General features: G+C 38.7%; 6 protein-coding genes across 11 annotated transcripts; 1 reads left to right on the top strand and 5 right to left on the bottom strand.

Annotated features, from left to right (window-relative positions):
* Nucleotides 1–15,370: 15,370 nt before the first annotated feature.
* On the bottom strand, nucleotides 15,371–40,312 carry micall2a (mical-like 2a). 2 transcript variants are annotated; one of them, XM_039675084.2, is made up of 18 exons: nucleotides 39,918–40,312; nucleotides 39,021–39,069; nucleotides 37,035–37,176; nucleotides 24,724–25,052; nucleotides 24,442–24,572; nucleotides 23,556–24,059; nucleotides 21,804–22,015; nucleotides 21,398–21,476; nucleotides 20,831–20,988; nucleotides 20,641–20,736; nucleotides 20,464–20,565; nucleotides 19,905–19,966; nucleotides 19,691–19,814; nucleotides 18,736–18,838; nucleotides 18,504–18,577; nucleotides 16,623–16,737; nucleotides 16,460–16,506; nucleotides 15,371–16,373 (listed from the first exon to the last, which is right to left on the bottom strand). In XM_039675084.2, the coding sequence occupies exons 1-18, from the start codon at nucleotides 40,058–40,060 to the stop codon at nucleotides 16,288–16,290; spliced, it is 2,556 nt and encodes an 851-aa protein (XP_039531018.2). In that variant the 5' UTR covers nucleotides 40,061–40,312; the 3' UTR covers nucleotides 15,371–16,287. The 2 variants fall into 2 exon arrangements, with proteins under 2 accessions (XP_039531018.2, XP_039531019.2); XM_039675085.2 differs by lacking the exons at nucleotides 20,464–20,565; nucleotides 20,641–20,736.
* A 3,808-nt stretch (nucleotides 40,313–44,120) lies between these two features.
* Nucleotides 44,121–49,688, bottom strand: LOC120481419 (uncharacterized). The gene is made up of 3 exons (XM_039675069.2): nucleotides 48,124–49,688; nucleotides 46,164–46,321; nucleotides 44,121–45,212 (listed from the first exon to the last, which is right to left on the bottom strand). The coding sequence occupies exons 1-3, from the start codon at nucleotides 48,347–48,349 to the stop codon at nucleotides 44,805–44,807; spliced, it is 792 nt and encodes a 263-aa protein (XP_039531003.2). The 5' UTR covers nucleotides 48,350–49,688; the 3' UTR covers nucleotides 44,121–44,804.
* Nucleotides 49,689–61,376: 11,688 nt separating this feature from the next.
* Nucleotides 61,377–93,745, bottom strand: ints1 (integrator complex subunit 1). Of its 5 annotated transcripts, none has more exons than XM_039675074.2 (50): nucleotides 93,624–93,745; nucleotides 93,395–93,496; nucleotides 93,117–93,217; nucleotides 92,761–93,039; nucleotides 91,740–91,936; nucleotides 91,518–91,655; nucleotides 91,280–91,439; nucleotides 91,097–91,202; nucleotides 89,961–90,147; nucleotides 89,722–89,867; nucleotides 89,170–89,311; nucleotides 88,769–88,945; nucleotides 87,124–87,232; nucleotides 86,840–86,890; nucleotides 86,249–86,369; nucleotides 85,912–85,989; nucleotides 85,667–85,824; nucleotides 85,453–85,549; nucleotides 85,130–85,221; nucleotides 84,984–85,044; nucleotides 84,706–84,903; nucleotides 83,413–83,542; nucleotides 83,158–83,337; nucleotides 82,694–82,843; nucleotides 82,433–82,612; nucleotides 82,245–82,349; nucleotides 82,000–82,167; nucleotides 81,804–81,915; nucleotides 81,559–81,717; nucleotides 80,117–80,263; nucleotides 79,928–80,026; nucleotides 79,707–79,831; nucleotides 78,007–78,261; nucleotides 77,756–77,915; nucleotides 77,481–77,612; nucleotides 75,907–76,087; nucleotides 74,383–74,506; nucleotides 73,337–73,467; nucleotides 73,170–73,257; nucleotides 71,346–71,593; nucleotides 66,819–66,948; nucleotides 66,581–66,714; nucleotides 65,844–66,036; nucleotides 65,494–65,615; nucleotides 64,446–64,555; nucleotides 64,240–64,353; nucleotides 63,720–63,790; nucleotides 63,536–63,627; nucleotides 63,339–63,448; nucleotides 61,377–61,703 (listed from the first exon to the last, which is right to left on the bottom strand). In XM_039675074.2, exons 3-50 carry the CDS (start codon nucleotides 93,169–93,171, stop codon nucleotides 61,588–61,590), a joined length of 6,618 nt encoding a protein of 2,205 aa, XP_039531008.2. In that variant the 5' UTR covers nucleotides 93,172–93,217; nucleotides 93,395–93,496; nucleotides 93,624–93,745; the 3' UTR covers nucleotides 61,377–61,587. The 5 variants fall into 5 exon arrangements, with proteins under 5 accessions (XP_039531008.2, XP_039531006.2, XP_039531010.2 ...); XM_039675072.2 differs by having other exon boundaries at nucleotides 64,240–64,356; nucleotides 93,624–93,744; XM_039675076.2 differs by lacking the exon at nucleotides 86,840–86,890.
* Nucleotides 93,746–99,369: 5,624 nt separating this feature from the next.
* mafk (MAF bZIP transcription factor K) lies at nucleotides 99,370–116,576 on the top strand. Its single transcript, XM_039675083.2, has 3 exons — nucleotides 99,370–99,509; nucleotides 114,596–114,670; nucleotides 116,008–116,576. Exons 2-3 carry the CDS (start codon nucleotides 114,626–114,628, stop codon nucleotides 116,440–116,442), a joined length of 480 nt encoding a protein of 159 aa, XP_039531017.1. The 5' UTR covers nucleotides 99,370–99,509; nucleotides 114,596–114,625; the 3' UTR covers nucleotides 116,443–116,576.
* Nucleotides 116,577–122,402: 5,826 nt separating this feature from the next.
* tmem184a (transmembrane protein 184a) lies at nucleotides 122,403–140,939 on the bottom strand. Its single transcript, XM_039675071.2, has 9 exons — nucleotides 140,513–140,939; nucleotides 139,286–139,540; nucleotides 133,852–134,017; nucleotides 132,802–132,892; nucleotides 131,457–131,532; nucleotides 130,413–130,504; nucleotides 130,137–130,306; nucleotides 128,702–128,899; nucleotides 122,403–122,783 (listed from the first exon to the last, which is right to left on the bottom strand). Exons 2-9 carry the CDS (start codon nucleotides 139,538–139,540, stop codon nucleotides 122,551–122,553), a joined length of 1,281 nt encoding a protein of 426 aa, XP_039531005.1. The 5' UTR covers nucleotides 140,513–140,939; the 3' UTR covers nucleotides 122,403–122,550.
* A 1,153-nt stretch (nucleotides 140,940–142,092) lies between these two features.
* On the bottom strand, nucleotides 142,093–143,363 carry psmg3 (proteasome (prosome, macropain) assembly chaperone 3). The gene is made up of 3 exons (XM_039675081.2): nucleotides 143,204–143,363; nucleotides 142,597–142,829; nucleotides 142,093–142,507 (listed from the first exon to the last, which is right to left on the bottom strand). The coding sequence occupies exons 2-3, from the start codon at nucleotides 142,810–142,812 to the stop codon at nucleotides 142,355–142,357; spliced, it is 369 nt and encodes a 122-aa protein (XP_039531015.2). The 5' UTR covers nucleotides 142,813–142,829; nucleotides 143,204–143,363; the 3' UTR covers nucleotides 142,093–142,354.
* Nucleotides 143,364–144,179: the final 816 nt, after the last annotated feature.

Genomic DNA, 144,179 nt, shown 5'->3' with positions numbered 1-144,179 from the left:
AGGGACAAAGTGGAAATAAATGTCATTTAAATAAAAATGACCTATCTTGTAGCTGAAAATTTTTAAATTTACTGTATACCGTTCAGATATTTGTTTATTTAATTAAAGAAATACAGTAAAAACAGAAATGTGGTGAAAAAAAAACTATATTTCAGCCATTTCAAAATGTAATTTTTTCCTGTGAGGAATAAATCATTACTCAAGTCTTCAGTTTCACGTGATTCTTCATAAATCATTCTAATGCTGGTGAGACATTTCTTAAAGACTTAGTCCACCCAAAAATCAGCTACACAACTACCACTTTGAAGCTTCAAAATGTTCATAAAGAGATCGTAAAAATAATCCATATTAATTGAGAGGTGTAGTGCAAATTTTCGGAAGAAACACGATCGCTTTCTATGATGAACTAACACATCGGTTGTGGTAAAAGGAAGCTCAAGCATGTTCGCTTGACGTCCGAGAACCAGGTTCATTTTCATGTGTTATGCCGCAACCAATGACGCTCATTCTCGTCTCAGCACGTTTGAGCTTCAGCAAGAGTTTGTTCTCGCACATCAAGCAGGTTCAATTGAGCTTCTGTTTGTTCGCTGATCAATGTATACATGTGAATAAAAGTGGCCTACATTAAATCTATTCGTCATATAAAGCAATCGAGTCTCCTCAGAAAAATGTGAACTAAATCGCTCAATACATATGGATTTGTTTTCTAAACTCTTTAGGAACTTTTTGAAGCATCAAAATGGTCGCTGCATTGCTGTCTATGGAGGGACAGAAAACACATTTCATCAAAAAGATCTGAGATCTTTTTCTGAGCTAGATAGCATGGTGGACCTTTAGGGGCTTATGCGCATTTGTAATAATTTCTGTCGCCAAAGGTGCTTGCTTCATGTTTATTTGAGGGAAATTGAGGAGTAAAACAGCGCTTAAGGCAAGATAAGCTGTTATACCTTTTATTTTACTTTATTTGTATATTTGGAAATGTATTTGGTATTAATTTATCCTTGAACTCAATGGACCGAAAACTAGTTAACGTTATATTGTCCTAAAGTGTATTCTCACCGTGTACCGCCTACAGAAACAATGCATCCGTAGGGGCTGCCATTGTTGTTTTGTATGGTTTCGTGGCCTATGTGATATCAGAGCTCGTAACTGGGAGTATATCGATCTAGTATGAGTTCATGGGTGGGAAGTCATGGGTTTCACTGCAGTTACAGTGCACTTTCACAGGTATAAGGTTGGAAAAACCAACCCGATCTCACAGGAATTCGTACGAATTTTACGAGGTGGCTAATTCGTAACAATTCGTACAACCTGACTAGTACGAATTAGTACGATTTTGCTAAATCGTACATATTTTACGAATTAGCCAATTCGTATGAATGACCTACCCCTGACCAGAAACATAATCAAGTGGGTTTAGACAAATCGTACAAATTCGTACGAGTGAGGTCGTATGAATTAGTACGAATTAGCCACTTTTGAATCACTCGTACGAATTAGTCGTGAGATAGGGTAGGAAAAACACATGTTGCGATCCAGGCAACCTGTAACCTAAGTTTCCTTGGTGTGTTCCGCACGGTTCCATGCTGTCGGGTGGTCCTTGACGGCTTTGTTTCGGCCGATTCGACATGTTGAATCGGCGTCGGGCTGTCGGTGAAAGAGCGACCTCTGATTGGCTGTTCAGGTTAGTGAAAGAGTCAATGCACGAGAATAATAGCTAAACAATGAGCAAAAAGGTCAAACTCTACAGATAGAAGGCTGTTCTTATGTTATGTCATCTTACCTGAGTGTTCCTTGGCGAATATTTCAATATTAACACGAGCGGAGCGGAACAAAGAAAGTGTTTAGTCGTATTGTAAGGCCAAAACGCAGAAGTGAGTTAGCATTCCCAGTAACCTCGCTCTAAAGTCTATGGGATTTTTGAATGGGTTTTTGCTAAATCGCCTGAAATAAGGTCTGTGGTGAACAAAGCCTCCAAATATTTTCACGTTTTAATCTATGACATAGAACACACAGTTATAACCTGCTTGTGGTTTTTTAAACTTTATTTTGTCTGCTTGTGTTTTTTAAAAACTTTACAGGATTCAAAATGTATAAATTTTGAATTAACTTGTAGAGATTATCTTGATAGACAAAACATGTAACGGGTCACAACTCTTTGTTAAAAACAGATCTTATTTTTTGTGATTTTCCAAAAGTCTATGGGGAAAATACATAGCTCTTCGATCGAGGGAACCCACGCGCCGCTAGCGAGTTGTCCTAAAAGTGATATCACTTCAGCACTCTATTTAAAACGGTAAGCACGCCACGCACTGCTTTGTTTATGGTTTGTGTTTCTAATTTTCCAGTCTAAGCATAAAATATTTAAAAGGAAGTCAAAATATAGTCTTAATATTGTTTTTCTTTATCAAGTTAATTAGACTATTCAAATTTGTTAAATGTTTGTTTTGGGTTGCTTTTTAACAGAAAAACAAAAACATTCTAATTAAACTGTTTTGGAGTGCATATTGAGTTCTTTTTTTATGAAATTGTGAAAACCCAATACTAATATTCAAAAACATTATCCTCCTCTAGAAAGAGGTTAATATCTTGTAATTAGCACACACTACAATACATACCACAATTTAATAGCCTTACTGAACAAGACAGGCTGCTTGGCCTCTTCAGCAAAGTATTTAACACCAAAATGAGTTTAAGCTGCATTTGTGGGTTTACATGAAGAACAACAACAAATACGAAAAAAAGAAATGTGCATGAGACTTCACAAGGACCACTGCATGCAATACATAAATCCAATTGATAAAGGTATAATAGTGTGCTTTGAACTTGAAAGTGCAATTATTTTTCATATCAAACACACTTTTTTCACATTCACACAAGAATGCAGCTAGGAGATGCTTATTGCGATATAATTACAGGCTTTCCAAGAGTTGACTTCCATTCCTTAGCCTATAGGCTCTAATTGCAAATCTTTTTATTCATTAAACAAACACCGCTTCACAGCATTCTTTCCATGATAGACATCTGAACAGAAAACACTTTTCAGCGAGCCATGGCCAATTAAAGTTAATGTTCGACAATACAGTGCGTCGTGTAGCATTTTCCCATCAAACTATTTGGACAGCAACTCTTTGTTTGCTCTCCAAAAGTCACAAAACTCTGCGATACCCGAAGCAGACCAAGTGGAAAAAGTGACTTGAGAGATGCATTTCTAATTAGAGATGGCGTTGGATTTTTATCATTAAAAGCTCAAACTTCAGAAGCACGCAGCGAAGCCTACGGTCGGTCGCCTCGAACCTCACGCGAAAGCAGACGTTCGTCAGGGCTTTAACACTATCACACTGTAATCTGTCTGGGATTCCACGTGTGTTAACACAGCTAAAAACGTAGAAGGCAAACACTCCAACAACACGGCATGAATGTCTCAATATATTAACTGCACAATAAACAACCTATTCAATTCCAGGGATTTGCATGAGAAATGGGAGTATTAACGTGGAAGGATGTGTGTAGTCATTCAAAGTGCGAGTTGATGGCAGAGCGAAGGCTTTGAAAAGCCCTTCCCAGCGAGAGGGTAGAGAGAGAGAGAGAGAGAGCCCTGCTGCGGTAGAGACCAACACTGCCTCAGTGTTGGCATATCACTGAGCACAATGGCCTAGATTAGCAAAGTGTCAGTACTGAGCTGAAATAAGCTAATTGCTTAATTAGCTGACCCAATTCGATAAGCCTCTTCTAACATATTAGCTCTAGCTATGTAACAAATAGCTTGAATTCATGTAAAAAGTACGGGCTTAATTACAACCGTGAGTGTGAAAAGCTAAATGAGACGGGCAGCGTGGTATGAACGTTATTGTGTCTGAGACTATTAACCGTCCATATATTTATAAGCAGAAGAATGGCATGACTGCGACACCCTTATTGGCTCCGAAAGTATGAAACGCGGAACCTTTTGTTTGTGTCTCACATTCGAGCTTTGTACCAAAAAGACCAGCTTGTTATTGACAGCTGCCGCACGTTCGCTCGAAACAATTACGGAGCGTATCGGTGAAAGTGATGTCAGCGAGCCGTCGGAAATAGAAAAGTCGGGTTAAAGGTAAAACCATTTTCTCATTAGACTGAACGATGAGTGGGACAGATTAATTTACATTTTCCCCTGACATATTTTACATACACAATCTTTTGCTTAGCACTGGGACTTATGGGCAAAAGAGCTCTATTTGTATAAGATGAAGTCATTTATATGCTAATTCATTGGAATGTAGACCTTCCAGATTCATGTTTACCTATTAGTGCATATAGATGCGAAGGGACATTAGAATATTGGAAATGGAAAGGACGGGGAGGGGGAGCTGTGGGCAACGAGGTATTAGCACAATGTTTCCTTCTATTAATCTCGTATTATGAGCCATTTCTGTTTTACTTAAGCAGCACCCAAAAGCCAAGCTGGAAGTCATACAATAAATGACCATTTTCTTGAACTGACTTTGAGGAACACATGGTGGCAAAGTCAAAAGCATGCACAGCGAATAAGTCGAAAGTCGATAAAATATCAAAACGCTTCATAGTTAAAAGGGTAAATTCTATATACATCTTTAAGAAAAAGAGTTTTACCCCTACATAAAGAATTGAGGAAATATCAATAATATAATAAATAGTATATTCAATTGATTTTTTTTAATAGTTTGTATTACCATTAATTCATTGAGCTTTGATTTATATTTCAATTTTAGTAGACGTTTAACATTGCAGTTAGTTATTTTATTTTTATTAAATAAACACTCAAGTTAACAAGACTGATGACACAAATTTTAACAAAAGATTCCCATTATGTTTATTGCTGAATATTTCAGCCCACACAATCAATTAGCCAACGTACTTCGCCTAAAATCCACAAAATGAAGGAGTGGGTTGTCAATGGCAGAAAAACAGCACTCGGCCCCTCCACCACTGGCTGGCGGAGAGGTGTGACAGATCATATTACAAGCAAGGCTAAAATGCTAATGTAATTCCACATGAGCCGGGTTTAAAGAGATCCAATCGACCATTCCTGATACCCAGTGTCGTTGTGTCTAAGAAGATGACGTTCCTCCTCTCATTGTCTCAGTAATTCACCAAAATTGCCACTTAGAGCCGCTCCAAGATGTGCGTTTCATCTCCAAGCTTCCTCTGGTCTCTGCTAGTCAGTTCATTTTTACTTCCTCCAAGAGTTCTAGCACTTCATTAACCTTGCCAGGCTCAAGATAAGAGAGGTAGAGCATCAAAAGAAGCCAGCCAACAGAGAGAAAAGACAACACAGTCTCCACCGCACAGCGGCCATCAAACATGAGCACGGCCACACACACACAGAGAGTCTCCCATGCAAAACACTCAATGAGCTCTCCTTAGCATATCAGGCCTGCTTGTATGTCTGTCATTATAAGCACCAAAAGTGTGTTAACGCTAGAATACATGGATTTGTGATTAGGATATGCTATACAGCTTGTGTGTTATCCCTGGCATTGACAAAACTGTTCATGCATTTATCTTATGGAAAACTAGATAAAAACGCATGGTTGAGGAATAAATACCATATGGGTGTTCGCTAATTATAATAAGGTACAATATGTAAGAATATTGTAATAAAATATCCAAAAATCACTTGAACAGTGTGATATATTTCCTGCAGTTGTGTACAATATCCCAAAAGTCTCTAAAGATTTTTTTTTATTTCAGAGAAAAAGTGGCCGTCGCAGAAAAAAATGTCGTCTGTCACTGACGCAATATCCGCACTATCCTTGGTTTCCATTAATACTGCCATGACGTAACCATGGCAACAGTCGTGAACAACTGCGTAGTGCATTACGTTTAGCGGCACGCAGTTCTTTTTTCTTTTTTTTTCAAACATAGACCATGGCAAGCAGACTTTGGGACAAACAAGGAGAACTAAAATGAGGATCAATATCAGAGTGGCGTTTTTGAGATGCCGAGAGGTCCACGTCCGTGAATAACTTGGACTTGACAGCTTCACGAGTCACAACTTGACAGCTTTATTAGACAGGTGAGCAAATGTACAAAGCAAATCAATTTTACGTTAGCTCAACATGATGAAATTTTAGAATATGATCAGTATGTTATTCTTATGTTGATCTAGCTTACTATACTTCTAGTTTCGTATGGCAAACCAACTAACTGTACTAAGGTTCAACATTATAACTTTCAACACACATTTAAATGCTGTTTAGTGTGATAGTGTAGCGTTCAAGTGAAGAAGTGCTGCATTCCCTCACAAGTTTAATTCGTCTAATAAACTGGCTTGTGTGAGTAATCCAGCACTTGTGGGTAACTTTGAACGGTAGAATTAAATGTCCTTATTCCTTTATATCCGCGTGACTCGCGTGTGATATGTCTCTTTAAAATGTTTAATGTTTACGCTCACCCATAAACATTATTAGATCCATCTGTTTGACAGCAAGTCCCATCATTCAACTCATCACTGTGTCATCAACCTACGCCTTTGTTATTGTTGGAAACTGCGCCCTCTTGTGTTGAAAAAAAAAACTACCTATTGTGCCTTTAACTCATTTGAGCTTATTTCTAACAATTATTTTTCCCCCTCAGAAGTCCAAAATTATAGATATAAATGTGATTGCAAGAAAAAAAAAATGTCCGAATTGTGAGAGTAGTAACTGTAGGGCTAATACATTATGTCCCCTATGAGCTGCATTTTGTGTGAATATCTCACACATGCTTTAATGTTAGAGTAATAGCCACAGATTTCATCAGTACAGTCCATCCACTTAAAAATTTGAAAATATTTTTTACTTTGAAAGGTGTCAACAACCATCTTTTTTTTGCATTCCAATTCTGACATTCAAAGGCTCAAGATATTATTTCCCTCCTCTGTGGATCTTGTCCATTTTCCTCCACTTATCACTGTTTATCAGCCACCACAATGTGCGCGCAACTGTGACATCTGCTCCCAAATTGTCCATTTCAGTGGTTCCCACCCCTGGTCCTGGTGTACGTCTGACACTGCAATTTTTTTTTTTTAGGTCTCTCTTATTTGACACCCATCTGAGGAGTCTTTCCTAACAAGCTGGTGAATTCAATCAAATGTGTTGGGTTAAGGAGATACCCAAACTGTATAGTGCTGGGGCTACTCAAGGACTAGGGTTGGGGAAAAAAAAAAATAGGTGCAGGTTTCTAAAAAAACCTGTGTTCGTGTTCTTTTTTTAAATCATTAAAATCATAACATTGAGTTAGTAATGAAAAGCTACATGGTAGCATAACGCAATGTATTGGCATGCAGGGGTGTTTTGAAACGGGGGCAAAGTCTTTCCATATAATGTTGTCTCATTTCCCTGGTTAAATAAACAAAAAACAACTTGCTTTTTAATTAGTGTTCCCATTAGTGCTATCATTGTTTATTCAGACTGACAAGAGGCAGGTTTTATCGAACAAACCAATCCAATCCTAACGCGATGGCAGCATTGCCTCTTTCCCCTTTCCCCTATTTGTTCTCAATTACGCCCCACCAAACCCAACACATTAGGGTGTCCATTAAAACTCAATGGGCTCAGGGGAGGCAAGAGAGGTGAAGCGTCCCGCTCAGAGTTTCCGCTAGAAAATAAACGTCCTGGTCAAAGTGACCTGCAGAGGTTTTGCTTTACGAACATTTTGATTATATGCCGGTCAAATATCACATATTAATTGCCGTATTTTCCGCACTATAAGGCGCACCGGATTATAAGGCGCACCTTCAATTAATGACCTATTTCAGAACATTTTTCACATATAGGGCGCACCAAATTATAAGGCGCATAAGATACTGCAGTCACACGTTTGACTGGGTTTGCATTATGCATCCACTAGATGTGCTAAAGGGAATGTAGCGAGTGCGAGGCCCCGGATTATAAGGCACACTGTCGTTTTTTGAGAAAATTAAAGGCTTTTAAGTGCGCCTTATAGTGCGGAAAATACAGTAGTCGAGTTGTGTAAAACTGGACGCAGGCTATGTAACTTAAAAAAAAAACGGCAATCAGGCCATATAGAATGCAACACATTATCATTAGCCTAACTTTCAAATAGACGGAAAAAAACATGAACGTCCGATTGGCGTCAGTCAACACCAATTGTTTTTTTACTATGGTTTCACACACTTACTTATTGAAACATTGAGCCACAGATGTAGGCTAGCTAATACAAATAAATAAAACATCTCCAGTTAACTCGCAGATCATTAATTTAGTTTGCTTTTAAATAAGAGATCTAGCGCTAAAATCTGTTTTTGAAATCAAGCTGAGCGCTCGCGTCCGCTGCTATCAATTGCATGAACGACGCGCTGCGTGAGTTGCGCAATCTTTACTCGGATGCGCGTTTCAATGTATAGCCGTTGCGAAGACTCTCTATTCATTCCGGTGAAACCACAAAATAAAATGCACACAAATGTGTCCCTGCTCGATATAGGCTGTGACCAATGATGGACATAGACTATTGTTTTGATGGGAGAGAAAAAAAAAAATCCTCTGTAGCCTGAGTGCACGCATTAGAACCACCGATCTATATAATGAGATGTTCCTGATTCACCATCGTCCGTCGCGTCTGGCCTCTGAAAAAAGCTTTTAAGGATAGCCTGCCCCATTCATTGTTTAGGTCTATTAAGTTATTTGAAATATTTAAGAAATTTAATATCGAAATATAAAATATAGAAAATATATTGTGCTTTATTTGAAATTCAGCATGCAATGTTGTTTAATAACTTTCAAACGGTAGAGGCTGATCCTTATACAGGCATGTGATTGGCTAAGGACAAAAAAGCAGGAAAATATACGAAGCTAAATATGGGTTGCGTTTTAAGCATTTGAATTGTCACCAGTTATGCATACGAAGTTAGGAAACGCGAATGTAACCGCGGACGTTTCAAACTCAATGATCAATATGCTTGCGTGGGAGTCAGTGAAATGTGCGCTGGTTTCTCTCCGTGTTCTGCGCTGGTGTGCGAGTCTCATCGACAATAATCACAAGCCAAAAGCAAGCAGTCAGCTATCATATTCATGTGTTAACCCTATATAGCCTACCCTACATACAGTTAGGGTGATATACACGACTTAAAATGTGATATTGCCCACACAGCTCTTGCGTTTCGTTTGGTCACATTCCACAAGGTGTCACTGTGGCCTCAAAGCTTCAGCACTGCCACTCTGAGATCGATTGCTCTTGTCTGAGTTAAAACACGCCCCCCTCATTAACATACGGAGAAAGAAATGTTGGAATAAATAAATGTGGAAATAAATAAATATAGAAATAAATAAATGTGAAAATAAAGAAATGTAGACATAAAAACATAAATACTGAAATAAATGTGGAAATAAATAAAAGTTGAAATAAATAAATAAATAAATGTATAAATAAATAAATAAATAAATAAATAAATGTGTGGAAAAATACAATTATACATACATATAGAAATAAAAGTATAAATACTCATTTATATGCACTTTTTTACATTTCTTTGTATATTTATTTATGTATTTATTTATGTATTTTTGCTTTTTTACATTTCTTCGTATATTTATTTATGTATTTATTTATTTTTAATTTAGTCAGCTTTGGCATTCCATAGTTATGGGTTATGTCCTCATATTCTCTCCTTTTCATTCCGGCTGCCGACACCCGTTTTTTTTTTTTTTTTTTTTACAGATATGCATGATTCACGTAGGTCACATTTTCAGGTCGGAAAATCCGGAATTCCGGATTAATCCGGAAAAATCACATCCCTGCTTATAACATAGCCAAAGGTCAGTGTACTTTTGCTTTATAGCCTATATTTTAGGCTTCTTAAATTCATATTGTGTTAGTGGGGAGAGACTATTACGCAATTTTAATAGGACAATTTGACCAGAGAGAATTAATTTTGTCGGTCAACTCATTTTTTTCCCCAGCCAATGTCCAGTAATTACCAGACAACGGAAACCCTTGTCCCACTGTAACTTTACCCGCTGGTGTCGCTGTTGGACAGTGTTACTTTAAAAAGTGTATAAATCACTTGTTTTTCTAATGTCACATTTTGTGATATATGCATTGTTTTATTTTTGTAATATGAGACCCTGCCTCCCTTGTCCCCTCGGAGGAAACGCCCCTCACGCAATGTTTCCTTTGTGCAGCTACACACCTCCAGACTTTTAGTATGTGCCTAACAAAATTGTACACCTAAAGCACTGAAGCGTGCATAAAATTCTCTAACACACCATGTTCATTAATCTCTTCCTTCATTTTGCCACAAAGAGGACAAAATTATTTTTTCTTGGGAGGGAACTGTAAATCCCTGTCTAGGTTCAGTTAAAAGGCTTAAAATGTCACTAAATGACAAATTAGAAGCTTCCTCTAGCGTCATAAGACGAGCTGTTGTGGCATCCGAAAGTTACCTGGAAATGAGGTTAACATGCAGTGAGCACTGGAGTTATTGAAACAGTTGACGGTCTCATTACCCATCACGGATCTTGCCATGAGATCTCAACAGCAATTCAATTGTACAGCATCAAAGCATTTATTCGCCGGAAAGTGTCACAAGAAAGAGCTCCCATGCTGAGAATTTCAACTTAATACATTTCAACGGATTTCAGCTGCTTACTGGAAAGCCAAAAATATTCATTTGAAACTGAACCCCCCCCCCCCCCCCACACACACACACGATAGAAAAAAAATAAATTAAAAAAAAAAACAGGACCACATCAAAACTGAGACGCTGAACATTTACTTGCATTCGCAGAACATGCGATATACGAGATGGAATGACAGTTTTTCTGTTCAGCGCAGCGCTGTGATATCTCTGTCAGGAGTTGTGTGTGCCAATGCTGGACATCTAGTGAGCCAGCTCAGATCGCGGGTGAAAAGAGACTTTGGCATTTGTGAAGAGTTTCCATATGTATCACTTCTGTTGTGGGGCCCGTTCCACTGATCCACAAAACCAGCCGAAAGGATAAAGCGACGAGTCTCTGTGCCAGTGTAAAAAGCAGGAGCTCTTGCGAACGTGTAAAGAGGGAAAAGTTGCTTTGCCGCTGAGCAGAGTCGGGCAGAATCCTGCATTGGCGCTGATAACATGCTTGGATTAGGGATGTTTAAGGGAAGGGAAAATTATTCATTTGAGATGGATGAAAAGCTCCACTTGTCAAGTCTCCCAGTCATGCTCTTTCCATCTCATTCCCAGGAGCCAGAGTGCATATTTTCCCTTCAATGCAAATGTTCGCACAGTGAAATTGTGAGCACATTACCTCCTCTCCTTAAACACACCAAATGACACAGAAACTAAATTAAATTTTTGGGTGGGTAATTTAAGTTTACAGTGTGATCAGCTTTTTACATATTGCATACGTTGTGGCACAACAGTGGATAAATCTGTTGTAGTTTTTAGCTTTACAAAAGTGGTCCTCAACCAGGGGGGCAGGACCCACAAAGGGGCCTCAGGAGGATGCTACAAGATAGCGTGCAATAATATTTAAAAAGAAAAAAAAAAGATTGCATCTTACCTGTCATTTGTATTCTCAGGGTCTTGGAAAACCTGGTCCCTATAATGACGGTAGTTGAACAAACTCAAAGTTAGGATTAATTTTAAGTTGACAAAACCAAATCAATTCGATCAGGTTTTGTTGGTAGTACCTTGACGCTGACTTTGTCAACTCGGGTTTTGATCCTGAGTTCATGGAGCGCATGCACATGAAAGCGTGACATCAGTAGTGAACAGCCAATCGCTTACCTTGAAACTTAGCAAAACTGCAATTCACTTGTTGTGAGAGATTCAGCAAGATTCATTTCTTTAAGAGATTGAAGTATATGAAGTACATGAATGCATTTACACAGCAAGAAGATAATATTTTGCTATAAGTATAATCTAATATACATTTGATTCCAAATCTTATTTATATTACATACAGTAACAGCGTGTGTGTTTGTGTAAATATATTCATTTTAACTAAATGTTTAATAATTGTTAAACTAAAATCACGTAGGGGGTATAATATTTCAACGCATTCTCATCCTTTAACGTCAAATAGAACGCTATGTGACAAAACGGCGCTATACTACGCACATGGCACACGTTATTATAAGTTTAGGTGTGGGGTAGGGTGTGCGTGTCATATTCACGCTAAAGGATTTATGACGTTTTGGGTTCGCGTGTTATATTAACGGTAACGGGTGCCATGTGCGTAGTATAGCGCCGTTTTTGCATATAGCGTTCTATATGACGCTAAAGGATGAGAACGGTCTGAATATTTATATAAATAATGAAAACCAATCACTAAAAAGCCAGATAATCTGCTCCAGGGCAGGTTAAGTTAACACTGTGCTAAAAGCCCAGAGGTGGCACAAAATATATAGGGCCCAGAATATGAGAGGACATTTAAAACTCTGATTTTATAGACCTGGAAAAGTCATGGAAGTTTAACACTTTATAATAAGGTCAAATTAGTTCACATTATGCAACAATGAGCAATAAATGCATTACAGCATTAATCTTTGCACGTTAGTTAACGAAAGTACAACCGTTCAAGCTCAATATTAAACATTAAATGAGTAGTTCACTTTAAAAAAAAATTCTGATAATTTACTCACCCCCATGTCATCCAAGATGTCCATGTCATTCTTCAATGAAAACATTCCAGGATTTTCTCCATATAATGGACTTCAATGGGAACCAAACGGTTCAAGGTCCAAATAAGAGTTTCAGTTCAGCTTCAAAGGGCTTTAAACGACACCAGACGATGAATAAGGGTCTTATCTTATCAAAAATAAATAAAAAAGTTTAAGTTTTATAAGCACAAATGCTCGCCTTACTCTGTTCTGTGATGAGCATTCGTGACTCTCCTGTTCAAACTCGTTAATCAAAATGAACAAATCTTTTTTCGAGTCATGACTTGAAGGGTCCTAGATAAGACCCTTATTCATCATCTGATGTTGTTTAAAGCCCTTTGAAGCTGCACTGAAACTCATTTGGACCTTGAACCGTTTGGTTCCCATTGAAGTCCATTATATGGAGAAAAATCCTGTTTTCAAAAACCTTCATTTCTTTTCCACTGAAGAAAGAAAGACATGGACATCTTAGATGACATGGGGGTGAGTAAATTATCAGCAAAAGTTTTTTTTTTTTAAAGTGAACTACTCCTTTAATAGAATCGACTTTATTAATAATTATAATTATTGTTAATTATATAATTATTTATTTTTTTCATGGTTTGTTCATTTCAATGTTAACAAATGGAACCTTATTGTTAGAGATTTTCAACCGAAAATTAAATTCATTATTCTTTCATTATTTACTCACCCTCATGTCATTCCAAACCCGACTTTCGTTCATCGTTAGAACACAAATTAAGATATTTCTGATGAAATCTGAGATTCATATGAATCCGTTTTATGATCTCTTTATGAAGCATCAAAGCAGTAGCAGTCAAAGGAGGGAGAGAAATCGCTCAGATTTCATCAAAAATATATTAATTTATGTTCTGAACATGAACAAAAGTCTTACGGGTTTTGAAACGACATGAGTGTAAGTAATGACAGAATTTTCATTTTTGGGTGAACTAACCTTTTAAGTGTTAACAATTTATCTAGTTATGTCGAGCTCAAAAATATTTTAATTGGGAAGAATGTGTTTTATTTGGGAGTTGTAAAATCGCAAATCACAAATGACAAGAAAAACATTGGCGATGAAGTGTATACCCTGAAGAGCATGGAGTTTAAAACTTCTGGAAGTGATAATTATTTTAATATATTGCCTAACAAATAAAATACCAGAAATATTGAGTGGCCTCCAAATATTGTCTTTGCCAATGGGGGGCCTTGGAGTGAAAAACGTTGAGAACCACTGCTCTTAATCAAACTAAGCTATCCGGCAGGTCCAGCGTTTAGGATGCAGTTACAAAATCCAAATCTTTCCTGCAGCCGGATGATCACTGAATATATCAGCTCCCCTGTACAAACATTATGATCCGTCTGATGAGAGCCAGGGCTCCAGTCTGGATGGCTAATAAATTAGAAGCACGCTTCTCGTTTACTCATCAGAGCTAATGAGGCTGATAAAATTACCTTGAGGATCATAATTACAGAGTAGTGGCAGAAGCGCTAGCACCATATCTGCAACATGCACACACACGCACACGCACACACCCCTACAGTACAGGAAGAGAAACAGCTCAGCGGCCACCGCTGGACAAACAGAGTTTGACCTTTAGAATAAACTGTACGTCAGATAAGTGTAATGTATGCTTTTAATTAAACAATTAAACCGCGTCGCATTACACTGAAAGCTTGCGACGCAGCCCATGTGACATGTGCATCGCATTAGCGCACTTTCCAGCGAAACCCCCCCAAAAAACGCTTAAGTACACTCCATTTTCAAATCCATTTTGTGTTAGTGACCTCAGTTTAGCTGGCCTTGATCAAGCAAATATGCAAATGTCATTCAGTTATGTACCGAAGGAGAGACGCTCGCGCGCACGCTTGAGGTTAGCGATGCTGCATTTGAGCTGGCGGACCGATTTTTGAAATACCAGGCTGGTGACAAACAAGTCAAACCCCCGGCATCCTTCATCCCTTCAATTTCATCACGCGGCTCATATACATTAAGCACTCGATCAGTAATGGCATCTTTTGATGGACACGGGCGGCGTGGACGCGAGCGCTCACCTCGGAGAATTTCATTTCATCAGCCATTCAGAGGACGAATTGTTTTACTTATGAATATTAATGTCCGCCTAATTTGAGGCTGTTGTTAATGCTTGTCGCTAGGAGCTTGGCAAATCAGGTCCCATTCCTGTTAAAACCATGTATTAGACACCCCCCTGACACTAAGCCCTCGCCTTTGATTCTTAATTGCAGGAGTGCGAGCATTTGCAGGAGATGGGGCGCAAAGCTTTAATTAACTCTAATATCACACGTATTCAGTCTCGACTGTCACCCGCATCACGCGTGGCGTTCTGCACCAATATCCTCCTCGGCTCCTCTCAGCTAGAGAGAGATGGTGTTCCAAGTTCATGATCACAATTTCATGCATCTTAAATTGGGGATGGATGGCCTGTAAGCAGTGGCATGATATTAAATGTGAGTAAATTATCTTAATGCATTTTACTAAAACCCATATTAAATGATGGCTGTATAAACGGCCGTTTTACAGCACGAGCAATGATAGGAACAACAATTATGGTTGCTGCAGCGAGCGTGGTGTCATTTTCATTTTCGGAGAAGGGAAACGACTGGAAGTGTGGGATAAACTGGGCATTTTGGTTATCGTGCGCTTCTGACCATTTTTCTTCACGGATGGGGTTTCCCATTTAACGTTTTTAGGCCTCACGATTCAGAGATTGTGAGCATGAAAACAGTTGCTGGTACAATACACTAAGAAACTTCATTAAGATTTATTGGATAACTCATTTTAAAAGTCAAATATACAATAAATAAGCACATTCATTCGTAAAACATCTCTTAAAATAACTTTAAAAAAAAACTTGTGGGTTCTCTCAAAACAGTTTGAAACACCATGTAAAAGACATCTTTGGACGAACTATATTTTTTTAGTTAGATGAACAGTTTTAATGGAGCTAGACCAATAATCCGCGCCTCTCCAGCACACAAGCTCCTCTGCAGTCTAATCTCCAGCTTGATTTTGCATTCTCAGGAATATAAAATAAACTGGGAAAACTCCCAGTTTATTTTAGAAATGCATGCAAGCTCATAGTGCCCCCTTCAGGTCACTGCACGCACTGAATCTTGAGGGCACTAGATTTAGCAGGCAGCACAGTTCAATTTTTTTTTTTTTTTTGGAGGTTAGAGTTAAATTAAGATGCTCCACAGATTCTTGGATCACAGTCAAGAAGCATGCTTCAGCCAATCTTGGACATCTGTTTATCTGCTAATATAAGTTACCATTTATGTCTGAACAAGTGGGGGTGGAAGAAAAAAAACAAACAAACACAACAAGAAAAGAAATGTACATTTTGAACAAATATTCAAACTAGCCCACGCATTTAAAGCGAAGGCAAAAATAAGCAAATACTGTAGGACCAAAAATGTTTAACACTTAAAGCAAATAATTAGAATTAGTATTAGCTAAATCAAATAAGGTGAAAAGTATCAGAACATGATCAGAATAATAATAATAATAATAAAAAAAAGTGTTTTTAAAGAAACATTTTGCTCCAGAAACTCAAACTACCTCACTGAGCCGCCTGATAAAATTGTGATTCTTAGTCCCAAACCTTCTTGGGTGAAATCTGGACTTGGATCTGGATCACTGCACTCCAGTAGATCTGAAGTTCACTCTCCCATTGAGGCTTTTTTACTTCTCCGTCTAAATAACTTGGAGAAGGACGACTTGCGTTTGCTTTTAAACTTCTGAAGACCTGCACCCAGACAGAAACAAAGAACTATTCATTCAAGCTCAGAGTAGAGTTGACAAGGTCAAAACAACGAGAGCAAAAGTTCTCACCTAGTCTTTGCATCATTTCGTTCAACTGTTGATCTTCCTCCTCCTCCCTTGAAATGTGACATTACATTTACTTGGCAAAATTACATTTACAAATGTGCAACTTTAGATGTAGCGCTCAGAAAGTACAGTATTTCATAAGCAGTGTGGTTTCTTCAGGACTTACCGTAACCGGTCCTCCTCCAGCCCCTCAACAATAGCGTTCCTGTCATTCACGATTTTCATCAGTCTGTTCAACAACTCTGTTTCCCTCCTCTTCTCATCCAGAGTCTTGAGATGTTCTAGCAGCCGGACACACAAACACATTGGGTTTCCATGTTTTCTGGGGACCTTTCAATGATTTTTATGCTGTACATACTATATATTCCATTCCCTTGCTTACACTAACCCTACCCATCACAGAAAGCTTTCAGCATTTTAGATTTTCAAAACACATTTAGTATGATTTAAACAGGGACCAAAAAAATAAAAAATAAAAAAAGTCCCCAAAATCTAGGGAATGCCTGGACACGCAAGTTATGGCTTTTCCACAGTTTTGTAAAACTAGTACTGCTGCTATTACTTTTATCCTTTTTTATATCACTTTTTATCAGCTTTTAAATAATGTTAAAACCACAATTAATTATTTCAAGCAACAGACAGGTCTGAGAACTGGCTCCATGTGTCACAAGAGATCTATGAATAAGATTTATTTATAATTTGTGCTCATTTCTAAATGCAGATTTACCATAGCAACCAAAGAGTGAAGACATGCCTCTCAAAGCAAAATTAAAAAGTAATTTATGAAAGTTTAGTGCAGGGCATACGGTTAACCCACAATATTGTAAAACATTCTTTTGTAAATAATGGATTCCTTGAGTGCAATGGAAGACCCTTTGCTCTGATTGAGACAAGGGTCATACAATTTTCCACAGTTTTATATTGAAGGAGTTTTCACTTTAAAAAAAAAAAAAAAAAAAAAAAAACTTTTGCTGATAATTTACTCACCCCCATGTCATTCTTTCTTCAGTCAAAAAGAAATTAAGGTTTTTGATGAAAATATTCCAGGATTTCTCTCCATATAATGGACTTCAATGGGAACCAAACGGTTCAGGTCCAAAAGACAGTTTCAGTGCAAACTGATCAAAGGGCTTTAAACGATTCCAGACGATGAATAAGGGTCTTATCAAGCGAAACGATCGCTCATTTTAAAAAACAAAGTTTAAGTTTTATAAGCTCAAATGGTTGCCTTGCTCTGTTGTGGTTAGGGTTAGGGTGTGATGCACATTCGTGACTCTCCTAATCGAACTCGATCGTCAAAATGAACAAATCTTTTCCAGTCAAAAAAAAAAAGATTCAATGGTTCCCATTGAAGTCCATTATATGGAGAAAATCCTGAAATGTTTATCAAAAACCTTAATTTTTTTTCGACTGAAGAAAGAATGACATGGATATCTTGGATGACATGGGGGTGAGTAAATTATCAGCAAAAGTTTTTTTTTTTTTTTTAAAACTACTCCTCCTTACTACTCCTTACTACTCCTAAAAACTACTTATTCTTAAAGGAGTAGTTCCTCCTGAACTACTCCTTTAAGAATTATCATTTTAAATGGATTCCAATAAAATAAGTTCACGGTACTTAAATGTTCACTGTAAGAAATTATTTTCATGATTTATCACAACTTTTTTTCCATTTGGCAAATTTCATTTGATAAATCAAGTTTCTGTTGATTAAACCAATCTCCATTGTTGTAACTCAATTTTTTTATTTATTTCAATGAACTCAAAATAAAGGCAACCAGGTAACTAAATTAAACCAAGATTTTTTTTTTTTTTTTTTTTACAGTGTACTTGCAGGAGAGAGTTTTACCATAAATATAAATTTGGGAGAACTTTCAAAAATCGGTTTGCACAATTGTAACTATTGAAGTTGAGAAAACCCAAATGCTTTGCAGCTAGTTGCTTTTTTTTAACAGTTCAAAATGAAAAATTTACAGTTTGACATTAATCAAGCCTGACGAGTAATATTTACAGTACATTGCTCGAGTTAACCTGGCTTCATTTTTACCTGGTTTATTGATTAACCTCCTGAGCTCTCCTTCTACTCCAGGCTGCTGCTCCTCCAGATCCTGTGTTCTTGCTCTGAAAGAGATTGATATCTGTAAGAACCAAATTTGACAGCAAGCGAACACACAAGCCACTTTTTGTTTATTAGTCAATATTAAGAATTTTGGAAATGGTTTCATCCAGAAATTAGAATGAAATTACAATGGGTGAATACAGTATAAGGGATCACTTACATGTACATCAACTCTGACTCCCTGCGGATGTAGCTTTGTTTTTTCCGAATCAGGTTAAACCAGTCCACCATCAAGGGATCCATCAGAAGGTCCCCATGACCCTCTGTAAAACAGTCCAAAGTTACCAAGGACACCAGGGTCCTAAATGCATCACTCACATAAGAGACACCCCACCTGAGGCCACAATTTAAAGTGCTCTGGAGACGGGCATCTCCAAATACTCACTTTCAACTTCTATTTGAGCTATGATTGAATTCTATTTGTCTCCTAATAGAGCACTGTAAAACGGTCTAAAAAGCATGTTTTCCATTGACATTGCCTTGAGGTGGTACAAAAAAAACATACAAGTACAATCCATACATGCACACACAAACTTAATTTCATCAAGTGGTGGTTTTGGCCTAGGTGGGAGCGAGAGGCAGTCAGGCTCTATGAAATCCCACCGGCTGCTAGCATCAGGACAGGTGGCTGGAGATGATATTACTGTGCCATGGTGACCTTGAAAAGAGCCAATCAAGTGCACTTGCCCCACACAGCTAGCAGCCTCTCATTGGAGCCCACCGCCTCTTCTCCATTTTCATCCCCGCATCCCACAGGAGGAGAGGGAGCTTCCTCTGCGCCTCGCCTCATTTGGCCCTGGCTGCTGGAATCGAGAGCCTTTTATTGGCCACAGCCTTCCCCTAAAGGCTACATCGAAATTCCGGCTCCCAGGTGGACGGGCTCAGCTAACAGGTTTGGAATGAGTGCGCGTCTCACAGAACTCAGTGAACCACACACACACACACACACACAAGGTGCAGCAACATGCTGTGTAAAACACAATCTTGAAAGCACCAAAAGGAACATCCGATATCCCAAACAGCTTATTTTGTCCTAAACAACCTTGAACGGGACCTTTTACTTCAACTTAGAGAAATGAGGAACACAACCAATACATGAACTACCAATCTAATACCTTCTTCATAAACGCGAAGTCTCATCTCCAACTCCACGCCTTCATTCTCCAGATCATTCAGATTGTTCTCAATGTCCTGCAGCTCTTTTGAGATCTGATCTGGTGTGATGTGGCAAGGCTTTATCTGAAAAGACACACAATATAATTAAACCATGGTGATAAGATATTTGATCATTTGGCAAAGGACAGTATACAAACATTTGCAAAAACTTACAGAAGGTGACCTTGTTTCAAGCAGCAAGCCATTTTTGGATGAAATATTTCCATTGTCGTAACCTAAAATTATTTAAAAAGAATTATTTTTTGGGGGGTATGAAAAGCTGAAGGGTAAACATTACAGAGGCCAGAGACATGGTGGTGGTCATTTTTTTTTCCATCACCGTGTCCCTTTTAGGACATTACATGGACATTAATTGACTGCAAATAGTAAAAAAAAAATAAATAAAATAAAAAATAATAAGTGCCTATGCCCCACACAGCTGTCTGTCTGTCTGTCTGTCTGTCTGTCTGTCTATCTATCTATCTATCTATCTATCTATCTATCTATCTATCTATCTATCTATCTATCTATCTATCTATCTATCTATCTATCTATCTATCTATCTATCCATCTACAAACAGAGCTTAGCCCATGCTTCTGTTTTCTATACAAGTGGTATAAATGGTGATTCACTAACTGCAATAAGATAAAGCAACAAATTGCACCATGTGAACCATTCAGCTAGGGTTTAAAAATAAAAATAATTGTTACCATAAGTTTAGAAAATGCTTACTGGACATCGCCGACCTGCAGCGAGTTTGTTTTGGAGATGAAGGTTTGTGACGGGACTGAGAGGGCAAGACACTAGAGGACAAGGAACAGTCGGGTTTCAAACCTGTGGTCAGAAGAAAAGTATGATCATCATAAACGCAAATCATACCATGCTGCATTTGATCTGGCCTGGACTTACCCTGCCCACAAAAAGTCTCTCCCAAACATGAGACAATAGGACTGAATGGCTGGATGGGGGAAGAAGAACCTGGTGGTGTGCATGCTCCATTTTGGACTGAGAGGGAAATAAAATTGGTACACTTCATGCAGTGTTCAAGGTACACCTAGTATTTGAGGTTTGCCATTTAGGGGTGATGTGACTGGCTTACCCCAGGTCCCTTCCTGCTGTTCCCGTTCAGTTTTGGAGCAATGAGAGTTGTTTGATATAGAGGAGGTTGGAGCTCTTGAAGAATCTTGGACCTTCAAACAATGTCCACTTTTGTTTTTTTCACAAGTCAATGGGACATCCTTGGCATTTCCATGAGATCTACAAAAAGTAAAATAACTTCACTACAACAGGACCAAGACTCAAAATCATCATTTCAAACCAGCATAAGCCGACGCTCACCTTAGATACAGTAGACGAAAACATAACTAAAAGAATGATCAGAGGAACTCAAAGTAAGAGTCTAGAGTTTCAGAGGGGGCTGGTTTAGGCGCAGCACTCCTTGGGACTGCTGAGGATTGGGGATAGAGCGAGCGGATGCACTCGGAGGCAGTCAAACACTATGGGAGAGGCAGTAGGAATCCGCCGGCTAGAGGATGGATACATGAAAGGCCCCACTGTCAGTACTCTAGCTCTGAAGTGTCATTGCAGCTCACACCCGAGTGACTTTGCCTGCTTCCCCTCGTGTGGATTAGAAAGCATTAGGGAGAACGAGGCTGATCGAACTTACTTTAGTCTTGGTCCATTTGGAGCTGCCTTTGGCTTTGATCTCCAGTCAGTTAGGGAGTCGCAGCTCTGAATGTCTTTGGCTGAAGCAGAGGGAAAAATTATGGCAAACAAAAAGCACAAGTCACAATATCAAATTATGCCATTTGAAGCCATGCCGTCAAACTGAAAGGATTAATACTGCAGGGCAGAAATCAGTCTTAAGATTCAATCTTCCTGACTACATGGGGAAAACAACAAAAAACAATGGATGCTAGCCCATGGCTTAATTTAACCGCTTTCCTGCCTATGTTCCCATCTCGTACTTATTACGCATGTTTATGGAAATATTTCCCATGTGACCTTTAGAAACCATTTTAAAAAAAGACCACAATCCATACAAGCAAAGGTCATCTGTGAGCGAACACCACCTTTGGCAGTAGAAAGCAGCAGGGATGGAGGTCTGCTGCGCTCCTTGCTGATGGCACTGAGGTAGAAGGATTCTTTGCTGCTATTGCTGATAACATGGCTGGATGAGGTGGCCTCATACGGGCTCCTTCCTCCTGTTGCATCCCGTCCGGATAACTCCTGTAACTCCTGCCTCCAGCTGGACACCTCAGCAGAAGTGCATCTGATTTTTATCCTGCGAGAGACATTCAGCATTCATACCATGATCATACGTTTTATTAAATTATTATTAAATTATACAAATTATTAAACTTAACAGTTTCCACAAAAAATTTTAAGCAGCACAACACATTTAAAATAAATGTTTCTTGAGCAGCAAATCAGAATACAAGAATGATTTCTGAAGGATCATGTGACAGTGAAGACTTGAGTAATGATTCTAAAAATAGAGGGAATGCATTGACGTCACTTTCCCGCCGGAACAAGCACCCCTCAGCCTGACTGAGTGGCAAAAGATCTGCTGCGTGACTGGATTTAATAGGGGAAAATATGACTAAAACGAACAATTTTATCAATTTAAACTAAATGTTGGACTGAATATACTATAGTGTTCCTTACAACTTACAAAAGATCCAGTGATCCATGAATATTGACATGCAGCCAGGAATCGTGTTGCCTGACATTTATGTTTGCCTGATTTCGACACCGGGGAAATAAAATCAAGACCTAAACATAAAGCAAATTTGCCTGTGAACGCTTTATATAAATACAATATAGGTAGGTCTAAATCCGGGTGATCACTTATATCAGTGTTATATATAGCCTATATACCATCAGATCGTCCAGCCCTAAAACTTATAGCCCTAAAAACTTGTTGTTTTTTTTGTTTGTTTTTTATATGCAATGATAAATATTTAATTGATGAGCTGTTAATCAATATATATATATATATATATATATATATATATAAATACATACATACACATATACATACACATATATGCGTACACATATATACACACACACACATACATATATATATATATATATATATATATATATATATATATAAAATATGTGGGTATGGTTTTACACCTAAATTCAGCATATTAACTTGAAATGATAACTGCAAATCCACCTTTCGCTGACTGCAGTCCAGTTGTTTCTGTGAATTGCAGTGATCCATTTGCTCCTCTTTCTATAGCAGTCTGTAAAAATATACCTTTGATTTTTTGTCAAATCTAGTTATATCAATCGCAAAGATCTTTCCTACTTTATTTGTGTTGTGTTTGTTTTTCACGGCATTCACACTGAAAACAAATACAGCCGCTCAGCCACTCACTGAGAGTAACTGCAGGCACTCCGGCCCACGGTGACGTCACGCGCATACCCTCTATTCAGCTTTGCCGCAGGAATAATTATCTGGCGAGTATAGCAATTATTTGCCCATTTAAAACATAAGATCTCATTTCTCACCAACCATTGATTTGAGCTTTTTACAGTTTGTCTTTAAGACCAAGTTAAATATTAACACTTGTCATTTAAGGTGCTAAAAGGTGCAGTGTTGTACTTGTTAATAAATCAGTGTTATTAACCTTTTAAGAACATTAACACAGGGTTTGAGAAATCCTGAAACCAAAATACCCAAGGTTAAAGAACAGTGACAAACAACCCAAACTTTAAAAATATAAAAGATAATTTTTCACCTAAGAAATGGTTGATCACTTATCAATAATACTTTAAACTACGACAGCAATCATTAGTCAGTCACTCACTGCTTGTCTGCTCCTGGGTCACTATTAAGTGCATTGTTGTTATTCCGGTTTCCTTCAAGTAGTTGTTTTCCGTTAGTCAGTGCACTGGTTCGCTCTTTCTCCTCCTTCAGACTGGCGTTCTGACTGGTGATGGACTCTGAGGGGCCTGACTGCTGTTTTGCGGTGGGCCGGTGCTCCGCTGCCGGGCCACAGGACTGGAAGAACTTCTGCCTGGCTGCCTGAGTCCTCTGAGCGGAGGCCGTCCATGACTGTGGAGCGAGACTGAGCTCCACTGGTCTGGGCACAGCCTTGACAGGTGTAGATAACACAGAGGTGTAGCGCTGTGAAGATGGCTGATCTCCACGGTCAGATTTTGGTACCAAATCAGCGAGCGTAAAGCCACTGCTCTTAACCACAGGCTTGAAGCCATTTTGGGCATGTTGGTGAATAGAACAGACCAGTGACCCAGTGTCCACTCCCAGTTTATATGCCCCAGATTTCAGTGTGCCATAGCATACACTACACCTGTTTAGGGGAGAGAAATCAATAGTAATAAAACGTTACAGTACTTTACCAAGTCTTGTGTTAAATTAGAAGTGTACATTGCAATAAAATAACTAAACCATGCAGGATGAGTTCCAGTACATGCCAAATTGCCATACTTTAGCAGACACTTTTATCCAAAGCGACTTACAATTTCTATATACTGTATGTCAGAGGATCGCACGGCTCTGGAGCAACTAGGGTTTAAGTGTCTTGCTCAGGGACACATTGGTGTCTCACAGTGGATTCGAACCCGGGTCTCTCACACCAAAGGCATGTGTCTCATCCACTGCGCCATCACCACTTATCAATATTTATGAGCAATATTAGCCATGCTTCCCAAGCAACACCAATGAAAACTCACTTAAAGCAGCTCCGGTGGTAAAGTTTCCCATCTACCAGGTGCCTCTGGACCAAATGCACGTGATTTCCACATACTGCACACTCACTGTTCAACGTGCCGGTTTTATTTGAGCTCTCCGTCAAAACAGATTTCTACAAAAGATCAGATGAATGAAAACATTCCAAACTAAAAATCAATTTTCCAAATCATGACTGAATCATTAAAACTCTTCTTTTTATAACCATGTCTGAAGACCAGTCATTTTTTTTATGTTGAATAATCAAGGGAAAGCCAAATTGACACCTTCTCAGCAGCTCTGTGTGGTTGTGGAGATCTCGCTCTGAGCGGTGCGACGGGCGCCTGCACACATTTCGCCCCTGGGGATTTCTGCCAGTCTGTGCCAGTCTGCCGAGCTGGGGTAGCTAGAACGTGCTTCTCTGGAGCATTTTTCTGGATGTTAAGAGATGGTGGATGGTTGTCTCTGATACTTTTTGGCATTTCGGTATGAGGAGGACGGTTCTCTGTATTTGTTTTGAGATTGTGGTTTTTGGCAGCCACAGGCAGATTCTTCTTCTCTGATGGCACCTCCTTTGAGTCCTCAGCATGCCGCTTGATACCTCCTACTCCCCCGACTGAACATAAGAGACCATTGAGAAGAAAGTCTTAGAAATATGAATACGCTGCATTTTTCTAATTGTGCACTACCATTATTTTTGCAGAATGCAAACTTTTTGTATGCATAGAATACCGTATACAGCGGACCGCACTAAAGCTTTGTCTGCATTAATGCAGGTAAATTTTCTTTTCAAAACACTCCACATTAGCGTACAAGTGCTTTCCAAAATAAGTTTCTCATTCATACTAAAACATCAAAAAACAAATCTTACAGTGCATGGATAATAGTAATAGAAGCTCACTGAGATGATAGAGAAACAAGACAGTAAAGTCCACATGCTACTCTTCTCGCACAATTATTTTATTAGAAACATATCTCAACCAGGGCACACTCAAATTAACCATTTCATATACGGTCTAAAACACAACTGCCCTCATGTTTTGACAGGACAGAAACAGAGTAAGTGTCATCTCTGTACAATCTTCATATTTACATTCTCGCAAAGTAACATTCAAATTTGCAACACTGTGAAAGCGAACAGCAAATAGCAGGCACATAATGGTATAAACCAGGGCTGTCAAACGATTAATCGCAATTAATCGCATCCAAATTAAAAGTTTGTGTTTACATAATATATGTGGGTGCACTGTTTATAATTATTTTGTGTGTGTGTGTGTGTATATATATATATATATATATATGAAGAGTTAAGATGCAAAAGCCTCTAAATGCCATTTGAAATTTTCTTCTTTAATGATGATTTTCATCAAACTTGCATATTTAAGTTCAGTAATTTCACTCAAATAACAATTAATAGGTAATTATCAATGCCATTTAAGTGAAATCACTGAACTTAAATATACAAGCTTGATAAAAATCATCATTAAAGAAGAAAATTTCAAATGGCATTTAGAGGCTTTTGCATCTGAACTCTTCATATATACACACACACATATGCTTGTATATTTAAAAAAATATTTTTTATATATAACATTTTTATATTTATATATAATATAAATTATATATAAATTTATATACAGTACATACATTAAAATATTTCTTAAATATATACAAGCATGTGTGTGTATTTATATAAATGATTATACACAGTGCACCGACATATATTATGTAAACACAAACTTTTATTTTGGATGCAATTAATCGCGATTAATCGTTTGACAGCCCTAGTATAAACATCTATACGAACAAGACGTGTCACTAAACAAACATATGAAAAAAATTTGCTTTCCGCAAGTGCTTTCCTTTCCGCCTTTTGCCAATCTCGTCACATTTACCTCTGTCTGCAGGCAAGCTCTCGCCCAACCCACGAGCCATGCCAAGTGTGCCATTCTAACCAGTTCTCACAATAAACAGCTTATAAAAGAGCCAAATTACAGACCTCTCATTAGGCAGCTGTACATACGCATACATCTCCATTATTCAGAGAAACCTTTCAGCGGAAGCCATCACACAAATGCATTCCATAGTTAAAAAGTAATGTAACACTATGTGGTGTCACCCTATGGCACAGTGTGTTCGTTGTACTCGGGTAAACCCTTCTACTGAGCCTAAAGTCACCATTAAGGTGTTGAGATGTAACCTCATGGGGTCATGAGACGTTTAGACGGGGGAGCATGTAACCCAGTAGGTTATAAAAAATGCTGATAATACGCTCTCAATTTATTAGTTTGTAATTTAATTCACTTGAGAAATAAAATGTGAATTAACGTCTCATCTGTGTTAGCGAGTGTAAGGTATTTGTTCCTTTAAGAATGCGCGTGCATGAGATGCAAGTTTGATCTAGGGGTACAGGGGAAAAACGTGGTATTAACCATCATGTTAGGTGTTTTTTTTATTTTATTGGTTTCAGGGAGTTAAGTCCCACCCTCGCAGGGTTTTTGAACGATTTGAGTGGTGGTACGGAGAAAATTGAAAAAAAAAAAAGAAAGACGGGAGAAGGAGAGACGAGTTTATGTGAACAGTGATTTTAATTGACGATTTATAAGTTAAATCATCTTTAACTGCAATGTAGATCCGAGATATGAATCGCTTGTGTGTTTGTTGGTGTTTATAGCCTGTTTTTTTCCCCCGTGTGGTTAACCTGCCGTGCGGGCGTGTATCCGAATTTCTCCGGTCAGTCATCACTGCATATATTAGCGCATTGGAACGTGTAACCTAACCAAACTGTTACCGTATCAAAGACTGTTTATTGCTGCGGTTTCCGGACAACTGAGGACCAGATAGCGCCCCAAGTAACCGTGATATTTGGGGTTCCTCTGGCGCCGCGGGAGGTGTAGTGCGTTCGGCCAACGAGCGAGCGAGAGGACGAGGAGCTGCGCGCGGCCGGCTGCTGGAATCGCGGATACCGCATTTGTTCTCACGCGGAATTGGAGGTATTTGTTTTGTTTTAGTTGTGCTCAGGAGAGTGAAGGGGCCATTTGTCGTTTTCCCGGCCACCACGAACACAAGCCACGATTCAGGCCTGCAACGGGGTGGGTTGATTGTGTGTGTGTGTGTGTGGGCCCACAACTGTTTAATCTGAGTATTTTGTGTTAAACATTGCACGGATAACGTGAACTATTCAGAGTATTTCTGTTTATAATTAGGAAGTTATCTTGGGTTTTACTTTATTGGGTATACGGCTAATTTATATTGTTTATCTTTTGACCGGTATTCTAATTCCTGTGCGTTTGGCATCAGAGTTATTGTCCTTCTGGGACTGAATTGTGATCCAGTTAAAGTGAGGATAATTGTGTGAATATTTCACACATTTAAATTAATTCTTTGAGCCATTTTAATATTCAACATTTCTATTTCAATTAAATCTTATTTGGTTCTGTAATTTTACTTGTGTTATTTCTTGAAAGTGTCGGTTTACGCTATTGTTTAGGGGGGTGATACATTTAATTTGAGTAATATAGTACAAGGAGAGAAGAGCTTATCATTTATGTTCTAAAATACAAATTTACTTCACTTAGTGACACCAGAGGGGCCTAACGTCAACATCTGTAGGCATATAGCAAGTGAACTTGGGGCGCTGTTCTCTATCTAGTTACAAGAAGATCAGGTAGGGGGCGCTACATAACGTGGGGGCTCGTCCGGGATCTCCCTCTGTGAGTCACACCGTAGTTTGCTGCAAGAAAGAAGAAAAATAAAGAAAGTTAGTTCCAAGCACCCCTGTAATTAACTGGAAAGTGCATAAAGTGTTAACATGGCTCTAACAAAAGACTATAGTCTCCAGGCAGAGTTGGCCAACTGGTGCAAAGATCTTAGCATTGAAGAGACCCATGCCTTAATGCTGTTAAACGTACCTGTTCACACCGAAGTGGCCGAAATTGAAGAGGTGATGGAAGCAGTAAAAGCTCTGGGGAGAGTTCGTGTAAGGGACACGAAGGAAGGACCCACTTCACATTACCTGCTGGTGTTGTGTGAGTGCAGACAAGCCATTGACCCAAAGCGCATACCGCCTGAAGTGTCCAGGGGAGAAAAGAGAGAGCCCTGGACAGTCGTAGTAATGCAGACCACAGAACCCACCCCTGACGATGTTTCTGCAGAGTTTACGGAGAAGTTAGCAAAGTTCCTGATGGAAGAAGGAAAGTCTCTTAGCGATGTACATGCTTTGATTTCTCCACACAGGGCCACTGACAGTTCCCCTGAGTCAATCATACGCGCCATGGGCGAGGTGCTGGAAAAGACCGTAAAGCACTCGAGTGACAACAACACATACCGACGCCTGCGTACCTTTTCAGCTGTAGTTCCAACCCCCATGGGTGAGGAGAATATGGAAAACTGGATGGACCAAGCCAGACTGCTGGTAACTGAGTGTGACTGCTCTGAAAAAGAAAAAAGACGCCGCATTGTGGAGAGCCTCAAGGGACCTGCCTTGGATATTGTAAGAGCGGTCAGATTCTCTGATCCTGAAGCGAGTGCTGCGCAGTACTTGGAAGCATTGGAGAGCACCTTTGGATCATCTGAGTCTGGTGAGGATTTGTATTTCAAATTTCGTCTTATGCGCCAGGGCACCGGGGAGGCTTTGTCTGAATTCCTGAGAAGGATGGAGAAGACTCTCAGCAAAGTAGTGGAACGAGATGGACTGACCCTTAGTATGGTTGATAAAGTACGAGTGGAACAGCTGATTAGAGGGGCTGTGAATTCTGACATGATGTTGCTCCAACTGAGGCTGCGAGAAAGAAAAAATCACCCACCTTCTTTCCTGAGTCTGTTGAAGGAAATACGTGAGGCGGAGGAGAGTGAATTGGCTCGCCACAGAGTGTCTGCAAAAGCCAAGGCCATTCACTTCCATGAAGAGGAAAGAGCCAGCACATCAGTTATCCAGGAGCTCAAGGCCGAACTTCAAGAATTAAGAACCCAAATAAGTGGAGTTGAGCACCAAACCGTTTCTACTTCATCATTAGCGATTAAAACTAAAGAAAAACCAATCAAAAAGACTGAAAAAAATGATGATTCAGAGATTCATGAGTTGAGGAAACAGGTCCACCACTTACAACAGCAGTTAGCTGTTCTGAGTGTCAGTTCTACTCAATACTCACCTCAGGTTATAGAGCAGCGACCAAAACAGTCACTGCAGTCCCAGTCTGTTTCCACGCCTTTAAGATACAAGCCAGCCAGAACAAGAGATGACTACTTCTGCTATAGGTGTGGAGAAGATGGTCATATCGCAACGAAGTGTCAAGCTCCACCAAATTCTGATCAGGTGATCCAGAAGCTGATTCGTTCTCTAAGGCAGGCAAAGAGTGGGAAACACGAGGTGGATGACAATATCACTGCCACAAACCAAGCTTGTTTCTCCAAAAAGAGCCAGGCCGCCATCCAGGAATCTAGCCGTATTCCTAAAGGACTAGTAGGACCAGCATCCACGGTAGACGTGAAGCTTAATGGCCGGGTATGTCAAGCACTGTTAGACAGCGGATCCCAAGTGACGATTGTGTTTGAAAGCTGGTATTCTGAGAACTTGGCTGATGTGCCCATTCACCCCTTGACAGGATTATCCATATGGGGGCTCAGTTCTTCCAGTTACCCTTATAAGGGATATATCATAGTGGATGTCACCTTTCCCGCCTCTGTCACCACAGTGGAGGAGCCATTGTCCATCCTGGCTCTTGTATGTCCTGAACCCCAAGGTCCTTCCCAATTACCGGTTATTATCGGTACCAACGCCAGTTTTTTCAAACGCCTTGCTGCTCTCAGCCAGGATACCGACGGATCCAGTGTTGCACATGCTTTGAGAATCCAGACTCGACACCCTGAAATCCATCTGCCACCGAAGCAAGAGACTGAAACTCTTCCTGATAAACCTGAAGGAAAAGTCCGTTGGATAGGACCGGGGAATTGTATAGTTCCACCAAGGGGAGAAGTATGTGCTATCTGTAAAATGGAGACCGACAAGCCTTTAAGAAAAGAGATCTTTGTGGTAGACACTCCTGAGGACTCTAGTCTTCCAGCTGGAACATTCATTACCCCCGTGGTACTCCCATCTTCAGCAGTAGAAGGGCAAAATATTCAAGTGTTGGTCCAGAATGTAACATCAAAAAATATCTCCATTCCAGCTGGAACCGTAATCGCCAATGTGTATCCGACTGACACACTCACCGTACGGTCAGGAGAGCAGAGCTCCCAAGCCATAGACCCAAGCTTGTTTAATTTTGGGGAGTCATCCATTCCTGAGGTCTGGGAACGGAGACTGCGTGAAAAGTTGTCAACCAGAGGTGATGTGTTTTCTACCGAGGAATGGGATGTTGGATTAGCTTGCGGGGTTGAACATCACATCAGACTGAAAGATACCAAACCATTCAGAGAACGCTCCAGACGCATTGCTCCTGCGGACATCGAGGATGTACGACGTCACATCAAAGACCTGTTAGAAGCAGGAATAATAAAGGAGTCAAGGAGTCCGTACGCATCGCCCATTGTGGTTGCGCGGAAGAAGAGTGGGGCAATCAGAATGTGCATCGATTATCGAACACTAAATGCTCGTACCATCCCTGATCAGTACACCACTCCCAGGATTGACGATGCCCTGGACAGTTTGGCTGGTAGTAGATGGTTTTCTGTACTGGACCTCCGCAGTGGATACTATCAAATAGCCATGGCGGAAGAAGATAAAGAGAAGACAGCGTTTATCTGTCCCCTGGGATTCTTCCAGTTTGAACGGATGCCTCAAGGGATCACTGGAGCTCCCGCCACCTTCCAGCGGCTCATGGAGAAAGCGGTTGGTGACATGCATCTCCTTCAAGTAATAGTATATCTGGATGATATCATTGTGTTCGGACGCACCCTTGAAGAACACGAAGAGAGGCTGTTAAAAGTCCTGGACCGTCTGAGAGAATGTGGCCTGAAAGTGTCAATAGATAAGTGCCAGTTCTGCCAGTCTCAAGTTCGGTATGTGGGTCACATTGTGTCAGCTGCTGGAGTATCACCAGACCCAGCCAAGGTGGAAGCCGTAACATGCTGGAAAAGGCCTACTGACCTAAAGACATTGAGGTCATTCCTGGGGTTTTGTGGATTTTACCGTCGATTCATAAAGGATTACTCCGCCATTGTAAGGCCTTTAACAGAGCTCACTAAAGGTTACCCGCCAACATCTGGGCAAAACAGCAAGTCAATTGATGGCAAGATATACTTCAGAGTATCGGAACCCTTTGGAGAGCGTTGGGACGACACTTGCACAGCAGCGTTCCATAAAATCATCGACTGTCTCACACATGCCCCAGTACTTGCCTTTGCGGATCCTGCTAAGTCTTATGTACTGCATGTAGACGCTAGTCTGAGTGGACTGGGGGCCGTTTTGAATCAGGAGCATTCTGGAGGACTGAGGCCCGTGGCCTACGCGAGCCGGAAACTGAGTGCCTCGGAACAACGATACCCCATACATCAGCTGGAGTTCTTGGCGCTCAAGTGGGCGGTAGTGGATAAGTTCCACGACTACCTATATGGAGCCCAGTTCGTGGTAAAGACCGACAACAATCCCCTGACCTATGTGTTGTCAAGTGCCAAGTTGAGTGCGACGGGTCATCGCTGGTTAGCTGCCTTAGCTACTTATAACTTCAGCTTGCAATACAAACCAGGAAATTCCAACATCGATGCGGATGTGTTGTCTCGCTACCCATGTGAATCAACTGCTTGCCCTGAATGGAAGGAGATACCCAAGTCAGGGGTAAGAGCCATCTGTCAGTTAGCAGTGGTTGCTGAAAATGGAGGGGCGTCATCCCGACTGGTGGAACCCTTGGGTGTCTTACCTCAGAGTATTCCTGATGCTTTTTGTTGTCCCACAGCTTTGGGTCTTGGTCCGTTGGAACAGTTGAGTAATGCAGAGTTGCAGAAAGCACAAGAAGAGGACCCCGTAGTTGGGGTAGTAAAGCGAGACGTAGAGTCGGGAAAAATACTCACCGGTGCTAGGAGTTCTGATGCTACCATCGCTCTGGTACAGCGACAGGGAGACAAGCTACAGATAAAGAGTCAACTTCTGTACCGAATTACCAAAAGTGCCAGTGGTAGCGAAAAGATACAACTTGTCTTACCTGAGAAGTACTGGTCGACTGTGTTGCACTCATTACACGATGACTCGGGTCATTTGGGAGTGGAGAAAACCACGGAACTCATTAAGGACCGTTTCTATTGGCCCAAAATGTCTGCATACATAGAGCAGTATGTTAAGGATTGTGGCCGTTGTGTCACAAGAAAGACACTACCCAAGAGGGTTGCTCCACTGAATCACATAACCAGCAGTGGGCCATTGGATTTAGTGTGCATCGACTTCCTGTCGATTGAGCCAGACTCAAAGGGTATGGGTAATGTTCTCATAGTAACCGACCATTTCACCCGTTACGCTCAAGCGTTCACAACCAAAGACCAGAAGGCTTTGACGGTGGCTAAGGTGCTGTGTGACAAATTCTTTATTCACTACGGTTTACCCTCTCGGATTCATTCAGATCAAGGTCGGGATTTTGAGAGTGGTCTCATAAAAGAGTTACTAAGTATGCTGGGGATTCGAAAATCCAGAACGTCTCCCTATCATCCACAAGGAGATCCACAGCCGGAAAGGTTCAACCGGACACTGCTTTCCATGCTGGGTACCCTGAATCCGGCAGAAAAGAACCGATGGAGTCAGCACATTAACAGTTTAGTACACGCTTACAACTGTACTAAGAACGAGGCCACTGGGTTTTCCCCTTATTATCTTCTGTTCGGAAGAGAGGCTCGTTTGCCAGTGGATGTGTGTTTCGGGACTTCGCCTGATGGAAAGGGAGCAGGAAGCCATCGACAGTATGTGGAAAGAATGAAATCAGACTTACAGAGAGCCTATCAGTTAGCCACCGAAGCTGCCCAGAAAAGTCAGCAAAGGAACAAACGGTTGTATGACAAGCGAGTGAGACACCAGAGCTTGACTGTGGGAGATCGTGTACTGACACGAAACCTGGCTGTGACTGGAAAGAACAAACTTGGAGACAAGTGGAATTCTGTGCCTTACCTGGTGGTGGAAAAGTTGGAGAACTTACCTGTGTACCGTCTGAAACCTGCATCCGGCGTGGGAGGTGTGAGAACATTACACCGAGACCATCTCTTGCCAGTTGGGGACCATGTGAGGTTGGCAGATACTGGAGAACTTACCAGAGTTTCTGCTCCAGTGGAGACCAGGCACATATCTGGGGAGAGAAAACGGAGAAGAGAATTAGGGGAAGGAAATACGGTCATGACAGGGTGTGAATTGAGTAACCTCTCTGACAGTGAAGAGGATGAAGTGTGGCATTACTGCGCGGGTAGAGTGGAGAACCAGCACCCGCCAGAGTGCGTTACACTGTTGGACTCTACCGTGGATGGTAAAACTGACAACTGTGGAGGGGACTTGGATATACCTCATGCCGCAATGGCCGAGCCGATACCCAATGAAGAGGGCTCTGAAGAGTTGCCAGATGGGAGTTCAGAGACACTGGGAGATCCTGGTTTAGAAGGGGGAGAGCTTGAAAGAATTACTTCCACCGAAAAGGTAGTAGAGACCGTTAATTCCAGGCCTAAAAGAGAGATAAGACCTGTAGTCAAGCTAAGCTATGATTATCTGGGACAGCCCACTAACCGACCTTTAACTCTAATTCATAGAGGGATGGTAATAAATGTAGAGAGTGGGGAAGAGTCAGAAGGGAAAGCCTGTAACACTATGTGGTGTCACCCTATGGCACAGTGTGTTCGTTGTACTCGGGTAAACCCTTCTACTGAGCCTAAAGTCACCATTAAGGTGTTGAGATGTAACCTCATGGGGTCATGAGACGTTTAGACGGGGGAGCATGTAACCCAGTAGGTTATAAAAAATGCTGATAATACGCTCTCAATTTATTAGTTTGTAATTTAATTCACTTGAGAAATAAAATGTGAATTAACGTCTCATCTGTGTTAGCGAGTGTAAGGTATTTGTTCCTTTAAGAATGCGCGTGCATGAGATGCAAGTTTGATCTAGGGGTACAGGGGAAAAACGTGGTATTAACCATCATGTTAGGTGTTTTTTTTATTTTATTGGTTTCAGGGAGTTAAGTCCCACCCTCGCAGGGTTTTTGAACGATTTGAGTGGTGGTACGGAGAAAATTGAAAAAAAAAAAGAAAGACGGGAGAAGGAGAGACGAGTTTATGTGAACAGTGATTTTAATTGACGATTTATAAGTTAAATCATCTTTAACTGCAATGTAGATCCGAGATATGAATCGCTTGTGTGTTTGTTGGTGTTTATAGCCTGTTTTTTTTCCCCGTGTGGTTAACCTGCCGTGCGGGCGTGTATCCGAATTTCTCCGGTCAGTCATCACTGCATATATTAGCGCATTGGAACGTGTAACCTAACCAAACTGTTACCGTATCAAAGACTGTTTATTGCTGCGGTTTCCGGACAACTGAGGACCAGATAGCGCCCCAAGTAACCGTGATATTTGGGGTTCCTCTGGCGCCGCGGGAGGTGTAGTGCGTTCGGCCAACGAGCGAGCGAGAGGACGAGGAGCTGCGCGCGGCCGGCTGCTGGAATCGCGGATACCGCATTTGTTCTCACGCGGAATTGGAGGTATTTGTTTTGTTTTAGTTGTGCTCAGGAGAGTGAAGGGGCCATTTGTCGTTTTCCCGGCCACCACGAACACAAGCCACGATTCAGGCCTGCAACGGGGTGGGTTGATTGTGTGTGTGTGTGTGTGGGCCCACAACTGTTTAATCTGAGTATTTTGTGTTAAACATTGCACGGATAACGTGAACTATTCAGAGTATTTCTGTTTATAATTAGGAAGTTATCTTGGGTTTTACTTTATTGGGTATACGGCTAATTTATATTGTTTATCTTTTGACCGGTATTCTAATTCCTGTGCGTTTGGCATCAGAGTTATTGTCCTTCTGGGACTGAATTGTGATCCAGTTAAAGTGAGGATAATTGTGTGAATATTTCACACATTTAAATTAATTCTTTGAGCCATTTTAATATTCAACATTTCTATTTCAATTAAATCTTATTTGGTTCTGTAATTTTACTTGTGTTATTTCTTGAAAGTGTCGGTTTACGCTATTGTTTAGGGGGGTGATACATTTAATTTGAGTAATATAGTACAAGGAGAGAAGAGCTTATCATTTAAGTTCTAAAATACAAATTTACTTCACTTAGTGACACCAGAGGGGCCTAACGTCAACATCTGTAGGCATATAGCAAGTGAACTTGGGGCGCTGTTCTCTATCTAGTTACAAGAAGATCAGGTAGGGGGCGCTACAGTAAGAAAATCTAAGATTAAATTAAACTGATTCATTTAGTATTTTTTTATATAATTGTATATATGGATTACATAATAATTAATGCAACATACTTTAATATAATTATAGTTGTGTTAGGATGAAAAATAACTTCTTAATAGGATTATAAAGCTGTAGAAGTGTTTTTTTGCACACGTGTGGTTTCGGTTCTTATTTTTCATAAATTTAGAATACATTTTATTACGAAACTTTTTGGAGAATAAGACCCAGTGTTTTTAAATTTGTTCACGTTCACACAACAACGATGTAGTAAAAACAGAGAAGCTTCCTTTTGCGTTTTTAATGTGTAAAGACAACCACATTGTTAGCCTGGTAATACCAGACTCTGCTATTTCACTTTTCTTCGTAGACAGAGTCTGGAATGGCATAATAGAGAAGTGTTTTCTCTCTCGCTAGGGGGCGCTTGCCTGAAGTTTAAAATCATTGGTTACCCGTAAGCCAATCAGATAAGTTTAAGAAGTACGTAATGCGCAGACACAGCCACATCGAACTCAAATCTCAAAATCTCTAAAGATAGGCTGCTATCTCAGACTGACTACAGGAGCAAAATGAAATTAGCGGAAGTAGGAAGACTGACGTTGTCAGGCTACCACATTGTCAAAACGATCTCCTTTCACAAGAATCCGTGTAAACGATAAACGCTGTATTATTCATGTCAGTAGTAGGTGATGTCACTTTGTAAAGAAACACTACACACCTATAGACTGAACATGTAACACGCATGTGCATGCTGTCACTAATGTAACTTCACGTTTTTGTAGTTTACACTGAGACGTTAAGAATATCGTTTTCAAAAACTTGCACCTTGAATCCCATTTCCAAAAGTTTGTTTTCAGAGCCCAAAACACATTGTCGTATATAACAAACGGCCAAAACGCATGCAGTAAGTTTTCATGTTTTTAGTTAGCAGTTTCAGTTATTAAACTTACCAGTGTCCACAAATATATTAAGCAGCACCACACATTGAAAAAGGTTTCATGAGCAGCAAAATCCGCATATTAGAATGATTTCTGAAGGATCATGTGACACTGAAGACTGGAGTAATCTTACATGTTTTTTGAAGTCTTCAGAAAGCTCAATTTTCAAACAGCTGAGACTGAGGGATACTGGATCCAACTCCCAGTAGTTGAGAATATTGCATTGTGGGATAAAGTTATGAGTCAAGCTAAGACATTTACACAGATAATAAAAATGGTGAAAACCCCAATCTTACTTGGTGAGCGGCCATGGAAGTAATTATAGTACTGTGAGACATATGTGAGGATGCTGAGTCTGTCTGGGACGGGCAACGCCACCATGTCCTCCGCATCCAGAAGAGCTGGGATTCCCAGATGGTCTTCAGCCACACGGAACGCCTGGAGCACATCACACGACAGAAATCGGCCATTAAGTTCACAACACCACATCATCCATACGGAAGAAAACAGCCATTAGACAAGACAACCACAAGTACAAAAAGACACCCACACGACTCCTTGTGTTTATAACAACCACTGAACATCCTCATTCAACATGACCTCACATGATTGTTTCAGGCCGCCAATATCACGCTGTGGCAACGGTTTTCGAGAGGAAAGAACTTGGCCAATTAGTTGTAAACGCAGACAAGGCACACACACACAAAAAAGAGTTGTTGTCAAAAATAGAATAGGCCAGTAAGCAGCACAATCTGGCACCACATCAAGATGGCCCGAGCAGGGAGTGCATAATGAATAGCACATTTCCTGTGTGCGCCGTGGCCTGGGAATGGGGACAGAAGAGGAGATACGATGGCATTGTTTAGGTCTGACCTGGACACAATTGTTTCACAGGACAGCTGAGGAGGGGCGGCACATCCTCCATGATGCAGCTGCAACATCCTATTTATCTTTCGTATAACAGCACTGAGAGGCCAATATGAACAGAGGTAAGTTAATCTTGATGGAGAGGATCAGGTGCCCTGTAGATGACAGTCACCCTTCTGTATAATGCATTAACTGGACAGACTCCACACGGCTCGGGTTCAAAACTACAGCGGAGTGCTTCCTATAGAGGTGGTGAGGGTTTGTAACAGATCTCCGAGTGTGTGGCCTATAATTTACAGTCTCTGAGGAAGCAACCAGAGAAAGAGCTCATCATTGTGACAAAGTCCCAGTTGGGGCAAGTCTCGCCACCTCATTCTCATAAGCACTTCCTGATCGGGAAGAAAAATAATTAGGTCGTCGGACATTGTCCCTACACTCAAAGTAACACAAATTAAATTTTCCATACAAGACATTAACAGAAGTCAGTTTCTGGGCAAATCAAAAATTAATTCATATAAATACAATTTCAATATACCATATTCTCTCATTTTAATCGGATATCTAATATTCTTGAAGTAAATTGAAGTGGCCAGTGATAGTTGAAATGCTTAAAGCGTGGAATCTTTAAAATTAATTGGTATCTTTGAAGCAATCAAGAGGGTGTAGTACTCAGTCAATGGGGAAAAAGAAGACCAAGTCCTGTTACAGTAAGTCAATTTTGATGGCGTAGGATAATAAAAAAAAAAAAAAAAATATATATATATATATATATATATATATATATATATATATATATAATATATATAGATGTTTTCTTTTACTGTGAAATAAAGAAAACAGTTACAAACTGAAACAGGAAGTGTTTCTGGACTAGTGTTGTTTACATCTTGCAAAATGGTCTATATATATTTCTTCCCTCTGTCCCAAGTTCACACAGGACAACAAGTCTGAAACTTTAGACAGTTTTGCTACAATGATACTTTCTGCAGAACTGAAGGATATCTTTATCCTGCCAAAAGCTGTTGCTGCAAGACTCAACCGATCAATAGGCTCTTTTACTGAGCAACTAGTCTCATTCGAGATTGCTGCAAAATTAGATCACATGCATTTCACAAGCAGTGGGAAAAGGGTCTCAAGCACTCTTATTCAGGACAATAAACAATCCATGAATGTTGCAAAGTGCAAACTACACAAGGCTGGGTCACAAACAAACATCCAGCCATCATGTTTCCCAAAAAAAAAAAAAAATCTTTCAAAGAAGGTTCAATAGTGTGTACATTACCACAGGACAGTAGCAGACAAATCTGTACAGGATATGGCTAAAATTGGCAGTAAAACGTGCAAGCAATGAGTCACACGGCATCAGGCATGTCTGTCATGGTTTCCTGAGATTATGGCCAAACAGAATAACTTACCAAGTGGTTGTTGTAATACACATTGTCTTTGGAGAGAGACTCGAAGTTTCTGAAAGAAAACAAGGACATGACTCACCAGATAGACAGTGTTACAACGTTGATGCTAAAATAAGTTAAAGCACACAGAAATTAAGGTGGTTTCAGGGTGTAAATGCATCAAACTGTAAATTAAACAATAGTGTGACAATAGGTCAAATGAGGCTATGCCAAAAATAACACTGAATGGATGCAGAAAGACAATAGACAAATGTATGTTACAATTTGAATGTACAGAAGTGAATCTCAGATCCCCTAAATAGTAAGTTTTCACCATTTTTTTTTAAAAAAAGTAAATTTTGCCTTCACTTCATTTTAAATAATTCTCTTCTAAATGTGATAAATACATATACTACATAAAAATATAGTTGTCTATATTAACCAACGATATTAAGTCTTAACGGTTACAAATAATTATAAAAATCATTAAACGCTTATCAAAATATTGTAAGATCACAATAATTCCATTGCTGGATAATACAGTGGCCTCTGAAAGTTGAACAATTCAGCTACACACTAAAAAATTAACAATCTACACTTAATTTTACCATGTAAAGAGACGATGCTAGGGTGTAACGTTACTAACTGTCTGTTATGCCATTTTCGTCTGCCACTCTAACGGATGCATCTTAAAGTCAGTTCTCAAGTTCACAATGCTGAATCTTCCAGAAAGTGTCCAAATAATTTGTCTTAATAGTGACCAGACATAGATTCAAATGTAAATGTCCAAATACTTTTTGTATATAGTAGCTAGACCACACTAAACATCCCACACTCCTTTTAAAACTCTTGGTATATTGGTAAATACCCAACAACTTCTGCATCCTAATCAACGACCGTTTATAAATAAACGTCTCTTACATGAGGTCCGGTCTGAACTTGTGGATTAGAGCACAGAAGGCCAGTCCATCTCTGAAAGATGTGCTCATGTTGTTGATGGTCACATCTCTATATCCATCGCACTGATTCTTACACCACTGTTGGAGAGCCTTGATAGCCGCCATCCTCTCCAGAAGCCCAACTGCCAAAACACACGGGAGATGGTGTCTTTTAAATGACAGAAAACGAAAGACGTCGTTTGTTCGACGAAATAACGAAGCATGGGAGGAAATGACTGCGGAGACAGTGCGGGAAGTCACAGTGAAAGAGAATAAAAAGAGTTGGAGCGTATGTGAAAAGAAAAGCGCGTTTCCTCAGAGATGTTCACGACAGCACAGCAGCGCGCGCACGGCACCTGTGGAATAGTAGACTGGGGAAATCAAGAGGGAGGAGCTTCAACGCATCAATAATTAAACGCTAATTGTTTTATTTGTTCTTTTGAGTTTTTTTTTTTTTTTTTTTTTTTGTCCTTTAATATGCAACTACACGCAAAGAACATGCATGTTCTTTATGTGAATTATTTAAGGTCTGAAATGCTTGGAAGGCTATGCTGCCTGATACAGTAATCAAATGAAAAAAAAAAACATCTGTTTAAGTCATTTCAACTTTTACACTTTAGTTTATACTATACAACGTATTAGACTAAAAATTGTAAGGTCGAAAATTGTTCTTGTCATTATATATATATATATATATATATATATTATGACAAGAAATGATTTTAAAAATGATTTTAAATAAATAAATATATATATATATATATATATATATATATATATATATATATATATATATATATATATATATATATATATATATATAAAGGGTTAAAAAGGTGAACATTTAAAATAATTTCACCAAGTTCTAACATGAAAAACTGGCAATTTATATATGTAAAAAAAACATTTAAATGTGAATGTTTCAAAGCAAATGATTATACATTAATCAAAGTTAGTTGGTTATAATATATTATAACTAACAAAGTTTGTTAAGCTTGGTGTTTCAATGCTAAAGAAAAGGGTAAATATTTTATGAAACAATATTTTGATAGGTTTATTTAAATGTAGCTTTTTAAAGTTTTGGGGCTTTTATAAATGATTTGAAGAAGAAATGCCTTAAAACTCTTTAAATTAATTGCCGTACACCTGTAACCTGCTTTAAATTTAATAGCCTTTGCATTTTCTGATAATTATATATATATATATATATATATATATATACTGTATGAAAGCCTATAAAAATATTTTCTTAAATTGTAACAAAGCACAGTTTCATTTACAGAAGTAAACTACTTAACAAGAATGACCCATATTTTTTTTTAATAAAGCAGTGTAAACAACGTGGAATGTGTTAAGGATGAAACCACAGGGTGCTGCAGAAGATGTTTACAACCATCAGCATAAATCAGTTCAGATTTTTTGGAGCATGCATAGGAATGTTTATAATGGCTTCTAAACAAGGTCATACTTTCAATCTCATTTGCATCGGCCTATAAACCCTGAAAAACAAACCAAAAACCCTTTAACATTCAGCCCCGTCTGACAAAGAGAGATTGTTTGCATGCCTTTAAAAAATAATAAAACAGATATATTTGCTTTAAAAATGGTCAAAACCTCATTTAATAAACACAATCTACAATTTATAATTCTTCATATTGATGTCCAGGATGTTTTAATCCTTGTGTGGACAGAAATACCAACACCATTCAGCTGCCAGGCAGGGAGAAAGAGATTGTTTTCAGTGTAATTTCAGATGATCCACCTCCTCTGATGGTTTTAAGTTTGACTGGTGAGCATCTCAAGTTGTGGATGGATGGGCGCAGAATCAATGGGATTATTTATAGCTTGACACAGAACTTCAGAAAGACAGAAACTGGAGTATGATGAAGCTGTGACAATCTGAGCTACCAGTTACATTTATTTTGCATGCATGATATTCATACTGTAGACGTACTGTACTGCAAAACAGACCCACTTAATCTAAAGACATTATGTTCTTAAACTCAAGAGGACCTTGTTGCCCAGAGGAGGGCACTCTTACTCTACACTGGCTCAGAGAAGCAATGACCTAAAGACAAATGCATTTTCTGGCTCTTCAACAAGGGCTTTGGGTGCATAAACATTGCATGAAGCTGACTCGGCGATTCTGCTGATCCCAGGAAATTCCCTTATTGAGGACCTTTAAATTCATTCGGCATGGAACAGGTGCTGTGTCCACATTTTCAAATATACCACCAGGGTCCTGCAGTTCAGAAGTTATATTGCTCTCAACGGTCGAAGCTCTGAACAAACACTGCCCGGGATTATAGCAAATTATCTTAAAAAGCATGAAAATGCTAAGCATGAAATAAAAGTGATTTCCAGAAGCATGCAATAATTAAATAAGAACAATCCACGTATATTGTGGGTGGAAAAAGTACATAAATCAGTGTATGAGGGTCAAGCCGAAATGCATAATGGACTTTAAAGTAAAGTTTTAATGGTTAAATCCAATTTATTAAAGGCCTTTTAAGGTTCACCATGTGAGTACCATGGCATATTTTGTTGCTTCATACATAAAAAAGTGTGTTCCAATCTTTAAAAAGCATTTGTTAGAAAAGGCAGGTATTTTTCAGTCGTCCCCATTGTGTTTATGGAGGGCTTGTGGCAGCTTGCAGGCATCCTGTGTTTCCTCACAGGGTAACAGGATAGCTGACAGCAGAGATGGCCATCGATGAGATCACCAAATGTTTCCTCCTATAGTTTCTCTTGTTCACGAGAGAAAGCATGCGGTTACCTTTACCTTTGGAAATGTAGGCATAAAGCGATGCAAACAAAATGCATCAAAGGCTCATCATAAAAAGATTTTAAAGGCTGTATATGAATTGTTGCTAATCATAACAATTAAAGAGCATTCAAAATACTACTAATAAAAAAAACAGCCTAAAATGAATATAACAACCTCACATTTGTCTGTATGTAAAGCAAAACTTATTTGCACTTTTTACAAAATACTAGTAAAACATACTGACCAAAAAGTATTATGATGAGTTATTATTGGCTTCACAGATAATGCATGACATTGTGACCAGTGTTGGGGAAAGTTACTTTTGAAAGTAATGCGTTACAATTTTGCGTCACTTTCTAAAAAGAGAAATGCAGTTACTTATGGAAAGTAGTTTGTTGCGTTACTTTTGCGGTACTTTTCTCTCCTGGGCTGAGCTTGCCTGTTTGTTTTTTAATAGCAATTATTTTTAAATTGCAAATGTAAAAAAAATACCTTTCACGCCAAAAGTGAAATGAATGAGCCTCAGGCTGAAGGAAACACAAATTCACACCTACAGTAGAAGGCGCAGTTAAAACAAACCTTTGTGTTGTCATTGTGGATTACAGAAGATCAAGATGCAGGAGAAGATAGTTCAACACTCTTACTTCAGAAATAAAAACTAAAATAGAAACAGAGATCAAGTGATTTTTGCTTATTAGTGTGGATGAACTGGATCGAAGGTCGACAGCAAAGACATTGATTAATAAAGTGAGATTGAACACAAAGTATATTCACGTAATTTAACATTTAATTATTGCAGGTTTGCGTAATATTCTGAGTTTGCATTTCATTTAATTAATTTTGAAGTATACTGAATCTGTTTTTGTTCACGCGAGACGAGTAAATGCATGTTCACATTTATTGTACGTTTACTCGACAACGATATGCTTAGAACGGAAAAGTTTTTTTCTTTTTTTCATTGTCAAAACGATCCCGATTCGCACGGATCCGCGAAAACAACTAAAAAACCTGTATGTTGCTTCCAGGCCATTAGATGGCGATGAAACACCATGGACTGAACACATAATGGGCATGTGCATGACGACGACGTCTTCAGAGATTCGCGTTTTTGTTGTTTACCATAGACATATACACTAGACCTCACCTTGGGGTTCTAAGCATGCGTCGAAACCGCCTCCATCTTGGAACAGGGTTCTTGTCATAGGAAGTAGTTAGGTAACGCTGCTATCTCTGCCTTTACGTCGAATTCATTGATGGTGGCGGACTTTTGTGCAGCGTATGATGTTCACGGATGAAATCTGAACTAGGAAGAATGTTTTTGAAAAAAAAAATAATGATTTTCTTTCTGGAATCAATGATAAATACATGTCTGACCGTTGGAACAAACCAAAAACACAAGAAAAATCGCATTAATGATGATTTATGGTGATTTTATTTGCGTTAGACCTGTGTCTACTACATTGACGCTGATGCATTAAAGTGGAGAGGCTCCCCTGTTTCAAGATGGCGGCTCTATTGACGCATTCGTTCCAATGAACTGCCGTAGCCAAGGTGACGTCTAGTGTATATGTCTATGGTTGTTTACACACTTGCACTTCGAAATCCGTTTTCAAAATTTTGTGTTTTCATTCACCCAAAATGTCGTTGTCATGAAAACAAACGACCAAAACGCATAAGAAGTTGTACATTTTTAGTTGAAAACGGTGACATGTAAACAGCTCCTTACTCTAGAACTAGAATAATCATGATCATACAGCGCACACAACGTCTCTGCACTTACTCACGAATTCTCTCAACATGCGGACAGGAGAGCTGTTGGTAAAATTTAAAGTAACTTGGGGTAATTATTTGGAAAAAGTAACTCAGATAGCCTATGTTGTTGTAAATTTAAAATGCGCTACTTTACTCGTCGTTACTTGAAAAAGTAATCTGATTTCGTAACTCGCGTTGCCCCCCAACACTGAGCCTGACAATCTGAATTTCAATTTGCTTTTCTCAGTCACATTGCATGTGTAATTGTGCATTATAATAAATAATGAATTGGCTGGGATTCCTAATGTGTCCTGTGTGATCGTGAGGTAATGGACGATGGCCACATCTGCTTCAGTCTCTGTCCAGGACTGTGGCAGGTACCTGTGTCTTCATCTGCCTCTCTCTGTTGGCCTTGACCACAGTGCTGTGGATCTCTGCTTCATAGTCCCTGGCCTTCGCCCTCAGTTTGGCAATGCTACAACAGCGGAAGTCCTCCGCACTGGACACCTCTGACCCGTCCTGATCCCTCACGGGGCTGTGAATAACTGATGAGGAGGGTTTGGGCCAAGTGGGGCTTCCTCTGTCCTGTTTCCTGTCCCAGCATGGGCTGATGCTGTTGTGGAGTTCAGGAGCTGTGCTCCTGCTGGACGACTCCTCGGTCTGTCTGTCGTCACTGTCGTGCTGGCCGCACTGTTCCCCAGCCTGGCTTTGAAGCTTCATTTGTCTGCGCATTTTAGCCCTGCGGTTTTGGAACCACACCTAGAGGAACAATAGATAAAATATATATGCATTTAAATTACAAAAAAAAAAAAAAGTAAGAAGGTATTGACATTTTTATTGGGCTTTTTTATTGTATGAGATATATTAAATTAAACAAATGTTCACAATATTACCTATAGTTTTCCAGTAAAAAATATAAATAAAAAAAATAAAACAATTAAAGTTTTTTTTTCTTATTTTAAGAATATTTAGAAGAAAATAAATAAAAATGACTCATTTATAAAAATCATTTGGAAAACCAAAACACATTGATGCAAAAATTAGTCAAATCAAAACTCATAGTGAAAATTAAAAAAAGTTTTCTATGTCATTGCATGTTTGTTATGCAATGACATAACAAATATGATGTATTACACCATTTATATATATATATATATATATATATATATATATATATATATATAAAAAATGGAGAACAATGCATGCTTATAATTCTGTGGAATTAAAACAAAACGATAAAGAAGTTACACTTAAAAATTAAAGAAAAAAGAAAAGAAAAAAGTCCCTCTAGTAGATTTTTCTTATTTTCTACATTTGCCTAATTTGGTCAAAAGTAATATTTGTTTGCTTTTTCAGTTTTGCTTTCCTGAAGTAAATTTTTCTCATTTTAAGTATTTATTAGCAACAAATAAAAAAAATTACTCAACGTAAGTATATATATATATATATATATATATATATATAAATGGTGTAATACATCATGTTTGTTATGTCATTGCATCTCACTGAAAATCTAAAGGAGGAAAACTAAAAACTAAACCCTTTAAAGAAGAACAATGCATGCTTATAATTCTGTGGAATTAAAACAAAACGATAAAGAAATTACACTTAAAAAATTAAATCTCAGCAGTGGTTCAGAAAAATATTTAGCTATAATATTCATATAATTGCCTGCATCACAACAGTCAAAGAGAGCATTGCAAAGGCGACCTGCACTCTGGCCTCAATCAGGTCCAGTCTGAGGGCCAGGGCTTCTCTCATGAAGACGTCTGGATAGTGAGTGCTCTCGAAGGCCTTCTCCAGCTCCTCCAGCTGCCAGCTGCTGTAGTTGGCCCGAGCTCGCCGCTGCTTCACTGGCCGGGGTTCATCTGGAAGCCACATCGAAGCCACCAATTAGACAATTGCCAGAGGCTGACAAGGAACTAATGGCTCTAGATTGGATAATTAGCGCAGCGTTCATTAAGCCCTCTTCAGCAGAGCCGGGTAATTGATTGTTAGTTACGAGCTGTTAGCCAATCCTTTGTAAACATTTTGAATCCTATTAAATACTGTAAAATGAGGATGGACAATTATGAGAGAATTTCATTCACAAATGGTCTCTCTTAATAAAAGCTACACATTTGTATTATTAAGAGCAAATCACCTAAATAAATATACAACACCCAACGATATACATCCCCCCCCCCATCCCCCATCCCCCATCCAACACATTATATAAGGGAGCAATCTTATCTCAAAGGTTTTATTTACATATTTTATTACACATATATTATTTATATAATTTCATTACACAGCTCTCTGGAATACATGATTCTGATCAGTCAGTTATGGTTCTGTGGTCAAATATTTATTAAACTGTATAACGGATTGCTGTTGTAGGCAATCAATTTCCTAAATGTCTCTCATATCACTGTGGCCTCTTTCGTCGCACATAATAAAGTGATTTCAATGCAAAATAAATATTTCATGTACATATCTATTAATCTTATAGCAAGAGGAATAATGTAAACCCTCCTTGTAACAGGGTTTATTTTGTGATAATGACAGGAAGATTGTACACTAATATATATATATATATATATATTCTTTGAAATGCTGGGTTGTTTCAACCCAAATTTGGGTCAAATATGGACAAACCCAAATGTTGAGTTAAAAATGCAATAAAAAAAATTACAGTTGAAAATTAAATTTGAAGTTGGGTTAAAATTTGAAATTATATATGTTGGGTTAAAAATGTCATTTAAAATCTTCAACTCTCACTTTCAACTGTAAATTTTTTAAATTACATTTTTAACCCAACATTTGGGTTAGTCCATATTTGATCCAAACCCAAATGTTGGGTTAACAATGCAATTGAAAAAATTACAGTTGAAAATTAAAGTTGAAGTTGGGTTAAAATTTGAAATTATATATGTTGGGTTAAAAATGTCATTTAAAATCTTCAACTCTCACTTTCAACTGTAAATTTTTTAAATTACATTTTTAACCCAACATTTGGGTTAGTCCATATTTGATCCAAACCCAAATGTTGGGTTAACAATGCAATTGAAAAAATTACAGTTGAAAATTAAAGTTGAAGTTGGGTTAAAATTTGAAATTATGTTTTCAACCCAACATTTGGGTTTGTCCATATTTTACCCATATTTTATCAAACAACCCAGCATTGTTTAAAGTGTGTGCGCGTGTATATATATATATACATATATACACTATACTCATATATATATATATATATACACTATACTCACATACATATAAAATATATACTCATATATATATATATATATATATATAGAGAGAGAGAGAGAGAGAGAGAGAGAGTGTATATTATATATATATATATATATATATATATATATATATATATATATATATATATATATATACACACACTCTAAAAAATGCTGGGTTGTTTTAACCCAATTTTGGGTAAAATATGGACAAACCCAACCATTGGGTTACATTTTTAAATTACATTTTTAACCCAATGGCTGGGTTTGTCCATATTTTACCCAAAATTGGGTTAGAACAACCCAGCATTTTTTAGAGTGTATATATATATATATATATATATATATATATAAACACTCAAATGAAAACTTCACTTAAAATATAAAATGTCATATTAGATGTTACAACATAAATGACCAATAGGTTGCATTGAGCTCACCGATATTCTCAGCATGGTGTCCAGCAGACTGAGCGGCCAATAGCAGAGCCTGTTTGCAAGGTTCAGGCTGCAAGTAACTGCGCAGGAGCTCGTAGCTCAGCAGAGGCCCGGGGATGAGGATCTGCGGAGAGCTCAACCTACTGGGGAACGCTGGGAAGAAGTGTGCAGCCGAAGAGTGGAAGACTGCAGAAGACAGAGGAGACACCAAATGCCCAGTGCCAAACATGGCCCAGGTTCAGGAAGGTCCTTCTGGTCCAGAGAGAATTCCAGAAATAGACGGTCTAATGTAGGCTATGATGAACGGTCAACTTTATAAGCCTTGGAGGGTTGCAGAAGAACAAACTAGAGATCCAGTTGGAAGAGAACTTCTTAGAAGACCTTCATAGCTCCAGACTCAAGACTACTTTTCTCAGCTGATTCAGGTGCGAGTCCCACCCTCTCCCTGAGTCACATGACTCACCTATGACTACTAATTCTAGTAAAACAGGGCCGGGTTTGCAGGAAAGCACCCAATCATGGGGCACCGTTGATTCCATGCTTCATTAAAGAGAGGTTTCTTCAGCATCACTCTTCAGGAGACATCCACAGTGACACCTAATGCCTCCAAATCCACACCTTGGCTGAAAGAGTAAATGAGTAATAACCCTCAGTTCCATTCAGGGAGGAGTATATGGAAAGACCTGTCATTCTGAAGTATTCCATAGACAAGTTCGGGCACTCTTCAGCTTCTGAGTTCGCTTATTAATATGACAAAGAAGACATTTGGAATTGGAGTGTGGTGAGAAAATGGGGGGAAAGCACCATTCCCGAGCTGCAAACACTTCCAAAGACACGTACAACCGCCAGCGAGACCTGTTTGACACTCTATCTTTGCTGACTTTGTAGTCGCGTACGAGGTTTAGATTTAACAGATGGATATTAAATCATTAAGGGAGAATCAAAAGGTCCACAGCTGAGAAACATTCAGTAAGAAAACCCAATACAAACAGAGCTTTGGTTGAAATCTGCAGAGAGAGCAAATAAACAGCCTCTGTTTACACAGTAAACACATCACACTAATTGGCCCATATAATTGACATTCATTTACAAGTCCATTTGCAGCATTTGGGTGTTTGTATGACATTCATTTGCGATACAACATGACTAAATGAAAAAAAAAAATCCTTCAGGAAAGGCTTTGATGAGTTTTTATAATCAGCATGCTCGTCTTTGGCGAAAGCGTTTTTCCCTATGAAATGGATAATGTGTGGCATCAACTGGGAATTCTGCTGTCAGATTAAAATCCATCGCCTTTGTTTCTAAAGACGTCTAAGCCTGTTATCTCACTCAGAGCTTTCTTCACATTAGGAATAAGATCACCTGTCCAAACAAGGTGTATTGTTCAGTCCTGAGCTAAGGACAGAGTTCACTAATAATGGTTTTGGGTCATGGATCTCTGGTCTTTGAAAACAGATCACTTTTCCAACTAAGACCGAATTGTCCTTAGAGAGGAATGCCACACTATTCACTACACTCTAAAAATGCTGGGTTGTTTTAACCCAACGTTGGGTAAAATATGGACAAACCCAAACGTTGTGTTAAAAATGTAATTAAAAAATTTAAACCAATGGCTGGGTTTGTCCATATTTGACCCAAGTTGGGTTAAACAACCCAGCAATTTTTAGAGTGTACAGCACGTCAAAGAATCATACACTTTTCATGTTGTGTATAGAATTCAAATGAGTCAAATGAATAGTTCACCCAAAATTGATTCTGTCAACATTTACTTACTTCCTATTGACTGCATGCCATGAACACAAAAGGCGAATTTCAGAAGAATATCCTAATTAATTGAAAGTGCTTTATGACTCAAGAGTTCATGAGAAAAGTAGTGATTTCATGAATGAATCAGCTCAGAGCATCCCAATTAATCAGTGATCCAATTTGCAAAACTAGCATTAATGATTGAACTACATAACTTAAAATCTGGACAGATTTTAATACACCAATTGGCAACTTTGTAAATGCTTTCAGAAAGAGAAAACTGGCCATCATTCAATAAAAGACCAAGCTTCAATGAAAAAAAGACCAATGATCTCAAAGTCGTTCAGAACATGCCAAGCTCACGCAGAAACATGAGCCATATTGCTTTAGTCTGAATTATAAAAAATATGAGTCGGTGCCTGCCCAAAACCTTCAAACTAGTGTCAGTTCTTCCAGATTCTGAATCACGGCAAAAGTATGTAGTCAAGACAATGATCTGGTTGAATCAGTAAACAGTTCACTGGAAGCAAAAATCATTGGTGTATAACAACTAAAAATGTGATCCATCCGTTTATAACACATAACAATCCTATGACGTCAGAAGACTCAAAATACGGTAAGTCAAATGGACTTCATGATAATTTCCTGCAGTTTTTTTGAATCTTAAAAACTTTAGGCAGACCAGATCCCCATAATAATCAATACATTATTTTAAAATTCTAGTTCCTTTGCACTGAAAAAAAAAAAGTCGCTGTCACCCCCCAAGTTTGGTCTTGTTTTAAAGCAAACACTCAGCAGATTATTGCTAAAGTGAAAACACTTCAAAAAAATGAAAGTATGAAAAAGTTATGGAAGTTTAAATGCACAGTAAATCAAATATACTGTACTATATATTTTTATTTTATATAAAATATATATTTTACAAAATATTTTTTACTCTAAAATTACTATAAAATCAAAGCCATAAATCTAACCAAGTTATGTTCCAAATTTGAAGTTGATATCACAAAAATTGAAGTTCCCATGATATTTTGTTTAGACGTAGTACCAAAAATACCCGCCGGGTGCCATCCATTCCATTGAATTTAGTTGTATACATTCTGCCTTAACAAATTAATACATTTCTGTCCAAATATCACTTCTGTCACAAGACCTTTCTGACAATATGTGTTTTGTCAAGATTAGAAAAGGTTTTGATAATAAATTATGAAATATAATGATGTCCAAAAGGGGAGGCGCCTGATAAAATAAGTACCGTTTCTATGGTAACGCAACGTTCAATTATAAAACTGTTTTCACACGATGAATACTGAGTTTATAAGCTTCAAAACTTAATTTATGATAACTACTAAAATATGTGATATAAAGGCTATAACAAATAATATTGTATTTTAGAGGATAATATATAAACAGTATATATATATATATATTTATTTTTAGAGGATAATATTATACTATAGATTATAAATTTTATTACGAACTTTTAGCATAAAAACAGAAGTTTCAATGATTAAAAGTGGTTGCATCGACTTTTTGTGACAAAGGTCAGAACTCCTGTTTTGATGCAGATTTTTTGAGGTGCACTGTTGTCATACATTCATCAGTTACTATTCCTACATAATTTGTAAAACAGGGGAAGAATATCTATTTGGAAGTCTTAGACCTTGCCAACAATGTATAATTTGTCATAATTAGATTAGGATTTAATAGAAATATAGTGAAGTAAAGTTAGGTGTCCTGGTACCGGGACAGCGACAGTTAAGGGGTTAATTTTCAAGTACAATTAACTTGGATGTTTAAGTAATTTTAACTTAAAGTACATTAAACTGAGTTAAATTATTTGAATCTTGTACAACTTATAAAAAGTTTTGTAAATTGCTTAACTTATTTTGATGAGTTAAAGCAATGTAAAAACATGTTGTCTTAACTTATTGATAATTTTTACAGTTAAACAGTCATGGATTCAGAACAACACGACGTGAATAAACGATGACAGAAGTGTCATGTGTGGGGAAACTTGCACAGAAACGACTTGTCACAACACAATAACGTTTAAAAAGAGGCTAGTGGATGACTGATAACTCAGAATAACATAAATTCTTCCTGTTTCAGACATTTGTACTGAAAGCAGACAGCATCACACTCCGAACATCTGCATGCCTGTTGCTGATGGATGTGCGAAGAGTTGTCAGGATCTCTCGGAGAACAAAACACAGGTGTGTGAATTAATTCCCAGGAACATTTCACCTCACAATCATCTTTATCCACCCTCTATCCGCTAATCAGATCAAACTGCAGAGAGATTCGAGAGCTGTCACCAGCATCGGCATCAACCGCTAATCCTGCGCTAACTTTGATCAGATCCAGACATCCACGCTACACAGCTGGGCCGATCTTGGTTGAGTGAGTCACTGGCTTTAAGGCCACAACAGCACTGAAGGACAAAAACTCTTCATGCAGCTGTCAAAACATAGAAGGATCGAAGTCCTATTTCAGAACGGTAATTATTAGAGAATGCTTGCATATCCTTTTCCACCAACAATCTGGCCGGGTTCAAATACATTCGGAGACATTGAAATGCCACTTTTATCTGAAGCGTGGGGCATCCTGTGGTTACATTCCTAAGCGGCGCAACGGTGAAAGCTTAGAAATCACTCCTTGCTGGCGTTGAACCCACAACTTTCAAGTTGCCGGCACTTGTAACCACAAGGCCTAAATAAAATTTTATGTGAAACCAAAAAAGGAGAGATTTCACACTCTCAGAAAAAAAGGTACAAAAGCTGTCATTTTTGGCGGACACTTTTGTACCTAAAGGGTGCATATTTGTACCTTAATGTACATATTATCACCTAAAATGTACATAATAACACCTAAAATGTATATATTAGCACCTAAACTGCACATAGTAGCACCTAAAATGTACACATTATCACCTAAAATTTACATAATAACACCTAAAATTTATGTATTAGCACCTAAAATGCACATAGTAGCACCTAAAATGTACACATTATCACCTAAAATGTACATAATAACACCTAAAATATATATATTAGCACCAAAAATGTCCATATTAGCACCTAAAATGTACATAATAGCACCTAAATGTCCATATTAGCACCAAAAATGTCCATATTAGCACCTAAGATGTACATAATAGCACCTAAATGTCAATTTTAGCACCAGAAATGTACATATTAGCACCTAAATGTCCACATTAGCACCTAAAATGTACATACTACCACCTAAAATGCACATATTAGCACCTAAAATGCACATATTAGCACCTAAAATGTACATAATAGCACCTAAATGTCCATATTAGCACCAGAAATTTACATATTAGCACCTAAAATGCACATATTAGCACCTAAATGTCCACATTAGCACCTAAAATGTACATAACAGCACCTAAAAGCACTTAAAATGGACAAAAGTTTACATTTTGAAAAGGTACAGCCCGAGTGACAGCTTTTGTACTTTTTTTCTGAGAGTGTGCCGGTTAATTGAAGGAGGCATTAGGGCAACAATGGCAGTAGATCTTGCAGGCCTGTATTGATCTTTGTTCAAATCACACTTGTCTGAGAGTCTGTGCCGTCATTTGAATACACACAAGGGCTTAACAACGACTCACAGCATCAACAATGGCTCAAAGTGCTTCTGGGCTTTCCTGAAGACATACGAGGAGATTGAGTTTTCTTTAAATCAGACAGTGAAATCAAGACAAGAGCGTGGAAATTCCATTGAGGGCGAAGTCCTTTAAGTCAGTGGTTTTAATATGGAATCCTAATTAAAGCAAATCACTGAAATTTTAGATGGGATACAGACTGCCTGAATGGGTCGTCCAACATCATCAAACAATAAACAGAAAATACTATTTGATAGGCTTAATTCAAGACAACGCTTCCCATTTTAAATGTTTCTTAATGTGGCATAAATTCTCTTGTTTGATATGATGCTGTTTATCATTTAGAGGGGTTAATTGCTTCTACTTCTACAGCAACTGAATTAAAGTGGGAGGATTGAACTTGTTAACAATTCAAAGAGAAAGGCAACTCGCTAAAGAAAACCAAATTTTGGCATCCTATCCCAAACAAATGAAGTGAATATAAACATTTCTCAACTAGTTTTGCTTCAGGACTGAGATTTTACATTGGACAACGTGGATTTTTTTTTTTTTTTTCAATAATCAACAAATAAATAGTAGCAACTGTATACCATTCAAAAGTTTGGAGTAAGAAGATTTCTATTTCAATAATTAAAATAAAAACATTCTTAAATCGCTCTGCTCACAAGAAACACTATTGCAGATACACAATTCATTGCCACTTCCAATGGTTTTCAGCATTGATAATAATAAGAAAAGTTTCTTGAGCATTATATCATAATTTTAGAATGATTTCTGAAGGATCATGTGACACTGAAGACTGGAGAAATAAAAATTACATTTTAAAATATATTCACATAGAAAATTGTTGTAATAATATTTCACAATATATATATATATATATATATATATATATATATATATATTTTTTAATTATAATTATTATTTTTTTATACCAAATAAATGGAGTGTCGTTGAACATAAAATGTCCTTTCCATCGTATATCAATCCACAGCCTCTGATATCAGCTTTGAAGCGATCAAATTCTCCTGAGGATATGCCAGCACAGGCTCTTGGAACAATACATAATAACATTAACACTCATTGGAGTGACACTTAAGAATACACAACACCTGAAACACTAAACATGATGGATGACTGTCCCCGAGTCATGGGAAAATGCCTTAATTTACAGACAAAACCGCTGTTGTGCTCATACAAATCCAAAGTGCAAGTGAAAATTAATCCATTATTTGAGTCACTTAAGTTAAAACAGGATGTCGTTCCCTTCATTAAACATGCTTTACAAATACTAGGCTATATTAGTCATGATATGGCCACATGGTCTGGTTATTGTGGTGAGCCAATTGCAACCAAAAAATTCAACAAAAAGTGATCCTATATATTTATGTCATCTTTGGTAACTGTATCTCCCAGGCAGTGAGCTGATTGCTTTAGTCCTGGATCACTGGCAAAGGGATAAACCTGAGAGCCCAGGCTGCTTTTCATGTCAAAACCTTCAAGGGGAGCGGCCACGATCCAAAAGCAATCACACTTTACACTTCAAAGCGCGAGGGAAAAGGGAGGCGAGAGCTGGTCCGCATTTTTTCCACGCTAGCCAGGCACAACTCATGCGTGGAGGAAGAGGAGATGATCTAAGCGAAGGAGCTGTTGAGGAACACAGAGCCGACAGGTGTGCACAGGCAGGTACTGGCACATCTCTGTCCCTCCCAAAGGTGAGACACAAGCAGTGCTTCACTCCTCTCTGCTCCACTGTGGCTCTCAACATGTATTAGTGGTCACCTGCTGATACTTGTGGAGATTTTGCGAATTAATTAATCATGGTTAAAAAGAATTTCTGCAACAACAATAAAAGTTTGGGAATTTGTTACAGAGTGGGACAACATCGTCAAAACAATCCCCGTTCACACGTATCCGTCGGTGAAAACGATTAAAAACAGCTGTATTGTTCATGCCAGGCCAGTAGTTGGCGATGTCACTTTGTAAAGAAACACTACGCACCAATAGACCATGGCAATGAGTGCCGAAGTGATGACGTCACTTTGTAGGACAACTCGGAAGCTAGCGACGCATGGGTTCCCTCGATCGAAAAGCTATGCATTTTCCACAGACTCTTGGAAAATCGCAAAAAACAAAGCGTTGTGACCCTTACACGTTTTGTCTATCAAGATAATATTTACAAGTAAATCAAAAATGTATACATTTCGAAGCCTATATAAAGTTAGAAAAGACACAAGCAGTCACAATGAAGTTTAAAAAAACCACAAGCAGGTTATAACTGTGTGTTCTATGTCATAGATCAAAACGTGAAAATATTTAGAGGCTTTGTTCACCACAGACGTTATTTTCAGGCGATTTAGCAAAAACCCATTAAAAAACCCCATAGACTTTAGCACGAGGGAACCGGGAGTGTTAACATGCTAACTCACTTCCATGTTTTGGCCTACATAGTGACGTCGTAACTTATGTAAGTTATGACGTCACTTTGTAGGCCAAACGCGGAAATGAGTTAGCATTTTAGCACTCCCGGTTCCCTCGCGCTAAAGTCTATGGGTTTTTTTATTTTTTTTGCTAAATCGCCTGAAATAAGGTCTATGTAATTATGTCTCAATTTAACAGTACAAAATCCTAACGCGTTGTCTACACACAAACCATTTATATTAAGTAAAAAATTCTTACATCCAAAGGGTGACAGTATAGTGCGAGCCAACTGCCATTTTGCCCGAAATTAATTTGATTGTGTTCAATCTACTTAAATATATGCACAACTAAAGTTACTTAATCCGTTTGTGTTGGATTAGATGGTTTATTTGTGTTGCATTAACTGAAACTAGGCGGTGTTTTTAGTTCCCAGCATGCTTTGCATATAGTTGAATTAAAAGATAATGTTAAAATTAAGTGTTATTTTATGGGGTTTTTTGGGGGGGGGAGAAATTTAGAAAAGGGGAAGAATTTATAGTGTGTAATTGTGTTTAATGTTATTATTATTAAACCATTTAAATTACAGTAGGTTACCATTGTGGAGAAGAGTGAAGACTTTGTTTGCCTGTCGACTGATTTCATTATTTTCTATAGCTTTGATTAAAGGAATATGTAAATCTTAGTATTTAAGATGCTAATATGTGCTACTGCAAACAAATTGCTAGTTATAATCTATTAATTTAATTCTGTGTCACTGAAATAAATGAAATATTATTGGATAAGTGAATATAAAAAAATACCTGAATTATGGAAGCCTTTAAAACTTCACGTTGAGACTACATAATTGGGTCACTTAAAATTACTTAATTTCATGATGTTAAAGTTACATGAACAAGTTATGTTTGTTTAACGTAATCCAGTCATGTGAAACCTGTTGTCGAAAAAAAAAATAATTAAAGCCAACATATAATTTTTTTGAGTGTATAGGCTTCAAAATGTATACATTTTGGATTAACTTGTAAAGATTATCTTGATAGACAAAATGGGTAAGGGTCACAACTCTTTGTCGAACACAGATCTTATTTTTTGCGATTTTCCAAAAGTCTATGGGGAAAATGCATAGCTTTTCGATCGAGGGAACCCATGCGCCGCTAACTTCCAAGTTGTCCAACAAATTGACGTCATCACTTCGGCACTCTGTGATGTGCATGTGCATGACGTCACTGTTTATGTTTATGGTTTTGTAGTTTACATGGAGACGATAACGCTACCGTTTTCAATGCACTTTGAAACCTGTTTTCAAAAGTTTCCATTTTCAGGCCCCCCTGTGTAAATGAACACCAAAAATATATAAAAAGGTCAGTTTTTAGTTGAAAACAGTGTTGTTGGGACTTTAGAAAATGTTTAGCATGTTCATGTTCACCTTAAACATCCATAGAACCATTCCATTATGTTCTTTATAGCTGAACAGGGTTCTTTAGATTATTAAAAGCTTCTTCACAGTAAAAAAAAAAAAAAAGAATCAGTGGAAAAGAATTTCCCACTGAAAGGTTCTTTTGGAGGAACCAAAAATGGTTCTTCTATTCTTTTTGGAATCTTTGTTTTTAAGAGTGTACTTATCCACTACAGGAGCAGAGAACCATCATATACCTGACAAAAACTATAAGAAAGTTAAAACACAACTCACTGCAGTGCAGCTGTTGTACAGAGCAGCAAGGGCTTGCCTGATGAAAAGGTTTGTGGTTATCGATGTGTCAGTGGCTCATCACAGTCACTCCTCACTCACACCTCACCCACGCTGTCACTCATCTCCGTTCCGCCCCAGCGCGAGCCAGCCTGGGAATCTGACCAAAAGCACAGGCAGTTATGGCGTCGAAACTCCACTAACAGCTCTTGTGAAAGGAACCTGTGCTACATGACACCTTACAGGTGCAATTAAGACTGATCAAGCACATCCACCACAAGACAAATGATGGTGGAAATTGACTACAGCATCTCCAAGGAAATTAGCGTTAAGTAGCCACAACACAGGAAAGACAATTATGACATCTATACCCTTTACGCACAAATCAAAAAAGTACAAATTTGAACAAGTGTTCTGACAATTAACTGACAGCAGGGTGTTTTCTTGCCTAATTTATCACAGAATGTGAAGGTTACAGCAATTTTCTTTGGCACAACAACTCAAAGGGATGGCACTTTGTATGATTAGAGTAAAATAAATAGGGCCTACATTTTTCTCAAGTCGATGAAAGGAGGTGCTTATCCTTTGTTAAATGTTGACTGTCAACCTTGTTTCTATTTGGTTTCAATAAGGTTTGCAATTTAAAAACAAAAAAACAAAAGTCAAAACAAAAATGCCACTAAAATAAGCTTTTAGCTGGTAGAATGGTTGATGGTTTCAGATCAAATTATGGTTTGTAATTGATAAGCTTATACGCTTAATTCTTTTAAGGTTGAAAAAAAGTCATCAGGTAAAAGTGATCTGTGCTTTTGTTTGTTAAATGAAAGGTTATGTCAATTTAACTACTTTGTTGACTTGCGGATTAATTTACCTTATCATTTTAAACGATTTTTATTATTACAATACAAATTTAAAGTGAGACCCTTAGGGTAAGACTTAGGCAAGACCCTTATTAAATGTCCTGTAATTGTTAATTAAAGGAGTCACTTAAAAAAAAAAAAAAAAAAAAATTGCTGATAATTTACTCACCCCCATGTCATCCAAGATGTCCATGTTTTCTTTCTTCAGGCGAAAAGAAATTAAGGTTTTTGATGAAAACATTCCAGGATTTTTCTCCATATAATGGACTTCAATGGGAACCAAATGGTTTAAGGTCCAAAAGACAGTTTCAGTGCAAACTGCAAACTGTTCAAAGGGCTTTAAACGATTCCAGACGACGAATAAGGGTCTTATCTAGCAAAACGAGCGCCCATTTAAAAAAAACAAAAAAAAAAAAGTTTACGTTTTATAAGCTCAAATGCTCGTCTTGCTCTGTTCTGTTACGCACGTTTGTGACTCTCCTTCATCAAAATGAACAAATCTTTTTCTGAGTCATTTGGTTCATTCAACAAACGAAACAAACAAATTGACTCGTTCATTTTGATGAACTAGTTCGAAAAAAAAGGTCAGTAAGATTTTTAATACCAATACCATTAAAAGTAAAATTGAATTAAAATGAATAAAATTAAAAAAAAATAATAATTTAAAATTACATTTTAATTTAAATTAAAAAAGTTTATTGCACAATTCATCACGTATGCAATAAACTGGTCAAAAGTGAGAGTAAAGACTTACTATTTTGAAATAATGCTGTTCTTGTAAACTTTCTATTCATCAAATAATCCTGAAAACAATGCATCACAAAATGTTCCACACAAATTGGCAGCACCGCTGTTTTCAACATTGATATTAAGAAAAAAAATATGTCTTGAGCATTAAATCAGGATATAAGAATGATTTCTGAAGGATCATGTGAAATTTAAGACTGGGATCAAGAGTATATTAGTTATTTTAAATCACAATAATATTCTCTTAACCCTAACACCTAACCCAAGCTAACGGTCTACTAGTCTACAGTTTACTACAGGCTACTAATACACTAATGACAGTTAGATGACATGTAGTTGAAAAGTTACTTATAGTTAGGAGAATGTCTATAGTGGACAATCGAAATAAAGTGAAACCCAATAATATTTCACAATATTACTTACAAATTCAGATGTATCTATTGCATAAGACTTCTATTTTACTGTAATTCTATTGCATTTGTCAGTCATTATTAAATTATTAAAATGCATAAATGAGCTTGAAAATAAGACTTCCAACAGATATCTGTAACTTTTTTAACAATTATTTATTGCGAAAAAGTAGCTTGAATTTGCTCTTAACCACTAGATTGTGGAAATAACGTTTACTGTACTTTCTGATCGCACTGCAAGTGATGTTCTTCCTCAGTATTTTTGCCAAATATTTAAAGTTTCTTAAAGGAGTAGTTCACTTTTAAAAAACTTTTGCTGGTAATTTACTCACCCCCATGTCATCCACGATATCCATGTTATTCTTTCTTCAGTCGAAAAGAAATTAAGGTTTTTGATGAAAACATACCAGGATTTTTCTCCATAATGGACTTCAATGGGAACCAAACGGTTCAAGGTCCAAAAGACAGTTTCAGTGCAAACTGCAATGGGAACCAAACGGTTCAAGGTCCAAAAGACAGTTTCAGTGCAAACGGTCATTTAAAAAAAAAAAATAAATAAAGTTTACGTTTCATAAGCTCAAATGCTCGTCTTGCTCTGTTCTGTGATGCGCGTTCATGACTCTCCTATTCAAACTGGTTTATCAAAATGAACGAATCTGTTCCCGAGTCAAAAAAATAAGATTCTTCATTTTGATGAACGAGTTCGAACAGGAGTCACGAACGTGCATCGCAGTACAGAGCAAGGCGACCATTTGAGCTTATAAAACTTAAAATTTGTTATCTTTTTTTAAATGGCCGATCATTTCGCTTGATAAGACCCTTATTCATCACCTGAAATCGTTTACAGCCCTTTGAAAACTTTGCAGTTTGCACTGAAACTGTCTTTTGGACCTTGAACCATTTGGTTCCCATTGAAGTCCATGTAAATTAAGACTAAGAACTTTTTAAGACCAAGAAAGCCTGTATAAGTTATACAAATGTTTGTCTGTTAATACTAATAATCCTCCTGTTCATGCTAAACTCACGTGTAACTAATTTAGCAGTAAAAGTACACTGTTCTTAAGTGGGTGTGGGAGGGGGGAACCTTCCTGTACGCTATTCGTGAAAAATACCAGGCAGAGTTAAAAACACACAAGTGGAATTTGTGAATCTTCATCTCTTCTATGACATGTTAAAAGCAGAGCAGAGAGCATGAAACTGAACACAGGAAGAAGCACCTTTCATCAGGCGGACTTTGCCGCGCTCGCTGAGAGCCTGTCAGTCCTCCAGCCGCCAGTGCGGGCATGTCCACCGATCGCCCTCTACAAAACACAGATAACCCGCTTCCACAGACCCCAGTGTAACCAGACACCCGCACACTCGCTCTCAGCCCGGCGCTCTGAAGAGCCTGCCCTCATGCACTCTTCAGGCAGAGATCTTCGGTCTGTGTGATTGAACAATTACCGCCACGGTTAATTTAGCCGCGGCTGAGATCGCCTCTCACCGGCATGCCGGCGCGCTGTTCTCTCTTCTCGTCTCCATACAGATGAAATCTGTGACACTGGACGAGAACAACTTGCACTTTCATGGCAAATAGACTTTCCATCACAGCATTCACAGCATAGCTGAGATCTGTCAGGGATCAAATGTGAAGGAAGGGGGAGGGGCAAAAAGCACAGACTCACTCATTTGCAATCATGCAGAGGAGAAAGATCACAGCCTTCCCCTATACTGCTATGGAAAGAGTTATTTTACAATGAAGTGAGAGAGCGAGAGAGGGAAACAATCCGAGCATTTTTACAACTCGTAGTTTTATTATTCAAAGCAGAAGACAAAACTAATTATGACAGGCTTTACTCCCAGCAGACATGAATATTACTAAGAAATTTCAAGAAATTTGAACGTGGAATGCTATATCTGAACAGGATCAACAGTGCATGACACATCTGACTTAAAGCGAAACTCTGTGTACTAACATGTTTAAAGTGGCATCTATGTCGTTGCCTCCATGCGCAAGACCTTCATGGACTCTGCTATCATGGAACTGGTGTCAATCTGACCGTAGATGCCCACTAAAAATGCCTTATGGAGGAGAATATCAGCATGTTCTGGGAAACACAAAAACAGAAGTTGAGCACTACTAACAACATCCATGGCATGCAGTCCATTATCACAGATTTACACACAAATACCCAAATAACATGCCCGTTCACACCATGGACGATAATGATAACCATAAAAATATAATTTTAATAGTGCTTAAAAATGCTTCTAAATATAAAAGAATAGCAGAGTCCGTATCAAAACTGTAACGATAACTGCAAAGGGGAACGATATCGTTGGAATAACATTAAGAATTGGTTTTTTTTCAGCAGATGAACGATAAAAACATTGGCAGCCAATCGAGCTTGAGCATTTAAAGGTGCTATAAGCGATGTCGGGTGACGTGACTTCTTGTTGACGTTTAAAGTATTTTCAAACAAAACGGAGGCCTCCTCATCTGCACTGACCGCCCCAAACCCCACCCCAGGGCTTTCTTGCCAGTTATTGGCTGGAACAGTTTGTTATATTTAGTGGAGCGGGTTGCCGCAGTTTGTTTTTGTTGCCATTTGTGGAGCCTGGGTTGTCTGCATAGACCACGTTTTTTTTTTTTACAGTGTGTTTAGGGGACAGGCAGCTAGCGGATAGTGAGGAGATGTTTGCTGTATGTGACAAAAAAATGTTTGGGCCTAAACAAACATGTGCCATCGCTTAGAGCGCCTTTAAAGCGGTAGACGATAAAACTGAAGCGTGCGCTTATAATAAACAGAATAATATCGTCTGTTGGTTTGGACACTACTAGTTACCGCTACCTTTATAGTTGTCATTCTTGGTTTGAACGTACCTTAAAGGAGTATTTCACTTTTAAAAAAAAACTATTGCTGATAATTTACTCACCCCCATGTCATCCAAGATGTCCATGTCTTTCTTTCTTCAGTCGAAAAGAAATTAAGGTTTTTGATGAAAACATCAGGATTTTCTCCATATAATGGACTTCAATGGGAACCAAACGGTTCAAGGTCCAAATGAGAGTTTCAGTGCAGCTTCAAAGGGCTTTAAACGACTCCAGACGATGAATAAGGGTCTTATCTAGAGAAACAATCAGTCATTTCAAAAATAAATAACAAAGTTTAGGTTTTATAAGCACAAATGCTCGTCTTGCTCTGTTCTGTGACGAGCGTTCGTGACTCTCCCGTTCGAACTCGTTCATCAGAATTAACAAATCTTTTTTCGAGTCATGACTCGAAGGATCCTAGATAAGACCCTTCGTCTTATGTTGTTTGGTGTCGTTTACAGCTGCACTGAAACTCTCATTTGGACCTTGAACCGTTTGGTTCCCATTGAAGTCCATTATATGGAGAAAATCCTGGAATGTTTTCAACAAGAACCTTAATTTCTTTTCGACTGAAGAAAGAATGACATGGACATCTTGGATGACATGGGGGTGAGTAAATTATCAGCAAAAGTTTTTTTTTTTTTAAGTGAACTACTCCTTTAAGACTTCCACTGTAAGTGTTTTTAAATAACGTACGTCAATAACTGAGGGGTGAGCCAAATATTTTTCAAGGTAATCAACAGCATGTGACAAATGCTGCCAAAAGAGCTAAATATCCTTTTGACCCTGAAAGAAATTATAATTATTACAACAACAAAAACAATTATAGTGGTTTCTTAATGAATAAGGTCATCGTCTATTTGTGTACCTTGACAGAGCAGCACATATTCAGGCAGGTTCCTCAGGGCCGTCTGCACCACATCAAAGTTACCGCTGCCCAGACAGTACATGAAAGTTGGCAGGAATTCAGCAGCCATACTAGAGTTGACAAAAATAATGGTGAGTGTATTTGCACATGACATTTCCATTTAATATATGTAACGTTCTTCCCTGCAGGCATCTCACCTGGGGATGTTCTGGATGCACCGCAGGGCCAGACTGAACGCCATGTTGCGGCACACTTCCTCGGGGGAACTCATCAACCTCTGCAGATCATTCTGATAATACATGACAAGTTGGTTGTACTTGTTGAATCTTGCTCATGTTTGTCCATTTTGCAATTTTGTGTACAATTTTGCAATGTACTTACAACAAAATACTGAATGATTTCTGGATTTCTTTTGGATTTCTCATCCACTTCAGTCAACCCATCAAACACATCTAGAACAAAAGAAAAACAGCACATAATTTAATTATATATACATATATATATATATATATATATATATATATATATATATATATATATACTATATATATATATGTATATATATATATATATATATATATATACTATATATATATATGTATATATATATATATATATATATATATATATATATACTATATATATATATATACTATATATAAAATCCTGCATTAACTTTTTATATGGTATTTCATACAAGGTTATCTATTAATTTAATCTTTTTTTACCTGCAATATGCTCTTTAACACATTTACTTTTAATAAAATATTTTTTTATTTAATTCATACCAAAAAAAAAAAAGAACATCCACTGATTTAATGTGGACCTATCAACCTCAAGGCAGCCCCGCTAAAGAACATTGTATCAGAAAGAAGTCTGGAAACAGTCTTATTTCTCTCACCTTCAATTGCTTCTCCTTTGGAGATCTTCTTCAGGCACTTAGTCATGTCGGCTGCAGTCAGAGGTGTGGACGCTGAGATGTTGACCAAAGAGAGGGAGCCTGAGGACGAATCCTCTGCTGAAATACAAAGAGTGGGAGACAGGCTTCGTGAAGATCATCTCACACGTTACTCTGTCTCCTGTGATGTGAGGTGTTGGAGCCCCTACCGTCTCTGTCCTCAGCAGAGCTCTCGGAGGAACCAGACTTCACAGGCAGAGTCAGTCCGGCGAGCAAAGATTTCAGCTGCACCAGGTCTGGATTCTCAGTGGATAGTCCCCTGAAAGAGAGGAAAAAAGCACAATGAAACTCTTTAAATCAAGACAAATAAGTTACAACAAGAAAGTAAATTCACTCTGTTAACTGTGAGCACACATTTAAAGCGGACACTCAGAATATACAGAGTGAATAGTGAATTGAGTTCTCTTTCATGTCTTCATGCGCTTAAACAGACAAATACACACTAAATTATTCAAAACTAGCCTTGAGTCCTCAGCTCTCGCCCTCGAGATCCACTTTCTGGTAGAGTTTAGCTCCAACTCTGATCAAACTCAAAAAAAAAAAAAAAAAAAAAACTCTGCAGGAAAGTGGACCTTGAGGGCCAGAGCTGAGAACCGCAAACAGTTGAGAAAGCAATGTTTATATTATATTCTTCGTATCAGGTCAATACAAGTTTAAATGTGGCCATGTGAATGGCCTTTATATAGTTTGATTGTGTTTGCTTTATGTTTGTTAATAGAATAGAAATGACTTTCTTTTCCTCACCAAAAGTCCTTGACAACTTGAATAACATTCAGAGGTAATAAAAACTAAATCAAGGCAACACTAAGATGCTCGTCAATCAACATTAAAGCGCCACCTTCAGCGAGAATAATGCAAGGATGTTAGACCTCTGCCAACAATGTGTCAAATGTTCAGTGATTAGAATATAAAGCTTACAAAATGTTTATCAAATTAATGCTAAGACCCAGAATCTACCTGGGTCTACTTAAATTCTGTAGGCTACTGATGTATTCATGGTATTCAGATGCACCTTGCAAAAAGACAAAATACATATGTTTAATAATTCAAATTATGACCATTATTTTTACCTAAAACTCTGAATCGACCATTAGAATGGGAATCGGAATAGATAAAATACAAACAATGCCCAAACCCAAACAGTGAGTATTTGCTAAAGCAGAAAAGAGTGATGTGAACCTCAAAAAAAGCTCTTACTGTAGCACATCTGAGTGTTTCTGAAGGAAAGGCACAGCAGATGCTGCATCATGGGTTATGTATTTTTGGATGAACTGCACAAATTTGTTGATGATCGGCATACGGGATGATCTTCTGAAGTTCTGCAAGAAGGTTACATGAAAAAGCTGAAAAAATATTCCAACAAGATTCTTTACAATTAGCTTGTACAGTTTCATTATGACAAACTAGCAGATAAGCAGGTTTGAGATTGCTAAGAACATTTTCATTATCAAAAATGAAATGTCACTATGTATTTAACTTAATGGCGTGTTAAATAGAAGTCATAACTGTGGTGCAGCATAGTCCATTACAAGAGGAGGTCTTTATACCTGCAGTACTTTGATAAAGGACAGCAGACAGTCCTGCAGTGCCCTCTGGTGGTCAGAGAGGAACACCAGCGGCTGCAGCAGCGCCAGGATAGCCAGAACATCACCGAAGAAGGTCAGGTGGGTCTGCTGTCTGATCTCATGCAGGTTCAGATGGATGCGCCCATGCAGGAGTGCAGCAATCATAGACAGGTGTCTGAAAAACACAAACAGCTCTAGTATGTGAACACTATTTACTTACTTAATAAATGTCACTATTGTTATTTTGAATGTCCGACGTGCATTCATGAGAGCACCACAACAAGCGTTTTTTTTTTTGGAGCACAAAATGTATTCTCATCGCTAAGGTTGAACCACTGAAGTCACATGGACTATTTTAACAATGTCTTTCATACCTTTTTGGGCCTCCAAAGTGTTAATTAAATATCCATCAATGGAGATATTTAAAATATCTATCAAAATATCTTAATTTGTGTTACGAAGATGAACAAAGGTCTTAAGGGTTTGGAATGACATTAGGACGAGTAATTACTAACAGAATTTTCATTTTTGGGTGAACTAACTCTTTAAGCGTGTTTTAGAACAACTTTATATATTTTTTTAAATTTTTATATAAATGTAAAAATTTTCTTCATTTCAGAAATGACTTTTCTACATGACCAAGGAAATGAATTTGAATCAATTATATAATAATTAAAGTAAAAATTTTAAACTGAACAGAAAGTTGTTGCATAGTAAACCTGAGTAGAAGCACCGGATGAGATACGGCCAGTTTCCTGCAGGCCAGATTGGCATCGGACACACGGTTCTCGGCTGATTTGGAGTCTCCTGTGTCAGCTAGCAGAGTGATGAGTCGATGCACGAGAACATCCAGCTGAAGGTGCACATATAAACACAGAAAATTAACAGAGTATTAGTCTTTCAGCTGCTGTTAAGAGGAAACTCATGGCATGAGGTGTCCCAAGCTGCAGCGGTTACCTTGCAGGTGCTGCCGTCTGCTGCCCCCTCAGCACTCAGGGTGGCCTCTGGCAGGCGGATGTGTTGGATGACCTCTGGGAAGTGCAGGTAGATCTGCAGCAGCAGCGTCTGACACCTCTTACTCATTATACTGGAAATATACCACATGAAAACAATACATAAGAATAAAAAAAAAAAACAGGAGAGGCTCTATGAGTAATGTCAACAACATAGAAGGGTACTTAACACGTGAACATTCATGTGCAAATCATTTTTCAACATCAGTTTAACAGTACAAGTTAAAATATATATGACTGTAAGGTCCTGTGACTGGCTTCTATTTCTTTTTAGTTTTACGTCCCTTTGAAGACATACTTTTTTAATGGATACAACTTTACTATTAGAGAATTATAATTGAAATAATTTAAAAAACACTATTAAATAAGCAATAACAATTAGAATGGATATATTATTCAAATATTCTGAACATATAAATATAATAATAATATACATTTTTGACTTTACCATCTATTATAGTTATTAATACATAAGAAAAATAATATTTAAAATACTTTTAGATGGAGAATAGCAAGCCACACAGCATGACAACTTTCTAAATGAATTATGACATAACTACGTATTTTTTATATTGCATATTAATATTAATTATTATTATTGACAACTATGTATTAAATACACAAGTCTAATACATAATTAAATTACATTTTTGGTAATATTAACAATTATCATAATTATTTATTTAAAAAAAAAATAGCAAAATATTTTTTTTAAATAGTGTTTTGACTAATATATTTCTTAATTTAATTCACAAAATACTGTTTATAATACCGAGAAAAGCATAACACACAGCAGGACAGCTTTCCAAAAGTATTTCATGTCAACCAAACAGAAACCATGAAGTCATAATTGCTTCATGCATATAATTATAGAATATTAATAATAATTGTATTGCTAATGATGTATTAAATAAATAAGAATTATAATATAAAATATTTTGGGCCATTATTATTGAAAATAAGCAAAATACTATGTAAAAAAAAGTCAATTTTCCAAAAGTATTTTGGTCAACGAGAGAGATTAGCATGGTCTAACTAGAAAAAGCAGCCAGTATCAATAACCGACTTTATTAACAACAGAAGACAAAACTCATAATTGCTTGTCCAATCAAGCAAAGGCCTTCTTACCGACAACTTTGTAGCTTAATTGTGGTTTATGCCTGCTAATCCGCTGTTGTGCTCACAAGCAACAGATATGGAGAATGCCAAACAAACACATGAGCGTTTATCCCACCAAACACGCGCTTTACATGCCAGTATTACTCCAGCCCATTCTCGACCATAAGACAGCTTAGCTAGACTTAAAAATATCGTATTTCTGGGGGTAATTTTTTGTCTGACCTTGTCCAAAGTTTTCTCCCCCTCATTAAGGGGGTTTAATAACCAAAGGCAAATTCATGAAAGGAAGGGGGGCTGCCACCACAAAGAGCCCCGGTCTGATCTCTCTGACAGCCCCAGTCTGAGCTGCGACTCACAACAGAAGCCAAAGGAAGAGCCGGAGCCTTAATCCTCACGCATTCATTATACTACACTGAGCTCTCTCCAAGATCACAGCGCTGAACGACTTCAGCCGCCTCTCATTTCACACCACAAGAACTAATTACAGCTCTTCCCGCTTTTGTGCCTGATGTAGCGCATTTCTGCTGTAAGTAAAGCAACGGCACGGTATCACGCACATCTATCAGCCTCTTTAAGGGGGCTTTTAAAGAAGAAGTTCAGTGCTTTGCGACGGTGGCGAGTGTGGCCGAGTGTTTGGTAACACGGTACAAACCCTGACTTCTGTCTGACACAGTTGTCCTTGCTGTTTTACATAGATCATTGGGAACATGAGCAGAAGGCAGCGAGTTTTCTTACAGGATAAACTTGTACATGGCTTGAGTCATGCGTCCTTCACAAAGATGGATTTGCTTGATTCTGATCTTCTCTGATGAGTCTAGTTTTCCACTTTGCCCAACACCTGGGCCTCTAATGGTTAGACAGAGACCTGTGTCTTGCATGCACCCACTGTGAGATTTGATCTGGGGGTTCTTTAGTAAGGCTGGAATCAAGCAGATCCTTCTATATGAAATACGCAAGGTTAAAGGAGTAGTTCACTTTTAAAAAAACCTTTTGCTGATAATTTACTCACCCCCATGTCATCCGAGATGTCCATGTCTTTCTTTCTTCAGTCGAAAAGAAATTAAGGTTTTTGATGAAAAAATTCCAGCATTTTCTCCATATAATGGACTTCATTGGGAACCAAACGGTTTAAAGGTCCAAAAGACAGTTTCAGTGCAAACTGCAAAACCATTCAAAGGGCTTTAAACGACACCAGACGATGAATAAGGGTCTTGTCTAGGATCCTTCGAGTCATGACCCGAAAAAAGATTTGTTCATTTTGATGAACGAGTTTGAACTGGAGAGTCACGAACAATCATCACAGAACAGAGCAAGGTGAGCATTTGAGCTTATAAAACTTAAACTTTTTTATTCATTTTTGAAATGGCCGATCGTTTCACTTGATAAGAAACTTATTTATCGTCTGGTGTCGTTTAAAGCCATTGATTTGAAGCTGCACTGAAACTCTCATTTGGACCATTATGAAGTCCAATGAAGTCATTATGGAAAAAACATTATGGAGAAAAATCCTGGAATGTTTTCATCAAAAACCTTAATTTCTTTTCGACTGAAGAAAGAAAGACATAAGTATCTTGGATTACATGGGGGTGAGAAAATTATCAGCAAAAGTTGTTTTTTTTTTTTAATCGAACTACTCCTTTAACCTGGGGGAAAAATAATGCTTCCTTCTGCTCAGACAATGTTCCCCAAGGACTGTTTTTTTTCTCTCACAGGACAATGCTTCATGTGACTGACTGATAGGGAGCATGCCAAGACGCATGGAATTATGGTATTATTCCACCAAATATTGATATTTTGAACTCTTCTGAAGATAAAACTTTAATATTGTGTTGTTTAAAAATGTATTAAATTGTTTTCTCTGCATTATTTGAGGTCTGAAAACATGTATTTTCCACCAGTTGTCATTTCCTGCAAATAAATGCTCTACATGAGAATGTTTTTTACTTGAGATTTAGAAGAAATGTTGATTTTACTCAAATGCATAAATAGTAAATGCAGAGAAACTGCTGATTTTGCAGTGATCTCTTACTATTTTTTCCAAAGCTGTATGTGTGGGCGCCACAATGCAGCAGCGCATTAGTTTAGAACAGCGATCAAAGGCATAGTTCACCCAAAATGTTTTATTTTCTCAGCATTTACTCAGTGTCTGGTTACCAACATTCTTCAAAATATCTTCTTTTGTATTCAACAGAAGAAAGAAACTCATACAGTTTTGGAACAACTTGAGGATGAGTAAGTAATAATAAAACTGTCATTTTTGGGTGAACTATCCCTTTAAAGGGTTAGTTCACCCAAAAATGAAAATTCTGTCAGTGTTTACTCACCCTCATGTTGTTCCAACCCCGTAAGACCTTCGTTCATCTTCGGAAAACGAATTAAGATATTTAAGATATTAAAATCGCTCCTGCATACAGTCCATAGGCTTCTTGAGGGACTGGCTCTTGCCGTCCCCGAAAAGTCATAAAAGACATCGTTAAAATAGTCCAAGTGACTACAGGGGCTCAATCTTAAGTTTATCAAACGACGAGAACACTTTTCTGCGCAAAAAAACAACAAAAATAACGACTTTATTTCAACTATTCGTTTATTTCTCCCTCTGCGCGAGTCAGCTAACTAGTTTAATAGCGTAAGCTTCTGTTATTGTACGTCACACGCATCACACACACATGACCAGCGTCGACCAATATTGAGCCTACGTGTGACGTAGCTCTACGCAATCACACTACGTTAACGGACTATAGGCTTATGGAGAAGGAAGTAAATAGTTGAAATAAAGTCGTTATTTTTGTTGTTTTTTTGCGCACAAAAGTGTTCTCGTCGTTTGATAAACTTAAGATTGAGCCCCTGTAGTCACTTGGACTATTTTAACGATGTCTTCAATTACTTTTCGAGGACAGCAAGAGCCAGTCCCTCAAGAAGCCTATGGACTGTATGCAGGAGCGATTTTAATATCCTAAATATCTTAATTTGTGTTCCGAAGATGAACGAAGGTCTTACGGGGTTGGAACAACATGAGGGTGAGTAAATACTGACAGAATTTTCATTTTTGGGTGAACTAACCCTTTAACTTACGTGTACAATTAGCCGTTTAAAACGTGCATTCGCCCAATCAATTTAGAGAATCCAGATGGTATAATCAAACATATCTTGTGGAGCTCTTGGAGTATGCATTTCTTTTAACTGTTGGAAACGGTGTACTTTAAAAAGTGGACTTTAAAAATGTCTTATCCTGTTGCGCCCTCTACAGGCCATGTAGGATCAGCGACTAGTCGACGTCAAGCTTAAACTGTCATGGCAGAGCATTAAATTCAAATAGCCAGTGCAAATCCTAATACAGACTCGAAGGATGTACCTGTCTCCCCACTTCTTAACACAGCTGATGAGGTACTCGGAGACTTTCTTTACATTGTCCAGGTCTGAGTGGAGACAGCTGTGCAGGAGGGGCAAGCGGGACTGGAGAAGAGAGCAGGAGACCTGGTCCAGAGCGCTCTTAGAGGTGGCTGAGTCACGGCAGCTCAGCTCTGACTCAGACAGGATGAGGTCCACCAGACTTATGAGCTCCTCAGAACACAGCTTCAACACAAACTGCTCGGTGCGCTTCTGCAGAGAAACAAAACACCATCTTACACACTCAGAGACAATATAAACTGATCCATACAATCTGTAGCCAAACATTACAGTTTTAGACCTTAGGATCACTACAAATTGAGCTTTGGACTGGTTAACAATATAAATAGGCTTAAAGGGAGCATGTTCTATATACTTGCACTAACACACTAAATTTAGTTTGACATGGCCATTGTCTTCTCTACTGCTAGTCCTTAAAGCTACTGCACCTTTGAGAATGATGTAATAATTGTAAAAATGACATCTGCAGGTTTCCCACACCTTTTGACCAATTCATTTCTGTAAAAAAATAGTTCCATGACAGGAGTCGTTTATGCTCATTTCTAGAGATTGCGATCCCAAAAGAAACTTCTAGCAGTTAGGTCGTGTGTCCACCAAAGCGTTTTTAGCCAGCCTAAAACGCTAGACGCTCTTCTGAAGAGAGCCGTGTTGTGGGCGCTTGAGAGCGTTTTGGCAGCGCAGCGTTTTTCCGTTGAGACGTTTTGTTGCTATGATACAGAATATCCGCAGCACAGTTTGAATGTTGTGACAGTTAGTCGGTGTGGTATTAGTCCCGCCCCTCCTCCATTGTGATTGGACGGCTGGGTAAAAAGTGACAGTGATGAGCGCTGCGTTTTATCCAAAGTTGAACATTTTTCAACTCTTGGCGACCAGTAAAAAACGCTGGACGCTCGGCGCTTCAGCGTGAAAAAAAAAAAAACGCTCAGCGCCTCGTCACGCTCATGGCGTTTAAAAAACGCGGCGCTCCCATTGAAAACTATTGAAAAGTCAGCTATTGCCAGACGCGTGGAAAAACGCTTTGGTGGACACACGGCGTTAAAGCTGCAGTCCAGCGTTTTTTCTCTTTGTCGGCATCTCTGTTTGAAATCTGCAATTGCAGTCATTCGTGGAATTATCAACTTTATGTGAGTTGCACTTCAACACCCTCGACACGGCACAGCGTGGATGAACACAATGTTTGAGGAGAGAGTGAGGCTGTCAGTTACCACGCCGGTGTCAATAAAGGCATTCAGAATCACAGATTATTCTTTTTGGAAGTATGATCACCCGAAAATGTCATCTGAACTAGTAAGAAACATCCACTTTTGTTCTAGTTCTGATATTGCAGTAAATCGCGCTGATTAAACCTAACAATAGCTTATAAGTTATCAGATCACGAAAAAAAACGTGCATGCTTGAATCTCCCGCAGAAATCCACCAGTACCAGTGGAATCAAAAACTTTATTTCAAGCTTACCGCTTTGGATCGAGCTAAGGCAAGCAGATAGCGTTGAACACTGGCTGGTTCTGTATTTTCTCAAATATGTATTTTGGATCATTTATAATGCAAAAAAGCTACAGACTGCAGCTTTAAAATAATTTAAAGTCGATCATCGCCAGCTAAATTACATTCCCAGCTGTTTCAAGATTGTGGGAACCCTATGCCTGTTATGGTTGTCTAAACGAACTGCATGTGAAGTGAAAAAACAGCAATCTTGCCAAGCTGCTGAATATGATATGTAAATATATTCAAAATTGCGATGTAATATTAACTGTGGATCAAATCAAACCTGAGGAGTTTTCTGATCTCGACCCTGCCAGATGCGGGGAATGTGACTGCAGGCCCACAGGAAGTCCAGAGCTGAGGTTGGGTCCAGCCTGGAGATCAGACAGAACACAGTTACACACGCAGGTGTGAGAACAAAAAGAACGGAGCGTGTTTGACAAAGCCGCTCACCTCTGCTCTCTGTGTTTGTTGAGCAGAGAGCTGATGCACTGATGTAAGGTGGTCCAGTTGGATTGGTGTGTAAGGAGGGCCAACAGATATGGCCTGTAGGAGGGGGCCACACTTACACCGCTGCTTTTAACCTGAGACAGACAATGAGAAAGTCACACTCATCTCATTTAAAGAAGCAATAGATCACAACAGCAACCCTTCTCCATTTTAGTATTCAGTTTCATTGGATCCAGAAGTATTTCTGCCACTCATGTTTCTTTGTATGCATTTCACATTCCATTAAGCCAAGAGCAAAGCAAAACATTTGTTTTAAAGGGAAATGTCTCAATATTTGAAAAAAGAACAAGAAAGAAATATATTAATCTACTTATAAGCAGATTTGAGGGAATTAACTTTTAAAAGTAATGCATATTGAGTACTCCCTAAAAATGTGAATATGAAAGTAATGTGTTGTGTTACTTTTTGTCACCTGGCTAAGGCTCGCTCTCTTCCAGGCCTTCTTTTTTGCAAGCAAACAAAGTGATGCATTCAACAATTTAGACAATATAACATACACCCTCATTTATTATATATATAATATTACTATATATAATTAGAATATATAGTATTGTAATTCAATAGAATATTAAAGTTGAAAGAGTTGTTACTTTTGTACTTTTCGTCTATTCCTGTGCACACATGAGTAATTTAGAGTTAATTTAGTAGTTTCAAATTAAATAAACCAAAAGATAATTGTGCTCAAACTTAAATATTAATATGCAAATTTATAAAGTAATGAATTATTTTAATCAAAAGTAATCTGATTACATAAAGTACATTACTTGCAATGTGTTACCCCCAACACTGCTTATAAGTGAATGAATTAACTACTTGTGCCATAAAACATTGAAACCATTTATGTAATTGAACTAGCTTGTATTTTATATTTAAGAAAAAAAGGAATATTAGCTATAAGCTTCTTATTTTTTGAAATAAAATACCTCACGCGTAAATATTTAAATCGGTACCCACACCCACATGATCAGTTTACAGAGAAACTACTTCACCTTGTTTTGAGCAAAAAGCAGCTTCTGCTGAAGATCCGAGCACACGGAGGTCACCTCTGGGTCGAGCAGCTCCAGCCAGTCCACCAACAGCCCTGAACACGAGCCAGGCTTCTTTGACTCAGTGCTGCAAGGGAGGACACACACCCCTCATCAACCCAGAAAATACACAGCGTTTCCGGCAAATAAATAATACACTAATTAAATCAGTGATTCCCAACATTACGTCTCATCTTTGCATGTATACTACCACTTAAACCTTTGGTTTTCGGTGTCACATGGTCCTTCGGAAATCATTATAATATGACGGTTTGATGCTCAAGAATCATTTCTTATTATTATCAACATTAAAAACAGTTGTGCTGCTTTATCTTTTTGTGGCAACCCTGATACACTACCATTCAAAAGTTTGGGTTAACCAAGATAAAAAAAATAATTAAAAAAAAAAACATTAAAAAAATATTCAGCAAGTATGCACTACATTGATCAAGTGGCAGTTTATGCCTTATGGATTTCAATTTCACATAAATGCTGTTCTTTTGAACTTTAAGAATGTGTCACTGTTTCCACAAAAATATTAAGCAGCAAAAACTGTTTTCAGAATTGATAATAATATTTAAAAACCATCATTAATATTTGAGCACCAATAAATATTGAGCACCAAATCAGCCAATTAGAATATAATCAAGAATTTAAAATATTTTTAAATAGAAAGTTTTGCAAAAAAATAGAATTTATAATAATAAATTGCAATAATATTTTCATAATATTACTGTGTTAACAGTTTTGTTGATAAAATAAATGCAGCCTTGCTATACATAAAAGGCTTAAAAAAAAGTGTATAAAACAATAATAATTCCAAACTATTGATCGGTAGTGTACAAATTTTATGAAAATTGATACAAGTTCACAAGTACATTTGACTCTACAGAGTAAATCTGGGGGAGTCGTGGCCTAATTTTTAGCGAGTCAGACTGGTAACCCAAAAGTTGCTGGTTCATTTCCAGTACCGGCAGGAAATGACTGATCAAGGCACCTAACAACTCCAGGGCACCATAGCATAACGGCTGTCCACTGCTCCGGGTGAGTGCGTGTCCATGGTTTGCACTGTGTGCGTGTCTTCACTACTCTGCTCCTAATGTGTCCACTAACTTGGATGGGTTGAATGCAGAGGACAAATTCCAAATATGGGTCACCACACTTGGCCTTCACATGTCACTTTCACCATATAACTGTAATAATGGTGATTTATCCAGTATAATTTGTGTACAAAGGTTTGCTGTTGATGAAGGGGTACTTGAGCCTTTACAAAAGCCTAAAACATCATAGAGTCACACTGCATATGATGCGTATTTAGTCTCACTGTGACTTACTATGATAACTTTGGCTGTTCGACAGGGATATAAAAAAAAATAATAATTAAAAACCCAATTTTATTGTTCCTTCCCCACCTAGAAACAGTATCCCCAGCATACAAGGAAGGAAATATGTGATGAGGCAGTGTAGAGTGACTCATGGTGCGCTTACATTTTGGAATCCACCTCTATTTTCACCCCTCGTTCCTCTGTTTCCTGTAGCAGCAGAGAGATCACCATGGCAACGGGACCAGCTGTGTTTCCTGGGGTCCCATTCTCTGTACCGATGGTCATAAGCAGTGATAACAGCTCCTCTAGATATGGAGACTTCACCTCCATGAGGCCCTGCAACACTAAATCACAAAAAGTTTTTGTTTTATAATATCGGCACTCTTGTGTAACACACAGGTCCATAAAAAAAAAAAAGAAAAAAGAAAAACAACCCATTGCAGCCAATCCCACATCACAAAAATGAGAACTACCACACGCTTTGCTTCTAAGTAACCCTGCGTCTCAGAAACTCCAGCCCCACCACACTAACTTTCATGAGTAATTTTTTTCAAAAAGTACAACCCGGCCTTTGGAGCCGTCGCTGGACGTAAACAAGCCCTAGAGTGGATGTGTGGCACAGTGTGAGGTTGTTTTTGTTTTGGTGAGGTTTGAGAGCAGAATGTTAAAATCATAAAGAGAAACATTAAGGACAGCGCGAGTGGAGATACTGGTGCATGAGTCAAACGCAGCCCTCCGGAGAGACTGACTAATGCTGGCAAGCACTCCAACACCAACACCAACACAGAAACTTAACTGCCTCTGTAGAGCTGACTTACCCTTCGGGTCCTCGCCTGTTAGCCTTACGTTTGCCACAAACCAGTTCAAAAGCATTTTCCAAAGCATTGCTATAAGAGTACACTACGTGGTTCCCAGAGGAGCTATAATTTAAGTTAATAACATCACACAGAGATAAGTGCTGTTTCTAATGTAGGCCGCACAACACATTCAAGAGATATCATATTTCCACCCCCCCCCCTGATGTCCATTTTCGTTTTTTTCTAGGCCACAAACAGACATGATTTAGTTTCTTAAGACCGTTTTATGCACCCTCTCAAACTCTCAGGCCTGTTTCACACCTCTCGCATGAGGCAGTAAGTCACACTGCAATGAAACTAGGCAGTTGACGCATAATATGTTTATGAACTTATTTAGAATAAACGTTGGGTAAATGCTTAAAGGCTCTAGTATACTTCAGCGAAATTGAAAAACAATCTGGTGCATTGTCATTTGGAACAAAAGTTTGTTTGATGCTCGTTTTGGGAAAGTTCTAGAGCGGTAAACACCTTCAAACTACCATTGGTCTGTGGCGATGTAATAGATAGGTGTGGCTCTGAGGCTCTGCCTTGCTTTTCTCCAGTTCATTTCTTCTGTTCAGTCCACTGAGGTCAGAAAGAATCTGAACTCTCCCTCATTTAGCCTTCAGTTCTTCAGATATTTAGAAATCTTAACATCATAACACCAAAAAAAATCTTTGTAAATGTGGACAGTCAGATCTTAATGTATTCAGTTTGGAAAGAGTAGTTTTGGCAGCTTAGTTTCAATAAATGCACTTCTTGAATTCAGGAGGAAGCTTCGATTTCTAAACATTTTAGTATGTTTTCACAGTACAATGAACTCTCTAATTTTAAAAGAGTCTTATTAATTGTGATATGACCCTTTAAGTGAGTACTGGAGGACCCTGAAGAGGTTGAATACCTTTTCGGATGAGTTCAGGTTCAGCATTGCATTTTTCTCCAGCTCTCAGAGAGGCAATAATGCCCCTCGCTGCCACTTCAGAGTCTCGCCTATACGCCAGTGATTCAGCCAAGTGTAGAAATCCTGTACGAACTGATGACAGAGGACACAATCAACACCAGTAGAGCATGCTGGGACTAAAAACGATCAAGTGACTGTAAATTTTGACCTGACTCAGCTCAGTTTGAATATAAGCTTGCAAATGTGACAAAAAATCAGGAACAGGAGTGACTCACCATCTGTGATGCGATGTTTGTGAGAGTACTGAGCTGCCAGAGATTTCAGCAGGCTGTGGAGCGGCCCCGTCTCCACCGCGGAGTTCTCCAACCACGTCAACATCTGCACAACGGCGTTGAAGAACAGCGATGAGAAGCCAACGTCTTGAGACACCAACCGCTAGAGGAGAAAAAGAGAAGTAGACAGAGTGAGCAACGAAAGGAAGCCCCAGTGAGGATAATGAATATGCAGGTATGAGTAGGTTAGGTGCCTGGTAAAGATGGAGTTGGCGCAGTAGAGGACAGGAGATCATATGGCTGTGGTGCATGGCCATGACCAGGGCTCCAGCGTGGGCGGAGTTTAGAAGGGCTGCTAAGGCTTGTAGGAGTCGCCCGGCAGCGCCACCCTGCTGGATGTGACCCTGCCGTGCCTGCAGAACCTCCTGGGCCAGGGTCTGCTGCAGAGATAATGACAGTGGTCGGACCGGAGGAGGAGGCCAGCGAGGATCCACCTTCAGAGGGAAGAGCTAGATGGGGAAAGAGAATCGTCACCATCACAGTCAAGTAATAAAGAGTGTAATTAAAGAAGAAGAGGGTCATCTATGTAATTAAAATGTCTCAATCTGGGATTTGTCAGTGAGGGATCATGCCAAGAAGAGACTTAAGGGCCAAATCAAAGACTGAATGGATGTGACATCATTTTTGAAAAAGATCTGTCCAAAGGCATTTTAGATTCAAAACAGTTTGGCAGAGCACTTCCTTTTCCAGATAACGTCACACACACCAATGAATTTTGTTCTTGTATGTGCGGTTGAGCTCACGTTCATCATATTGGAGTGCTCTATGTATGTGCACTGATCAATGTTTAAATATGAATGAAAGTCTAAATTAAATCACTTCATCATATTAAGCAACCGTGTCTCTTCAGAAGACTTGTATTAAACAGCTAAATTCATATGGATTACTTTTAGAAATGTCTTTATGCACTTTTTTCTCAAAGCATAACATTTTTAGTGGAATGGATCTCTCGGGTTTCATTCAAATAATATTTGTGTTCTGAAGATGAACGAGTCTTTTGGTTTTGGAACAACATGAGGGTGAGTAAATGACAATTTTCTTTTTTTTCTTTTTTTTTTTTACAAAACTGATTCATCTTGATGCATCTTTTCAAAAACTGATTCAGTATTTCTTCAAGTTTTAATCACAATCCAGTGATGATATAATGCCTTCACATACTATTGGAAATTTCCTAAAACTTCCCACTTCTGTCGCATTCAGGTGTTTGTTGTCAGAAATGACACCAGGCTTATTCTTGCCTTATTGGGGAAATCGTATTAAAGGAGAAATTATTGTTTTAGCATACCATTCATTGACTCATTGACAACAATATAAACATTCCCCCTGCTATCTAGTCAGCTTGCTGACAATTTTGGAATTTAATACAGGGTACTTTCTCTGCATATAAACCATGCAATATTCTTCAAATGATTTTTCATATATGTAAATATACACTAATTAAACAAGACAAGGTCGTAACAGATGTGGCTGTTGTGAAAAAAAAAAAGAATACCATTCACAGCAGCAATCATTCTCCCCTCCACTATATTCAAAAAGTTTATGGCACACCAACTCGGAAAATCGGTTATCAAAATTATCCGAGTTTCCCAGTAGTAAATACGACTTAAGAGGGCCTATATGTCCAATTCCCTCCAAGGAAACTCATATTTATGATAATTCCGCAGCATTAGATTTACAAGATTCATCTACAAAAATCTGCAACATGTTATGATGTTGTTGGCGATACTTAGCCTTAGAAGAGACTGACCCAGAAATTTGGAAAGAGAAAGTAAAAATGTGAACAGGACAGATTGCGAATGTCATGTCAGATTATAATATTATTATTAATAATAACATGGTAGAATTAAATCTTGGCAGGAGAAAAAAAAAACCCTCTAAAAAGCAGCATAAGTACCTGTAGTAGGATCCCAGTGAGATCATCCTCTGGGCCGATCGCTGGCACCTGACTAACTGCTCTCATCTTTACAGAGCCATGAGGTGTTTCAACGGTAACCTTAGCCCTGTTCACCTCTGAGCTGTCTGTAACACATCAGATTAGCAAAGGAGTCAACTGAGAAAAACAGCACCATTATTCACTGCTATCTTAACCCTTGATGTAAGGCATTCGATCCTGACCTCTGCGTGAAGTAAGTGAGGCACTGAGCAAACTGTGAAACGTGTGTCCTCCCGTGGCTCCTCTCTCATGCTGGACTTCTACCAGATGAGCCATGTAGTCTAACAGATAAAAAACGTCCATGATGTTAGCATCATTTCACACACACTGAATGCAGGGAGAAAAGAGTACACCAAACGAAAGATCCTCACTCTTGTCCATGATGTTCTGCTCCAGTGTCTGGGGATCATGGGACACGGCCTGGTCCAGATACTGCAGTAGTTTGCTCATGCTGGAGACGGGGATCCCGAAGGACTGGACGAACAACAGCAGCTGCGTGGGCTCCAGGTCCTGTAGGGCTGCAAATGACAGAGAAACCCATTCAGACTTGTAAAGAAAGAAAACCTTCGGGGTGTGACGTCGGGGTTTGAAAGATACTTAAAGGGATAGTTCACCCAAAAATAAAAATTCTATCAGTATTTACTCACCCTCATGTTGTTCCAACCCCGTAAGACCTTCGTTCATCTTCGGAACACAAATTAAGATATTAAGATCACTCCTGTATACTAGTCCATAGGCTTCTTGAGGGAATGACTTGCTGGCCTCGAAAAGTCATTAAAGACATTGTTAAAATAGTCCAAGTGACTACAGGGGCTCAATTTTAAGTTTATCAAACGACGAGAACACTTTTGTGCGCAAAAAAACAACAAAAATAACGACTTTACTTCAACTATTCGTTTATTTCTCCCTCTGCCTCCCCTTGTCAGGTTACTAGTTTAATAGCGTAAGCTTCTGTTATTGTACGTCACACACATGACCAGCGTCGGCCAATAGTGAGCCTACGTGTGACGTAGCTTTACGCAATCACACTACGTTAACTGACTACAGGCCTATGGAGAAGGAAGTGAATAGTTGAAATAAAGTCGTTATTTTTGTTTGTTTTTGCACACAAAAAGTGTTCTCGTCATTTGATAAATTTAAAATTGAGCCACTGTAGTCACTTGGACTATTTTAACGATGTCTTTGATGACTTTTCGATGCCAGCAAGAGTCATTCCCTCAAGAAGCCTATGGACTAGTATGCAGGAGTGATCTTAATATCTTAAATATCTTAATTTGTCTTCCGAAGATGAACGAAGGTCTTGCGGGGTTGGAACAACATGAGGGTGAGTAAACACTGACAGAATTTTCATTTTTGGGTGAACCAACCCTTTAATATTCAGTAATATTATTGATTTGACTGCACTGACACTGTTGGATGTGAAGAAAACTTGACCTGAACTGAGCTGAATAATGACAGTTACATAAACTAATAATGATACCATTGTCTTTTTAGAGCTGCTCATAGCTGAAATTTAATTTGTCTCAAGTTATTTGACTGATTATTACTGTGATGCTCCTTTGAAAATCTGTATTGTATAAAGTGCTATAGAAATAAATATGTGACTCTGAAGACTGGAGTAATGATGCTGAAAGTCAGCTTTCCAGCACAGGAATAAATTACATTTTAAAATATATTAAATATTATAAGAATTAAATATATCATCCTCATTTTATTATATATAATATTTCATAATATTACTGTTTTTACTGTATTTTAAATCAAATAAATGCTACTTTGGTATTTCCTTAGCATCAATACAAGATATCTATACCTGCATCGACCAATCGGGCGACCTCAGAGCGGATCATTCGTAATTTCAGCCAATCTGGCAAAAGAAGGGCCTCCTCAGACGTGTCAACCAGGAATGCGGTAGGAAGGGGCTTTTTATCAGGAAACCAGATATCCAGCAGTATATAAAACTCACTTTCCCCTAACAAAAAAAAACAATCACAGTATCTGTTACTCTAAGTACAGGCAGAATCAATCCCCACACACTGCAACAGAGGACACACTCACCTTTGGGAGGTCCCAGCGTGAGCAGGATGACCATAGCATGGACTACCAGAATGTGCATGGTGGCTGTTTCTCCTGTGGTCCATCGAAGAAACACTTGATCCTGAGACTCTGACTGTGATGTTTAAAATTTGGTCTTTAATCATGTGAACAAGCAAGCGGCAATTTGAATTTCCAGTTCCAGTTAATCGTTCCATACCCAGCTGTAGAGGTCCTCTCCCTCTTTAGTCTTCCTCATACGACGGATGTAGGCAGAGAAGATGGTGATCAGAGCGGAGAGAACGGCGTCAGACTCGGGTCTGCAGGAGTGCTTGGAGAACAGGCAGTTCATTATAGTGGAGCGTTCCACTATCAAGCGAGCTACATCCTGAGAAGCCAGAGAGGAGAGACGGATTAGACTAGAGCTTTTATCAGACTGATAAAATGATGTAGGTTTAGACTAACCAAGGCCAGGTCATTGTGAAGGGACTGCTCCTCCACTGGTGCATGCTGGGATAGGTAAATCAGGTATGCACTGATGGTTTGAGGATCGGTCTCCATGTGAATGGCCTGACAAAAAAGGAAAACCACACACACATAAGCTGATCAAGTTACCGATATTGATATTCTTGTAACTGTGTAGGTAAACTGACCTGCTGTAAGGCGCTGGCCGTCAAGCCTCTCACGCTGTCAAACAGAGGCAGTTTGGGGAGGTCCTGAAGGAGCCACTGGTAGCCTGGCAATAACTCTGCATCTCCGGAGTCCTCCTCCATGAGTTGATCCCTCTCCTCTCCATCTCTTAATCCTCCCTCCGTCAGCACCAGAGACAAACCCTGACACACATCGCAATCAACAATCTTATTAAAGCGTCCTAAATGAACCAAGCACTGGTGGATGGTTAATTAACTCCGTACCTTCATGGCCAGCACTCTAGAGGCCACCTGAGAAGAACTGAGACGGCGCAGGAAGTAATCCAAGACCTCGCATGTGGTCTGTTCATCAGCCTTGGGACCAAGCAGAAGGTCCTGCAGCCGCCCAAGAAGCTGCCTCTGTTTCTGCTGCCTCTGGAGGGAAAAATACAGTGAGAACAATAATATTGTGAAATATTAAAATAACAGTTTTCTATTTATATACATTTTAAAATGTAATTTATTCATGTGATCAAAGCTGAATTTTCAGCATCATTAATCACATGATCCTTCAGAAATCATTCTAATATGATGATTTGCTGCTCAAGAAACATTTCTTATTATTAACAATGTTAAAAACTTTGACTTTGGGATAAAAAGTATTACATACTTTATGAAAAAAATATAGGAAAATAAAATATGGCCCATTGAGAAGACAACTGACATGTGAGATCGAGACTGAGATTTACCTGTCTTTTCTTCGCTCTCTGCTCTTTGCTCTCTCCTTCTTCCTCATCATCAATTGAAGATGAGTCATCAGCGGCATCGTGGAGGAGGAATTCGCACAGGCACTGAACTGGCAGCACATCTAACGACCCTTCACTAGACTGGACGAGATCAGCCAGCCACGGCATAGACTGAGAGGAGGCCTGGACGGGGGGAAATATTAAATTTAGCGAGTCCCTTAAACATGGCTATTAAGAACAGCTTAGGAAAGTGTTTACTTGTCTCTGAATAATATTGAGAAGGAAGTCAGGGTTGCGGCTGCGGCAGAGCAAATGGCCCAAGCGCAAAGACTGGTTCAGAGTCTTCACTTGATCCAGGACAAGAGGAGGTGGCCTACGTGGGGGTCCCCTAAGTGAAGCAAAGACAGGGTCAGTTTCTTTAAAGGGTCACTCCACCTCTGGAAAGTTGAATGTGTATTTAAAAAGGGTAATTTATGTAGAAGAAATGTGAAATTATTTTTTAATTTGGAGCTTTCTAGACTGAGAAAAGCCAGAAAATGTATTTTTGGCTTATGTGGATGAAAGACAACAACTCCCAGAATGCACTTGCTTCACCACGCCTACTGGTAACAGCACAGTAGTTAAGCAACTCTAGGCTAGTCTAGAAAGTCTCCGTGATGAGTCTACCCGAAAATGTGTTTTGAGATTGCCCAAAATGTTCGGGATTCAGCTTTTGTGTTCTACAGTCGCCATTCATCATGTTTACTGTGGCGAGCAGGACGAGTGAGGGCCGTGTGGAGAACGTGCGAGGCCGGTGGCGTGAGTACCGATGAGCGACACCTGTGAGACGCACCGATCTCGTTTCTCTCACGGAGGAGCGGGAATTTTCTTAGCAATGTTGAAACGCACATCAACCGATAATTTTTTTAGTGTTCATGTGAACACTACATTCAGATTCTCCAATCAGAATGAATTCAGTTAGATTGAAACCAAAGCTGTGGATGTAAACAATGAATAGCGACTGCAGAAAGCAAAAGCTGAATCCCGGACATTGATGGTCGGCATTGACGGTAACCCCTAAAGTTACTACTCGGCTTTCTACACAGCTCAAGAGCCTGCTAGCGTAGCTTCCAAAAAAGATAGCTAACACTATGTGTAATCCCAATCCTCCAAAATGCATCGGTCTGCGTGTCCATATTTTCAAGACCTTTCTGCCGGTGAAATCAGATGCACTGGCACTGATCTGTGATTGGTCTGTTAGCGCATTAGGTCCAACCCCCATATGGTCGGCTTTGAATGGGTGGGATCTAGTGCTTGTAGTCTTTACAGAAATCCCCCCTCTTACACTTCCTCCTACAATGATATAAATTGACAATTTTTGCATCATTGTAGGAGGAAGTGAAAAAGGTAAATAGCAGATTTCTCTCATCTCAGGGGAAAATGAGAGAGTGTTGCACGACCATTCAATAGTATAACTGTGTTTCTAACAATGGAAAGCTTAATGCAAATGGGTGGAGTGTCCCTTTAAAAACACACAGGATTATTAATGCAGTGACAAACGGGAAGTCATACTTGGGGTCCAGGCTGGTGAGCTGGGACAGCAGAAGGCTGTTGTTCTCTGTTATGGTCTGCTTGGTGGAGGCGGCTGCCAGGTGGCTCTCAAAGGCCAGGATCTCCTGCCGCTCCTTCTGAGAAATCTGCAGCTCTCGATTGATCATTTCTGTTTTGGTCTCCTCGTCGGCCACCGTGCACGGAGGGTAGGAGTAGTTACTGAGAAGAGAGCAAAACAAAGAGTCAAGTGCTGAAATATCCATAAAACCACATTTCCACACAATATGCAGAACACTTACTTTGTCATAACCATCTCCATGAGCATTTTCAAACTGGGGTAACCATCCCACGCTGCCAAACCTGAAACCGTCGGTGACAGAGATGTAATGGCGTTCTAATGAGATGTTATTATGAAATGCAAGTATTGCATCATATCTGGCCTCACCGATTTTCTGCGGGTTGAATGCTGCGACCACAAGCAGCAGGAGCCAGGCTTTCCAGTAAAGAGTTGATATGGCCAGATTAGGAGGTTGATACCTATAATGGAACATTTAATAAAGTATTTCACCTCTCAGACGAATAAACAGACCACAAATAGAGTAACAGATTCCAGGAGCGGACAAACCACAGAGTAGCTTAATCTTTCAAAGAAAATAGCCCATGACACCCAATAATTATCCGGCAATATAAAGCTGATGAATCACTGCCTAATAAAACAGAAGTGAAAAAACAGCAGGGAATAAACTGGGTGAAGGGTAAAGGCCGTACCCTGCAGGAAGCTGGATGTTCTCTGGGTGATGGTAGGTGCAAAGGTTCAGCACAGCATCAATCAGCTGGATCCTCTCGACTCGCAACACATCCAAGTCTACAGTTGACGATGTAGGAAGACAAACATAATCACATGGGCAGCTTTAAAAACAGAAAAGGTCTGAGCTAGGCGTGTACTGTACCAACATTCCTCTAACAAGGAGCATTGTCTTACCATCAGACTGAACTCCTGCAGCTCTCTTCACCAGGTGATCGGCCAGCTCCATGGCGTCAGCAGGGCCCAGGGGCAAATCACGAGAGAGACCGATCACCAAGATGCGCATCAGTGTGTCCTCCAGCAGAGGAACCTCAGAGCACAGCCGGAGAAAGAAACTAACAAACAGGAGAAACGCTTTAGCATCTATTAAAAAAAAAAAAACACTCTTTCTGTACGATGTTCAATCAGAGATGATATCTCACTTTCTGTCGCTCTCAGGTGGCCAGTTATCCCATTTGTAATATGTCTCAGGCTGCTCTGTGAAAAGCACCTTGTGAAGACTGTTGAAACACAACGAAACAATCAGCAAATAACAATCTGCTGTAGGCCATAGTCTTACAAGCAGCGAGTGAGTCACATTTTAAAAGGGGTCATGACATGAGAATATAAGACAAATTTGACGTATAAAGGTATTTGCACCATTAAAACATCCTGCAAGTTTCATAGCTTAAAATGTCCTTCTCATATTTCTTTGTATTATTTTACATACTGTGCCTATAACAATAACAAAAACTGGTCCCACATCCCTCTTATCCATACCAGTGCACATAGTCTTTAGCTCCCACTTTACTGATGGTGGGAACCACGGAGTGTAGCCACCACACGGCATCTCTCTGGATGGCAGCGATCTGGTTCTGAAAGGACCTCAGAGCTTCCAGATCTGAAATACAGACACATTCGCAACCTCATTATCATAAAAAAAACAGTTTTGAATGTTGGGGTCCGTTTACACCTGGTCACTTCCGATCACGAAAAGACCAGGTGTAAATGCCCTCCGAAATGCTTCTGAGACGTATTTAAACAAGATCACTCAAACCACTTCAGGAGGTGGTCTGAGACTATTTCCAAACAAAACTGGACAAGTGTAAATGCATCTGGTAGTTGAAACCACATATGTAAACTTAACTCCTCCCAAAATGTTACAAAAAATAAACGTGTGAGAGCGTGTTATAGGATTTATGACATGTTATAGCCAGATATGACAGCGCCCCTGCAGCACGCATTGCCGCAGATGAGTAGCTGAGCATCTCTTCAGCAAGCCAAACTGCAGCAAATAAAACTGAAAGTAAAGTCTCAGACGCTTAACACACAATCATCTTCATTAAAAGTAGTGAGACAAAATGATCTTACCAGTGCCGGTGCCGCTCTCTCTCCTATTGCGGCCTTTGGTCTTGAAATTAGCTGATGATAAATAAAATGCATCTCATATTCGTTGCTTTCATTGACGTGAACTCCGTTAAATTTGCATATAGCGCGGGAATTGAAGATCGGATATATATTCGTTTTGCGGAGACACATTTATGTGGCCAAGTGTAAATGGAATCGTTTTTAACAAACATCAGTAAAAACCCATGAAGTGATCAGGTGTAAACAGGCCCTTGGATATAAGGCACTAAGAGTATAAAACATCTTACTCTTCTTCTCTCCTTTGTCCCACGCAATGCCGGCCTCTTTGACCTGAGCCGTGATCCCCAACATCATGGACACCGTCAAGAGATCAGTCACTTGGATGACAAACCGCTCCTGAGATGGATAAAAAAACTAATTATGTACAGGCATTACATCAAAACTAGTGCTGTCAAACGATTAAAATATTTAATCGCGATTAATAGCATTAATTTCATAGTTAACTCGTGATTAATCGCACATTTTTATCTAGTCTAAATGTCTCTTGAGTTCTTTTTCCTCACATTATTTTTTCTCATTTTAATGCTCTTATCAACACGGAAAAGTGGATCGGCTTGCTTTGTGCAAATGTTTTTTTTATTGAAAACAACATTGGCATTTACTGTGTTCAAATTCACACTAACATTCTCACTTGGAGCAAATAATCTCTCACACAATGTAACACTGTCCATCAATATTTACAAGGGGGCGGAGAATTCGCATCAGCTATGTGTGTGTGTGTGTGTGTGTGCTTAGCAATCATTTCAGACTGGACATGCTGCGATGATGATAGCAGTTTTGTAGTCGAGACCACCTCACTCGAGTCCGAGTCGACACCGAGACCAGAGAGAGTCGAGTCCGAGTCAAGACCGAGTCCATAGAGAGTCGAGTCCGAGACCAGAGACGGCTGAGTCCGAGTCGAGACCGAGACCAGTGAGGGTTGATTGCCTAATTTACTTTTATTTACTTAGAGAAATCCTTTTTTTTTTTTACTGAATTTACTTAGAGTTTAAAAAATATGATCAGTTTAGGGTAAAAAGGCCACATAGTAGGTGGTGTTAAAAGTAATTTTATTACAATTTGTCATGCGCTGTTGCACACTAGAAAATCACCAATCACTGGGCGTGTCAATCAATTTAAAGAAATATTTTATTAACATACATTAATAATCATGAAAAATATTTTTCATTTAACTCGAGTCGACTCGGGAATAATTACGAGTCCTAAAAAAAAAATGTTCGAGTACGAGTCAATTCCGAGTCCAAATGCACACGAGTCCATAACAAGACCAAGACCATTAAAATATGGTCTCGAGACCGAGTCCGAGACGAGTCCGAGTCTCGAGTACTACAACACTGGATGATAGCTCAGTTCACAACGACAAAACACACAGATCACTTTGGTCTTGTCAACTGAACCATTTGGCAACTTTTTAGTACAGTAAAGTTTCCATTCAGAATCTTATTGGCATCCATTTCGGCATCTCGCGCTCGTCATCCACTCAAAACGTAACGTTAACCAACTATTTGGTCGGCTCGCAAGCCCAAACGTGTGTGTGCGGCGTGCCTGTTGTTTTGTTTCCGGTCTAGCTAGATCCACTTGCGTTTTTGTCGACGAAGCAAAAAAAAAGTCTTCCCTGTGCGACGAAAGCCATTGAAATGAATGGGTTTCATAGCGCAGCGCCACGCATCCCGCGCCCTGTTGCAAAAGCATGTGAAAAAACTACAAAGTTTGCTAGGCCAAAAGGACCGCTAATCGAAGGATAAAAAAATTGACACAGTTAAAACGGGTTTGCGTTAACGCCGTTAATAACACGTTAAACTGACAGCGCTAATCAAAACACATTTTCTTTTAAGAAACTACGCATAATAAATACACCTATTTAGTCCTCACTTTAAACTCCATGTCCACATAAGTGGCCTCTTTCCTCTCTTGCATGAGGCCTAAACAGAAGGACTGGAAGTTGATCTCATGTTTGGTCTGTTTAATGATTTCCCTAAGCAAGGCCCTTGATGCCCGCAGGTAGTCATCCTTATTGGTCAGCAAGTCCTGGAATACCATTGCCAGAAACTAGGAACAAGACAAAACAAAAGGTCTCAAAATAAATGTTATTACACTTTTCACGTCCATACTTTTCATTTTAATGCCACAACTGGAATGGGTCAAAGTTTGATACTGAGAGATAGGGATCTTGAAAACAAGTATGAGCAAAACTAACAGTTACAATCGACTTGGTAAGCAACACTGAATACAGTTATTGTGCATGAAGCCAACAATGTTGTTCGAAAACTCACCTTGGGTGCCTGCTCTGGGCTGTGTTGCAGAACAGTATGGAGGACTTGCATATTATTAGGATTTCTGGCATTTGACAACTCGTTAAAGATCACAAACTTCACCATGGTGCCCAGATTATCTCTGTGAGCATTTAGAAGTTCCCTGCAGAATATGAAAAAGACAAAAAGGTCCATAAAATCACAAAAAGCATTTAGACTTTACTCGGGTGTAACGGTACATGTACTCAGACTGAATATTTTTGGTGCAGTACGCATGTGTACCGAATAAACACAGTGTTGTTTTAACCACTGCATGTGAGGAACTTCTCTGCATGTGGAAAGTAATTTCAAACTCAAGAGGATGGGACAATGACATTTGTATCAATAGACTTTGATGTTGCAAACACATCTTGAAATATAGCAAAAGACAAAGAGTGAGCTGCTATTGGATCCAAGTAGGTACATACCAAACCAGCATTAGTGTGTACCGTTACACCCCAAGACTTTTAATTACTAACTTATAATTTTGTGGAGAATAATCCAAGAGTTCATGTTTGAAGGTGTAATCCAGACCTGACACACAGCATGTAGTGGTTGAGGAGAACTTTAGGTTTGAGGCGGATCTTGATGAGGTTCGAGATGACCTCCATGTCGTCTGAGCCGTGTGTATTACAGTTCATGCACAAAGACATGAGAAGATCCTGTGCTGGCCGAGTCAGCTGGAAAAGCATCAAACAAGAACAAACCTTTAGATATGTGGTTTCACACTCTCAGACAAAGACACTTCCTCTCTTTTGTCCACCTTGTTGTACCTTGGGATTCTGTAACCACATCTCGAGTCTCTGCACGGCCATCAGTCGGACCTCTTTATAACCACAGGTGGCTGTGAGAAGTCGCAAAAGGTTTCTGGACACATTGTCCATGGGCTGGCGACGGTTCAGCTGGTCCCTCAAAACATCCAACACGTACTCCTCCACACTTTCAGCCAGCTCTTCGTACCTGGAGGCAAAGCAGATAATGGTTACACACATCCACATAACCATGTTACAAGGTACAGATTTGTAATTATGTTTTTTTTTTTTTTTTCAAATTATTTTTACAATTTTTACAAAAATTTAAAAAAAAATTACAAATTATTTACAAAAAAATTTAAATACCTGCATATTGCGGGCATAATTCAAAAATCTCAGTACCAATGAAAATTCATAATAACTGTAATAACATAATAACTACCAATTCCACAGAAAAAATAATTGGCTAGTTAAAGACACTCATTTATATGTAACATTATATATATATATATATATATATATATATATATATATATATATATATATATATATTCTGTTAAATATTTAACAACATATTTATACAACATATTAGTAACATATACACTATGGTTTAAAAGTTTGGAGTCTGCCAGATTTTTTAAAGTTTTGGAAAATTAAATCTTATCCAATCCTTCACTTATTTTAAGAAAAATAAAGTAAAAACAGTAATACTGTGAAATATTATTTAAATTTCAAATAACTTTTTGTCATATATATATTTTAAAATGTAATTTATTCCTGTGATCCAAAGCTGAATTTTCTACAGTCTCCATTCAGAAATAATTCAAATATGATTTGATTTCATTTCTGATTATTATCAGTGTTGCTTGTTGAAACCATTTCTGTGGAAATTAATATTTTTGATAATTAGAAAGTTTAAAAGAACAGTGTTTATCGATGTAAAAGTATTTCCTGTTAATTTATCAGCATATTAATGAATCATTGTTGAATACATGGATTCTTACCAACCCCAAACTTTTGAAGTCAAAACAATGCAATGTAGCATTCTCAATTTATTAAATATTACTACAAGCTCTCAACATAATTATTCAATGTAATGCAGTTCTTTATAATCAAAGACTACTACTATATTGTCTTGAGTATCTGTAGTTCCATACCTTGGCATGGCCTGTCCATCATCCTCTGGACTGAGTTTCTCTTCAGCAATTAGAAGCTCAGTCTGACCTTCATCTTCATCCGGAGTGGAAGGATGAGGGCTGTTCCCTAAAACAGTATTTTGAATCAATTACACTTTTTGTTACTAACCTACACATGACCGAATAAAGTCTTGGACCACCGACCTGCACTGAGGTCGCCTCCTGACCGTCCTGTTTCCGTCTGGAGCAGCATACTCTTAGGAGGCATCTTTGTTGTGAAGGCAGTTTGGATGTTATCCACAAATGTTTTACAGTGCGAGCTGTCCACCCAGATCCTCTCACCGAGAGAATCCTCAATGTAGACCTGGGGAACACCACAATGACAGTGTATTAGTACTATGATCACTGTGAGACAGGAATGCTGGTCAGAAGCACTGCTTACTTTGACAAATATCTCAGGCCAGTTTTCATCCTCCTCATAGGCGGCCATCAACAGGTTACAGGCCAGCACGGACACCAGGTTGTTCCCCTTGGCCTTAAAATTAATTGAGGCATCACGGCGGAGCAAACTGCAGAGAGCCTGATCAAAGACGTTCAACACAATTAGCTATACAGTACGTCACCAGAAGCAACAGTATATTCAAGCACAGGAGATGAGATCTACCTCTATCACACCCTCTGTGGCAAATACATTGGGCTTGATTTTGGCCAGAAACATGAGGCTGAGGTACAGCGTCATGTCAGGCTTGGCTCTGTTCATCTTCAGCTGTTTGACAGCCCCGCAGAGAACACCCTCAATGCGGTCATCATTACCCTCGGCCTCCGCTGCCTCGATCTCATCCAGAAGAACAGCAGGCGACACTGAAAAAAAAGCAAACACATGTTGTGTGAATTCACACTGATTGTAAAAACAACATCTATGGAAATATGAAAACTGGATTTGCAATACAGATGTCTAAAGTAACACATACAGTAAATGCTACAATATTTACTGTAAAATGGTCAAAAGCATTTCAAACTGGTAAAAATTAATATTATAAGGTCAAAAAAATTTTTTTAAATGTAACATATGCACAAATGAACTGTTCATAATAAGATATATAAGGTGCATTTGGAAAATAAAGTGAATTTTCATTTCATGTCGACTTCAAATAAAATGAAGCGCAATTCTTTTTCAAAAGGGAATACTTGTATAAGCACTTCTTATATTGTATAATAATATTTGAATTATTTTATTGGTCTTTTATTAAATAAAATAAAGAAATGGTCTTTATTTTAGTTTACTTGTTTGTTTTCATTTTCGTTTTAAAGTTTGTGTTAATAATTACCCTTTTTTTTCAAGGGCTCCTATTATGCCCTCTTACAATGTCTTGATTTTGTTTGTGGGCTGTACTAGGATATGCTTTCATGCTTGATTGTCCAAAAAAAACACATTATTTTTCAAACATTTTCTTTATTCTTGAGATCTTTTTTATGCTCAAACAGTAACATTACACACTAACTAAAATCAAAATAGGGAAAAATCATAAAAGGGCCCCTTAAATTAAAAGAGTTTGATCATTCTTTTTCTTTTCGGCTTTAGTATTAAAGTTGGTTAATTAATGGATTTGACTTCCAATGGTATCAACTAGAAATTCCTGACATTGTGAAACCCTAAATTAGATTAAAGTTTTTCTGAATCCTACCTTCAATAGGAATTACAGATGGTTCTTTGATTGAGGGGGATATTGATCTTTTGTCAACGGCAGCCACCTCAGCGAGGCGTGAGAGGGCACTAGGTGGAGTACTAGAGAGCTTGGGCCGCTTGGACAGGCTGGAGGAAGAGGGTAGGGATGAAGATGACTCTCTCTTGCGGTCTGGGGGCAAAACGGCGGACGGTGGCTTCAAGAGAGCTGGATTTGCTTTGGGCTCACTGCCTTGACTCTTTGCTCCAAGAGCAATGAAATCCCCAGGAGGTGGGTGACCTGTCACAGGATGATAAAGACATGTCAGAAAATTGACATGAAATGTATGTGATATATTCACAGCTAAACACTCTTACCTGATGGTTTGGTGTTACTAGGACGCCTAATACTTGTTGGCTTTGGCCGATTCATTGTTACACAATTTCCACAAGTGCCGACTTACTGTAACTGTAAGAGACTTAAATACAACCAACTTTGATCAACATTAGAGGAATTACAATGATATCGTCATACATACATACAATAGCTGCATTCAGGTCAACTATAATTGCCGATATGTTGTTGATATGGCATATTCGGAGATGGTAACATTGATATTATAACACTGAAAAAAATGTAAAACGCCTTGTATTACCTTTTAGAGCTCTTAATTCAATTCGACTTGACTTCTGTGTTTGTTTACAAGCTGCATCTGGTCTGCGAGTCTTTCAACATTTGGCATGTTAGCAGCTAATGTCTTAGCAAAAAAAAAAACATCAAACTTAACACAATGTACTTTTTAGAAATACCGTTTAGTGCTAACAGTACAATATATTTAATATAATGACATAGTAAGAGTAGAATATAAAAAGAATATAAACTACCTCAGTCTTTCAAATGCTCTGCTACATGATTTGCCGTGTACAGTGTCCGTACTTCTTCTTGCTGCAGTAGGAGAGTTTCCTGAAAGAGCGACAGCGCCGCCTACAGCAATGGAGTCTCACTCAGTGGCAATTTCGGGACAACCGAAAACAAATTACCGGTAGTAAACAAAATATGTGTAGTCGTAGGTGTTGAAAATAACAGTAAACTTCCATCCGTTATGTTAGGAATATTTTGTACAATAAACAATCACTATAATTGGTACTGTGTTGGATTGCCTCTTATCTACAGTTACTGAAGAAAGACCAGCAAAAAAGCACTATGATAAGTTGAGCTTGAAAAAATGAGCTTTAAAGAAATTAAAAAGACATTTAGGACTTTTCTATAAATAAAAAAAAAAAATGAAACATGATAAACTTAAGCTTTTATGAGCTTAATTTTGAAGAAACAAAAAAAAACTATTTCAAAAACAAACAATAATAAAATAAAATTAAATTAAGTTAAATTAAATTAATTAAATTAAAGCTTTTATGAGCTTTAAAAGAATTAGAAGAGACAATTTGAGACTTTTCCAAAAACAAAACAAAGTCATATTAAAAATAAATAAATAAATAAATAAACTTAAAAGGGTAACTAAATCCTTAAACAACTTTTTTTAGTTAATGATCTGTAAGACTGGGGCTTTATTAGTGCTGTTCATTGATTCGAGTACATTTTTTGACATTTGATTAGAAAGTGTTTTAATTCTACAATAAATGGTGTAAAAACGTCTGAGTGCTGCCCTCTTCAGGTTGAACGGTGGCTACTGCAGTTGAATTTTCCTATTGGATGTTGTGGTACTGCGTGATCTAAGCGGGCTCCAGCTGTGGACCCAGTGAAAGGGGTTTAAGGTCAGCCGCCTGAAGTGGTTCAAACAGGGGACCGTTAAGGGCCCTGAGGACCATAGGTCCTTTGCGGGCACTGAGGATGGTTGAGCCTCCGAGCCCCCTTGAGGAAACGAATGACCAAGTCGCTTTTCCCCAAGGAATGGCCGGACACAGGGGCGTGAAAAACCGCTATATGGCCGCCACATATACTTTGAGCGTGTAGGGGGTCCTGCCCACATCCAGCAGCTCCTGAAGAAAGGAAAGTAAAGGTACTTCATTCAAGTGCGGGTCTATGTCAAGCTGCACACCAGCTTGGGAACGCCTCCCAATTGAGAGCATAGAGGTGTTTGATAGACGGTGCTCTAGCATCAATCATGGTATTCTGGACACCTTCTGGGAGGTCCCTGGGTACCCATTGAGGGGCCATACATGTAGTGCCCACGGATCTGGGCGGAGGTGCCAGATTGTCCCGTTCGCCTGAGTGAGGAGGTTCTTCATCAGCGGTGTGGGTGAGGGTGCTGCACTCAGCAGTTTCGCCAGGTCTGGGCGTCAAGGCGTCCTGGCTGGCCGATATCTATTTATATACAGTAGGACACCACTGACATGTTGTCCGTACGGACCAGGATGTAGGTCCCGCCAGATATGGAGGGAAGGTTTTCAGGGCTAAATAAACCGCTCTCATTTCGAGGCAGTTGATACTGTATAGGCGCTTCACCGGGCTTGACCAGAGGCTGGAGATTGGCCTGCCCTCACACAGTGCCCCCCAGCGAAGTTTGAAGGCATCTGTTGAAACCACTTTCCTCCTTGGGCTCTGCATGAAGCACATCTGGAACGCGGCATTTGCAAGAACGGCGATAGTTGAAAATTTGCTCTTTCTTTTTAAGCTTCTACAGTGTTGCGATGGCGAAAACACAGAAGTAAGCAGAAAGGATACAAGGCTACATTTGCCTGATGGCTGCAGGTTAACGGCAATTCAGGTGGTGCCGAGTTGAAGGTGCCGTGTCCGCCGATGAGGTCGCTCATGCCGCTAGGCTCATCTACGGCGAAGACTCGGTGGTCAGTGAAGAAGGTGTTGAAGGAGATTAAATCTAGCCTGGATACCAGCCCGGACTCCGCCCACAACATTTTTTGGTCGGGAAGTTCAGTCTGGACTCGATCCATTGAGGAGTAATTATGATCAGTCAAAAATTATCAGGTCAATCAAATTGCCAGGGCGGGCTTTATACGATGATGGACAGATGATCTGCAGGGACGTAATCATCACATTATCAGAGCGCTTAACTGGTTTCCCTCAGAGATGACTGCAGCTGGAGCATTGTGATGTATAGATTCCGCTGTCGTGTCTGTTGTAAAATAAATCTACAGCGCATTAATTTTAATAGACAAACAGAAAACTGCAATCAAGGCATTTGTCGATCGGAAAGATATTTTTGCCGTCCTTCCTACATGATTCGGGAAAAGTGTAACTTATCAGCTGGCTCTGATGGTCGCTAAGAAGATGGGACGTAATGAAAAGCCTGTGGTCGTTGTGGTTTCTCCTTTGGTCGCACTCATGGAGGACCAAGTGAAAGAAGCAACACTCGTTATTTTACTTCTAAAACAAGTAAGTTCTGTAGTTGACAACTGTGCTATGCAAAGTAGTTGACTTACTGCGTTGCTCTGATTGGTTGTAGGTCTACCGACTATCCAATTCACCTTTGGCTAAGCCACGCCCTAGAATGTAGATTGACCAATCACAGCCCAGCCAAGAACCAGCTCCCACAGAGGTCGGACACTTTTTCACAGTGCTCCATTGACTTTCAACACAGGCGTCTCATATTTTTGGTCTCGGCAGGCTATTACCGTCGTAGTTTTATCCAAAATATGGTTAAACATTGTGCCTCGTTTTTTTTTCCTTCCCAAAACCGAAGTAAAATCCTGACAGTGACAAGTGTCGTCTTTGGATTAAACTGTGTGGATGTCCTCAGTCAGCTAAACCCAGCAAAGATCAACAAGCACATCTTTTTTTTTTTTTTTTTTTTTTACTTCTAACCTTACTGTGAAGTGTGAGGTTATACTAGTTAGACCGTTTTATAATGTAAGTTAGGTTATAATGTAGGTTAGGTTTAGTTTATGATTTCGGTTCTCATACTGGTTGTTGATACGCTAGCACACGCTAAATACAACGATACTCGTGTAGTCCGTTTGCTATGTAATAACGAATAAGTGAATAAAGACCTGCCCAGCTTTGCATGAACAGTGTTGCTCCCATATATTGTTAGTCCCAGCCCCCGTCTCGATTAGTAGGGAATGCGGTGGTTCATTTTTTGACTGTGACCGGTAACGTTATGCTTTTGCCTCTATTTTGGATGCCTTGTTGTTTCTTGCGTTTCACCTGTATGTCTTGAATATAGCCTTCGAACGCATATTGCAGCCCCTTTTGCCTACTTCTATCGGACACTTTATTTGCTGCTTTATAAAAGTTTGATAACATTTCAGCAGGAAGAGCTGTTACAGCATAAGCCATGCAGAGCGCAGATGAAGTTTGACGGATGTAGCAACAGTAACTAAGGGGGGCGGGGCTTAGCCAAAGGTGAATTGAGTGCAGAGTTGTTGTTTTTTCCTGGTTCGGCACGCCTCATAATCAAAGCCCTATGTAGCAGTTTCAGACTTACATTCTGACTAGATGAATATGAGTATGACGAAGTCAGGCTAGATTAAATTTGCTTCTATGGCGAAATGGTCTGCTTATAGGCATAAGCCACGCTCATTCTGACGCACCCTGGGCGCGAAGTGAGCCGATTAGTTTGCGCGTCGCAGCCACCTCGCCATGGGTTTGTGCAGTTGCCGCAGCACAGCCAAGAGCGAGCTTGACGCTCTGTGCGTTTTAAAATAATGGCTTCAGAAAAAGAGTTTCCCCACTGTGTGTAAGTGGACGTTCTCGAAAGGGAAGCACATATACTCAGGGTGATTAGATGTCTCTGGGTGGCACTGTTGCTATGGAGCGTTTTGGGACTATACAAGGAATAATGTTTCCAAGAATCTTCACTTTGAAAATGATGTCAGACATGAGAACAGACATTACTGTGCCTGCCAGACAAAAGAAAACAGAACTTTCACCCAGAAAAGAACACCACAGAGAACACACACTGTAAGGTACTCAGCAAAAACAACATGTGCTTGTAATCGGAGAAAATAGGCATATGTGCCTGGTTACAGTTGCTTTAAGTATTGCTGAAAACATACTTCTCTGACAGGAACAATGAATGGCTGCTTAATTCTGAAAGCCTTCCAGATATTAAATATGCATGCCACTTCTAAAATGTAGCGAGTGGAACAAAATATTCCATGTGTTTCCATAAACCCAGACAACTCAAAGATGATTTGCTGAGGATTTCAGCATGTTCCCTAATTAATGTTTTGCCTATACAAAACCATTAGCCACGCAAAACAAGTGTTTTTCATATTAAACATATTTTCATGATGTCAATGGCACACTCACTATTCCAAATAAAAATCTAATTTCACAGGGAAAATCTGGAAAAATAACTGTTTTTTCAGCAGTATTTTAGGTAGGCTATTTAATTAAATAAATGATCAGGGCACTTTATGGTATAATAAACTTGTAAACATATTTTTAGTTTTGGAAGATTCAAGCAGGTCTGTTTAATGTTTGGTTTAAGCCGGCATGATCTTAAGAACATGAGGATGTGTTTCCACTTAAAATCTCCTCTTTTTTCACTTCCACATGGTGGTTTCCCACAAGTCCCACAGGAAAGCAGAATGGCAGGTCATCACTTCTTTTATGTTATTTGAGCTGCATTTGTCCTTTTCTCTTTTGAGGTGTGTATAAGAATGGCCCAAAGATCAGGTGTGTGTTTTTTTGTTTTTTTTGTAACGTGATATTTTTCACCTGTGGACAGAGAATATTTTTTCATCAAACCTTAAGTGACTATTAATTTAGGTAAATATTTAAGATAGTTTACTTTAAAGATTTCTTAAAGATGTTTAGAAAAATGTGTTGTGAGAATAGAAGTGATTTTAGTACACTGTGCATGCAGACACTCGGTTGCTCAGTGAGTATCTCAGCATATATAAGATGTCATGCAAGCAAAAAGCATGTTTTCATTTGATATAGACTACAGTAAAACAGATTGACAGGGAAACGTTAAACACCAGCCAGAATTCTGGGCATGAAAGAATCAAGAAGCCAGAAGACCAAACATTGATATTAAACCCATACGCTTTCAGAGTGAAAGGATTTGTGTTGAGTCACTGGTAACGACTATAAACAAAAGTCCACATAATTGTGTTAAAAAAAATACTCAAATGTGTGTGTATTTTCTTATATTTTTAATTTTTTATATAGCTCATAGTGTCACTTGACACAGCAGTTCCAAGTGGAAGTACAGTAAATGGGGTGTGACCACACAGATGGTGTTTGCGACTGCTTTAAAACAGTGTTTTGTGACAGACAGAGGGCGCTTTCGAGACGCTTCACTGATATTATGTGCAATTCAGAAATGTATGACAAACTATAGACGTTTAGCTACATAAAGACCAAAAATGAGGAAAATGTGTGTATGAGCTCTGATAACAGTCACGTCTTACCACAGATATATATTAGGAGGCTGATACACCAATTTGAGCTTTTGTCAATGTCAAACTCAAGATCATTGAAATAACTCCTCGTTGTATGTATGCACAATTTTACCCTTAAACGCTAATATCTAGCAATTAATACAATAAACTTTGCAAAAGTTTTCAATTGCGTCTATTTCTGGCCTCCACTAGTTTCCCGCCTGACTGACGTCAGCATAAAGTTATTTTCATGAATGGAGGGGGCGGTCACGAGGAATCGGTGACGTCAGTGCTTGCGGAAGCACAGAGTGGAATGTTGATACATTGTTGTTGTTTTGTAGTTAATTTAGTTCAGAGAAACATTTCGCTTCGGTTGCAGGACGCGAGAAGGCTCAGCCTGTTGATTCCAGGACACTTCTCAGAGACTTCCCGCATCCCCGACAGAGATTCCGCGCTCACAAGGTAATGTGTGCGAGCTTTTCTGGGAGATGTTTTGAAATTCCTCTCGAAATTGCGGATGTTCTCACGATGACGGACAAGAATTCAGCCTATCTGTAGTATTTATGTAGTCGATGCATGGCTTAATAAATTCTTCTGTTAAATTTTTAAAGTTGTATAAAGAGTTAGTATTAATTTAGGTTACTATAAAGATGGAACATAAGTTATATGATAGTGAAATATTTGATTATAAAAACAAATAGTGGTGTGGTTTGGACACGTGTTAAAGATTGCAACTTGGAATTTAGCTTACTAATGCTTTTTCGGATTTTTATTTTGTTGCTTTTATATAAACAATCACATTTGTAAACATACTTAACTCACTGGCTGTCTTTAATGTTGTGTAAATTTGAAGTTTACTTGCTTCGTACATTTTAAAGGGAATAAAGTAGGCTAAATCGTAGACGGTGCATCTTTGACAAACTAAACAGCAGTTTGGCCATACTATTCCAACTTTTTTTTATCGGTTTTAACAGCGGGCATGTTTCAAAATAATTAATATTACGCCATAAGGAAATAACACGTGGTTGGCGTTTAGGAATTCTGGGACAAAGGGCATATTTGTGTGGCGAGCACTTTTGGGTGTAACGGCAAGCGACCTAAAGACTGTTATGATGATACCTGATGATACCGAGTCAGCTGAGCCCGCGGAAATATTCCGTTTTCTCGCGCTCTTTAATCAACACGAGGATTCAAGAATAGGGTGACGTTATGTCAGATTCTCAGTGCACGGCGGCGTGAACGCGCACAGTGGTGGACATGACTTTTAAGCAAAATAACGCGTTGTACCTTCAGTAAAAGGCCTACTTGCAAAATATTTGCTATATTTTGGAGGCTTTTTATCGTTACGCAGCGCAAAAACCCGTGATAGATGATAAAGCCTACTGTTTGAAATAACTTAATCATGAAGCAGCGTGAGCCACCTTGATGTCTACCAAACCCTAGGACTTTAATAAGACATTAACAAGTTTGTGATCGAATATTCTTTATGATACTCACTTATTAAATGGAATATCCATGTGTGATGTGTAGATGATTGGAAATATTTATTAACACGTTGTTTAGGAATGATTTTGTCCACTCTATTCTGGCAGGTTAGCTCAAAAGCAACGCCCTCAAAGGAAAAATGAGTCACTGGATAATGTGATTCATTTCCACATTGGGTGATACAATAGCTGTCCTGAACCTAATGCGATACAACTATATTAAAGTGAAATCCATCCATTGTTATTAGAGGAATGCTTGTCAAACATGAGTATGAAGTTGGACTTCATTTGGTAGGCTATGTAACGTTACCATTTAAGGACACCCATGGTGGGAAATTAACTTTTTGCAGCTTATAAATTGGATATTAAACTTCTTTAAGTGGACCAGAAATGTATTCACACTGTTCCACATTGGTTAGGGTCTAAGTATTCACACTGTTTTTTTTTTTTTTTTTGCAATTCACTTTAACCCCATTGGTGTTGTGTTGCAGCTTTGTACTTAAAATTACAGTGTTAGTGTGGAGAGCTTTACGTTTACATCACATATAAGTGAAGCAAGTCAAGTCAGTTTACTTAAAGCAAAGCTTTATAATGCTAATACCCAATTGTCCACATTTAGCAGTTTAGAGCTGGATGACAGTATAGATTAAATTTAATGACAATATAAACAGTCATGCAGTTGCAGTTGAGATTTGTTTTATATAAGCCCTCTTGTGTGTCCTATGTGTAAAAATTGGATATACTTATAGGAGCTATAAATTAGAGTTTGTTGCAAAATGGAGGATTGTTTGTGTTTTCTTTTCTTTCTTTCTTTTCCAATTTATAACAACCACACCATATATCTAAATGTATTGTAAGTGTATTTTACCTGAAACACCTCTATCAAAGTGTTTAGATGTAAGAAAATTCACATTTGATATATGAAAAGCTCTCGTGCAGCTTTCATGACGAACAGCAAATCAGGCATGCACGGTGACAGCATGTCTTTCATCTGCTCCCTAAGATAAAATCGAATGTGTGCATTTTTTTTTTTTTTACAAAATAGCACTTGGAGACATTTTACAAGGCATCTGCCACAGAAATATCCACCAGTGTGTAAAAAAGCATCTGCATTTGACTGGTGGCGGGTGTTCATTTCACACCCTGGAGAATATAAAAAGGCCACCACCCATGTTTGAGGGGCCGCTGTGGTCGCTGTGGTCAAATCTGATAATTTGGCTTAGTTTTTCCAGAGTCAGCAGAAGATCAGTTGTTGAGGCTGCTAATTCAGCATTGGACATTGCCCAGAAAGAGTCTTGAGAGCATTGAGTGCCTGTCATTACACTGAAACAGTTGCTGGGGTCAGATTATATTTGTGTTCTCATATGTTCCATTGGTTCAAGAGGGTATTGCGGGAGAAGGCGCAGAGAATAGAGCATATATTGTGTATATATCTTTTGTGTCCCATCTTGATCAATGTGGAAAATCATGGAGGAGGGCAACCTTGTCATGTCTCCTTATTCACTGTATGTGGGGTTGTGTGACCTCGTCTGACTCAGAGTTGCTGATGTATCTGTGGCGATGGCCTCCCACATGTTGTACGTTGTCTGCTCGCTGCATTTAGAAACCCAGGGGAAGTGCACTGCGCACACTGTGCTGTCATGAGACGCACACGTGGGATCACAAGCACTCGTGGCCTGTCACTAAGCAATGCTCCATGAGTAAACAGTTTACAGTCAGTATTATAGTAATCACATGATGCCAGTTTTGAGTTATATGGTTTAGGATTAGTTGTAGTATTGATTATCTCACACATCTAAAGCCAGCGTACGCAAATAGCAACACAAATTCCTGTGGTTTAGAGAGTTCGTTTGGAGAACCGGAACTCTTACAGTATCTTTGTGGTTAGGAGAGTGGGTATTGAAAGTGAATGAGACAGCGGTAGTTGGTGAGTTAATGACTCAAAACGAAACTCAGGGAAACTCCAAACCGAATTTGCACGTCAAGCGTTTGAGCACCACGTCTTGACCTAGGCTGCAACATTATCAACAGTCATAGTGAATCAAATGCAAGGTCACTGTACTGTCACTTGAAATATTGCAGTTAAATAAAAAGCCTGTGTTTGATCTGGCCGTTTCCAGAATTTGGAAATGTGTGATGTGGGCCAATGTAGAAATGTACTCTTTGTACACTAAAAAATATGATAAATAGGTAAAAACAACATGTTTTTACATTGCTTTAACTTATCAAAATATTTTAAGCAATTTTCAACTTTTTTCTGATTCAACTAATTTTTTAAGTTAGTTTATTGTAATTCAAAGGAATAGTTCGCTTAAAAATGAAAATGATGTCATCATTTACTCACCCTCAATTGTTTCAAACCTGTATGAATTTCTTTCTTCTGCTGAGAGTGTTTGAAGAATGTCAGTAACCCAACAGTTGATGTATCCCACTGACTTCTATAGTAGAGAAGAAAATACCATGGAAGTCAATGGGGAATATCAACCGTCTGGTTACCAACATTCTTCAAAATATCGAAAGAAGCAGTCGAAAGAAATTTATTCAGATTTGAAACAACTTGAGTGCGAGTAAATTATGACGAAGTTGAAATGACTTAAACATCCAAGTTGATTGTACTTAAAAAAAATAATAAGGCAGCAATTAAAGGGGTGATGAATTGAGAAATTAAAGTTTCCTTGAGCTTTTGATATCTAAGAGGTCATCATATTATAAGAATATCCTGTAAGTTTCAGAACTGAAAACGTCCTTGTTAGTCCAATAAAAGCTTTTATTGACACCAGGCTCAGCAAACGACGTTTTTCACGTTTTTCAAAGTGGGGAACTATGACGTCAAAGAGGATATAACACCACCCCCTCAGAAGAAGATAAACGCCTACTTCAACACGGCTGGTTTAGCCCTGCCCACCGATTTGCGCATTTCATGCTAAATAACATGTTGGGTTGGGCCGATGGACGATATCATAGATTGCATCATAGTTTAGATTGCATCGGGCTAAACATCGTGCCCCCCCGTTTCCATGGTGACGCGTTATGCTTGGAACGTGATTCACCACCGCCAAAATAGCCCTCTATTGCACATTCAGTGCTTTTATTTCAAAATATTTGCTTAACTTGTAACTTGCTTACCATTTCATGATGAACTGTCTTATATTTCGATTCTCAAATGTGTAAGTGAGTTTTTGTCGTTTAAAAAAAAAAGAAAAAAATCTTGATCTGTAACGTGAGATGGGCGCCGTGTTTGGGCCGCAGATCAGACATTTCTGTCTGTTGGATGTATAGTGCGGGAATTCATCAGTTTCTCCCGAAATACATGAAAGTAAGTGGCCCAGAAAAATAGAGTTGACTTTATAATCATTTAAACTGTGTCTCTCTGATATGAATAAAAACCGTCGTTAAATATTTGAATGGGTTGTTATTTCTGCTTCCATAGACACCATTTATATTATATATTATATATACTGCTATTATATATTATATATATATATATACTGGTTTTTAAATGTCTGAAACCTAAAATAAATATTATGTGGTTAAAAACACTGAACATTTGTGATATAACGAGGATGAGGGCTGTGCGCATCTGTCTTTGGCTTAGCGCCAGCCATAGCGCGAAAGCACGCGGTTTGAATCTGCCAGTTATATCACTGTACATTCGCTCCATAGACTCGCTCTGTGCTCAGCTGCTGCAAAGCGTGCCGAATTCGAAATTGCTGATAGAGGAAAATATGTTGTGGAAAATGAGAATATTATGAAAATACCCCCTCCCCCGACTCCCTCCCGATATCATCGTCCATCGCGATGTTTCACTAAAAATATACCGTTTACAAAATATTGTGCAGTGCCTGGTTGTGGAAGAAGACAGTCGCTGCATAAGCTTCCTCTGGATTCCAATAGGACTGCATGGTTAAACTTTATTTTTAATGATGTTTCAGCTGATGAAGGTAAAACATTGTCCGTTTGTTCTAGGGATGTCCCGATACCACTTTTTCACTTCCGATACCGATACCGATGCCGCACCTTTGGCTTTTGCCGATACCGATATTAGTCCGATATTTTTTTTTTCGTGGTCCGACGTGCCGTATACGGCCCACAGGGTGGTTTATAGGTTTAACTTTGTGAAAGACAAAACAAAACAAACACAAAAGTAAACATAATACATATCTTTGGAAAGCTGAGAAACTCGTGATTCGAACGACGTAAACCATTTTAAGATACAATCAACACAGCGGGCACAATCTGTCTCTTTGTCAGACCACCAACAGCCAAAACAAACCAACACAAACTGGAAGAAACTCACCAATTAGCCATCTGTTAGTCCACATTCCAACATAAATGGTTTGGTTTCACTGTAAAGCGTCCATACAATCCAATTTGAAGAAGTTTTTAGTCCAAAACAATTGTATATATGAATAAACATCCATGGAATGTAAATAGTAGCATTTCGCGTTAGCCGACAGCGCTATCACAACTTCGACGCACTAATGCTACGTTCACACCGGACGCGAATAGGGCGTCAGGCGCGAATGATTTCAATGTTAAGTCAATGCAAGAAAAATTCCTGCGGCGCGAATGAGGCGTGGAGCGCGGCGCGGAAGACGCGAATACGCCTCATTCGCGCGTCAAGTTGGCGCGAATGGCGCGAATTGAGCGTTGTGCATTCACGCGTTTGACGCGAATTCGCGTCTGCCGCCCGAGTTGAAAAATCTGAACTTTGGCGTGAATTCGCGCCGCGTTAACCAATCAGGAGCCTAGCTGCTTGCTCACGTGGTGAAGTGTCTGGATGCTTCAATAAATTATTTTGTTAATATGACTAAATGCATGGTGGGATTATGCACAACAAAGCAAATGTTTCATCACTTAAAACATTATTTCTATATGAAGACATGTTCATTTTGTATTGAATGTTATTCATTCCATATCTAGAAATAGTATTCTGTTGTAAAGACAGACATCCCAAGTCTCCCGGAAGTTCCGGGAGTCTCCCGCATATTGATAGCGTCTCCCTGATGCCCGCAAATTAGTTCAAATCTCCCGGAATCTAGAGCGAGACATACTGCGCGCATAACATACATAGCGCGCTATATATATATATCAACATATGTGCATACATTCGTGTCTGGACGTGAGAGAGAGAAAAAAAATCACAGGACAGGTTAATAACCTTTGAAGGCTGGCTCTATTTATTATCAAAACAAAAATAAATGACAGCTAGATTAGATGGATGAGGGGCCGGGCGAGGGTGATCCTCGCTCAGATGCGGGTCATCAAACTGGGCGCGTGACAGGCGGAAGTACCGCTGACAGCGGCCGTCATCCAGCGCAGCTCCTGGAGCGAGCAAATGGTGAAACTCGCCAAACGGTTCGGCTCCGAAGGGTCCGGTGGACACAAATATACGGCGACGATGATCCCCACGCCGCTGTTCTGCTATCCAGAGTAAATACAGAGCGGTAACTCTCTTGATGAATGCTCGGTCGACATAAAAACAATGACCGCCAACGGATTTTGATTCTGACGCGCGTAAATTTCGCTTCAAACTTTACGCGCGCCAGTTTCGCTCTCTCTTTGAGTGACAGTTTATCTATCCAGTTGCAATAGAGAATGAAATGACGCTATTTTCTGATAGCCAATGAATTTCTGAAAAGACTGAAATGCAGCTTTTGTGGAATCATCCGATTACATTAGAATCCGTGCGCAAAAGCGAGAGTGATTCTCTGCGCGCGTGTGCTTAAACACAACAATCATCACGTGACAGGCTGCGCCGCTAAACTGGATATCGCTCATATTTTTTTCTCCCCTCCGATCTAGCGTTCTGGGCCGGTATCGGCGCGATACCGATGCCGTGGATCGGATCGGGACATCCCTAGTTTGTTCGCCTCATTTCACTGAGGATTGTTTTGTAAACAAGACACAGGTCGAGACTGGATTTTCAGACCGATTAAGAGTAAAGAACGGTGCTGTGCCGTCTATATTGGATCCGACAGAAATGGTGCAACACTTGCTTCCGGTTGCTATTTTTACATTGGAAGTTTTCAAAACAATTTATCCTACGTGCACTGACAAGTCAGTTGAAACTCATTATAATATGCAAAACTGTTCTCCACCCACAGCAGTGGGCGTTTACTTCCAAGTCTTCAGTGCGAAACGGCCATAAAAACCCAGCGTTTTTGAGCTAGGCTCAAAACTAGGGTAGAAAATAGCCTATTACTTATTCATTTTGATGTTTTTGAATGCAAAAACCAAGCAAACGTCACAAGTTTACCGCAGCGCAGACAACGATATAAGAAAATTTCAAAAGCCAGTCCATGACCCCCTTTAACTTTATATTTTTATTTAAATTTACAGTGTAGTGGTTTTGACTTTAACGAATCTAAAAATGCCATTGAAATGACATGTATATCACTTATACCCAAAATACATTAGTGTACCGATCTTAATCATTATTTTAAAAACTTTATTCAAATATCATATTATAATGATACACAACTTTTATATGACGGACCAATATTTTTCAAGATTTTCATATATATATATATATATATATATATATATATATACACATGTATATTTAAAAATGTTAACAATATTATGCATATTGTATATCATTTATATACACGTTTCATTATGTTTTGTAAGAAATAAAAAAAGATCAATCCAAGTGAAGATGTTTTTTTTTTGCCACAATTATCTAAATACGTTTTATTTCAGAAAGTAAATGCATGTCTATACATGAATTGAATTTGAATGTTTTTATTACTTTTTTAAGTATTTTTTTCAAATTTAATGCACTGTGCAGTAGAGCAAACAATGGCTGGCCACGTTTAATTTATTGTTGAATAAATTAACAAAACAAACAAAAAAATAGGGTCATGTTATTGATCCATGTATTACAGAGTCAGACTTTATTATATGGGATGTCTGGACCACAAAGAAACACCCTGCCCTTTTCGTGGTGCCCTTTACCAGTTTCTGGTTCGGACCGGACTGACCTCACCACCACACTGTGGTCAGGTCTGAGGAAGAGCTGTCTGGGACTTATTTCTCAAGAGCTTGAGTAACTGCATGTTTATATGTCTATGATGTGTTGATGCAATCCTCAAGTCCTAATGGAAGACCATTAGTTAAGCATAATAAGCGTAGGCTGGAGAACTGATGTTACGTCATATATGTGTTCGGATGAGTGTTGACGGTTATAACCAATTTGGTTATGTCATGATTTTCCTGTGAAGAATTGTGCTTGTTGTTCATTACTTATTAACCACGTTGCACTGGCTTCTCTGCCGTACATACTGGGGCGGGTTTGTCTTTGGTTAGCACATTCTTGACATTCCTTGGAATTCCTGCGTCCCCAGTTGGAAAGGAGCTTTGCGCTCGCTACCTCTCCTCCCAATCCGCAGAAAGTTCCGGCGGTCCCGCCAAGCGTTTCCAAGGTTCCACGTATACTTTTCCTTCCACCCCTGCGAAACAACAGGATTTTCCTGGAAACATCAGTTCAGGAGGGTGTGATTCCCTGCCGACCGTCCTCGCTCTTACCAGTAAACAGCATGACTAACAGCTCTGCTATGCTCTCCATTTCCTTTACATAATATCCCTGCGAACACGCCGCTGCGCTGTGGAAATGAGTGGGCCGGGACCAAAAGAGACAGAGCTCTCCACCAAAACAGAGACTCGGAGCAAAGCCTTCTTGCGCAGGAACGTAGCAGCTGGCCATTCGCTGCTAAACTAGTGGAGCAGTAACAAAAAAAAAAAAAAGAGGAAAAACAAACAGCAATGACAAGCCAGGCCTCCATTTATCATGGGAACACAAGCACACATGGCTTTGAAGTGGTGTTTGGCTTAGCCTAAGGCCTTGTCTCAATTCCATACCTTTCATAAGTGGTCAAAACAAGAGAATCTGAGGCAACACTGGCGTCAAATTCCATAAAAGGGGAGGTCCTTTGTGAGTTGTTTCTGAGAAAGTTCACAATCTCAAGACTCAAATATGCGGTTACCCAGCCATATTACTCAGGGAGCCTAGAAAGAACGTCATCGCTGTAGCAGCCAAAGCATGCAATACTCTAGCAGATATTGTCCGTGCGGGCCAGAGGTTTTAGTCGGTTATAATCCGCCTCGTTTGGTTTATTGGGATCAGATGTCATGTAAGCAATTAATTGAAACGTAAGTTATGTGACGCAGAGGCCCGTTGTAGTTCACATCATGGTTTGTAATTCATGGAAAATGATTGCGCTATTTGGCAGAGCTCCTTGACACAGGCAATCCTTTCCATCGCAACTGAGAGTTGAGTTAACGTTATGTAGTGGAGAAGACTGACCCTTGAAGTTCAACAGAAAGGTTGTTGACAGGCTTAATACCGTGACCAGCATCCACATGGCATGTCTGAACAGCTTCAACTTGTGATTACTGAATAGTTTCAGTTCTGTTTGTGCTTGTATATTACATAGCGCAATGCATGTCTGGCACGTCATTATGTAAGACAAGCCGTATTCATTTGATAAAACGTTATATGGTTGATGTGAAATAATTAGGCAACTCTACCACGTTAACCGGCCTCTGTCAATGGTGTTGTATTGTTATTGTTGATTCTTAGTTTGACTCACTAAAGGATGTGGATGTTGGGGCTCCCAGTTCTATATCTGATGAGGTAATCGTAGCTTTACCACAACACTGCAACAAGCAACTTTATAAATGCTATGCTTGCAGAAATAAAGTAAACTTGCTCAAGCATTATTTAATAGTCAATTTAGTCAAACGTGACATGAATAGACTTCTTTTACACAATGGGCTCTATGCACGGCGGTGTTTCCGGTGAAGGTGTAAGGATGCTCGATAACTTCCGCCGATCGTAGAGTCCAATGCAATACCGAGAATTTATATTGAATTTTATACTCCATGGTTATACTAAAGAAACGTTAGTCACAAAAACAGACAAAACAGACACCCCTCGGTGTGTTTATGCTTTATATTAAATAAACATAACTATATATAAAATTGCATCTAAACGTATTAAAGTTTCGTTTCAAAGACGGGAGAACAGTACATTTCGAAGACTCTGCCATAATCCCGTTTTCCTCGGTTTTCCTCTGCTTTAATCTCCCCAACCGGAAAGTGACGAGCATCCTTGCGTCAAAATGCGGAACTTATGCGTGCATATATAGCCCATTCTAGTCAGAACAAAAATATGTAAATTGAAAAACGGAGGGCTTTCCAATGGGACAGTGCCCACAATAGGAGATCGTATTTACTCCTAAAAAGTTCATAATACCTCGGGTACATGGCAATGAAAGGTATGAATATAAAGGTGCAACTTGTGTTTTCCTACACTCTAAAAACTGCTGGGTTGTTTCACCTCAATTTTGGGTCAAATATGCACAGCAAAATCCCTAGTGTTAAATTAACACTGAGAGTGTGAATTATATAAACTCCGAGCAGTGTGTTAAATGAATACTGTAGCTGTGTTAAAAATTGAATAATTGAGTGAAGATTGAGCATTATTCAAAACCGGAATTGTGTCACCATTGTGGTGATCAGTGTTTGTTTTAGTTGGGCTCTTGACCCTTAATTAGATTTTGTTAATGCTGTACATTAGTTGTAACAGGTGAACACATGGACAAGGTCAAAAGGTCAAAGGTAGGGCCAATGTCTACAAGGCACAAGTCAGGAGTACCTTGGAGTACTCTTGCCTTGCCTGGATGAACGCATCACAGACCACCCTCAGGCAGATTGACAACATCCAGAAAAAGGCACTGAAAATCATTGGGGTGGATGAGGACACTGCCCTAAGGAAATATGCAATCAGTCATCTCAATCATCGGAGAACTGTTGCAGCAACAACTGTGCTTTTCAAAATGCACACTGAAAACTGTCCAGAGGATCTCAAAGCTCTGCTACCCCCACCAGATCTCGTCTGCCGAACCACTCGAAGAGCACGAGCAAGTCACGCACTAAAATTACCCAAGTTTAACACAAAATGCTTGGGAAGGAGCTTTCTTCATTCAGCTGTAACAACTTGGAACTGCCTCCCCTCTACCGTAGTAGGTGAAATCACCTCAAAGAATATTCAGGCCTTCAAGAAGAGACTAAACAAACATCTCCTTAGCAAAAAACTGTGATATCTTGATGCTCATTGCCACTTATTACACTTTCTTAGTTCTGAGTAGCTGCAGATCACGATAGGCTCTCAGGCCACAAACTGTTAAAGCCTGTATCTGCCAAAGCACAAATAAAAAAAAAAAAAAAAAAAGGTGATCTGATGGTATTTGTTGTGTTTTAACATAATCATTATTCCCCAGTCGTTTGACCTGAACTCCCTGAAAGCCCAATTTCTAAAATAGGTTAACTTCATTAATTATACTTAATTATTGACTTCATTATCTCATTAACTTCCTCTACTCAGTTTATATAATTCACACTCTCAATGTTAATTTAACACTGGGGATTTTGCTGTGTGGACAAACCCAGCCATTGGGTTACATTTTTTTATTACATGTGTAGTGTCCTTAACACTTACTCAATGATTTATTTAGATTAGTTTTAGATTATTTTGTACAGTATCACTATTATGAATGCTTATGTTTTGGCAGTGAGTGCTAAATATTGAAATATTGCACACAAAAAAAAAAAACAATATATTCGGAGTTGACGGTACTCAACGATTGTTTCAAAATGAATCACATTGACATTTTAATTTATCATTTCAGTATTGTTGCTTTAAGTACACTAGTAAGTAAAACTAAATATAACATGGAGTAAATCTGGTTATATTTAGATGATTGTAGTCATGTAGTAAGATCATTATGCATAGCATTGTATGCGGTTCTCTGAATTGAACGTGGGGCCCCTTTGCTTTTCTCAATGTCAGTGTGTGAGAAAAGTTATTCAGTTATCTACACTTCACACTCTTTGTGGCTTCCTTCACAGGGCTTTGTGCTTTAACATGGATAAATTTTTTCCCCACTGGCTTCAGAATCTATGATAAGAAGACTGTGTTCAGATGGACTATCAAATGTTCAGCATCAAAGGCGGTGTTCAGTCCTATAATTTATGTCCAGAAAACTATGAAAACCTGGGACATTAGGGCTTTTCCTCTCTGTGAGGGCTGAGCAGGAAAGAGGGGCCCCCTGTCAGTTCACCCCAGTTCTCAGCACAAATGGAAAGGGGGACCATGTGCTGAAGGAATTTCAGGGAAATGTGTGTGTGAGAAAGACCTGAAAGGCTGGAGGCCCCATGAATAGAGAGGGAAGCATTAAAAAAACCAAGTGATTCCATGGTCCTCGTTGGAAAGAAAAGCAGGGCCTCCCCTGTCAGAGACATTTTAAAATCACCCATGCCGAGCCAACTTGCTGTCTAGGAAAGCTCTTCTTGTCATAGCTGACCTTGTTTGTCACAGTTTTAGATGTGAACGCTCGGGACAGTGTGGCAATTGATTCTGATTCAACTCATATTTTAAAGTTGCAATTTCACGTATATTTTTTTAAATATAAAAAAGGAATATTGCATAGTTTTCTTGTTGCAAGTTTGACTGGAGCAAAGTGACTTGAGGGGCCCTTAATGTAGCCCTCACATCAAGGGCCAGATGGTATGAATCAAGCCTTGAGTGATTTTTTTTTTCATGGTATTTGGTTTCAACTGTTCAGTTCATACCCAATCTATACACGTTTGTTCTGTCATAACGGAAACATTTAAACCTGCAACTAATGCACGTCTGGTGTGGTTTACTAAGACCAAATCAAAAGAATGACTCAGAGTTTACCAAACATGCCAAAGGCAGTGAATCTGCTCACTGGTCAGTGATACTTATTGGAACAATTACTAAAGAATTCTTAGTAAGAGAAAATGATCACTTAAAATGGTTGAGGTATGCTGAGGGTTGAAGGCCAGATGACTGGACCGGCAAAATAAAGTGCGGAAGTGGGAACATGGGCAATCTGTGCTTCAACGAAATGCATTCTGAATGGAATGCACGTTTCCTCCTGGAATAATAGAGTTTAGCCCAAAGGAATAGGATACCACTTTAGGATTCCACAAGTATTTCACTTCTTAATGATTTTCCTTTTAATATTTCCACTCAGAATTGTGTCACTGGCAACTGGAGTTGTGTGTCAGCATGCTGGGCTAAATATAACAAGCACAGTTAAATAAGGACATGAAACAGACCAGGAAAGCCTAGTGTAACAGGATCCAGTCTTTCAGCCACAGTTCTAAACCTGATAAAGAACATTGTCTAAAAGCACAAATATAACAGTGTCTGTATAAGGGAAACTATTCCCATGTGACTGATGGCCTCCTGGAATGTTCCATTTACTGAAGAGCAAAGGACTGACTTAACTTGATTAAAACTCAACATTACATTCAAAAAGGTTGCTATTTGTGGTCTTTACCACTTTTTATATTTAAAGGAATAATAATAATTTGACAGACAGGCAGACGAATAGATAGAGCGTCATATGGATAGATTGATAAATACTGTAAAACAAACAAATATGGCCAATAAGTTATGACAACATGTTTTTACATTGCCTTAACTCATCAAAATAACTGAAGCAACAACTTTTCAACTTTTTTATAAGTTGCACAAGATCCAACTAATTTAAGTCAGTTTAATGTAATTTAAGTTGAAATGTCTAAAACATCCAAGCTGATGGCTATTTAGGTAAATGTAGCCCCCATGTCATCCAAGAAATCAATGTCATTCTTTCTTCAGTCGAAAAGAAATTAAGGTTTTTGATGAAAACATTCCATGATTTTTCTCCATATAATGCACTTCAATGGGAACCAAACGGTTCAAGGTCGAAAAGACAGTTTCAGTGCAAACTGTTCAAAGGGCTTTAAACGATTTCACATGATGAATAAGGATCTTACCAAGCATAACGATTGCTCATAAAAAAAGTGAAACCAAATGATTCGAAAAAAGATTCGTTCATTTTGATAAACAAGTTCAAACAGGAGTCACGAGCGCGCATCAAAGAACGGAGCAAGGTGACCATTTGAGCTTATAAAACTTTTTTTAAATAAAAAGCGTTTCGCTTTAAGACCCTTATTCATCGTGTGAATTCGTTTAAAGCCCTTAGAACACTTTACAGTTTGGACTGAAACTGTCTTTTGTATCTTGAACCGTTTGGTTCCCATTGAAGTGCATTATATGGAGAAAAATCCTGGAATATTTTCATCAAAAACCTTATTTTTTTTTCGACTGAAGAAAGAATGACATGGATATCTTGGATGACATGGGGGTGAGTAAATTATTGTTTGTTTTGTTTTTGTACATTATATTTGATGTTACAGACATGTGATGTACATTGTTGTGTAAGTGTTCAAGAAAATGCAATAAAAACAATATTACAAAAAAAAAATCTCAGCAAAAGTGTTTTTTTTTTTAAGTGAACCATACGTATTATCGTAGTCTATTTTAATTCTCAGTTGCTTTAAAGGTTATCTAATTTTGTAAAGGGGCCACTTTTAGTTTTTTTTTTTTTTTTTTTAGAGTGGTCCTCCAGTGCGTCGAGCTTATGAATGAAGCTTGTTTACCTTTTTCTGGTCACGTGACACTCTCCCTCTCCATCAGTCTTACAGTTCACGTATTCTGACCAGTTTCTGACGCACCTGAAATGGAACCCGTCGAGCGCGTGCTTCACGCGTTTTTTCTTTCTTTTTTTGTTAATGTAGATGACTGTGGTGGGTGTCTCGAGGCCGTGAGCTCGACTCACAGAGTGGCCTTTTTAAAAATAGCTCAGTAGCCAAAATAGTCTCGCATGAACGGCTAAGCAGAGAGATCAGACAAAGCTTCATGCAGAGAGCTGACCTGCTTCTATTATTGCTCTCTTGCAACGCTCTAGTGAGCTACATCGTGAGAACGCGAGATCAGCAAGTAAACAGGGTAACCCTTGTCTGAGTGATGTTGCGGCACACAGTTCTACTGACCTCTGCTGTTCGCTCTTGGTAACTTCATTTAACTCCGTGCAATTTAGGCTACATGATGACAGGACAGGTGCCCTGTGTTGTGACTGAAAAAAGAATATTCAACATTTCATGCGTTATATTTGTTAATTTATTTTTATGCTTTTCTTTTAGATTTTTGAGGAGTTCTGATTAGCTGCTTGTATGCAGGGTATGACGACTCATTTTACAGAGGGAAAAGCTTTAAAGGTAAGAACATTTCCCTGTGGTTTTTAGATTTAATGAGATCTATATCTCTAGGACATTATTTCAACTATTATTATCTGGATGGTTATTATCTAAACATTTCAGATGTAAGACATATTTCTTCTCATCATCCTTATATGGATGCCCCCATTTATTGCACATCTGTCGCACCATATTTTTCAGAAGTCACTTCAATAATCATATTAATTTCTAGTCACTATATCATTAACCGAATTGTGTGGAATTATTTTAATAAACGTTGAACGATGTAGAATATCTGCGTGGTGATTTAAATTGCTTTAACAAAATAAATAATTATAGTGCAAAACATTGTTATATTTTGAATCATGTATGTTATATTTTTTATTGTTTATTGGTTCTGTTTGGGAGATTTCGGAAAAGATACAGATACAGTAAAAACTGTAATATTGCGAAATATTATTACAATTTAAACTAACCGTTTTCTATTTGAATCTATTTTAAAATATTATTTATTCCTGTGATGTCAAAGCTGAATTTTCAGTATCATTACTCCAGTCTTCAGTGTCACATTATCCTTCAGAAATGATTCTAATAGGATGATTTACTGGTCAATACACACACACACACATTTTGAAACTGTGATGCGTTTTGTTTTCAGGATTATTTTATAAAGAAAGGTTCAAAAGAACAGCATTTATTTGTAATCTTTTGGACTATTATACACGTCTTTACTGTCATTTTTGTTCAATTTAATGCATTCTTGATGAATAAAAGTATTACTTTCTTAATTTAATTTTTCTTAATCTTACATTTTGAACAGAGGAAAAAAATACCAGTACACTGTAAAAAATATTTTCAAGATTTGTTATCACAACATATTTTCTTTTGTCAAATCAACTTTATAATAATTTATTTAGTTGAGATAACTTATTATTTTGAGTTTCTGATGGTTAAATTAATCTACTAACTCACTTTTTCCAGTTCAATCAACTTAAAATTTTAAGGCAACCCAGGTTACTTACTTTAAGTTAAACCAACAATATTTTTTTTACAGTTTAGTAATCACAACATTTTTTTCTTTTTTCAAATCAACTTAAATAATTTATTTAGTTCAGATAACATATCATTTTGAGTTTCTGATGGTTAAATTAATCTCCTTCATTGTATTAACTCACTTTTTCCAGTTCAATGAACTTAAAATTTTAAGGCAACCACCAGGTTACTTACTTTTTTAAGTTAAACCATCAATATTTTTTTACAGTGTACTACTGTTAACTAACTTGCAAGGTGAAAACTGACCGCAAAGAAAAGTTTGACTTTGCTTAAACTTTCTGTTGTCTCTCCGTTCTGCGGTCCAGGTAAAGAAGGAAGTGGGTGAGAATGCCCCGGCGCTCAGTGATGACGAGCTGGTGGGCATGTCGGTGCGGGAGCTCAACCAGCACCTGCGCGGGCTGACCAAGGAAGACATGGTCCGGCTGAAGCAGCGGCGGCGCACGCTAAAGAACCGCGGCTATGCTGCCAGCTGCCGCATCAAGCGCGTCACACAGAAGGAGGAGCTTGAACGGCAAAAAACAGAGCTGCAACAAGAAGTGGACAAGCTGGCCCGTGAAAACGCCAGCATGCGTCTGGAGCTGGATGCGCTTCGAGCTAAGTACGAGGCTCTGCAGTGCTTCGCCCGGACTGTCACCCGCGGGCCTCACGGTAAGGTGGCCACCACCAGCGTCATCACAATCGTCAAGTCGGCCAATCACAGCCCCAGCTCCGCCCCCTTTTCGGCACACTCGCAGTGCTGATTGACAGCGCCTGCCCAGCTCCTTTTGGTCCAAACGGCTCTGAACCTTGACTGGCCCCTGCTCGACCCACACTGAGAGGAAGCTCAGTGGTAAGACTTGAGGGGAGGGCGGAGGCCGTAATCTGCGTGACTACAACAGGCTGCATCTATTTTCATATCTCTCTTTTACACACACATACATGCAAAAACATTTCTTTTTTGTCTGTGCACTGTGCTAAAAACTCCGGCACCGGCAGGGCGCGCTCACCGCTCTTTCCACTTCAACACAGGCTGAGATTTAGCAGAGATGAGCACTTGTTAAAGTGTGAGATTGTACTTGACTTAACCTGCCATGGCAGCACTGATGCCCGTGACAGATTGCAAATCCATCAGAAACTAAAATTTATATATATTTAGTATCATTATTTTGAAGAAATCAGTACTTTTATTCAGCAAGGATGCATTCAATTGATGGGAAGGAACAGTAAAGACGTCCATAATGTTACTAAATATTTCTATTTAACTTTATATTATGGATACTGAAAAAAAAATATTACAGTAAACATTTAAGAATTTCATAATATTACAGTTTTTACTGTTTTTTTTATCAAATAAATGCAGCCTTGGTGAGCAGAAGAGACTTCTTTGAAAAAACGTTAAAAAAATTTACCAACCACACTTTTTAAACTTTTTTTTAGAAAGATTATGTGATGGCGTCATGTAGTGACACTTTTGAAAATTTCGTCTAAATCCAACGCACATGGCACCCTTTAGCGTCAACGCACAGAGCTTTGTTTGGGTATGGTAGGTTTACCACTAGGTTAGACCACTAGGAGGAGGCTTCGGCCCATATATATCTGCGTTTCATATTGACGCTAAAGGGTGCCATGTGCTTTGGAAGCCTCAGTATATGACGCCTTGGGATGAGAACGCGTTGGAAATACATTGGCATAAATCTCATAATACATCTCTATAAAATGATATCAGTCATTGTGAAAGAGCAGTGTTTCTGATCCTGGATAAATGTCAGACAGCACAGTAAAGGGAAAATCCTTATTATCCTGAAGCGTTACTTACATTACTGATAAACAGAGAAAATTAGCCAATTGGAAATGAGCCAATCCTCTCTTAGTCGGCAGTTTAAAAATACAAATCCCAAATGGGAAAACTGCACTTATTGTTACTGTTGAATTACAGTCTAATACTATGAAGCACTTGCAAAGCAGACTAACACATGTAAATATTCAAGACTGAAATTACAGATTAACTGAGTTTCTAGAAAAGGGCACTTCATGGTGGGTTTTATAAAAAATGATTATTGTTTTATGAGAGGTTAGACAGTATAATGTTGATCATCCGGCACATCTGTGTTGTCAGTTATCTTAAAGATACACCGTTTTCCCTGACCTGTCTCTATACGACACCATAAAATGTTAGGTAATCCATATTGGATATAGTGATCACAGGAGCTGTCTTGCATACAAAAAAAAAGTTTAACAATAACCTGTATATTACAGAACTGAGTTAACATCAAAACCAATCATCAAATTTAAGCTCCCAACTGTGTATATAAAATTCCGTCCGCTCAGAAAGCATTCCTCACGAAAGGTGCCACTGCCGGTGTTGGTAACACTGATAAAATGTATACAAAATGCAAATATTCGTTATTTCGACGCAGACTCTTGTGTAAGGAGAATCCTGGTGTCCTTAAAGGAGTTGTTCACTTTAAACAAAAAAGAAACCTTTTGCTGATAATTTACTCACCCCACCACCATGTCCATGTCTTTCTTTCTTCAAGTCCCCGTGAAGCGGAAGTTGCAAACGATTTTTCTCCAGTGCAGTGACGTATTTCCAAGTGAAACGGAATATTGAACAGAGGGCAGGGTTTTACTCTAGCGCTCCTCCTCTCCATCTCTCGCTCATAGCAAACTAACGGTTTGAGGGGAGTGGTTAAGCGTTTCCCCACCCAAGCTGTGAAGCCTACGTCATCAGAAAAAGAAACCGTTCCAGACCGGAAGTAACTTTTCAGATTTTGATTAAAGATTATTAAGGTAAAACATTTTTTTAATATATATTCACTTGCACGGATTAATTGTTCACCACAAGACTAGTAATATGCGCTAACAACGTAAATAGGTTCAATTTTGATTTCACAGGGACTTTAAGTCGAAAATAAATTAAGGTTTTTTTGATGAAAACTTTCCAGGATTTTTCTCAATATAATGCACTTTACTGGTAATCAAACTGTTCAAAGTCCAAAAGAGCGCGTTCGTGACTCTCCTGTTCGAACACGTTTATCAAAATGAACGAATCTTTTCCCGAGTCAATTTGTTCATTTCGTTCATTGAATGAACCAAATGACACGCAAAAAGATTCGTTCATTTTGATGAACGAGTTCGAAGAGGAGTCACGAACACGCATCGCAGTACAGAGCAAGGCGACCATTTGAGCTTATAAAACTTAAACTTTGTTGTTATTTTTTTTAAATGAGCGATCGTTTTGCTTGATAAGACCTTTATTCATCGTCTAGATATATATATATATATAGGCTATATATTAAAGCCCTTTTAAACAGTTTGTAGTTTGCACTGAAACTGTCTTTTGGACCTTGAACCGTTTGGTTACCAAGGTGCATTATATGGAGAAAAATCCTGGAATGTTTTCATCAAAAACCTTAATTTCTTTTCGACTGAAGAAAGAATTCCATGGGGGTGAGTAAATTATCAGCAAAAGTTTCTTTTAAAAGTGAACTCCTTTAAACCTGTTCAAAAGAAATTAACTTTCCATATGATCTGTCATAAATGTAAGATGGCTGAAATCAGGATTGTCTCTTACCTAAGTGACTATGATATTAGGGATGTTGTGCTGCTGGGAAGCCCACTAATATCCCCAGCTCACTGTTGGGCTCTTAGCATTTTTTAATATATGTCTCCTTATGCCCAAACATGATCCACATCTGATGTTTCCCACTGTCTCTAGTCTATAGTTTAAATGTTTCCATTTTAATGTACATAATGTCAGTTTATAAACTCAACACACTATTAGTTTTTTATGGTGAATGGTTGCATTCAGATGCTATTTTTATTTTGAGAGTGCATATTTTAGGAACATGTCATTTCAGTATTCATCATTTATTTGCCATTGTTTGGTGATTTTTGTCCTGTGCAGTTGGTTTGAATGTGACCACAGTTCTGGTTGGCAGGTCCTCTTTTCTGGTCGTATGTTTTTATTTTTATTTTAAATTCCTGTCTCTGCTTTCCCTTCAGGCCACAAATCCGTTTAGAGGGTGAAAAAAAAGGCCAGAAATGTTCCATTTGTCATGTTGTGGCCAACTTTTGTTCCCTCTAAGATACTTAATACATTACATAATATCAGGATTCAGTTCCCTTGATAGGAAATGCTACATGTCACTTCATCTTCTTTATTGAATTAGACTATACTTTTTTTTTTTGAGAAATGGAGAACTTGACAAAACAGCTTTTCTGTGCTTAACACTGACATCTGGTGGTGATCTGTATTTCCTTTTTTTCTTTCTTCAAAATGCTGTGATTGAATGCTGATGACACCAAGATCTGCTCTTTCAGTCCTTGGACTATTGAGGCATTGCTGTTTTGCTTTGTGTGCATTTCAGCTGCCACCAAAGCCATAACCCATCTATGTGCTTTCTTTAAAACACACCTTATATTCTTTGAATTTGTATTGTGAGTTAAACAAAACGACACCCTCCAGTAACCAGACCGTAATGCCCTAATTCATACTAATAAGAACAGGACATGTTCTCACAAAACTATTTTGTCATTTCACAGGTTTGCCAGTGTTTTTTTGGCCAGTTAGCAAAATCAGTAGTGACCGAGGCACTACAGGTCATCTTATGACTGAGGCCTGTGGACATTTCCTTGTTTTGAAGCAGTAAACGTTCCTCCTAACACAGTTAGATGGTGAAGATGGTCTTTAAACTAAGTGGGTACTTGTTTTTTTCAATTCTATGTATGCTGTATGTGGCCTTTTGGGCTGAATAGGATAAATTATTCTATATTTTACGTATGAATATATCTATTTTTCAAAGTATATAATATGTGCTCAATCAGTCCTTAAAGCTATTTACCCAGAACGCACATAGGAATTTTAACCAGTGCTCTTTAAAACACACTTGCCTATAAGAATCTTATAGTAACTCCATGACATATAAAGTATGCTGCTCCAAATTATTACTTTATATTTGTCAATGTTAAGATGAAACTGTAAGGTATTAGGAGTAGTCCTGTTATTTGTAGTTAAAATAGTGCCTTTAATATTGAGCTTGTCATCATTTAAGTACTGTATGAATGGGTGTGGTTGTTTTGTAAAATCATATTTCCATATGCAACCACGTCGAACAGATTTGCCTGTTTTGATCGTTCTCGTGGGCGTTGTGCTATATATAAAATAGCGATTGTAAATATGGGCACCATGAAAGGCAGCAAAAACTAGGCTTAGATTAATCACATTCATGATTCTCATTAATCTGCTTGTATCACATTGATCTCTGATATTTATTTTGTTTTTTTATTCTCATCTTCTAAATTATTTTATTTACATTCATTTGTTTTCTTTTCAATTAACTACCCTCATGTACAAATGAAATCATCCTGTTTTTTTTTTTTTTCCCCCATTCTGGCTAAATTTGTGGTGGTAAATTATTCCTGTACAAAGTCTGCAGTGTTTGTTTTGTACTTTTAAATAAAGCTTTTCTCATGTAACCTTGTTTGAATCTGAAGCCTTGTTTGTGTGTTACATCAAAAAATGAAACTCATAAAAACAAATCTCACTCCCTTTTATTTATTCCCTAAGAGAACAGATTGTCAAACTTTATAGGAAGTTAAAATATCAGAGAGATGACTAGGTCTAGGTATCATACAATATATTATATACACATCACTTTCTTCATCCACTGTTAAAAGGCAGCAACCATTGGCACGAGTCATACTCTCATAATGCTGCCTCCTAATTGTTTAACAAATGACTTCTATGGCTAATTTATAGACAAAACAGGTCAGTTTATTTTGTCTGTGAATAGAACTGAATCCATGGTTACATTTTGAAGCTATGTGATAGTTTCAAAACACAATTGAACTACCAGGTTAACAAAAAGTAGATTATCAAATACGCCAAGGAACATCTCGAAAACAAATCTTTATCCAGTCAAAACAAAGGCTGCACTCAAAAACTTCAAAAGTCAGGATTTTGAAGACTTAAGTTCTGTTTAGAAAGCACTGATGATGACTGACTTTGTGGTAACAAGTAGTTATAGCCTTTCATGACACTTAACTAAATACATTTCACCTTGGACTGTTACCAAACGATTTGGGCAAATCATTAAAGAGGTGAACAAAACACCCTCGAAAGGTTAAACAGTGGATAACTAAACATAATTTAACAACAAATTAATGGTAACACTTGTGCTACTTCGCACTTAAGATGTCCCAGGTTAAAGCTTTAATTAACCAACCAACCAAACACTGGCTGAATACACATTATTTGCAATTAAATGACGTGATGATAGCAGAGACTCGCCTTTTTGCATCAGATCTCACTGTTTTTGAAGGCCTGGTGTGAAAATTAATGAACCTCCAAATCAAAGCCGGGACAGTGCTCTGTCCGTGTGGCATGACTGATAGAAAGGTTTCACAGATCCGCAGACAACAGTTTGAAGTGCAATCTCCAAAGCCAGAGCATCTTTGAGAGCCAGTTCAATTCGTCCTGAGACCCAGCAGAGAGCAGCTGAGCAAATACTTCAATCGACCAGATGCAAGAATGGCTCCCTAAAGTGTCAGTCCCTTATTCATTCCATCTGAACAGCTCCACGTGCCTCATGTTGATCAGCCATGCCTCGGACAGGTTTGGGAGGAGAGAAGGGAATCTTCTCAATAGGACAAGATCATCCGCCAATACAGGATGAGCTTGGTACAACAATAAGTAAAACAAAACCCTTACATGACCCGGTCTACCTTCATTCCTTGTCAGGAAACTGTCCAGATCCCTTTTTTTAAAAATCATGAGCTGATTTGGATGATTAGTCTCCTCATTAAAGTTAGAAAGAGTCAATTTAGTTCCGGATTAAATAAATAGAAAGATCAGGACAGATGGGAAACTAGAACTCATCATCCGTGTCGATCAGCATCACTTTGTCAGATTTCTTAGCACTCTTGGTGGTGTTGACCCCTGGTTTGCCATTCATGTTGGGTTGCACCACTTCCTGGGTGGACTGCTGGGTGTACTGTTGGTAGGCCGGGGAGAAGTTGTGGATTGCGTCCTGAACCATGTCTCCAGGGTTCATGGTCTCCTTCAGGCCACTGGATATGCTGTGCATAGGTGCTACATTCTCTACAAAACAAAACAATAGATAGAAGCGTCATATATCACGACATATATGTTTGATGACATCCGAGACTTAAAATGAACAAATCTGAAAGTTTTTTTTTTTTTTTGAAACCAAAACACTCTACAAAGGAAATAAGAGGCACTTTCGCACACAGTCTCATCATTAAAACCCATTACACCACAACTATATATTGAGGTCAACTATAGGCCTTTACTCCCATAGGATTAACACATTATCCACATGATCGGGATTGCGGCCTGGGACAAGTTGAATTGCTCAGTGTAGGAGGGAAGATATTTCTGTGCGCACAGAAAGCAGGGGAAATAAATTACTTTTGGGACTCCCGTGAAGCATACATAACTACTTAAATCCATTTTGTTTTAAAGGTACAGAATGTACTTAAAGGTGCCATATGTAATAATTGAGGTAACAATATCCGAAAAATGAGCTACACGCATCAAAAGAATGAGAAGAAATAAGTGCAATGATGTCATTAAAAAACTGACAAGTTATAGTGCTGCCGAGATATTAACCTGAATTAGCATGCTAAATTACTAGCCCCGGCCCGGCAGGTGTCGTAATACCAGTTCCGGCCATGGGAGGCGGTATGTGGGCGGGCAACGTTACCACCAGAAAAACTGATGTACACGAGTGAGTCGCGCTCACACCGGCTTGTGTGTACTTGAACCTGATGTCAGTCTTGTGGAAATACAGCCCATTACTACATTTCAGTTCAGGGAAGAGTTCAAAAAATGATTGGTCGACATTATGCATGAGGAATACATTTTGGTAAGTTGTAGCATACTGTATCTTTCAACAAAGTTCATGTTCTTTTTCCATTAGCTAGTAGAGACGATCGGTTCACGTGCGCTAGGGATCTGTGGTGTAACATTCAACTTACATGCGCCAAAACGGTATTTATTCTTTGAATTGCGTAATAAAATTGACAGAATCTGAGAGCTTAACTAACCTGCTTGCTAAGTGTCAATTGCGTGTGTCTCACGGTGAATTCACGGCGCTAGCTTGATCAACATCAGCGAATGCTGTCTGTCAAATTAATTCACGAACAATAAAAGTGTAATATGAACAAAACGAATACCATAAACTTTAAATAATTGCCCAAGCTTTTATTTTCCCATATCGTCGAAATGCAACAGCTTGTTTTTGAGACAGGCGTCTATGAGTCGGTCTTCATCATTTAGTGTTGAGATGTTGTTCATTGAGTCTCTGATCTCTAAAAATCTCCAAATGCTCCACGTGAAACTGCGGTCTTCCAACCTTTTACTATCATGTCAAATGATTTGAATAACATGCACGATGGTAGGAGCACAAGTCATTTTCTGGAGGTATACTGCCCCCATCTGTTATGGAATATGGAGTAGGATTTGATTTATTATGTCAGATGGCACCTTTAAAGGGGCACTTGGCAACTCTAGTTACTTGTTCGCTGATTTCCACTTTTGTTGTGGGATGTGTTCTCATCAGCGCCCCCTACAGCTGTGCGGCGTGTATTTCACAACAGTGTCATAAAGAAACTCACTTGCGGCGCCTTCCTCGCACTTTCTACCGCTGCTCATGTGCATGTGTTATTATCGAAACCAGCAAACTCTAACGTGTGGAGCTATGTCTACCGAGTGGGTAATACATCATACACCGTATCATTGAATCATGTCGAATTGCCATAAACCAGTTTGTGTTTCTCGCTCGTTCTCGCTTCTCACGAGACCATAGCTGTCAACATTGAACATAAAGAGGAATCCACCCCCAAAATGAGGGATTTTTAAGACGATTCTTACCTTTAAACTTTAAAAATATTAAAAACATTAAAAAATATACTGCATATCATAGAGAATGTTTAAATACTCTAATATCAGCTTATGAGGGAAACCGACGGGCTTTGGGGAAATGGAGGGGGAGTTAATGGTGCTTCAGAGGCTGAGTGCTGGAGATGATTGGGAGAGGTCTGTGCACCCGATCAGAGCGCGCGCTGACACGGAGTAAAGCCTTTATACTCGACGCATCCGAACAAGCGCGGCAAAAATGAACAACTTCAAGCCGAATCTGCCCGAGCTCGTACGTCTCACACAATCATAGCGTAAAAATATGGGATATTTTATGGGAAACAAGAAGACAGCGGGAAAAGAGCTGACAGCTATGCATGAGACTTCTATTTCCAACTTACTGGGGACGTTAGTCCTCATGTTGCAAGGTTGGTTTTCCGCTTGGGAAAGCTGGGGGGAGCGGGGAAAGCCGCCATTCTCTCCAGAACAGGTTATTGAACCATTCAAATGATTTCTAAACTGTTTTATTAAGTTGAAATAGTTGCCAAGTGCCCCTTTAAGTGTATGTTATTCATTTACTCAATAAAAAACAAATGGCACATAGTTGGATATTTTCCAACTGTAGCAACAGTGAAGGAAGACATCCTTGTGTCTGATAACATAAATACAACAAGCTGAGCTTTGAAGTCTGGAAAAACTAGAAAAAAATGGCATAAAATAGAGAGGGAATACAATTTTACAGCCTTTTGGGGGAGGAGGGAGCTGGACAAAATATGAAACTTGTGGGTTGGTGCAGGACAATATATAAATATATATTATATATTACTGCTCCTGCAAAAAAAATATATTATATATATTTTGCAGGACAGAATCTTGTGGCAGTGGGACTAAAAAAAAAAAAAAAAATCCAACTAAAATCCACTAATCCATTCAACAGAAAGACAATGTCTAATGAACAGTAAAAAAACATTCCCGAGTTAGCAAAGCATAACGGTCATTTCACATTTCTGAGGTATTTTGTTGGTCTGGATTACACAATCCGTTAACAGCCAGTGACATTTCGACACAATGCAATCTTGCTATTATCCTCACTCTTGTGAGCACATCGCCACAGGCACCGCCAAGGTCCAACCCAGCTGTTCGCAAAACAGAAACGGGGATGAAACCACTAGCAATGCACTGATGTGTTTGGCAAATCACTCTTCAGCTTCATTTATCTACGACAGACTAGAGAAGCCAAGAAAGAAATTCACAATCCTACAATTCCCAGATTTATCTCAGCTGTGGATGTATTAAATAAGGTTACGGAGTAGTACAGCCTGATACACTGCAATATGATGAGTTCCAGCAAACTGCATATTGCCTTGTGGATGATGGATGAGCGCTTATACAAAGGTGACGGCAGGCAGCCACTAGAGGGGTGAAAGTTTCTGACCTGTGCTTGTTGCTCTCCAGCAGCCAGCCTGAAAACTGTACAGTGAACGGATGGATGTTTTGGGACCTGACCCCATGGAGGGTGAAAACTCAGGATCAGCAAACTGTCCTGAACTTCTTCACAGGTGGTCCGCTAGGGAGAAAAGGCCATCCTGGAAGGTTGCTCTACCTAACAGACTTCATGACAGTCGTGGCCTTTTTATTAACAGTGAAAGGTTATGAAACCAGCGGTGACTTCACCCTTTGAGCTCAGTGTTCAACTATGGCTAAAAACTCGAGGGAGTTCTAAACGGTTGAGTGGAATTCAGCAATAAGCCCACAGTGAAAGAAGACCTTGCACTATCTGAACATTCAAAGTGAGGCTTGAAACATGCATATCTAACTGACAGTCAAGTTATATTTCATAGAGGCCTCTTGAAGGCAGAACACAAATCTAATGCAGCTTTTAACATTCAGCAGCTGAACTGACATCACTGCTTAATTTGGTGGAAATTGAAAGCGAACTATTCTTCACCACCTTGAAAAGAACAAGCGACAGAATATGACTAATCCGTTAAGCGTGGAGAGGCTTTTGTACCTCTAAGGATATGACCAGAATGATATACTACTAGCATACTGTTTTCTGCACAGTGCATACTATATACTGCCAGCTTTTAGGTAATAGTAAATAATTCACAATCATCTGATTGACACCCCAATATAGTACAAGGCAGTATTGCACCTTAATACTGGTTGCCATCATTAGAGAAAAAAAAAAGGGAATGACAACGACGCAGTGTAGCTTCTACTGATGAAAGAAGAGATGACAGACAAAAATCGAGCCACTCTACCCACACTTGAAATATTAGGTTCTCCAGTGTGGGAGTTTTTTTTGCATTTCGGCGTTCGTCGGCTTGATGATCTTCAACCAGATGTAACTGAATAATATTCTGATTGTTCTAAATCCAATCTGACTTCTGACCTGTAATGCTGCCAGATTCATAATCATACACTGTTCGTTCGTTGCCCAGAGGAGAACTGGCCCCCCGACTGAGCCTGGGCTCTCCCAAGGTTTTTTCCTTCATTCTGTCACTGATTGGAGTTTTGGTTCCTTTCCACTGTCAACTTTTTTCAACTTTTTTTTTTTTTTGCCCATGGCTTTCGGCTTGCTTATACCTAGTTCAGACTGCACGATTTTCAAAGTAGTCGGGTCGCTGTTAAACACTGCATGACTATCTTGGCCAGCATTCATTCGCTGCTGTGTTCACACTGCACGATGGATCGGCGACAGAAGGTTTCACAGCTTGACTTTACAATAGGAAAAAAAAAAAAAAAAACGAGGACAACTTTGTCTAGCACCCTGTGTGCAAACTACATTTCACAACAAAAACACGTGAGATGTGTTTGACCAGGAAACAACCCGACACCACACGTGCAAGACCGGAGTTCTCACGTGAAACTTTTTTCTTTTACGACCCGGTTGTGATCCAGCTCAGTTGAAACATCAAACAGACACGAGTGCTCCTGCCGAATTTCTACTATTTTTTCTTCCATTTCTTGGGTCCAAATAGACCGAGAATAAGCCTTTTTCTGAAACAATGCCATGCATGTTGTATGCATGATGCATAACTCCTCCCCGAACTCCCCGCTGCTCTGTATCTTGCTCTCTCATTGGCTGTCGGTAATCGCTGATGTAGTTTTCAGTTTTTCAGTCAAGACACTTTTCACACAGCAGGATTTAGGTCCAGGTCCAGATATTTAGCATGCCAAATATCTCACGGGCGTCGGCAACTCGTCGGCAATTCTCTCAGATTGCGTCTTTGCTCATTCACACTGCGTGATTGTCACTCGCGTGAATGAGCGTCGATTTGCCTGTGATTTTTCGGCGATTTCTCAAAACCTGTCGGCGAGCCAAAATCGTGGCTAAAATAGTGCAGTCTGAACTCGGCATTAGCTCGGCATCAGCTGGATGATAATATATGTATATATATAGAGAGAGCCATATATATACAGTACATATATGTACTAAATTAACTTTTTTACAACAGAAATGAAACATCACTGAACTTAAGCTGGACTGTGATGCTATTTTCTTCTGGAAACAAACTTTGTTTCAAAGCAGCTTCACAGAGATAACAGGAAAAATAATGCAACAATCTGTATTGTAAAAAGCATTTTGAGTGTGATTCAGTGAGCAAAAAAAAAAAAAATTTAACGATGAATTGACCGATTGCTAGTTCTTGCGATAATATCGTTACCGTGAATTCTTTTTGCCATTATAATCGTGTAGCCAAAATCTGATATTGTGACATCCCTACTGCGAACTTGACTGTGAATAACAGAATTGTAATTTTAGGCTAAGCTATTCCTTGTCATCCGACCTCATTATGCTGCAAGTTAAATTCACAACAGAAAGTTTTACAGCAAGAAAAACACCCGCTGAAGATTTCGTTGAAATGGCATCATAACAACATGCTTTGAGCATGAGTTTCTCAGTACACAGGAGTTTTTTTTTTTTTTTTGATGATTGTGTATTGCTGGTGTGAGTGGAGCTTTCCAACAGTCTTCTGAACTGTGAGTCATAACCCTCCTGAGGAAGGAAACTTCAAGTTGCCTCATAAAGGCTTGCCGAGACATGTTTCTAAGATCATCTAAACTTACCTTTAAAAACTAGTTAAAAAGTTCTGCTATGTTTTTCCAAAGTGTCAAATTTTCAAGCTTCTAACCTGGTGTTTCACTCTTCTTCTCGCGGTACACACTGGAGGTGAAGGCGTAGCGGAGGGCGATGGCGCCGAAGAACATTTCGATGCAGATGATGAAGTTCTGCCAACCGGCTGCCACTGTACCAGCACCGACCTCATGACCATCAATGACCAGAGCTTCTGGGATCACACCGCAACGCTCCAGAATGGCCAATACCATACCTGAGAAAAAGACAACCAAAGAAAAAAATTTGCATAGGCCAGTGTTTCTCAACCTAAATGACTACAATGGGCCCCACCAGCTACATTTCCATCCAAATTTCCATATTTAACTTGTGCACAAAATTGGAATATCATAAAAAAAAAACAATTAGCATCGTTTCATCACCAATCCTAGGAAACTGCCACATAATATGTGTAATCAAATTGGAATTTGCTGTAATCGGGAAAGCCACTGTGTCTCTTTTTTCCTACATCATACAACCCTGACATGTTATCTTACATTCGGATGCTGGTGTTTGGGAACACAATCATGTGAGACGCTTCTGTGAGGGAATTAATCCAAATCATTCTGATGACAGACTTTGGCTAAGGCGTTTCAGAATGAAGCTTTACAATGAAATTTGGTCCGCTGGTTAGTTCAGTCATCCAATCACTTCCACTGTTGAGGCAGTCACACAAGTTGCACATCGAGAGATTTATTCGGTAAATGCATTTCCATTATAATTTATGCTCATGTCATCTTATTGGATAAAACAAATGATCTGCAAATGGGTGCATATGCTTTTTTATGCACAATTTCATAATTTATGCTCATCTTGGCATTTCAATCTATCGATTTTTCATGCAATATCCTAAAATGCGCATAAAATGGATATCGAAGGCCCCATGACTTTTCTAGATGTTCATTATTTACTAGATAAGGATAAGGGTTTGTAAAAGTATTTTTTACTCACAATTTACCCTGTAAAATACTTAAGAGTTTGGCATCAATAGAAAAACATACATTCATAAAATGTATAAACATGCTTTATTTATAGGATTTATAAGACTTTTTCCATGACTACATTTTAATAATTCTTAAAGGGAAAAAAAAGTTGTTGAGTGGGTGGGTTAAAATAAGAAATATATAGATTTTTTTTAAAGCTTATTTTAATGCTAATTTAATATTGACTTTGAAATTAAAGTCATCTCGAGGCCCCCTTAGAAGTTTTCTGAGACCCCCTGGTTGAGAACAGCTGCCATCGAGCAAATAGTATTTTCGTAGTTTTTTAAGGTAGAGCAAGTAACTTCTGCCACATAAGTTTTATGAAAAAAAAAGAATAAGTACATTGACAAACATGTGACATTAGTGACAAAATTGTTGTTCGTAGTAGTATTGTACTTGGCTTACAAAAGTGTCAATAAACAGCTTGAGATGAATACTGGACATATAAAATAAGAATGCAGAGTAACCCACCTTGCCAGAATGAGAGGAAGATGACAGATTTGATGGTGAGGAATTTGAGCACAGGCTCAAAAGGTCTTAGAAGGTCACTGGTGGCGAAGAAGAAGAGGAAGAGGGCATAGAGAGCCAAACTGACAGAGATGTTGTAGATGATGGTGATGTATAGATAACCTCCGGTTACACTATATGAAGAGAAACAACAAGGAGTTAAGCACAGCTCATTTAAAAAGGCAGATGTTGTGTTATTTATAAGGGAAGCTAATACAAATGAATGACAGGGTGGCTCACTTAAAATCTCCATCGTGGTATTTGCCAAAAGCCTGCAGAAGGATGGTGATGACAGCCATGATGGGCTTGATGACACAGAACTGAAGTGTGGCCTAGATGACATTAGTAACAGAAGCCAATGAGTAATGGTGATGGTTTGGTTTTCATAGCCCTTTAATATAGTTTGAGTGATAGAGAACTTCCAGTCCTCATTCTTTTCAAAGGCATGGTAATGTTACATGCTTATTTTTGACAGGCAGTGCTTATTTCTTACATAATCAACACAAAGTTTGACATGACTGACAAATCCACTCATTGAGAATGACGCAAAGGAGAATTTCCCCCCAATCTCGCCACATGCGAGTCGGAATCGACTGCTTAAAACATCAACGTGGAATTCAAGTTTTAAATCGAAGCTGTCTGTGAGAAAAGCCGCCTCAAAATAATCAAAGTACGCTCCGTCTCCGCTACAGTGTGGCATATCGCGAGGTGATGCTTTGATCCCACATGTAGACGTCCGGTCATACAGATTTATGGGTTTTGAAATTTCACTTCCTATTAAAAAAAGTTAGATTCACGTTCTTTTCAGAATGGGGGATGGGGCTCTCAAGTCCAATTCCCATCAGTATTATTCTCAAAGTACGAGGGAGTTCATAACACGCAGACAGCATCAGTCTGCCAGCAATAGCTTTTTTTTTTTACTTATAATCAAGCGACTTGCACCTGCTTCCTACTCTACATTAACCACCGGAGCTGCTCAGGAAAGACAATGTTACAAAGATAACAGCTGCAACTTCAGGACAATTCAGGTAGAAAAGGTGGATAAAGGTTGTGGAGACAGAAGACCCAGAAATTCGGACCCTCTTATTAACATTTACGCTATTTACACATCGCCGTTTGCCTTTATACAACAGAATGGGATATGAGACTTAAGCGGGGTGGTGAGATCACACTGAAAATCTGAGATGTAAAACGTGGAAATAAGCCATACATTTCAGAATTTTTTAAAAGTACAAAAAAAATGTTGAAGGAAAAGTTGGATTTTATAGAAAAATAGGACCAAACCTGCTTGCAGAATCTCAGGAAGCCAATGGAGTAACTAATTCCTCCTAAACAGCATGTCCCATATAGGCAGCTGGACCTGTTAAAGGCGAATGAAGAGGAACATGTAAAAGGTAATGCTATTCTTGAGAGTAGTTTGATGAATTGATCTCTTAAGACACAGGCAGGCGAAAAATGATGTTGCACAAAAAATAGAAAACGCTGTCAGAGCTTTAACCTACAGTAGAAGTTAACAGTAGAGTCATGGTGGCCATGTGGGCGATGATGACAACCAAATTTAAAATGAAAGTGGTGGTCACCATACTTCCAGAGGAGCGTCATGAGGTGTTTATTATATCCAGTGCATTTTCTGCCCACATTGTCCACGTTTAGGGTTGGGTATCGAGAATCGAGTATCGATTGGAACCGGGACTAACTTTTCGTTTTTCCCGGAATCGTTCAAAAGTAAAAATTTCGATTCCTAGTGTCGATATTCACAGTCCGGCGAGCGGAAGAAGAAACCGCTGAACAACACCAACGAAGAAGCGTCTACCGGAAGTGTTGGCATAACCACGCGAGTCGAACATGAGTACCTTACGCCAGCGATCCAAAGTGTGGCTTCTCTTTTCTAAAAATAACGAAATGCAAAATTTGGGACAAAAGGAGTATTTTTACAGAAGGAGTATTTCCTTCAGAAAGGCCGTTGGTTAGCAAGGTTAGCTAAACTTTTTTGACCCTGCCTCTTAAAAGAATCGGAATCGAGAATCGTTAGGAACCGGAATCGAAACAAGGAATCGGAATCGGAATCAGAATCGTTCAAATTCAAACGATACCCAACCCTATCCACGTTTGATTTTTGTTTTTTCCAAGCACTTTACAACGCATTGTGGAACTAGAATTTTGCCGACCCTTGAATTTGGCCAAAATTAAGCATTTTAGGAGGCAGCATAATTAAAGGGTTAGTTAACCCTATCATCATTTACTCACCCTCATATCGTTCCAAATCTGTAGGACATTTGTTAATTTTCGAAGACAAGATATTTTTTATAAAATCTGAGAGCTTTCTCTCCCTCCATTGACCAAAAGTTCATAAAGAGATCGTAAAAATAATATGAATTGAGCATTTCAGTAAAAGTTTTCTGAAAAGTCTTGATGAAGAGATTGATTTTAGGCTTATATTCACAAATTGCATGATATTTACATACATATAATATTCATCAACACACACATCTGTTGAGGTAAATTATTGGGTGAACTATTGCTTTAAGCCTTTGCAAAGGGAGCACACCTACCATGCCTTAAAATGCTGCTCACTATGTTTATTCCCATAACATTTATTTTTATATAGATATACAGTATAGACACTCACTGAATGGGTTTTCCTCTTATTTCCGACATGATGGCACTTTCTCCCCCGAGGTACTCAAAAGACAGACTCAGGAAGTTGTATATCACAAATGCTGGAATAATAAAAACAAAATAATACATGAGAGCCTAACTTAAACAATTTGCAGTAAGAATGATAAGCATAAAGAACATGTTTGACATGACAAAACATCTCATCACACATCAAGATTGAGGAGTTGTTTGAGTCCAGAAAATCCATCTTAACCTAAGAGGTCTATTTAAAGACAGATTAGAAGGTCAGATCTCATTGTCTCTCAGTGTGTACAACTATTACTTGTAGTAAGTGTTTACTGATGGTCTATGACTAAGACTTAACATCTTTAAAAGTACAATTACATTTATATTATAGCACCTATAAAAATAATTTAATACTTTATTCAGAAAAAATGCATTAAAGTGACAGTAAAGCTAAATAATTTTGGCTTCCACAAAATTATTAAGCACCTGTTCACAACACTGATGAGAAATGTTTCACCAAATCAGCATATTAGAATGATTCCTGAAGATCATGTGAAACTAAAGACTAAAGTAATAGTTTATTTTTTATTAAATAAATACAGCCTTGACAAGCAAAAACGACTTAAAGAATAAAAAATAAAGAATACAACAAATATTGCTTTATAAGTATATTGAATAAAATGGTTCACGTGAAATAAATCCCCACACTGGAATGTTCCCACGTAACTTAAACCGAAAAAACTGTTATAAATAGTCATTGTCTAGCAGCAGTGGGATAGGCCTGAAAAGATGATAACAGAGACATTTGGCTTGCCTCCTTTCTGACTGTGCCATGACCAACAGGTTTGTTCAGTTACAATGAACATGTATCTATTTCCCCACTATGAAACCTGCAACCCTACGTCTGTAAAGCAGGCTCTCCTCCCTCACTGCAGGCCAGACTTAAAAACAACAGCACACGTCATTCCACCAGCGCTATATCTGTGCTAAATAATATTACGCCCGTGAGGCAGAAGAGGATGTAAGGGCACAGAGCAGCTCAGATTTACTGTACCTTCATAGCAGTCACGAACAGAGTCGAAATACACATAATACTGGTCATTACTGATGAACAGCAGGCTGAGCCAGGAGTCGAAAGAATAGATGGGGACAATGAAGAGGATGCGGATGATGTAGCGCTGCTCGTTTGGCACCGTGTACGACCTCAGGTGCAAGTATATCTGTAAAGAGAAAAAGTGTGTTAAGAAAGACAAAATGTGCTCATGCTTGACCACAAAAATAAATAACAAGTCTGGCTTAAATTGCAAAAACAGTGAAATGCAAATGATTCAAATGTGCACTGGAGCAACACGCAAGAAAACAAGTGAGCTGCGTTTCATCACTGCTATAGTAACATGTTTGGGGAGAGAGCTTGACAAACTCGAGCTTGTATGCGGTAACACCGGTGTTGTTGAAATAACAATAAACTGATAAAAATGTAAAAGTCTATAACAGTTTATGGACGGTTAACAGAAATCAAACAAAGCAATATTTACCACACTAATGCTGACCGGATATTAACTACACACTTCAAAATGAAAAACGTTGAACACCACTGACATAATATGCACTTTTTTACTGGTGTAGTAGCTAAAAACAGGCGTCATCTTTTTTTTATTTTTAGCTTTATGACAGGTGGCAACCAGGCACAGAATTATGTTTATTGTATGTGCAGTATTACCATGATTACATGCGTTTTAAATATTGCAGTTACCATACAACACATTAAGTTTATTATTATTCTCATTACATATTATCTTACTGCAGAACTGGTGCTACTATGAATAGTGGCATTTTTGGATACTATTGTGGTTTATTTCTTTATATTTTCAGTTTTCATTTTAAGTACGTTTTAGTATTTTTTTGAGCGTTTTGTCACTTTATATATATATATATATATATATATATATATATATATATGTGTCTGTGTGTGTGTGTGTGTGTGTGTTTTAAATGTCTATATTATTTAAATGTCTATATAATGTCTATAGTATATACTATTTTATTTTAGTACATCAAGTTAAACTAAGTGAAAAGAAAATGTCCTTGCAATTAGCTGAAATAAAATAAGTTGAAGTTGCTCTATACATTTTATTTCAAGTAACAAAAATGTATTTATGGTTATAGTTTTAGTTTAAATAGAATAACCCTGCTATGAACAACCCTACCCTTGGGACAGGGTAAAAAAAAAAAACACACAGTTGCCCAGCCTCTCGGGAACCTAGTGTCAGAGTTGCATGTACCCCATGCACACCGTTTGACCATTTGAAACTTAAAATAACAAGAAAAAACGAATGAAAACTGACTAACTCCAAATGCATTTCAATGGAAGTGGAAGCAGAGCATGTCCGAGTGTATTGGGTTAGCTGCGCACTGTGATTGGTTCATCGCGTTTGAAGGTGTGGCTTAACCATAGGTCAATTAGAACTGCTGCTCTCCACAAAGTTGACCTAGGCTATTAGAAGATTGGTTACAGTACAGGCCAGGGTCATACAGAGGTTTTCCGCGCAAGGGTCAATCAAAGAAGTTCAGTCCTCATGCTGTGCGTCAGGTCCAGAAGCTGGCTTCAAAAAACAGACGCATAATCATACCAGCATTGCTTTAGAGGTTGCAGAGGCAGAAGATCAGCTTGTTAGTGCTCAGACCATAACTTGCACACTGCAACAAGTCGGTTTGTATGGCGTTTTCCCAGAAGGAAGCGTCTTCTGAAGCTGGCTCACAAGAAAGCCCACAAAGTTTGCTGAAAGTAACTTGTCCAAGAGCATGAATTACTGGAACCATGTCCTGTGGTCTGATGAGACTAAGATAAAATTGTGTGGCTCAGATGGTGTCCAGCATGTGTGGCGATGCCCTGGTGAGGAGTAGTGAGAAAATTGTTTCTTGCCTACAGTCATGTATGGGTGTGGTAGCATCATGGTCTGGGGCTGCATGAGCGCTGCTGGTACTGGGGAGCTGAGCTTGATGGAAACATGGATTCCAACATGTACTGTGACATTCTGAAGCAGAACTTGATGCCCTCACTTCAGAAACTGGGCCAAACGGCATGATAATGACCCCAAACACACCACTAAGATGACGACTGCCTTGCTGGGGAAGCTGAAGGTGATGAAGTGGCCAAGCATGTCTCCACTTAATTGTCTCAACAAGTGACAAATATGCCTTCATCAGATAATTTTACTTTTTTTAAAGGTTTTAAATTTAAAATGACTTGGTAGCAGAGGGCCCCATGACGAGTCTAGCTCTGCCCCTGGGTAGCACACATATTCTGAATGCCTTTGGCAGAATTCAATTGAGCCATTTTTGAACCAAAAATAACCTATGCCCACCACTAATATCCAGTCCAATATATATATATATATATATAGTTCAATTGGGTCAAAAACTCAAATATCCCCTCTGGACATCACTTTTGGCCACTACTGTTGAGTCGCATGTGTGCATATATCGGTAATAGTTACAAAGTTTATATTCTACCTTTCTCTATGGAGCTTGAGATGAAAGCATGTCCTTAAAGTCCCTTTTGAACTTCACAATATTACTAAGGGGGCTCAATATTCACTGGGCACTTTAAACTCTTGGATACTCAATCATTTGAAATCAGATTATTTGAGTCCTTCATGGAGGCTTGATGCATTTGTGGGCTCTCGAAAAAGCAAGGGAAGTTGCTCTCTGAACTAATGTCCTCCATTTCACCTAGCCTGCAGGGGAAATAAGTTCACAGCCTCCCAGACTCCATAATGCGGAGCTGACAGTGAGAGAGAGCTGCGCTCACAGTAATGGCCCTGGCCATTGACTGTCTGCTGGCTGACGCAGAATTGGAGCCAAAGCTAATTACAACCTGTCTGAAGCAGAGAGGAACTGCTGGTGGAGATGTGAGGCCCCCCAAAACAAGAGCCGGTGAATCACAAGGTGTACCACCACCTTTAAGACCATAAACCTTGTAAAAACTACAGAGCTGAGAAAAGGCAGACCCAAGAGTGCTCCTGGAGCCTTGTCAATGCCATACATAACAATTCACTTACTGTAAGAGGGGCTGGCCCAGAAGGTGCTTGTGTTCTAACTAGCTGGTTTTCAAAGACTCCTTTGATATCCCTGGCACTGACGGGAAATTTTTGCAGGCAAATTAGTCACTTTAGAACAGTGTGTTTTAGGAACGCAATCTCAATTTCTGCCTTTAGTATGCGGAGCGCAAGGCAAGCTCCGCCGGGAGAATCTTTTGCCGAGAAGCCGAGAAAGGCTGTGAAATACTAAAACAATCCTGAGGGCTCCTTTAATCTCCTCAGGATTTACATATGTTGCTGTTTGCAAAGCCACGGATGAGGAGTCATTCAGCTTCTAGGCTCAGGGACAAAAAAAAAAGAAGACTGTTTGGACTTGATTATGACTTGAAGAGGAAAATCATGACACAGGGACTCCTTTTCAGTCTCTATAGAACCTCGACGTTGCTTGGCCGCTTCAAAACTGCCAGCTTCTCAGAAGTGTTGGCTTTCGTATGGCACACAAGATGCTTTGGAGGCAATCAAAAAAATAATCCATCGGGGACACTGTGGGCGCTGCAATTCAGAGCTGAAGAAATACCTTTCCTGACCTCTGCTCTCCATCAGTACGATCCCAGTAGTTCAATTACATAACGGATGCTTGAGAAACATATTCTATATTAAATTTCTTCATGGGTCATATAGGCTGCAATGAAAAGGGATTCAAAACATACCAGCAAGAGCAAGGAAATTAGATTTCAACCTTTTCTGAAACCGAACAATGTCTGCAAATATAATTGGTAATTCAACACACAAGACGGGTATATTCATACTGTGCCGGCACTTCACCTGACAATTACTTTTACACAAAACTCATCCACCTCCAACTGATTTCATCTTGCCAGAGGCAGCATAGTGAACTCATTCATATGCGACAGAAATGGATATTCAGGTATGATGCGCTTTCAGCTGTAATGAACGGGAAAATATAAAAGGACATGCCAAAGCAAATTAGAACTGCTCAGCATGTTTATATCTAAAAAGAAATGACTAAGTCACAGCAAGAAGACTTATTGAGCAGTCTGGTCTCTTATAAAAAAAACAAACCTTATCACTCTTTTACTGATACAGCTGGAGCAAAGGTTGGTGAATGATGGTCTTTCATCAAACACAAAAGAACTTCCTCTATAAACAAAGGCTGGGCACACAAATATTGCTCTCACTGTAGCTTCTGCTTATAGTCAACATATATTACCAGTTAAATGTTTGGACGCACCTACTCACTTTAATTTGAGAAAAAAAAAAGCTCTTTTAGAAATAAAACTATGAAAATCAAACAAATAAGATGGAAATAGCCATCATTTGCCCACATTTTCTCAACCAACTCCATGGTATCCAACTTGGATGCTTTTTAAACAGCCAATTTACATTCGTGTTAACAAAAGGTAATGTATCAAAAATACATATATTAATTATATATGATATACAGTTGTGTATATACATATAAATTTATGTGTATGTATATATGTGTGTGTATATATTTCTTAATCATAACCAAACAAGTCAGTTGACACGAGTGCATCCGAATGTTTTACTGTTAGGGTATAAGACAGAGCCAACAGATTTATATCTAAACTACAATGGCTGTAAAAAACACAAACGCCCACTTGAAATAGTGCCAGGCACTAACACACACACACATCACACACACAAGCCTGAGAAAGATATTGTCATAGGAACTGTTTTGATGGAAATTATCTCTGTTTCTAAAGTGCAGATGGCACATGTTACGGTATCCTCGCATTAGATCACCAGAGTACACTATAGCCATATTTCTGTGTTTGCACAGCACTCTTATCAGCTCTGGGAACAGGGACCACTCCGCTCTGTAGTAAAAAGTGATTGGTCAAGGACGGCTAACAGTCCTCTAATCGGAACATTAGAGCAAAGAAAACATGGATGACTGTTCAGAACAAACAGGTAGGCATTTATTGATCTCTGATGATCGATAAGCGGTGGAAGAAGGGAGTGGAGGATTAGTTATTGCTGTAGTTTTTAATGACGGTGTAACAGAGATTAACCTTTTAAAGTGACATAGTATTATCAAGATCTGCAGATAATGAGCCTGAGGTCAGGTATGAGGGAGGAGACGATGTGGAACAGCTTTTGTTTTCCCTGTCTAGGTTATTTGCTTTTATTTGCGTGTGCTCTGAATGAACCACTGCTATTAGTGTTTCCAGCTTTCCTCGGGCCACTCCATTTAATGTTGAGATTTGCTCCTCAACTCATGCCACATACTGGCTATACCTCATACTGGTTTAAAAGCAGCAGCAATGCCTATTTGTTGCTAAATAAGCAGCTCCATGGCCTCGGAAATTGTGCTAGATGTGTGAGTGGTTGGCTGTAAAAGGTTTCTATGAATTACTTGTCTTCAAACACATAATGACATTTAGTTCTTGTAAATTAGCCTACCTGATGACAGGTGAGGATGAGTGCGGACCAAACGAAAATGCCAGACAAGGCTTGAGCAATGGGGGTGTTGAGGAAGATCTTGTCATCCCCCACTACTTCGGTTCCATTACTTGTCCTGATTACGGTCATGTTAGACATGTCAGTTATATTTGACAGGATTGAGTATGACGACAAAGGGACTGAATTATCCATGTTTTTATCTGAATCCACTGACAGAGTGCTGAAAGTAGCTGTAGTAATACTGGACTCATTCATCTGTGGGGGAAAAAAAATACAATCATTTTTTAAAAGAAATAATTTAAACTAATTTATATTACATTAGTTATAAATATTTACTTTATCTTTCATTTACAACTTTCTAATAAACCACCGCTCGAAATTGAGGTCACTGTGATATTTATTTACCTATTTGTTTTATTGTTTTTGAATGAAGTCTCTTATGCTTGTCAGCAAGGCTAAATTTATTTGAATTACAAATACAGTAAGATACACTACAGTGTATTTTAAAATGTAATTTATTCCTGCACTGTCAAAGCTGAATCATTCTAATGTTACGATTTGCTGCTAAAGAAACATTTTGTATTATCAATGTTGAAAATGTATTTAACCATTAAAAAACAACAACAATATTTTTGTGGAAACTGTGCTATGTTTTTACATCAGGTTTTTTTTATTATTCATTGTTTTATCATTTATTTGTAACAGAAATATTTATTAACATTATTCATGTTTTTTTCTGTCACTTTTAATTAATTTATTGCACCTTGCCGAATAAAAGTATTATTTTCTCTTTTTTTAAAATACAAATTCTACTGACTCCATTTAAACTTTGCTTATTCTCTAGATGAAATATAACAATCTATATAGATTGTACTATTTCTATTCCTTCTATTCTTACTATATTAAATGGTGTTACCTTTCACATGAAAAAAAGAAGCGTTTTTAAAAGAAGGCCTCATAGCAATCGATGTATTATGGTTTCATGGTTACCAACAGCATTTATCATGATATTCTGTCGGAAACTATGGTTTACATGTTTATTTTTCATTAAGTAAATGGGGCGTCAGAGTTCATAACTTACAGAATGTTTCATTACTTACAGCATATGTTGGGAAGCATTTTTTTAAACAAAGACATACGAGATAGAAAAGCTGTCTATCAATCATTAAAATCAAACCTATTATTGTAACACACGACACGGCGAGTAGGTATTTATGACACACTTACCTTGTGATCCTGTCAACACTGTGAAGTTCAGTGCGATCAAACTCAAATCACTTTATCCTAAACGTCACTTAACTCTGAACATCGTAGGGGAGCTAAAATAATAAATGCATTGTATACATCAGTCCTTACAGAAATATCAATATGCAACATGTAGCCATAGGTAAGTTAGACACTAGACAGACGGCCCGCGCGACGACACCGATGAGTCAAGCGCGCACTTCCTCGTTTAACTATTGACAGATCTGATGATGGAACTCATTCAACTCGGTGAAGACAGCCGCGACGGGAATCTATTTGATTGTGATACAAATCCCGAAGCAAAGAAAAGTTTACACGGCTATTTTCCTAAAGCCTAATCCCCAATTCCACGCCAACAAGCTCGTTGTTCCGTCTCAACAGGTGTACGTACTTCGTCTTCGCGACACAACAGCACACCCAGGTCATGTGACCTTGGCTAGCGACTACAGTCTTTGGTCACGTGACATGACAGGCAGAGACGAGCACCTACCTGTTGGTCAAAGGTAGACTATTGCAACGGCACACGGCAATTTCTATGAATAAACTTAAATTTATTATAGAGCTCAATAAACAAGTACCTTAGAAAACATAACTGTGAATACTTATAGAAATAATATAGGATTAATTCAGGTAAACTAGGGCACTGTGATATTTTAAAGGAGCCCCAGATCACCTTATAATCCTCCAGTTAGTGTAAATGTCAGTAGTGTTTTTGTGGGGTCAAAATGCTCCCATACGTCACTGATTGGGTAAAAATGTGTGCAGACATTTTTTAAAATCTGTAATAAAAGATGTGTATGTTTAATAAATATCATTTTCGTTTTTCAGAGATGTCACAGAAGCTTTTGGGGTCAATTAGACACCAGACATACTAAAACGCCTGACACTGGATACAATAGTGATTAGTTGTAAACAATAATTTAGTTCCAACAGGAATAGAGTGTAGCATTCAGGAGGTAAAAATCCCTTTCACTTTGTACAGAGGAAATTACTTAAAAACCTTTGAAAGTAGACCTACTGTGAGGAAAGAGGTTCTTGATCAATGGTTTATGCTTTTGTTAAAGACAGCTTGCATTATTTCACTTTTAAAAAATAAAATAAAATAATCATGTTTAACAACCAACGTTTTGTAAAATATTATATTAACCCCTGTGAAGCACTGTGAATGACATAATTGAGTCAAGTTTCTCTTAGCATTAAGCAATAAACTTTAAGTATGTTGTTTCTACATCTTTAAATATTTAGATTTCTCCATTGTTGTTGTATTGATTATGTCATTCACAATGCATCATGGGATAATTATTTCTCTCATTGAAGAAGCTAAGTCTTGTACCTCTGTCGTTTTGACTGATTTTGTTTGGTTCATGGCCTATAGCTCTTGAACAAAGACTTAAAAAAAACACTTCCAGAACTTAGGCTGGTAAAAAAGTGGGCGGACACTTTTGCAGTCTGCAATGGTTTGGCAGACTGACAGTTAATGTGATGCAAATGGTGCATGTGTTTAGCCAGGTCCCTTTTTAAAGGCCTTGGGATTGGTGCGAGACATTTAAACACCAAAAAAATTCAAGGTTAGAAAATATAACTTTTAATCTTCGACAGCTGAAAGACATCCATTATACAGAAGCAAAAAGTAATGATCTTGAACAGTACTCTGGTTACACACTTTAAATTCAAGGATTTTAAGCTTTGTGCAGTAGCCAAAGATTGCAACTAAGGTTATGTCTTCTAAATTCACAGATGACAAGCCATGTGGCTTTTGTTGTTGTTGAAATTCCAGATATACGTAAATTGTCCTTATCTAGTGCTTTGCCATTTAGCAACCTGTCACCAAACTTGACAGTCTTTGATCATATCTTTAACAGTTTTCATGGTTTCAGCACTGTTATCTTTAAGTGAAAGACCCAACAGAACTGGTCGGTTGCCTGATTCCTGTGAGACAAACGTTGTGACATTCTTGGCGTAGACGTGTGTAAGAGGCTGCAAAGGAGATAAAAAAAAGCTCATGGTGAAATGACGATATCAGCCATACTGATGATAATCCTATAAAAACATACTTTAAAACATACCTCATCCTTTCCCAGCAGTACTCTAGTTGTGAACATGGGTACACTGATGTCACCAGACCTTGTGTCAGGTGTTATCGACACAAGTGTCCCAATTTTACCATACTGTGTCAGAACTATAAAAATGTAGTTGCTGAATTCCGTGCAGACAACTTGAGTTGGTATTCCGTTTATTTCTTTTTCCATTTGTCTTGATCGGATGGCGGGTTGAGGAGCCATTATTTACTTTGTTACACCTGAAAATAAATAAGTTTAGTTAGAAACATCTGACCAAATAATTGTGACAAAACTCTCACAACTGAAAAAGTTAAAAAAAAAAACGAGAAAGACATGGGATTGGTTATGTAAGTAATAAGCAAATAGAAAAGGAAGCATGCATCGCTTATTCATTCATCTCTGTACAGGAGAAGCTAGAAGCTACAGCGATAGTAGGCCGCATGACATCGCTGCCGTCTAGCTTGTCAAAAGCGGTCAGACGACACAGGAAATACCGAGGCTTCAGAGTCTCAAGCACAATAACAACCGTGATATCGGCAATAGCCGAATGGTATTCAAAGATGCAATGCAAACTGTTAAAACAAATAGCGGAGACGAAACAAAACTTTCTCACCACTACTTTTAAGTCGTAAATTATCCTCGTAGGTCGAATGTGAATCTGTTTGCTAACATCCCTCAGCGAAGTCAGAGAAGTGGATGCGCTTCTTCCACGCAATGAATGACAAGGGAGGGTAGGGAAAGATGAGAGCAGTTGAGATCAGCTGTGGTGGAGGAGATGGTCGGGTACTTTGCCTGAGTTTTGTTAATTTTTAATTGCATTGTATTTAATTAGCTACGATTTTTAACATAATATTACTAATGATATCAACCATTAAAAATGATGTAGGGGTGGGCTAGGTTAATCTCTTATAAAAAAAAAAGAAAATGAATACCCTTTATTTAGCAACGCAATAATTAATCAAAAGTTTATATAGACATTTGTAATGTTACAAAATGTTTTAAATTATATTCCAAATTAATGCTGTTCTTTTGAACTCTCATTACGGCATGCAAATTTAAACGGCAAGCTTTCGACATTGATAATTAATATACAAAAAAAAATGTTTCTTGAGCAAATTAGCATATTAGAATGATTTTTAAAGGATAATGTGATACTGAACTGATGCTGAAAATTCAGCTTTGCCATGGACTGCATTTATATAGCCTAGTCCAGTGTCCAGCTTTGCCATGAATCATTTACATCTTAAATAGAAAAGCGTCATGGGTATAGAATTATAGAATTATTTCAAACATTTGCTTAGCTAAAATGAAAAGAAACAAGATAGATGATTGACAAGAAAACAAAATGTATATAGTCAACTAAATCTGTATTAGTTTTTGAAAAGGCAGTGACATATTTACTTTACAAATAATTCATATTCACATATCAAATTTTTCAAATCAGTGATTCTTAAGAAATGGGAAACATTTTCTTTAGTAACTTATTTATTTTTAGAATTAGATTTAGAGTAATTTTTACTTCAGTCTTGTGTAATGGCTACATATCATATCGTTTGGGTGCTTCGTAAACGCTACACTGCTCATTTTGC

This window comes from Pimephales promelas, chromosome 3, assembly GCF_988280905.1.
Source record: "Pimephales promelas chromosome 3, fPimPro1.hap1.1, whole genome shotgun sequence".
NCBI classification, from domain to species: Eukaryota; Metazoa; Chordata; class Actinopteri; order Cypriniformes; family Leuciscidae; genus Pimephales; species Pimephales promelas.
This window is presented reverse-complemented; position numbering and strand designations above follow the sequence as displayed.

Bases quoted from the DNA above. Each gene is read 5' to 3' on its own strand.
- micall2a (XM_039675084.2), bottom strand. From the start codon at position 40,060: ATGGCGGCTATCAAGGCTCTCCAACAGTGGTGTAAGAATCAGTGCGAT. The intron at 37,177-39,020 runs GTAAGTTATTCT...GATGTGCTCCAG, and splicing joins TGTATTACAACAACCACTTG to GCGTTCCGTGTGGCTGAAGA. The intron at 16,738-18,503 runs GTAAAAATGAAG...TCCGGCTGCTAG, and splicing joins GAGGTTAATCAATAAACCAG to AACATCTCAAGACTCTGGAT.
- LOC120481419 (XM_039675069.2), bottom strand. From the start codon at position 48,349: ATGTTTGGCACTGGGCATTTGGTGTCTCCTCTGTCTTCTGCAGTCTTC. The intron at 46,322-48,123 runs GTGAGCTCAATG...TGTGGCTTCCAG, and splicing joins ACACCATGCTGAGAATATCG to ATGAACCCCGGCCAGTGAAG. The intron at 45,213-46,163 runs GTCGCCTTTGCA...TTGTTCCTCTAG, and splicing joins TGATTGAGGCCAGAGTGCAG to GTGTGGTTCCAAAACCGCAG.
- ints1 (XM_039675072.2), bottom strand. From the start codon at position 93,171: ATGAATCGGCCAAAGCCAACAAGTATTAGGCGTCCTAGTAACACCAAA. The intron at 84,904-84,983 runs GTAAGTGTTCTG...CTCTCTTCTCAG, and splicing joins ATGGAGATGGTTATGACAAA to TAACTACTCCTACCCTCCGT. The intron at 81,718-81,803 runs GTGAGTGTGTCC...TTTTTTTGTTAG, and splicing joins CACGCTGGGACCTCCCAAAG to GGGAAAGTGAGTTTTATATA.
- mafk (XM_039675083.2), top strand. From the start codon at position 114,626: ATGCAGGGTATGACGACTCATTTTACAGAGGGAAAAGCTTTAAAG. The intron at 114,671-116,007 runs GTAAGAACATTT...TCTGCGGTCCAG, and splicing joins CAGAGGGAAAAGCTTTAAAG to GTAAAGAAGGAAGTGGGTGA.
- tmem184a (XM_039675071.2), bottom strand. From the start codon at position 139,540: ATGAATGAGTCCAGTATTACTACAGCTACTTTCAGCACTCTGTCAGTG. The intron at 132,893-133,851 runs GTACAGTAAATC...TTATTATTCCAG, and splicing joins TGTTCGTGACTGCTATGAAG to CATTTGTGATATACAACTTC. The intron at 130,307-130,412 runs GTGAGCCACCCT...CTCTTCATATAG, and splicing joins TACCACGATGGAGATTTTAA to TGTAACCGGAGGTTATCTAT.
- psmg3 (XM_039675081.2), bottom strand. From the start codon at position 142,812: ATGGCTCCTCAACCCGCCATCCGATCAAGACAAATGGAAAAAGAAATA. The intron at 142,508-142,596 runs GTATGTTTTAAA...TCTCCTTTGCAG, and splicing joins TACTGCTGGGAAAGGATGAG to CCTCTTACACACGTCTACGC.